The 121,896-nt window shown below is 38.8% G+C and overlaps 2 protein-coding genes across 7 annotated transcripts; one reads left to right on the top strand and one right to left on the bottom strand.

Moving 5' to 3' along the window:
- The first annotated feature begins 207 nt into the window (after nt 1-207).
- Nucleotides 208-21,018, top strand: OC90 (otoconin 90). The gene is made up of 15 exons (XM_064154222.1): nt 208-283; nt 2,820-2,885; nt 3,109-3,168; nt 3,422-3,596; nt 7,491-7,603; nt 9,376-9,504; nt 11,048-11,089; nt 12,276-12,332; nt 12,468-12,470; nt 14,527-14,577; nt 14,888-14,944; nt 16,847-16,996; nt 18,952-19,126; nt 20,078-20,184; nt 20,670-21,018. The coding sequence occupies exons 1-15, from the start codon at nt 208-210 to the stop codon at nt 20,978-20,980; spliced, it is 1,572 nt and encodes a 523-aa protein (XP_064010292.1). The 3' UTR covers nt 20,981-21,018.
- Nucleotides 21,019-22,717: 1,699 nt separating this feature from the next.
- Nucleotides 22,718-85,568, bottom strand: EFR3A (EFR3 homolog A). Of its 6 annotated transcripts, XM_064154296.1 has the most exons (25): nt 85,387-85,568; nt 79,943-79,996; nt 74,722-74,811; nt 66,990-67,066; nt 65,843-65,970; nt 64,212-64,362; nt 55,434-55,555; nt 54,593-54,742; nt 51,430-51,567; nt 49,271-49,349; nt 48,349-48,484; nt 46,614-46,778; nt 43,893-44,007; nt 43,335-43,386; nt 40,103-40,275; nt 39,593-39,668; nt 38,252-38,413; nt 36,973-37,104; nt 36,423-36,490; nt 35,136-35,263; nt 30,365-30,453; nt 28,359-28,407; nt 27,225-27,328; nt 26,578-26,627; nt 22,718-23,898 (listed from the first exon to the last, which is right to left on the bottom strand). In XM_064154296.1, exons 3-25 carry the CDS (start codon nt 74,732-74,734, stop codon nt 23,781-23,783), a joined length of 2,475 nt encoding a protein of 824 aa, XP_064010366.1. In that variant the 5' UTR covers nt 74,735-74,811; nt 79,943-79,996; nt 85,387-85,568; the 3' UTR covers nt 22,718-23,780. The 6 variants fall into 6 exon arrangements, with proteins under 6 accessions (XP_064010366.1, XP_064010368.1, XP_064010362.1 ...); XM_064154298.1 differs by lacking the exon at nt 74,722-74,811; XM_064154295.1 differs by lacking the exons at nt 74,722-74,811; nt 79,943-79,996; nt 85,387-85,568 and adding exons at nt 25,609-25,703; nt 69,891-70,038 and having other exon boundaries at nt 23,810-23,898.
- Between the last annotated feature and the right edge of the window lie 36,328 nt (nt 85,569-121,896).

Below are 121,896 nucleotides of genomic sequence, written 5' to 3'. Positions count from 1 at the left end.
AAGGATGTGGTCGTGCTGGAGTGTGTTCAGAGAAGAGCCACAAGGATGCTCAGAGGGCTGGAGCACCTCTGCTATGAGGCCAGACTGAAAGAGTTGGGGCTTGAGTCTGGAGAAGAGGAGGCTCCCAGGTGACCTTATTGTGGCCTTTCAGTATCTGAAGGGGGGCTACAAAAAAGCTGGGGAAGGACTCTCAGGTAGTAACAGGACATGGGGAAATGGAATGAAATGGGAGATGGAGAGATTCAGACTGGATGTGAGGAGGAAGTTGTTCAGCATGAGAGTGGTGAGAGCCTGGAATGGGTTGCCCAGGGAGGTGGTTGAGACCTCATGCCTGGAGGTGTTTAAGGCCAGGCTGGATGAGGCTCTGGCCAGCGTGATCTAGTGTAGGGTGTCCCTGCCCATGGCAGAGGGGTTGGAAATAGATGATTCTTGTGGTCCCTTCCAACCCTGACTGATTCTATGATTCTAAATAGGTCTGGTTTGCTGCACATTGACTTTTCCCAGCACAATCAAGGTTTCTGCTGCTGAGGATTATGATGAGTGGGCCCATGCCCTGTGTTATGACATTTTAATTAGCCACAGGTACAAAAACCAACTGGAGGTGCAGTGATGTTTTTTATGATGGGGTTTGTCAGCAAAGCATTGTCGGCATAGCAGCACCACAGACAGAGGTCAGAAACATTTTTACATGTGTCTGAATGGTGAAAGACATTTTGTGATTTAGTTAAACAACCAGAAAGCCCAAGTCCTCCCAGGATATGTGCCTAGCCATTTAGCAGGTTTTAGAGAAAGGCAAGAGAAGCTGAGCTCCCCAGAGACTTTGGAGGTTTAAAGGACTGATTTTTGCAGGGCAATCTTTCGCAGGCTGTCCAGGCAATGAGCAGGACCAACAGCACAGAAAAGACGTGATAGCAAAAGAAGAAAAGAAAGTCATTCATCCAGAAAGTGTTTTCTCTCTGTTCCTCTCTCAACAATTTAAACAAAATGAAGCAATCTTGTTAACAAACATTGGATCATTGATCTTGACTTGGAGACAATTAGAAATATCATTCTCTGTAATGAAAGGATTAGCAGAGCCAAAGGTTTGCCAAGTTACTGACCCTGTGGCAGAGATTTTTCTCCAGGGGTGGTACAAACATTTATGTGTTAATTGGTGTGTGTAAATTATGTCTGCTGGGAAGAACTAAAGGCAAGTGAAGGATACTGGAGCAATCACAACCTCCAGCAATTCTGTACTGTGCCTTTGTCTGTTCTCTCCTCTCTCTCATTTCAACTCGGTGAGAGTTGCCAAAATTCTTCCTGAAAGAACTAAATGATCCATGGCTACCCCCCAACAGACATTGAGTTTCAGCCATAGTGTTATGTAGTGGGTGAAATACTGGCTCTAGATGCACTTGGTAGAACATGGCTTGAGGCAAAGGTGTTTGTCATTGCAGAGGAAATAGAGATTTAGGCCAGATAACAAGAGGTAGTTTTCCTTTAGCAAGCATGTGTACATTATATAGTATTCACTGCTATTTATTTGGCAAGACTCACCATCATTTCACCTGAATCTGAGTTCCTCATGGCTGTCAAGCTTTCAACAGACTCATCCCAGTTCTGTTAAAAGACCATCCTTTATTTGGAGACCTTTTCCACTTTGTGAAAAACAGTCACTTCCCCTTGGACCCACTGCAGTGAAGGACACTTCTGATGGATTGCTGTTCACCTAAAAGCTTTTCACTGTGACCAAGACTTTCAGAAAAGGAGTAATCTAAGAGGACGTTCCTCTTCCTGCCTCATTCAATCCCTTACATATCTGCCACAAAACTTGAAAAATGAATTGCTGGAGGCATGTAACTGTTACCATGAACACCTTCTTCTCTTCACAGAAGCTGTGGGCATTCTGAGAAGGCTCTTGTATACTGTCTAAAACAAGAAAGAACTATTTTTTCTTAATCCTTTGCTAGAGTTAAGCCCTACATCTAAACCCTCCCCCCCACACTCCACACACACTGTTCTCCTTTACTTTCTTACATCTGTATTTATTGCAGGAAAATGCACAGATTAGCAAGATAACCACCAAGTATGTCATGAGCTTAACATTGCTTTTTTTCTTCCTCTCGGGTTTTTAGATTCTTGAGACAATAAATACTTTGACTTCTTCCCTTTAAATAAAAAGGTTAAGTTTAAATAATTCCTAAGTAAGTCATTCCCCCTGAAAACCATGCAGAAAATAAGAAGAGACCAGTTACTAGATTTCACCCTAAGTCTGTAAAATCTTCCACAGATGCTTCAAAAGGAGAAAGAGGTAATTAAAAGAAACAGTGATAGGAAAAGAGGTTAAAAGGCAATAGCTAATAAGGTCTGAGAAAACTAAACCTGTTGACTTCAAGTCAGCAAAGAGTACAAGGTTACAGAGCAGAAAAATCTGGGACAAACAAAGCAGTTGTGCAACTAAACCAATTTTATACAGTGCTGCTGATTTACTCCAATAAGGGCTACTGCTCAGAAGAGCACAGGAATATAGAGGTTGGCACATCCTCAGTAGCAGCACCTCAGCTTCACAGAAGACAGATTTTAAAGATGATGTCAGCATGACTTATCAGTATAATTCTGGACTTTCCTGGGTGCAGAAGGAGCTGGGCAAATCTTTCACGACTTTGATAAATCAGCTTGTCAGTGTGGGAAGGCATTAAAAATTACTCCAGTGTATGCATTGTAATGAAACATATCTTGCTGGTTTTGTTTAGGTTTGGGGTTGTGGTTTGGTTTGGCTGGTTTGAGTTCCAGTTTTTATTTTTTAATCTTTTTCTTCTTAAATTTATTTGCTGAGGTAGGTGGCCAAAAATTGGAGCCTCCAGCATTCCTGCCAGAGCTTCTTGACACACCTGAAAGAATCTTAAGTAAGAGTGGTTTAAGCTTTACTTTCTGCAATACCTGCCAAGCAGTGGGGAATCACTCCCACTGCAGAAGCAGTGCTGTGGGGAAGTGTGCTGTCAGCACATAGCTACTACCTCTTATCACAAAGCGATTTACCAACTGAAGCAAGATGAGGGGCAGTCGGGGGACAGTTCTTGTCACTTACTGCTTTTAAAAGAAGCCTGCTTTATTTATTTTTTCGTTTAGACAATGCCACACTCTTCAATGGAGTCTTTCAAAATGTGGAAAGTGTTGCCTTATTTTTCGGTAAGTACATGTTCCAGTTGTATTTGGGCATTGAACAGAAATCCCATGGACTGAAAAGGAACAGAGATTTTTGAGTCTGTGTATCTCCCCAAAGATTGTTATACCACAAAATACTGCTGAGTGTTAAGCATTGCTCCATATCCCTGTGTTACTGCCTTGTTTAGATTCTGCAGTAGCACATACATCACCCAGGTGTGACCCACACTTGGCTCACCTCCATTTCCCACTTGATTCATTGCTGTTCTCTTTCCAGACTGCCTGGGCTCTCACTTCACCTGGTTACAGTCCATCTTCACTAACTTCCCTGCCCTGCTCAACTTTGTGAACAAAATGAAGTGTGTTACTGGGTTTTGTCCCAGGGATTTTGAAGACTATGGTTGCTCTTGCCGCTTTGAAATGGAGGGGTTCCCTGTGGATGAAGCCGATGAGTAAGTCTTATCCATGAGATCTTCTTCTGCCCCCACTGGCTGTCAATGCCCTCATTCTCTGATGATCTGAAGCATAGTACTTGTCCAAATGATCTAAAGACAGTTGGGGAAAAAATAGGATTCCTCAGAGTAAATCCTGCATGACTCATCTCTGTTTAATCTGCTCATTATTCACTTGCAACCTGAATATCTGATATAATGTACTAAAGATAAATTCAGCTCTGATTTGTCAGCCCTATCCTGTGCTATTCCTACCTGACAGTGAGTGCTGTCATTTTGCTGAGCCAAAACTCTGTCTTGGAAACAGATGTAGTCGAGATGATCATAATCTACAGGGTGTGCTCTGTAGCACTTGCCTCTTTTTTTCTCGTAGTTCAGAGTCTCTATTTTCACACACTTTGAAGTGGAGAAATACTCCCATCCTACAGATGAAAGCAGAGTCTTCCACACCTACATATCATTCCACCAGCATAATTCTGGTAATATAGATGGTTTAAACTGGTTAAAACAGGTGGCCATTAATGTAACAGATTAAATTAAATACACACCATACCCATCTCCTTGGCACATATTACTCAGAGGCCTCTGAATTCTGAACAGCTCTTTGTGAGCAAAACCTCATTTATTTATTTGTACTATGGGATTTTCTCTCACCCTTAAGTCAGTGCCAGAAACTGGAGGGCTTGTTAATAAGGGGAGTGATTGAGCATTAATCTCAGCAATTTAGTAGGTATACAAGCTTCCAAAACAGTTGGTGTTGGGAGCTGTGCAATACACAGCAATGTAAGCTCATAGTGGACTACAATGCAAATGTTGGCATCTGAGTGGGATTTAAGCATCCAAAAAATAAGGTTACAGCTAAATATGACATCAAGTGGCATTTTGGAGGTTAAGCAGGTCTTGCCCTGAATACCTTTGTACATGCAGAGTTTTTTAGACTCTGGAGCAACCAGGCACAGAGAAAAACAATATAGCTCAATGGCTTTCCCCAGAAACAAACTCATCCAGACTCCACTCTGTGCTTTAGAGGGATGCTGCTCCAGAACCTGAGCAGGCTAGTGGACAAAAAAGTAATCTCAGGCCAGGACAATCAAATGATTGATCACTTGTAACAGCAGGAGGTGTGAAAAGAAATTGAAAGAGAATAAAGATCCATCCATGTATAACTAGCAAAAACGTTTTATCCATAAAGTAATTCATTAGTTCCCTCAGTGAAGTTTGCAGTGGCTCAGAAGGGACTAATGTCTATACTTAGATGGGAATGAATCCACTCACTTTCCAGCATGAAATGGCTGGGAAAATAAAGATCCAACCTTACTAATGGGGGAAAAAAAAAAAAGGCATGGGACCTCTTATGAAAGGTTTTCTGAACAACCGTGCTGACGTTCTGAAATGAGAGTTGATACATGAAGAGCTGAGCACCTGGGCTTTTTCTTCACTTAGCTTCATTTTAATGCAGAACAGCACACATACAGAGACAGCAGGCAGCTCCATCAGCACTTTTGTCCTGAGAAAGATCCAGAGAATCACTTTGTGTTTATAAATTGATTAGTATTCCTGAGTGAGGTTTTCTTAGCAGAGCATGGTACTCCCATTGGATTTTGCAGGAGATGGAGACTGATTATTGTTTTGGCACTGACACAGATATGCTCTTGGTTCAAGAGAGTGTCCTCCAGACAGGTGGTTGCTATTTGTCTTTCTCAGACACAGTTCCCACAGTGCTGCTTAGAACATAATTTTCCAACCTTTGGGTTTTGTTGCTGCCATTTGGGTTCTTTAAAAAAGGGCTGAACATCTTACTGCAGGTTTTAAGGCATTGGAATGTTTGTGCCCATAAAACCAACCTTTTCCCATTTGCCAGAGTAGCTAATTGTCATACTTTAATTAGGCCAGCTCCGTATTCCGTGGGGGAAGAGAAGCATGCCCAGAGGACGATCCATGTTTTACGATCCCTTGCTTGCAACAGTTGCAAGTGTTGATGTACTTGTGAAGCTCTCAGCAAAGAAGAACCGTAGGGCGTTTGCCTCAGATTTACTAGGTAATTAGAGGAACTTTCAGGTGCTGACAGCTCGCGGATCCTCAGGCAGACACAGGAGGAGGTCCCAAAACAATTCATCAGCTGTATGTTTAAAATTTTGCTCCTGATGGAGCTTACAAACATTAGCCTAACCTCTGAAACAAGTCACAGTAGTGTTTGTGGGGGGGAGGAACTGTCAAGGCTGCTCTCTGCTGAATGCTATTTGCCCTCACCTTTACTTAATACACTTACATGGTCTGCTAGAGCAGGTTACAGCAGGGAGCAAAACTGCTACTGTTGAGCAGAGACACTGAAGTGCAAACGGACTTTGAGCCTTCATCAGCTAACAATCTTCATGAGCTCTCATTCACTCCTGGCAATCCAGGCAAACCTTAGAAAGTGTGATCGTGGTGAGGACTTGGACTGCTTCACTGGTTATGAGGACAGATTAAGTATTGTACATTTTTTTATTGATACAGTAAGTGGTTAAATATTAAATGCTTTGTAAAGACAGGAAGTGAGAAAAGTACTGTGTAGGCTAGAAGAGACCCTGCAAGGGGCAGCTATTTGCTTCCTGCTGTGGTCAGTGAAGGAGTGCTTCTGTACACTGGTGAGTTCAGGAGCTCATGCAGGGCTGCAGATGATGAGCAGCAACACATTCACTGTGCCTTTAGCAAAAGCTCCACATGAGCTGAACTCAAGTTAACTCCTTACATCACGATCACAAGTTAACCCCTCCTTTAAGTATCAGTGCTGTCTTTTGCATTCATTAAGGTCAACAGCAATTCACTAAGAGGCCCATGTTCTGAGCCTATGTCTCTGAAATGAGGATATTTCAACCTAAATCTATCAGCAAGACTGTGCTTTATTTATGTACCAACTCGAGGTGAGGAGAAAGTTCTTCACTGAGAGAGTCATTGGACACTGGAATGGGCTGCCCGGGGAGGTGGTGGAGTCGCCGTCCCTGGGGCTGTTCAAGGCAAGGTTGGACGTGGCACTTGGTGCCATGGTCTAGCCTTGAGCTCTGTGGTAAAGGGTTGGATTTGATGATCTGTGAGGTCTCTTCCAACCTTGGTGATACTGTGATACTGTGATATACATGGAAAATAATTACTGAGTGTTTTCCTGGTGTTGCATATATAGCTGATGCCAGTGAAGATAGATGCTTCTGTAACACAGGAGTAGATGGCTTACCTGTTCAAAAACAGCAGAAGAGGACTGATGAGGAGCCTGTTGCTATAGTTCACTTTTCATTGCTATTCGTAGCTAAAGTGAAAACACAAGGTTGCTAACTGCCTTTGTTGTTTGGTGGTAGGAGAAATCTGCCCTATTTCAGTGTGAGGAAAGTGTTTTCTTTTCCAATGGCTAGCTGGTGGATTTTATTTCTGACTGCTGTACAGAAGAGAAAGAAACAGGGTAACATTGCATGTATGTATATAATCTCAGTGAGACACAGGAATACACAAGGCATTGAAGAGACTTTAATGCTCCATGAACACTGCCTCTGTGTAGTTCTCCAACTCTGCAGAGAGAAGGGTTTTGGAAGAATTGGAGCCAAGACTTCTAGAGCTGAAGTGTAAGAACTCAGTTTCTGCAAGAAGGAAATCTACCTGTGGTTTCTCACAGCTTGCTGACCTGCCCCCACCACTGAGTACTGCATCATCTGTGCCATCCCTGTGCCATCCCTGTGCCATCCCTGACTGATGGAAACTGACTCAGGAAAAAGTAGTACTTAGCTTTTCTTGTGTCTGGGGACCACACTGAGGACCTCTTTTTCTCTTTTGGCACTTTTTTTTTGCATTCTTATGGGAGAAGGACATGAAAGAATTGCAGTCTGAAATGAGCTGTGTGAAATTTATGTTATTTCATTTTTTCAGCTGCTGTTTCCAGCACCGTAAATGCTATGAGGAAGCGATGGACATGGAGTGTGCATGGGATCCATCAAAGATTTCCACAGATGTTAGCTGCTCTACTGAAAACCTGACCTGTGGTAAGATTAACCTATTGCACAAGCATAATGCTGCAGCTTTACCATGACTGAGAAGTTCTTTATGGTCTGTCTACCAGAAGTCACATATAAATTAAGCAGCAACAACCCCCATGTATGGATTTTTAAGGCCTAAGACTTTCAGCTCAGGGGTGAATACAAAAAGGAATATGCAGAGGCACAAAGTCCAGCTAGACAGGGAAGCTGATGTAACTAGAAACTTGCCAGGGCTTCTTCAATGGGCAATGGAGGGCATGCCTTATGAGGAGAGGCTGAGTGACCTGGGGGTCTTTAGTCTGGAGAAGAGAAGACTGAGAGGGGATTTAATAAATGTTTATAAACATCTGAGGGCTGGTCAGGAAGGGGGTGACAGGCTCTGTTCACTTGTTCCCTGGGATAGGACAAGGAGCAATGGGTAAATTGTAGCATAAGAGGTTCCACCTCAACACAAGGGGGAACTTCCTTACTATAAGGGTCACAGAGCACTGGAACAGGCTCCCCAGAGAGGTTGTGGAGTCTCCTTCTCCGGAGACTTTCAAGGCCTGTCTGGATGTGTTCCTCTGTGATCTGTGCTAGATTCTGTGGTCCTGCTCTGGCAAGGGGTTTGGACTCTATCTCCTTGGGTCCCTTCCAACCCCTAACATCCTGTGGTCCTGTGACCCTGTATTTTCTCGTTGAAGTTTCCCTCACTTTGCAGGACCACTAAGCATTGCTTGAGGCATCTCCACACATCAAAAATGCAGTAGATGCTGGTGAATGATCTGAAAAACACTTCCCTTCTGAAGCTTCAAGACCAAATTTTCATACATCATATTCTTTGCTCCCAGTGCCACAGATGCTCCCCAGATACAACATTATCACCAAACAGTGCACAAACCATGCTGTTATAGCAGGAGCTACTCCATGCAAAACTAACAGAGTCCAGGCCAGTGTGGACAACAGCTCTATAATGCCTGATCAATTCCAACATCATGTTTCAGTAAGTACTGATAACCAGGAAAGACTACCTACTGCAACATGATTTGAGGATACCAGCAAAGGTTAACAAAATCCACAAATGTTAAGCAACAATTGGGTCCAGCTTCCTTTTCTTGTTTCTAAGTAAACCTCTTTTGCTATTTAAGCAATCTTTACAATTCCAAGTGCATTTAAAGATGAATTGTACTTCTCCCAGCTCTTTCTATGCTTCATAATCAGAAAATATTTAATTCATGAAAAAAAAAAAGAAAGGAAAAAAACAGTCCCCATCAAAAACCTAAACCATAAGTGTGACAGCTGTGAAAGGTCAATGTTGTGTTTTGAAACCCTGAAAGGTACAAAGTTTAGAGGTAGGACAATAATATTTCCTGGAGAAGTATTTCACATCCTTTATAAAGAGCAAAACACAACTTACATGAAAGGCTTGGCTTGTAGAATGTGACTTCTTGAGGTTATGAGGAATACTTAAATGAAGTCTGTGAAATGTCAAATTTGATCTCAAATGGATAGAATTTTCCATGGATAAACTAGAGACAGCAAAGCACTGCTCTGTTGGCCTCACTGCTCTGCAGAATGAATTGGCACAGGCAAGAAGTCTACTGCCAGCAATGCCAGGCTACATGGGATAGTGTTGTGAAAACAAGCTGTTGAACTACCAAATCTGACTATGTTTGACTTGAAGAAGCACAATATCAATAGGGTTTTACTCATTGATACAGATTGAAACCTTACAGGGAGGAAAAAGCAGGAGGTGGAAAAGATATTTCAGTGGTATTTTGTTTGGATTTTATTTCCAGAGTTTGAAGATCCCTGTGAACAATTTCTCTGCAACTGTGACAAAGATGCTATTGAATGCTTTCTGAAGACACATATTAACTCTTCCTTGAGTGGGATGGATATCTCCTTCTGTCTATCTCTGGCTACAGGTAATAAGAAGGATCTGATTGATTGCCTTTCCTGACAGTGTTAATGCTGGCATCAAATTTAACCCAACAAAAATGAAGTGGTAGCTGGGTGCTTTCCTGGCAGTATCTTATTCTCTGTTTCACCTTTCTTTTCCATTTACTGCTACTCAAGCAAATACTGAGACAGAAGAACAAAGTGGACTAATTGCCACCTTGGAGAAAGTCCAGAAGAGGTCACTGAGGTGGTGAAGGGGGTGAAGCACATGATGTAAGAATAGGACCAAGCAGATATGTTTGCTGTCCTTAACGTCTAGCGGTGTATAGAACAGACTGGGCTAGACCCTTCCTGAAGGTGCACAAAGGCAGGGCAGGAGCTAAAAAGACAAAACTGCCACAGGGAAGCTGCACTTAGAGATGAAGGCCTTCTTTTTTTTTCTTTTTCTTTTTTTTCCTGGCAGGTGGCTCCTGCCAATCCTGTGAGGCTCTTCCCAGCCTGAATGCAGGGTAATATGTGGAGTGATTAGTGACCCACCAAGGTTACTAGCAGGAATGCCAAGTGGAAAACACTGCTAGCTCAATTTCTCTTTAAATCATGCAAAACCTATCTGAAAAAGGCCTCCTTTGCTACTTGGTTTCCACCTGGGAAGGAAAAGCCTTTCTAAAGATGAAGGGGATATTTATCTCCATTGTCATACACTGATCTGTGCTCTGGAGCTAAAATTACAGCCTTGCAAAACTGAATACCTGTCCTGTGGGAACAGGGCAGGATTAAAAACCTAATTCATATGGATTGCAATCAGAGCACGGTAGAGGGAGAACCCCTTAACTCCCGAGCTGAGAGAGATGTGAAAAGGCAATGCTAGTTTTTCTAATCCTTTAGCTCATATTCACACCCCACAGTGCTAGGGACATATATACACATCCGTATCATCCTCTGGATGTGTGCATCTCTTCGTGAATAGGTCAAGACAGAAGAAAAAGCCACAGGAAGGTTTCTATCAAAGCCAGAAAATTGTTTCATGGAAGCCAGTAATCTTTCAGTGGGATCAGATGGCTCTAGTATAAAGTATGGCAGTTCCAACACAACACAAATAAAGAGAAAATAGTGAGGTGCTAACAGGAAAATCATGCTGGTTTTACCAGTGCTGAGAAAGACAGATTCAATTTTTAGCTCACTGAATACCTCCATTAATTTTAGGCTCCTGATTACATTTCCTAATGGGGGGGACAAAAAAAATAAGTCCTTTGAATGAACTATTTTTACTTAGTGTTCACTTAGGCTATTAGCTTTCTGCATAGCTGTTCTGCCAGGTTCAGGCTTTGGAAAAAAAAAAAAGGAAAGAAAAGTAATAATCCTATCTGACAAATTTCCAGGAAAAGGATTTCAGTAGATCATTACAGAGAGGAAAAAAATCCACAAAACAACGGAATGGGGATTTCTTTGCCTAAATATTAGCTTCAGTGGGAATAAACACAATGAACTCCTGGTTTATACTCTTCAGATTAAACAGTGACAAAGTCCTTTCTAACACATCAGTCTATGAGAGAACGTTCTCCTTTTCAGAAACAACCAGCAAGAGAATGATGACAACGCTTCACATGGAGGGTATGTCCTTACCTCTGTAGTTCTTTGAACGGAGTAAATTAAATTGTGATAAAAATATACTCAGAAAAACTAGTATTTTGGAAGCTTTAGATTCCTTGTTGGGAAGAAAAGACAAATTTTTGCAAGATGTCAAAATATGAAAGGAAAGGAAAGTGTCTAAGAAACTAAAGCATAGCTTTTGTGACAAGCTTTTATACAGATGCACAAGGAAATTTCAGCTAAATGACTTTTTTCTGAGAAGGAATCCAGGAGAGAACTTTGAATGTCATTTACAAATTGTATAAGAACCACGTTAAAAGCAACTTTGAAGTATTTTCAGGTGGATCCTTTTCTATTGCATGTACATGTAAGGCTCTGCTTCAACAAGGTTCTGAGCCAACTGCCTGGACTTAAACATTCAAGCTTTCTGTTTGCAGGTTTGAGGAGAGGCTGAGGGAACTGGGGTTGTTTAGATTGGAGAAGAGGAAGCTCAGGAAGGACTTCATTGCTGTCTACAACTCCCTGGAGGGAGGCTGTAGCCAGGTAGGGGTTGGTCTCTTCTCCCAGGCAACCAGCAACAGAACAAGGGGACACAGTCTCAAGTTGTGCCAGGGGAGGTCTAGACTGGATGTTAGGAGGAAGTTGTTGCCAGAGAGAGTGATTGGCATTGGAATGGGCTGCCCAGGGAGGTGGCGGAGACACCGTCCCTGGAGGTGTTGAAGAAAAGCCTGGCTGAGGCACTTAGTGCCATGGTCTAGTTGACTGGACAGGGCTGGGTGCTAGGTTGGATTGGATGATCTTGGAGGTCTCTTCTTCCAACCTGGTTGACTCTATGATACACTATAGGCCATATATTAAAGTATTTAATGACAATTTCAAGAATGCTGCTTCTTAGCCAGTTTTTCTTGTTGAGTTTTGACACCTAATTTGACTTAGGGATTTAAAAAAAAATCTACTGTACACTGCTGGGCAAAACTTAGTATAAGCAAATGAATTAACTATTAAGGCAAGATTTCAATAACTCTGTAATTATCAATAATTAGGCTTGTAATTGATATATAATAATTGTGCAAATAGCACAACAGTAGTAATATTTAGAAGCAAGTTCCATTCTGATAGCCTCTGATCCTGTTATGTTGAGATCAAGTGCTCCAATCAGCATCCTATGGCATGACTCTCCAGAGTAAAAGTGCTTTTACATTTGCAGAGCTCCTTCATCATGAGACTGACAAAACAGAGGCTGTGACTGCATCTCTGGAAGAAGGTTTGTAATTACAGTGCAAGAAGCTCTCAAAAGCTGAGAGACTGAAACACAAGAATAAGTTGTTTGCTTTCTTTATGCCCTGATATAAAGGTAGATATAATGGTCTGGTGATCAAATTCAAGACTGAATGGGAAGCTGGTATTTTTCAGTGTATGCACGTGATGTGCTTAGCCGCTCTCTACAGTAAGTTTCCCAAGGGCTTAGAAGGAGCACTTTACAACAAACCCTGTTTTCATCCAAACAGACTTTTTTTTTCCTGGGAACACAGATTGCACCAGGTGAGCTGTTTGGCAGAGACATGCTGTTGTGAGTGTCAGCCACTGGACTCACAGCCCATTCAATATCTGCTGTCTTTAAAAAGATATTTAATTGTACAAGAACAAGCAGTGGCATGAGGAAAATTTCATTGTGGTTTAGGGTAAACGAGCCAGCAGTGTTGTGGCTTATTCACTTGCAGTGTGGAGATCCAGGCTGATGTCCCTCTTATTCTAGTGCCTCTTGGGTGAGGTCCTAAACCATGAGCCCAAGTGGTTCTTCTAACAATCTTACTCTTTTTCTGCTACAATCAATAGCTATCATAGTCAGGAATGGATGCTGGCAAAATCTCATTGCTGAGCTATGAGAAAGCTCTTCTCTACCTACCTGCACAGTGTGTACCACAACACAAGAGGTCAGGGACAGAAGTCATCCAAAGTCATTGATAGCTCTGTGAGGACATACCTAGTAACTGATGGTCAAGTCATGCAGTTCTGAAACAGAGAAGGACACCAGTCTTGGACAAGCCATTGTCCAGTTCAGCTGATGCAGTCTTGCAGTGTGGCCTCATCGCAAGCAAAGCCAAGCCATGCTGTGGTGCACTGTGTGCTCAGTTCAGAGAAACTTGGGAGTAATTTTAAGGGAGTGAAGAGTAGTAAAAAGCTGTACTGTTTGAGAGCTTAAGAGCCTGGTTTTAAATGGTGCTGTGCTACTGTGAGCCATTGCCCTAATGTGACTCTGGAATAGTGAAAAAAAAAGAGGACTTTTTTTTGGCCTTCTTTTTATAGAATCATGGAATCAACCAGGTTGGAAGAGACCTGCAAGATCATCCAGTCCAACCTATCAAATTATGTTCTTGTCTTCTCTATTATTAATACTACTATTATTTTAAGAAACAATGCTTCAGACTTTAACAGGCTTTTTTGTTTTAAATCTATTTTTAAGAAGTGCCACATGCACAAGGGTACCTACCTGAAAGGGCTTTGTGTCAAGTGCTGGCAGTTCCTTCATACCTATTAATTAGCAAGGTAGGGGTTTTAGCAGATAGTTTTTGTTGTTGCCTGAAACAGCTCAAATATTGGTTCATGTTGCCGTTTCTGGAAAGGTTGGTAACAGAAAACAGAGACCTCCTGAAGGAGTAAGTGCTCTTACATTTGCACATCCATGAAAACAAAAATTGTTCCTGCTCTCTGAAGAGGCATAGATCATCAAAAGTCTCATTAGGAATTCTAGAAAGCTGAACATGTATCACAGACACACTTTGAAGGAAACTTTTGGAGAATAACTTACCATTTAATACTCGTCTCCCCATTCAAGCCCAAAGAGGCTTCACCACTGACAGCTGTGGGAAATGTATGAAAACAAAGCTAAGTGCTGCTCAGAAACTCCTTCAAAGGCCAAGACATTATTCTGCACATTGCACCCTCCTAACAACATGCAAAAAAGAAGCTGAGATTCTTTTTTGATCATTTGACTGATTTGTTTATAATTTATCAAAATACAGCTGACAAATAAATTTTATCAGGTAAAGAAATAACCTAGAGGTTAGGGAGGCATTTGGCCTTGTAGCTGCCTAACCATATTTGACCTTCAATGCAGGCAAGGTGTTCACATGAAATGTGGCATCTTTGTGTAGCAGTGATCTCACTGTTAGAGACCTAATCCTGTTGTATGTCAAATAGATGAAATAAAGAATCTTCAGTCATATTTATGCTCCTGCTTTGTTAGTGTAAAACACATTATTTGAATGCAGCACTGTGATTATTGTACCAGTACCATTTTCCTGTAACAATCAATGCACTGCTGAGAAAAACAGGCACATCTCTACACATGAAATGCCTTAGGTCTCCCTCCTTTACTGAAAAAAAGCAGCTTGACTTTTTGTAAGAGTCTGTGATGACAACTTCTTTTCTGAGTTTACGTTCTCTGTCTTCAACAGTGATTTCTTTTGAGCCCAGTGAGATTGTCCTAGGGACTTCCAAAGATAGAGGTAAGAGTTTGATTATACTTTTGCTGACGAATCAGGCACTCAGCTCCAGGTGAAAATGGATTTTGGTTTATGAACCTCTGTGCTGTCACAGTTGAAAATCTGCAGCACATGTTTTCTGGATAATATCTCTAATTCTTCTGCTGACTTCCACATCCTTCAGCAAAATATTTCTCCCAATTAACCTCTTTATAAACCAAGGCTAATAGTGATGGTTAAGCTTTATGATGTTCTTATGAGCAGTCACTTCATAAATGCATTGCAAAAAGACAGTGGCTAGGTCATGACCACGATGCCTCTATTTTCTCTACAGTTACCACAAAGGACCACAGAGGTACAGCTCCAGCTTCCCCTATCCTCTCAGTAAAAGGTTAGTGACTCTCAGCTTTCGTTTTCCTTTGACTGACACAGTAATACTTCATCTAAAAGCAGCAGAGTTAAAAATCCATGCACGGTGATGACTGGGCTGCCAGAGAATCAAATTTAGATCAGGGTCAGATAGCAGACACACAAACAATAAAAGCAAACTGAGAAGCACTAGCTGTTCTTCGCCTCCAGCTGCTCATTTGCACTCCTCATACAAGTATTTGTGAGAATCTCTTCACATAAGGTTTTCTGATATAATGATTGGTTTTTAAATCACATTCACTGCATCTGCTGCCAGAAGAAGTTCATTTTGATTTTGCCTCCTCCTTTTTTATATAGAATTTCATAGAATTCTTTCCCAGTCTAAAACCTATTTCAGCTTTTGCAGTTGTTAGTGCTTTGAGTACAGCCACACCAGCAGGTACAGCTAGAAGTGAGCCACCTTGGTAGACTTGAAAGTTTTCAGTGGTTTCTTTCATGTAGAAAGGATCATTCAAACAGTGCAATGGACCAGAAAAATGTCAAGGAACACTTAATGCAAAGGGCAGAAAGTAATATTGATTTGATTTTGATTATACTGTCTGAATGGTATCCATGGCTCCCATCCCACCACAGAAATTTGGAATTACTCTACTGAACACTGGTCAGAATCATTAAATGTTCTTCTCTGTTATGTATCAGAAAATCTGTGTGCTGTCTTGCAGATCTGCATGGCTCCCAGCAGTTTATTTGTAGTATCTGTTCTTAGGCTAAGCACATCATTTCCTAAGCTCCAGTTTTATTTTCCACATCAAGCAGGAATCGCTTTCGTTTCAACACATCACTGTCAAACAAAGTGGCATAAAATGTGAACCTTGGTGAGCTATTAATATTAAAACTAATGTGTTGCTCTTTCTCCCTTTTTGCAGCCTTTCATGGGCTTCACTGTGTTCTTAGCAGTACTTTCATTTTCTTAATCTAGTCTCATCCTAGGGAAGGATATTTTCAGCGCATCGTGAAGCCAGAACTTGAGAAGGGAAAACTTAATGAATTTGCATTTAATCCAGTTAAGAATTTCAGCCAAGGAATTCAAAAGTAAACGCTTTAAAAATGTGGTAACACATGTTCAAAAGTATTTTGTTTGTGAAATGCCACGTTCTTCATCCTGACATTTAGAAGGAAATTAAATCATATGATCTCCATCCGATAACAGTTTTGATTTGCAAGTCAGTTAATATATACATATATATAAAAGAAATAAAAATGCTAAGTAATCCTCAAATCAAACAAAATATTCCTGTTCAATAATAAAGCTTTAATCTCAAAAGAAATACCAATTCAATATTTAAGATAAAGAATATCCTTATGATTATTTCTTTTTATTCGATGTCAAGTTATTTCCTCCTTAATACTTCCCAGTGGTTACAACATAGTAAATCCTTCAGTTGCCCAGCTCTGCATCACTGAAATAATCTTCTTCCATTTACTGATGCTGCTCTGTTTTAGTAACCTGATGTGAAGTGACTCTTTTTTAATAGACTTCTATTCAGAAAATGACACCTTAGGACATACCAGCTGCACTTTGTCTCTGTAAGGCTGGCTAATCAGCAATCCAGATTATTTTCAGCAACTGGCACAACTCTTTACCTCAGTATGTAACATATAGAGTTAAAAAGAACAATCAGCAGTTAAACCCTTCATATTTTAACCAATATCTTTTCACCTGAAAGGCAAGAGATGTGAAGAAGTAGCCACTAGGGATACTCATTGCTTTTCCAGTTCTCCTCTTGAATGGTTTGGTTTTTTTCTCTATGACCATCAATTCACACCAGTTCTGCCTGAGGATATTGCTTGGACTGGTTATCTGAAATTGAAATCTTCCTGTTTATTTTCCATGCATCCTGCTCTTCTTTTTCTGCTTATTCAGAAGAGGATGGATTTATGGAAGCTGTGGTCCCAGTAGAAGAGATAACCACCTCCCCAGCCTCATTTCCAGGAGATATTAACTCAATGCAAGTCAGAATTGTCCCCACTGAGAAGATTCTTACAACCACATCGGCAAGGGCAAAAGAAAAAGGCAAGTAAAAACTGAATTATATCTACTCTAATTTACTGCAATCCCTCATTCCTGTGCTCAGCTCTCTGAGATTCAGCATTTCTCATAGGTATGTAAAATAACACTATTTTCTCCCTAAGTCTGGACACTTTACGTAGAATACAGGGTGCACACCATTGACTGTCCTGGGAAGTGCACTTAACTGTAAAACATTGATCAAGAAAGCCCAACTAATAATTAATGAACAGTCTTCCAATGAACAAGTATGTTAGAGATAGCCAATTGATTATGGTTTGGAATATACACTTTTGAACACATTACCTAGAGTTTGTTCTACCTTTGTAAGTCTTATCTATGCATATGTCATCTCCAGAAACAAGTCCTGCAAGTGGTAGCCAGAGCATAACTTCCTCTGGAATAGCTCTTGAACTAGTACTGTCTGATAGGGGACCCAGTGAACCTGCAGGAAAAGGTAAATCACTTTTTGGGGTTGGTTTGGTTGGTTATATTTAATGAAATATTCAGTTACCTCTCTGTTAAAAGGTAGGCTCCTATTACAGATAGTTATTTTAAACCAGGTAGACATGCACATATGCATTGGCAATTGTAAGAGCAACAGAAGCAGTCATATGGAAAAACTCCCAAGAGTTTAACCTCTTCCATCAATGTGCTATCATTAACACTTACAAAACCTCTTTATAATTAGGTGATAAGCACATTTTTCATGCAGTACAAGGTCCAAAATGTTTCCCATTGCTTTTGTTTTTAGGCAGTATTTCAATCACATCTTTGAGTTATTTTATTTCACAAGCAGCAGAAGCAATTAAAGAACTTTCCTTGCTCCTCGAGCCAAACTTGCCAGTCAGCCTCTTTCTCACCATTTCTGATTCGGTTTCAACTTCTGCTCAGAGGTAACAGAAATCCCAAGACATTTCAGACCTGTCATTGCTCTAAATCCACATTGTTGGACTGTCCCATCCATCTTGTTGGGCTTCCCAGTGGAGAGAAGCAGTCCCAAAACTGGAAAAGAGCAGGCACGAAGAATCAGCCCAGATTTTCACCTGACTAGAAAATGCAGTTGTAACACAGCAGCTGTAGAGATTGCACAGCAGTGCGTGGAGCTGGTGTCTGCTCTCACTGACTTAACTTGATTGAGCAAAGACCCAAGCAGAATGGGTACAATATGGGCAGAATATCCTACTGGGGGAAGCAGTGCAGCACTGTCCCTGGAAGAAGTAGGGAGAGTCAGTTTATTGCACAAAAGAGAAGATGGGAAAACTCATGAAAGCAAGGAGGATGCACAGAAAACAGAACCTTTCATCTCTTCTACAATCCAACCATCAGCCTGTTCAAGTCCTTTTCCTGGCAAAGCACCAAAAGAGGTCTCTTTAATTATTTTTTTCTTGATAAGGAGCACAGTTTTCTCTCAAAGCTTACAGTATCAATTTTCCTGAGTGGGGGAAGCCCCAGAGGCATTAGGGTTGGGACAGAGATGCCAAAACACCAACAGTGACACAGGTCACTGCTACACTGGGGCTAGGGGCATCATAGCTACAATTGAGCTATATTTCATATGAAAAAAAACAGAAGTTATTGTTTCCTCCAGCACAACACAGTTATTGCCCAGCTATTGTTGTGCAAGCACAGGTTATGACTCTGTGTTCTGAATTAATCAAGGCAGAGTCTAGTGAAATCTAGGTTTGAATATTCTAGAAGAAAAATGTAACTATGCAGGATTACAAAGGATTGTAAGGACACTTATTGCAATCCAACTGGACTTGCATCCCTACCTTCATAGGTATCTCGCTCCCCTTTAAATATTTACCTCACACTTCAGCTGTCTTGTTCAGTTCCTGCACTGGAGCAATAATGTAGAAACAATAAAATGTTGTCATTAAAAGTTTATGATAGCTCTAAAAGGGTCCCAAGGACCCAGTGAAAACATGACGTGTCAAATCATATTTTTTGCTTTATAGTATGTGAGCGATTAACCTTTCTACAAGAGAGAGACAATGGAAGAGTGAAGAGGGAGCTGCCCCAGCTAGGAGAAATGCTGTTCTGTTTAACCGAGCGATGCCCAGAGGACTTTGAGTCTTATGGTTGCTACTGTGGCCAAGAAGGAAGAGGTTATCCTACTGACGCTCTGGACAGGTGTGGGCTCTTCTAGAATCTGCCATTAACTGTGGCTATTATTGGGGTATTATGGACCCACAAAAGTGTTGTTGGGCCTTGTATAGCTACCTATCAGCAGTTGGATCATATTTTGGGGGGAGAAAATAAATAGCCACTTAGAACATGAAATACTCTAATGCCATTAGTGCATCCATGTTCTAGAGGGAAATTACTAACTCTAAATAAGAAAAGAGACCAGTTGAAGGCAAGTAGAATGAATGGAGTATCAAAACAGATGAAGACAAGTGTTGCAATGAAATCTGGCTAAGAGGTGGTTTGAGAAGTGATCTATGATGATTTAAAATACACCCAATGCCACACTATCTCTCAGAATAGAGCAGAGCTTGAGTAAAGTACTGCCAGAGTACATGCCGTGGTCAGCTGTGTGCTGTCATGGCATGACTGACAGAGAAGGATCTCTGGAGTAATGCACAGAATTCAACCAAAGTAATCTCCTCTGCAACCCTTGCATGTACAGCTAAAACTCTCTTCCTGTGTAAAAGTTTGCAACAGGTGGGGCCACATCAGGTCTAAACATAGCACTCAGCATACAGCACACATGTGAGAAAGCTGACTAAAGCCAAGTCAAAGCTCTGGCTAGCGTGGTGCTGTTTTCAGACTTCCAGCCAACAATATTTGAACATTTGAAGACATTTCTCACAATGGCTCCCCACAAGAAAGCTACAACACTGTGAAGCATAGGAAATCAAAAGAGTTAGGAAGCAGGTAGTGAAATTAGGAATAGGTATGGAAGAGTAGGAACAGTTTGGATTGTTTTCCTTCTGCTTTATGGAAAAGATTTTCCTATCATACGAGATCTAAACTTTCTCAGGTTTAATGGCCATTGAAAACAGAGAGCTAGAATGATTGCAAATACTCCATGCTACGGGAAGAGCAGATTTATTTTTCCATTTACATCTACTGCTTCAGGTGCTGCTTCTCTCATCACTGTTGTATGGAACAAGTTAAGAAACTTGGATGTCCTGCAGAAAGAAGTTCAAGACCTGAAGTTGTATGTTTTGATCATAAGCCAAAATGTAAGTTTGTGTTGGAGGAACTTTCTCATGTCCCAGTGACAGAGCATCAAAGCATTACAGACCGAATGTCACCACGCCTGTGAGCTGCTTAGGCTGAGTACAGAGACAGAAACAATTGGCTGACAAAGTTAGAAAGATTTACTATAAAGCCAAGAGATAAATTTGAGATAAAGGTTATTACACCACTGTGTATGATGTGATAAGGTTAAGCTGAGAAAAATGACGTTCACATACTTTATGATGGGAGGCAGAAATAAGCTGTTGGCATCTTTACGATCATGAATTCAACTAAAGCCAGTCAGACCTTCAGCTGCCCAGCACTTTGGTGTCAGGCTTACATTTAGTGGATTAAAGGTGAATTTAGACACTACAATTCAAGGCCAGTTTGAAAATCTTGCTTTCAAAAGTTCCTCTACCCTTGGAAAATTGTATATTGACTAATTGTAATGGCTTTCAAAACATTAATTCTGAATTTTCTTTTTAAGGTATTGGTTGGACCATATGTGAGAAACTGCTATGTGCTTGTGATAAGACAGCAGCCGAGTGCATGGCCTCTGTCTTCTTCAATGAAAGCCTTAAGTTTCCACACAGGCAAGAGTGCCAAGGGGATAAAGTCTCATGTCAAAAAGACCCTTATGAGAGGCCTTCAATGGGCACAGAAACAGGCACCGAGATTTCCAGCTCTGAGGAAAGCAGTGAGGAGGAAGGTCCATTGTTGAGTGTATTAAGAAGAGCAAAGAGAGAGGCACTCCAAGCTGCTGGAAACCCCAAAACTGTGCAACATGAAGACAGATAACCAACCACACCATGTACACTTGAGAAACGGCATGGAGACTTTCAGTCAGCCACTGTGTTCCTTAGTCTTGCTTACCACTCTACAGGCTGCCTTACAATTTCCAGCACATAAATCATGTAATCATAGACTAGGTATTAAATGTTAGGGCTAAGTCCTTACTGTAGTAAAGTCAGCACTATGGACCATCTCTTCAGAGCAGATATGGCTTTACATAATTGACAGTATTCTCTATAGTATCATTAGATTTCTTTGTAAAAACTCTTCCAATCAAAGATTGATTTTTGTTCACTGTGTAGATGGTTGAGACTGGACCTTGTTGATGGTGGTTAAGTACTTCAGGTCTTTAATTAAACCAATCTGCAACTACTCCACATTCTGTTGCAGACATTTTTTGTTGAATGAGCTTAGCACAAAGCATTCATTAGAAAAGCTAAGGTAACTACAGGAAAATGAACTCTTCCTCCTTATCTAATTTCAACACAGTTTCTGTTGGTCAGTCAGATCATGCCAGTAGAAGACACATTCCTTGCCCCAGAGCTGTGTACTATGCACAGCTATGCCCAAGTTTGAGAGATCTCAGGATGCTAAAGGGAATAAATAAAAAAGTTCTTATTCCCAAAATCAGGAAAAAAAAAAAAAAGTATATTTCAAAGTATATAACACTTTGTTTTTTTTATCTCCCCAAATTTACCACTCAGAAGGTTTCACCACATTATCAGACAACAGTACGACAGAATCACAGAATGGTTTGGGTTGGAAAGGATCTTTAAAGGTTAACTATTTCCAGGTCCCATGCCAAGGGCAGGGACATCTTTCATTAGACCATATTGCTCCAATCCCCTTCCAACCTGGCATGTGGCACAACCTATCAGGGCAACCTGTTCTACTGTCTCACCACACACAGTGAGGAATTTCTTCCTTATAGCCAGTCTAAATCTGCCCTCTTTGAGTTTAAAATAATTACTCCTCATCCTATCCCTCCCCACCTTTCCTGTAGGCCCTCTAAGTGCTGGAAGGCGGCTATAATATCTACCCAGAGCATTTTCTTCACCCAGCTGAAAAACCTCACCTCTTTCAGTGTCTCCTCATAGTGCAGGTGCTCCAGCCTCTTGATTATCCTTGTGATGAGTCTGTGATTAGTCACAGACTATAGAATGAAGACACCTGCCCCCTGAAAGTTCTTAAATATACATGAAGTTTTAATTAGTATCTGCAAAAATTAGGAACGGAGGAGCAATGGAAAAATGATGACGACACAATCCCCTCAAGATGTATCTCAAATGAGTTAGAAAAGGTCCCAGCTTCCTCAAGAGAGGGGAGTAACCAGTAACAGTACAACACTCAGTCCCACTGGATGGCACCACTGTTAGAAAAAAAACTATCTGTAGGTGAACTGTACACAGATCTTCACATGCAAGGACAATCTGATTCCTTGAAACTGATACTTCAAGTCCAGTATGTTTTCTAATGAGAGAGGCGCAAAAAGCATGGCTTATCTTTTTAAAGCTCATATGCTACTAGGAAATGATTTTTGTATTGTGCATCCTCAAATTGTGGTGGTGTTAGCAACAGTAATGATCTAATAACAAATAAAAAGCATTAGTTTAATAATGCTGAATGCTATGGCATCTGCTAAAGTGTGTAAAATCAGGCTTGTTTTAAAATGCAAAAAAAAAAGTGATGATGCTGGCATTTCAACTGTGAGCAGCAGAAATTATCTGACATCTTAGAAAAGGCTGATTTTAGGTTTTGGTTTATTTTATTGCTTAAATATAGATTGCACAGTGTGTTCTTACATTTACTGAAACTGGTTCATTACATACAGTACAGAATACATGAGCATCAGAACAACAGACAGATTTGCCCTATTCTGATTCTGACAACAGGCTATGTCTATCTTTTGAAATCAACAAGGATTTAATTTACTTTAAAGTGATCCAATACCAAAAGCTGTAATTTTTGAAAATGACATCATGGGAAAGAGAACCCAACCCAAAAGCTGGTACACTCAAACAGATGGATACCGATTTATAAACATTGTGACAGGACTCCCATGTGTTGCAGGTAACACAGGGCCAGTATGCATATGGAATTTTTATGTTCTGCATCTCATGAACATGAAGAGATAAGTGAAATAAAGCAGCTTTACCCTGCACAATAGCGTTCTTAATTAATTTGGTTCAATTCATGAGCTACATGTAACAACAGCTACCAAAGCAATACATTTTACAGTCACTCCTGTCTTGCAGCAGGCCAGAAAGGCCAAAGTGAACCAATTATCAACTTACAGACTCCCTGAATTTCCAGAAAGGAAGAAGTTAAATATCAAGTGAAAATACACAGTGTTACAAGCTCTCAATTCCCTGCACAACACCTGCACAACACCTGCATTTCCCAAACAAAGCTCATGTGACTATTGACAACATGGAAACCTACCATTAGCATAACCAAAAAGTACTTCATAAACAGAACAGAAAATGAAATGCTGAAACTAGTTATTCTCACATGCAGCATTCGTGCAACAGAATTCAACCACAAAAACAATCCTGTATTTACAGCACAGTCTCCATACTGCAAGAGTGCAAACAGAAGTACATCATTTGTTTCTGAGACTCCTTATTTTCTTTTTGTACAAAAGTGCACAGTGTTACTCTTATAAAATGACAGTGGATTAAGTGTTTCACATCGTATGTCTCGGTAAGAGTTAGTACTAAAAAATTACACTCTTCATATACGCCAGAAAACTCTCATGTCTTACCTTAAAAAAACAAAAAGTGAAAACTAAAAGCTAGAGTCCTATTTATGTGTAGACTGTGGGCTGATCAGGCTGACACGCTGCAGCAGTAAAAATCGCAACGGAATGCTGTAGATAAGGGGCTGTTTCGTCATCCACTAACAGCTGTGATTGCACTGTTAAACTGAAAAGAAGGTCTCAATTACCTTTTGAGCTTTGCGAATGCTGTCTGAAAGTCTCAGCATGTTATCTCATAGGTTTAAGTAGCTGATATTTCTCTGTTAAGTTATATCATGCTTTTAAAAGTAGTCCAGTGGAATACTGCACTACAGCTCAAAAAAAATTAGAATTCTTTTTATAGTGGATTTGCAAATGCTTGAAACAGTCAGCAAATTAGCTGGCCTGATAACCATTCAGATCTTAGAATTATGCAATCAGAGATGAATTTAGCTTGGGACTTCTGAAGGTCACCTAAACTAAGCTCCTGCTCAAAGCAGGGCTAATGCAAGTTAGATCACTTTGCTCGTGGCCTGACCACTGTCCATCTAAACTGCTGCCTAACTTAAATTTTGTTATCGTTATTTGAGAAGATTAATTCCTGGTTGTGCTGCTTCACTCAGATTCACGTTGATTAAGGGACTTCAAACTTCAACTGCCTATTCATGACACCAAGAAAAGTTGTTTTTTTCTTTTGCCTGCAGAATTTAGTGAGTCATAAAGACAGCCTCAAAGATTATCATCAAAATGCCAGTGATTTACTATATCAGTTTTACATGACTTACATTTCAACCATACACTCAGATACATAAACCTATGACAGTCATGATATTTTGTCACTTCTAGAAAGGCTTGAGAAAAGAAACAAAACTGAACAGAGATGTGCCTCTAAAATGCTTGAAAACACACATAACAAGCTCTTAGCCTTTAAAAGGTTTCATCTCATTTTCTTTCCACTTCTAAAATACCATTAAAAAGCTGTAATAAACTACAGAGGAATATTTCATAGAATATACTTGTATTTATGATTTTAAATGCTCTCAGTTTATTTTCTGCTATACTAAATATATCTCTCGTGTATTTATACTAAAGCAGACAGTAAAATACTACTGAATTTTCAAAAGTACAGTCTGTAAACCATACACCTTAAGACATGAAAAGTATTGCACAGTTCAGTGCTTCAAGAGAAAATTCCTTCTCTTCCACAAAGCAGTCAGCTTTTAGCAAGAAACACAGGACATATGCCAGGCATATATATCTAAAAAGCATGTCATGTAATGCATCCAAAACACACTTAACAAGTGTCCATTAATTCATTTTACTGTTCCTGAACTCGTGTAAGATATTGTTGCATTTTTTTTCCTTATATTCCAAAATAAGCAAGTTGATCAGCTATGACAGCGTGAACAAAAGGGAGCTGAGGTAGTGCTCCATTGATTACATTTAATGAGCTGAACCAAGACAAAAGCATTCTGTTTAGACTTGTAATTGTGGCGAAGAGAAAACCAAAACAAAAAGGGGGAAAAAAAAAAGGAAAAACTAAGGCTTTAGCAAGTTCTTCAGCTACAGTGCCTCCAATTAAAAGGAATTTACAGAAATACAAATTCCTAGAGTAACTGAAATATTCACCAATGTGGCAAGGCAAGTTTTAAACCTGACTTTTACAAGTACTGGAATATGAGAATGATGAAATGTGATATATGAGAAACCTAACTTCAAATAGATTACAGGACAACTCAAGGCAGTGCCATGAGTTTAGATAGAATAATCTGTGTTTGGCTCATGTCCATCACTATTATTCTAGATGAAATAGTAAAATTGAAAACTCATCTTCTTCTTTCTATTGTATCTACTCTAAATAATGTCCGGCAGACTTCAGAAGACACTTAATACACACAAAGATCTGGAAACTTCATCTCGTAGACTGGAACAGACTGGTAATGAGCATGTCCAGCGGTAATAGTCATCGTTCCTGAAGGGCTAGGTGGAGGACTGTGAGAAGAACAACGAGTACATCAAATTTATGACCAGAGAATCACAACTGTTATTCTAGGGATCACTTTCTATTTTATAACTTTATGCACTAATAGCTGAGAAAAAAGAGTAAACTACTTCACTCCCCCAGCTATCAGTATTTTATCCTAGTCCTTAAATTCTAATGAAATGACCATGCCTTTTTTTTTTTCTCACTTTATTCTCTTGTACTCTGGTCTAAATCGACTTCACTCATGGCACAGATCTATGAAAATGCCTTTTATTGCTAAAAAAATAGGATGTTTTAGTTGTTGCTGAGCAATGCTTATAGTGAGCCAAGGCCTTTTCTGCTTCTCTCCTCACCCCTCCAGTGTTCAGCATGGGAGTGGGCAAGATGTGAAGGGACAAAGCTGGGACAGTTGGCCCCAACTGACTAAATGGATATTCCACACCATATGACATTGTGCTCAGTAGTAACAGCATTATAGGAAGTAGGAAAGGAAGGACAACTGGAGTTACTGCCATTGCCTTCCCAAGTAATTGTTATGCATGATGGAGACTTGTGCTCCTGAAGTGGTTATACACCAGACCTCTCAATGCCTAACCTGAATTTTTTACTTTGCTTTACTTGCTTTGGCTATACCTATTAAACTGTTCTTATTTCAGCCCATAGGTTTCCTCACTTTTACTCTTCCAATTCTCTTCCCTGTCTCACTGAGTGGGAGGAAGTCAGCCGCCATGAAGGGTGAAAATGCCTACTGGGACTGAAATGCAACATTTAGTTAAGTCAATTATTTTCTGCCTATTAAATATATTTAAGAACATTACAAAATGACAATCTGGAACTTTATAACTCATTTTTCATTCACCATATTCTTCCATAAAGCCTTACCGAATGGTGAGTTCCAGGATCTGTGCAAGCCTATCGTGGAGCAAGTTTGCCTAGGAAAAAGAATGAAAATCGAATGATTATTAAGTACCATGTATTGGACCAGTCTAAAATTAATGTGCTGTGCCATACTGGGTGAATGTGTTCCACATCACCGCATGATGGCCACATTTACACAGCTCTTCCTGTCTCAATCTCTTTTCTCACTGCTGCAAGGATTCTGAGCACTGAAGAGACACTTGAGATTGAGTGAGCCTGTCTTGGAGTGTAGGGAATCAAATGTTGCTGCTGCAGATAGTTAAAACCCTGAAATACATTTAGTTATTAAAACTATATAATGGAGTAAGTACTGCTCCATTTATCTAGGATGAAGCATGAATTGACTGAATTTAGATTTCAAAGATAGCAAGAAAAACATTAAGATGAAGAGTGTATGAGATTTCCACTCCTTTTCAAACAGTCTAGGAATAGTCAAAAGCACACTTTAAATAAGTAACTCTCAACACAGATAATAGTGGAGACAAGAACTGAACTTCTTTTGAAGTAACAGCAACAGTGACATGATAACATGAATGGTGATGTGCTGGCTAAAGAGGATTTATGTTTATTTTAATATCTTCAATACTCTCTAAGGTTTTTCAGAGACTCACTTTGGTTTCACACTGTGCTGCAATTTCTTCAAACGGTGCTTTTTGGAACTTTTCAATTACAAGACGTCTCTTTTCTTTCTCCTGTTCTTCAAGTCCATTGTTATCTTTAAAAAAAAGGAAAAAGTAAAGATAAATGTAATTTTTGCCTACCAAGCTTAAGTGATATAAACTTCATGTGGGCACTGCAGAAGCAAAGAAGCATTGCATTTGAAGTGATGAAACCATACTCAAGCAAGTTGTCACCTGCCTTTGCTTCTACAGTGAAAGGCAGGCACAATCTCAGTTTTACTCCTTTCTTACTATGTGCTTTAACTACAACTATGTGTAGGCTTTCTTTTGCTTTAAGAGCTGGATTCAAGACTGCACCTCTCACTCACTGCACACAAGTTGAGCTTCAAGAGACAAGAAAGCAGTGTTCTTCTTTCCAATGTCATAGACAAGTGAGCAGAATTTTCTATTACAATTTGAGAAAACTGAGTTCAACCTCCACAGGCTGAGTGAACCCATAACCAGCTGGAACTTTCCAGCATCTAATGAATTAAAGTACCTCAGTGACCAGACAGGTTTGCCAACTCTCAGACTGAATTATGGTTTAAAATGTCAGTGTCTACTGCTGAAAACATAAATGTCTAAATAATTTTCTGGATGGGACAGCACTAATTACCAATTGTGTATAATGACATAAAATAAAGAAACTGGGTAATTCTGAGTTCTGGCAGCAGGGTCACTTGCCAGAAAAACACTCTTTTAAAAACATAAGTGTTTTTGAAGTCTACAATATGTACCTCACAATCTCTTTTCTGACTGTGCTGGAGACCTGAAACTCTTAGTAAGTAAAAAATTTTGAAGTTGCTTTATAAATAACTACTCAATAGAACTTCAGAACATTGTTATTTATCAGTTGTGCCTATAAGGGCAAAATTCATACGTAACAGGCATTTCCAATGCTTTTCCTTCAGAAAATGAATGCACTGAAATTATCAAGATATCATTTCAGAAAATTAGAAATAAATAACAGAAACTTAAAATCAGTTTCTGCCTGGAGAGTAACGAACATAATGCTTTAATTATGTTATTCTAGCCATACGGTAAACTATAACTACGTTGCATAAACACAATTGTAATAAGTCTTACCAATTGCTTTCTTCAAAGCTTCAAAAGTGATTTCTTCAGTATTATCAACCTAAATACAAACAAACAAAACCTCTTAATCCTCACACAGAAGCTTCTAAAAAAGAAGGAATGAGATGAACACAGAAGGCCAAAACAGCCACAGAGGTTTTCTGACTTAAAAGTTCCTAACAGCTTTGTCTGACAGCTGACAGGTCACTAATTCACATTTTTAAGACACTACAACTAGTAAGGGTTTTTTTTTAATTTGTTTTCAAATGAGAGAAAGAAAAACGTTCCAATTTCTAGTCAGGATTCTCTATGGTAACACTACTTTGGAAAGGACTTGCATTTTGACAACACTCCTCTGGGTCAGGAGTGTTCTGCGGCGTTTCTATAGTGTTAAGTCTCACTATTGCTGCTTAGGCAGCTGTTGTGCATATAGCAGCTATTTCCACAGTTTGCTTGAGTTTTGCAGTTATCAGAGATGCAGGTATCAAGGTGCAGAAAATACTGGTTTACCCTTTACACAGTAAACAAACATTGTAAGGCAGCTGAAAGAGAAACACTTTCTTTCATGTGCTTCTGATCAATAAAATCTTTTAAGGGAGACAAACAGTAATACATTAACAGAGACATGACCACATTGAAGTAAGAATCCACACAAACTACTATACTCTCTCCAAAATATATCTCTATCAACGCTTAACATTCTCACACTCATTTGCAATCTGAAATGGAAGCTTCTGTCATTTAATCCTACTTGCATGAGATATTCAATCACACATAACACATGGTTTCAGGAAGGATTCTAAGGGCAAATACTCCTGTTTCTATGAGGCACTTAGTGTCATGGTCTAGTTGATTGGATAGGGCAGGGTGATAGGTTGGACTGGATGATCTTGGAGGTCTCTTCCAACCTGGTTGATTCTATGATTCTATGATTTACTTCTCCAGAAAGCTAAAGATTGTGGTAATCTGTTTTATATTTCAAACACTTTTTTAAATTCTTTCTCCTAAACTTTTAATCTAGTTTATCTGTACCATTGCTAAGGCACAACAGCAAGAAGGAAATAGAAAATATCATTTGATGTACCATCACCACAAAGCAGAAAGAATACTACTAATGATGTAAAATATAGCTCCCTTCTGCCAGTAAGTTCTAAAATGACTCTTACTCCTATTTAATACTTTAATATTGCATTTTTAACTAACATTCAAGCTTGACTCTGTCCAGACAATCTGTTTCACATCCCTAGCTGTTTTGAGCTTGAAGCTGCTAAAGGTAGGATCAGTTTGCAGGTGCAAACATCTCATTTTCAATGCTTAATCTCCATGGCAGGTAGCAGATGTCTGGTTAATAAAAATCAGCAGAGAGCCTTGAAAGAGATTCGGTAGAATCAGAAATCTATTTTAGGAAATCCTTCATGTGAAGTGTTGAAAGATGTGAAATAATTTTAATTATAAAGCAGTCTTCCTAAGGGATAATTAGTATCAGCTCCTGAACCCTGCATACGAACTGTTCTTTGCTACCTTATGCTTTTTGTGGCTTTGAAGTGCTGCCTCCTAAACTCTTCTGAAGGGGAAAAGTGACACTGTAACACCATTGTGGATGCTGTCTGCTTAGTCTTTTCCTGCCCCTTCCAAAGACAGCAGGTCTCTTACTCGTCTTGTAACTGTCAACCCCATGCGGATGAACAACAATCAGATGCAATGATGCAGGAATTTATTTGATCCCTCAAAATACACAGAAAATATTTTAGCATATTTACTCAAAAAATAGGAGTTGTACTGCTTCCCTATCTCCTGCAGTGCTAGCTGTAAAAACTATGGTCAGAAAATGATTTACAGTTTTACATTATGAGATCAGTACCAGAGTCTGACAACACAATTCTACAAACCTAAGAGTTAAAAAAATAGGCTAAATGGTTTAACTTTTCTATAACATTTTAGGTATCAGACTTTCTAGGGAGACTTCATTTGCATTCTCTCCCCCTCGATGATGCTTTAAAATTCTGTGACTTTCATACCTTATCCTCTGTGCTGTTGCCAGGCAGAATATCCACTTGAATAGATACAGTGTCCACAATGCTCTTTCTTCTGGAGAGCCTGTCCTCATCTAGAAGAAAAACAATTTATCTCGTTTTCTGTACAAGAGTTGAAACACAATCAACCAAATGCCTACACGTTAGACACAAATTTGTCTCTCTATGCTTATTTAAGCCAAAATCATCTATTTTATTATTTGGATTGTTGTGGGGAAAGAAAAAAATCAGTTGCTGCTCTAAATTATTAAATGTGAAACACTTTTATAGTGCTTCTTTGCCTTCTCATGCCATATCTTCCCAACTTTCCCTTAAAAGTCAAGACTTTTAAAAACTCAGGTAAGATCTTATTCAAATGCATAAGAAATAAGATAGCACATGATGATACATTGCTTCAGAGTAATTTGCAAAGTACTCTGCCTTTTTTTGTTGTTGTTGTGAAACTGAAGAAGTAAGGTTTTAATGTGAAGGTATTCTGAAAGAGGAAAGGGCTGCTTGGGAGATGACTGACTGACGGAAGAAATACAGATTTCTGAATGGGAATTAATAATAATCCTTACCTATTTGTTGCACAAAGTATCATATTCAGCAGGTCTGAAAAATCTACTTGTTGAAAAAAAAAACAAACCTCTGTATTTCTAACTTCCTACAAACATTTTAGCAAGTCCATCTGGCCTAAAAAGCTGTCAGAAAAAGACCAACTGTGCTGATATTACAAAGAGCATTTTCTGTTCATTAATGCATTAGTAGATTGCGATCAAATAATCCATCATCTGAAGGATTTTCCTTCTGTGACTGCATCCTTAATACAGTAATAACCTTTTCTCGTTTCTCACATTTAAGATAAGATTTTTAAAAACACCAATAAAAATACATTTACAGATGTGTCATGAGGATCCTCTGATAAGTGGAGGATTGAGTGGTCTGATTGTCATTTAGCACATTTCCAGAACCACTGAATTATGATATCACATTTTGGATTGTAGCCAAGATCAGGCCATTATCATTATCAAATAACAGCCTTGCACTGCAAAATGTCAGAAGCACCTACAGGCACTTGATGCTAAGATAAGAAGAATAATTGTACAGCTACCCCACCACAAAGTAATTTATGCTGGGTCTTCCTTAATTTAAATTTCTTCTAGAAGAGTGCTTTTGCAGTGCAAACATTAAGCATGAACAAACAGAATTCATTCCTGCAGAGCTGACCATACTCAGCTTTTTAAAATCAAGAAACAACTTTCACAAGCCTTATAAATGAAATGCCCTTTTAAGATCAAGAGGCAGTGAAAGAATATGATTAGTGAAAAACACCTGAATCCTAATTGTCTATGCCAGGTTCTCAGAGACTCTGAGCGTCTGAAGTGGCATTTTGAAGGATTTACTTAAGTTTTAATCCCTGATGGTTTACTGATTGGTGCATGACCCATAAGAGTCTGAGGAAAGCACTTCAGCCCTTAGAAGTAAACACAAGACAAAACCACATCTTTGCTGCCATCTTGCTGCTCTCTATGTAACTGACACATAAACAGCAGAAGATATGTTTTGGGGGCCACTTTGGATAGAATTCATTTCTGTAATGGCTACGCCACTACATATGGCCTAATAAAAATGCCCATTTGTCTTTAATTTCTACATATTATGTAGGTAAAAAATTGTGAAAATTCGGTAGGTGGTTGAGGCCCCATCCCTGGAGGTGTTTAAGGCCAGGCTGGATGGGGCTCTGGCCAGCCTGATCTCGGGTAGGGTGTCCCTGTCCATGGCAGGGGGGTTGGAACTAGATGCTCCTTGTGGTCCCTTCCAAACCTGACCGATTCTATGATTCTCAGTTTGTTTGTTATGTGCTATAAAAATTGTCTCCACACACATGAAGGAGCCCAGAGGCATAAGAGCAATACCCACTACCCTGGCACCTGCCAGGGCTGTCCTAGGAGCCTTGGATACATGGTCAGAGGTGGCATTCACCCTGTGGGGCAATAGGAGCAGCAGTCTGGGTCATCCCACTGACTGAAGCAGGTTCAGTCAGAGTGACACTACCAAAAAATGACACTGATAGCCCTGTTGTCTGCCCAGGAAAAGGAAACAGGAAGTTCAGTATTGTAGAGTTCCAAATCAAGAGGAAACACAAAGGCAAATCTTGCAGCAACTAAGATGGCTTAAAGGAATATCAAACAGATATACAAAAAAAAAAAAAAGGCAGAAAGAAACACCAAGGACATCACAAGTTCTGGCTTAAAGGTCTTCTAAAAGCATGGGGGTTTTAGACTGCACATCCTACACAGACACACCACAGCTAGCAGGAGAGCAGGCTGACCTACAACTCATTGTTACCTTTTGACTTGTGTCTGCATTTATGAGGTTTTTTGCCTGATGGAAATAGAGCTAAATTTTAAAACGTTATACATGTATAGACAAAAAATGATTACATGTACATTTAATGTCAGCTTCCTCCCCCCGACCAAATAAGGAAGACAAAAAGGTACAAGGAGTTGCAAATATGGAAGTTTTTCCAACTAATAGCTGCCAAAACCTGAAATAGAGAGTCAAGATGATGGTTTTATATCTACAAGTCATTGTCAAGAACTATACAACTGTTATTCAGAAATATTACAAATAATTAGGGTAAAACCTTTACTGCCCTTTTGGATTCAACCATAGCTTTCACAGGTCTATACAAAACTAATCCATCTTTTAGTAGAAGTTATGTCATGTTTTGAAACAATTTAGTAAAAAACAAAACATTTTGGTGAAGTTAAAAGGAAAAAAAAAATTGTAATTCCAAAATATTCATCTTGGGTCTGATTTAGGTAAATGAAAACCTTGGAAGCTCTATATCCCACATGAAAACAAACAGGGAATCAGTTTTGGCTACCTCTCATTACAAAAAGATTACAGAATAAAACCCACCAAACCACAGAAACATTTGACTGACATATGCTAAGATTTGGCATTAAATATGCTTATTTCTCAGCACACACAAGCAGTTCTCTTAATGTCAAACCTGATGTTGGAATTTGCATCTTCCCATGAAGGAATGCACTTCTATCAAAGTATCCAGGAAAACTCTAGCAAAGTCACTTGGGTGTGAGTACTTTTCAGAAGAGGATCAACACAAATTCCCAATCATATTTTCTCATTCCATTCTCATTCACTCAAAGACAGTAAAAATTTTGAAAACATAACATTTCCTTTCTTTCTACCTATTTCTTCCACCAATACTAAGAGATAAGCTTGAAGAAGGGAAGATTTAGAGGTGACTTCACCTATGTTTATAAATATGTAAAGGGGGAGTACCAGGAGGATGGAGTAAGGCTCTTCTTGGCGATGCTTGATGACAGGACAAGGGGCAATGGGTGGGAGCTGAGGCATAGGGAAGTTTCATTTAAAGATAAGGAGAAATTTTTTAACCTGTGAGGGTGACAGAACACTGGAACAGGCTGCCCAGGGAGGCTGTGGAGTCTCCCTCTCTGGAGATATTCAAAATCTGCCTGGATGTACTCCTGTGTGATCTGGTATAGGTGATCCTGCTCTGGCAGGGGGGCTGGACTGGATAATCTTCCGAGGTCCCTCTCTGCCCCTGACATTTTATGATTCTAGAATGCTAACTGGTTTTATGGATGTTAGAAAAAACAATCTGCCAAGTATACCACCATTTGCCTTTTTAGAAAAAGGCATCCAACAACAGAAAACGAACACTGCAACTACGTCAGAACATATCACTGGTCTCCTTGCTAGCAGACACAACCACATCTGCTCTTCTGCAGAGCTCATTCCTTCCCATAGTAGCTTATTCAAGAGCAGGCAGCATTGTCTCTGCACCATACTGCAAGTGTGACAGACCTGCCATTCACTGCCCAGATGCACAATGTTTCTTTTTCTATATGAGTTACAAAACAGAAATCATGTTTTTCTTCCAGGTACTTTTAATTCACAAAAAAGGTCATGCTTCAGACTGACATGTTCCATAGTCTGTTACAATAGCAGCCAGTTATGAATAGCCACAAACACACAAGGTTCATAAATTCTACATTTTTTTTCCCATTAAGTTGCTCAACTGGCTGTTGAAAGTGTATTAAATGTTGACAACACACACTGTCATGTATTACCTAGTCATCCATACACTAATCATGCATGCTGGGTAGCATGAACTCTCATAAATTGTCTTCAGGCATACTATTCTCTGTACTGTGTTACCTGACACTAAAATAGAATAGACTAATGAAACTAATAAACAAATGAAAAAAAATGAACATTCTTGATTAAATTAACATCTGCTCATTGATCATTTGACTAAGGCAAGTAACTCAAGGCAACACAAGGCCATACTGCAAAAGGATGGAATATGTACCATCCAGTGTTTATATAAAAAAGATAAAGCATGCTGACCTGCATAATCCCTTCTCACCCACTAACATAAGTTAATAGAGAAAACCAGTAATAATCATTGCAATATTCCCAAGTATTCTTTCTAAAGTAAACAGTTCATTAAAAAGAGTCCAAGTGGGGTCAAGAACTTTCTGCCCCACATTGTAGATCTAAAGAAGAAAAATAAGTCTTTAAAGGAGACAAAGGTTAAACTTCTTAGCAATAATACAGTAAGTAGCTAATGAGACAAAACATTGAGAAAACTAAATTGTACCACAACTAGGTTTTGTTGCCAAGAAGTGGTCACATCACATTTCACTGCCACAAAACACATTAAGAAAGCATTCTTAACAACTGGTACTGATTCGTTTTGCCACTAATCACCACTTACCTGTTACCTGGGGTACATATGGAACTGACAATCTTTCCACACTGTATCCACTGCCTCCTAATGATTCTGCAATCTTGTTTGTCAGGAAAAATAAATCTTTTTCATGCTTCTCTAGGGATTTTGGAAGACTGTCAAAACATATATTTGAAGTTATTTTCTATCACTAGAGATTCAATCATTAAGCAAAATAATTCAATCATTAAGCAAAATATTTTCCCAATGTCTGCAAAGAACCAGAAAGGGTCAGTGATAATGACTTGATGGAAAGAAAACTTGCTTAGGTTTTTTTTAGGAATGAATATACTCCCCTAAGTTAGTCCACTGAATACCTGAGTCGTGTTTTAAACTACTTTAATACTTCTTGTGTAGCTGAAATACATTCCTTGCCTGCTCTGCTGCACCCTGAGAGAATACAGTCTCTGTTACATAGGAAAAACTGCAGACTAATACTTGCCACCTATCAGCAATGTGCCCTTGGAGCAAAAAAGGTCCAGGGTATCCGGAGCTGCATTAGTAGTCAGCAGGTCAAGGGAGATCATTCTTCTCTACTCAGCACTGGTAAGGTTACACATTGAGTACTGTGTAATGGCCTAGGCTACCCAGGACAGGATTTAGGGTCACTGAGGTGGATTATGAGACTGAAGCAACTCTGTAACGAAGAAGGACAGAGCTGGGATGGTTCAGCATGGAGAAAAGGTGGTGATTGTTACTAGTGTGTACAACTCTCTTAGGGGAGGGAGTGAAAAGGCAATAGAGCCAGAATATTTTCAGAGATGCCCAGTGACAACATCAGAAGCAATGGGCACAAAATGAAACACAAAAGCTTGTTTGAACCTCATTTTTTCACTGTGTTACCAAGTCCTGGCACAGGTTGCCCAGAAAGCTTGTGAAGTCTCCATCCTTGGAGATATTCCAAAGACATCTGGATGCAGTCCTTGATAGCCTTCTCTACACGACCCTGCTTGAATATAGGGGTGGGACCAACGATATGCAGAGGTTCCTCCCAGCCTCACTCATTCTGTGATTCAATGACGATGCATTTTGCTGTATTAGTGCTTACACCAAGCACTATAAGTGGCTCTGACTACAATTGAAAAAAAAGTCAGAATATCCTGTTTTTTCATATAGAATCATAGAATATATCCTTTTAATGTTTGGTTTTCTTCTCCTTATTCTCTGCATTATTAAAGCTCAAATTATTTTTCACATCTGAAACTACCTTAATGATTTTTTAATAGTAAAATAAGTATTTTACTGTTCGTTAGTTCACATTCTACATCTACTTACTTGCATTTGTCTTTGAAAATTGTTTCTGGCAAAAAATAAGATGCTTCCAGACTTCTAGTTTCAATCACCTGAAAAGCAACCAAATTGCTTAGTTTCACAGCTATTTTCTCCACTGACAAAGTTGTTTAAAGAGGTTCTACTACAGCAGATTACCTCACCTACCTTGTTCCAAAAAAGGCATTTAGAATTTCTTTTAACTAGATATAGTGGCTGTGGCACACACCTTTTAAACAAAAAATCTGGTTCTCAAGGTCCTGTGCACATCAGTACTGTTTTACTGAAACCAGCCAGGCTGTGAAGTCCTACACCAGATGGGAATTGGCTCCATTACATATGGCATGATAAACAAAATAAAAATGCTGTGCTTTTACAGAAGAATGTTCTGTGCATAATTTTAAGACTCATCAAGTAACGCCATCAGTGACTGAAGACAAAGAGGAATGTTGTGTACATAAATACAGGAGACTAACATCAATCACTTCACAGAAGTTATTAATCAATCTTACAGAGTGTGTACTATTCTAAATTAGTTAAATTACACAACTGTTACCTTGCTGACATGCTGACAAAAGGCAGGAACCGCAATCATCTGACTCAAAAAGTTCAGATATGCTGCCACCAATGCCATGACACCACAACGATTAAACATTGGCAGATTATCCTCATTGATGATGGCAATGTCCTGAGATATGAAGAACAGCATTATACTTCCTGAAGTTAATAGGCTGTCTCAGATACATGGAAGTTAAAATTATTAGTAATAATATGAACTGACATACAAAGACTGTCTGGTATTACTTAGCATTTAATATTTCTCATCTTCAAATTCCACTCTTTTAATTTCAGATCAATATGTACTTAATTCAGAAGCTGGAGAGCTCGAACGATTCAACCTCTATGAAGAGAAATAAATGTACTCAACTCAAACATCTGTTTCTCAGTCAATGACTGGTAGTCTTTTGTCCTTTTTTCAGGAAAAACAGAAATAGGAGCTGAATAACAGAAGTTGCTTTAGAGTCACAGATATAATATGATGAAAAGAATTATTTAATGTTTACTAGCACTTTTGCATAGATTCATAACTTATTATTTTTGCTTTAGTAAAGCTCCCTAATGCCATTTTCATCAAGTAAGGATTTGGTTCAGTAACATATTTTAAAATTAAAGGCTCACTCTGCATTTCAGAGGTCTCATAATGCAGATGCACACTGAAGAATGAGAGAACTGAGAACAGAGGACACAACCCTCTCAAATTTCCACAGCACATGCTAGCACTATATATTTTGAGTGCTTTAATTTCAACACATTCCTACCAAGTTATACAGTTTTACTGAGGACTGTTAGCAAGCATAGAATAATGTTTGATCCTGTGAAGGAAATGTTAAGGAATAAAGCCTGTAAACACACTGGTAAAATTTTACTCCAAGGTGAGATTAAATGGCCTGGTTTGGCAAGTATTTCCAGTATCACTTGACCAAAAGATTGCTTCTAAGGTGAGGTCAGTCTGTATATTTTATATGGAACACTGCTCTAAGACCACAGGTTGTTAATCCATTAAGGAATGTCTCAGTTATTCTAGGGAATGTCTCAACAAATTTATCTATCTGCTCTTTTCTGAAGAGAGCAAACCACAGAAGTTTCCAAGAAACCTGTTTAGTTGAAGCTTCCTATTAATAAATAGTATGTGAAAAGTGCACTTCTTTAATGAACTGATCAAATTCAGACTGAATGCTGTGATTTCTAGTTTGAAAATCAATATGCAAACAAAAAGTAGTTATCTGTGTTTTCAACTATCAGACAATGAATCTAGCAGTGATTTAGACTCATACCTGCAAAGCAATAGCTAATCGAATGAGGTCAATAACCACTTCTTCATTGGCTAGTTCAATTGTGGTAAGAGCTAGAGATGTAAACAGGAGTTCAAAGTTCTTTTGAACGTTGTCTTCTTCTTTACAGCCTAAGTAGATGTGTCTGTACAACTGCTGACCATGCTGTAAATATCAAAAAAGAGAAAATTAACATTAAAATCCTGGAACAATATAGGTCAGAAAAGATATCTAAAGGTCATATATTCGAACTCCCTACTCCAAATAGGGCTGGGATTGATAATAGACCACTTTGGATAAAGAAGTAAAAAGATAAAACCCAGTGTATGTATACACATATATATGGAGACAAGTAAGTGTTTAATCAAGAAGACCACTAGTTTACAGCAAGTTTCTTTATAGATACAATACAGCTCTATTTCATGTTGAGGTGTACAGACATGGAAGATGATACAGAATACTGCACATGAATACTGGACTTTGTGTCAGACACTGGCACTCATTCCGACTGAAATATTCAGAAGAAAATAAATGTCCTTTTATTAAAAGGAAGATAAAGAGTACATCTTGAAACATTCTCAAGAATGTTCAACAGAGAAGCTTCAAGGGCTATCCTTCTGAAGACATCAAATTTGTTCATTGAAGTCTCGAACAGGAAACCAACAAAAATTATAGAAGGTGTTTCTGAAGATGAGCATGGCTCATGTGCAAAGGGAGGCTCCAGCTCTAGTGAAGAACATAAGTTACCTATCTAACCCTCAAGAGTGACTTTCCTTTTCTTGTAACACTGTGGCTAACGCATCTTTTGTAAAGAAACTATTAACTCGATACCAAAAATAAAACCTCCAATCACAGAAAAACAGGATGAGAAGCAGGTTTTGCATGGAGTACACAACTCAGTAGCACTCCAGCATTCTTAATCTGTAGAGGATATGGTTCTGTATCAGAAGACAGTTAAATTTTCAAGGTAAGGACTGATGCTTTATCTCTGGAAGTACTAGGTCAGCTTTAGGAGACAATAGCCCTCATTTTTAACATCTATTTTTGAAGCAAGACATACATATTACCTTTTTAATACTTTCAAAATCAAATATATAGTTGTTCAACTACATGTTTTATTTAGAAAAGAAGAAAACAACTATTAAAACACAGAAGCTATTATGAAATAAATGTTAGCAGTTAAAGATAGTTGAAAAGTAATGGAGTGATCCATCTCACTAATGAAGAATTGCACTTAGATAAGGAATCTCGTTGCAAAAACAGTTGTAGAACAAAAGCAATGCATCTGATTCAGCTACTCCATCTTCTTTCTAGACAGAGAAGTTAACTTTTTCAATCTATTACCTTTTTCATGAAGCTCACGTCTTGCCTTGAGATTTTGTCTCGCTTTATCTTTAGATCAGAAACATCTGGTATTATTCTAAAAACGGAAACAAAAGGGTTGTTTTAGCAAAAAGAAGTTGAAAGGGAAGGAGATGTAAAATATTTGAACTACTCAAATCTTAGAAGTAATTTCCACTTTAAGTACATCCATGTTTAACAATGACATTCAAATTTCAGTTGAATAGGGAGAACCATAAACAGAACTATGATAACCACTTTTTTTTTGTCTACATAAAATGCCATATTCTGTCTTCTACAGCTAAACTAGGAGATATTTGGAATGATCATTTAAGGTCATGCACTCAGGCTTATGTGTAAAACTCTTGCCATCAATAAATGACAGTAAGAACTGCATTTATCAAAACAGTGCATAAACATTTCATGTTTGGAAAAGATATTGAAAAATCAATAGTACTTAATCAGATACTACAGTAAAATTTCAAGCAAACTTAAGTCAACAAGAAGAACTACCGTATCCCTCTGAGCTTGGCTCTGTTATCATGGCGGTCAATGAGATTGTGGAGTATTTCTAAGACCAGCTGCCTTAGCTCAGAATCTTCCATGAGTGAAGGAGACAATAACGGGTCCAGAAATGGGGGAGGAAGTGCATTAGATATTGTTGTTGCTTTGTATCCTGAAGTCACCTGTAAATCGTTGGAAGCAAAATGAACATGTGTCATTACTGCACCCTAAGAATTACTTGCAGTTGTCATTCACCTTTTCATGAGCTTGCTTTGGCATCTGAAAGGTGGACTCAACCTGAAGTATCGAGTTTTGAAGACTCATAATCTTATTACGAATTTGGAAAGACTTCAATAGTCATGTTCAAGTGACCTCTCTCATTTGTTTTAAAGTGGTACTTCTGAGGATGGCTCCTCTACCAACTCACTCCCCCCAAAGTGATATTATTTACAATTTTCTTTTTTTTTAATGGCCTATGAAAAGCTGAAAGGTATAAAATGAAGATGGTAATAATTCTAATACAGCCTGTCCCCCTTCCAGAAACAAAATAGAAATGAGGGCCTAGTTGTACATCATAAACTGATATGGATACTACTTTACTTCAAGACAGAAAGCAAGCAGTAAACAACACTTTCTTAGCAATCTAGCACCTTAGTGGTTTGGGGGGCTATTTATTTATTAAACAAATACTACCTCTGATTTACCTCATTCAATTACTTGAAGAAAAAGTAAACTGTGTAGGTATATGCTGAAAATTAAATTCTATCTGACAATTTAATCACCTGAACATTTACAGCAATCAGAAGTGTTTAAAAATTTGTGTCTCTTAATAGGGAGGTTGCCAGAATATTGCTTTCTCTAAATGAAAACAGGATTCAGAAATTGATGAGTGTAAACTGTTGGGGATCAGGAGAGGAAAAATTACCAAAAATGTAAGTAGAAAAGAAAAAAAATCCCTTCTATTTTTTTATCTAAGACTTTATGTACAAATTATAGCTTCATTATGCACACTCCACATTATTACAGCTTTTACATGTGAACTGTGCTGTACTGGTTCTGCCTGGGCTAGTTAATTTTCTTCAGAGCAGCACATATGCTGCTGGGTTCTGGATTCGTGACCAAAACTGTTGAGAACACCCAGATGTTTTAGTTACTGCTGTGCTGTGCTTACACAGAATCCAGACCATCCTGTTTCTCACCCCACCCCACCGGTGAGTAGGTTAGGGGTACATGAGAAGCAGAGAGGGGACATAGTTGGGACAGCTGACCAAAGGCATATTCCATGCCATATAGTGCCATGCTCAGCAACAAAATGGGGCAGTTTGCATGGGCTGTCATTGCCTGGGGACTGACTGGGTTTTGCTTGGCCTGTGGTGAACAATAGGGTTTTGGATGTTTTTTTTTGTGTGGTTTGTTTGGGTGTGGGTTTGTGGATTTTTTGCTGTTGTTGTTCGTTTTATTTTTATCATTTGTTTTCCTTTTTTCTCAGTTTTGTTTTAATTTGTTTCTTCCTCCCTCACTTACTAGACTGTCTCTGTCTCAAATAACTTTTCTCACTTGTACCTTCCAATTCTCTCCTCCATCTCACCACAGAAGAGTGAGCAAGTGACTGGGTGGTGCTTTGCTGCCTGCTGGAGTTAAGCCACAGCATGTGAGCAAGCACTATTCCTAAAGCTTAACTGAACATGCTGAAATAAAACTGGCTGGTAGAGGAACGTGAGATTACATGAAGGTCTCTAATCAGTCACTTTGAAAGTGGAAAATTACTAATATTACAATCAGTAAGGTTGCAAATAAAAGTGCATGTTTTTAATGAAGTGACAAATTTTAACTGCCTATATAACATTATTAAGTAGTCTGCCTGTCTGTATGAATGACAACAGACTAATTATGTTATAAGGTATTACTATTTTGCAAAGAATACATGAAGTACAATGCTCAGCTCAGTACACAGAACAGGCAAGGTTCAGTAGTTTCTAGCTCTTCATTTATGCAGACTGTGCAGACCTCTTCTTATGCAGACTAAATCTGATATACCACAACAAAAATCTTGCTCTGAACACGAATTCCTCCTACATTTTTCCCATATTTATCTGTGTTCAAGTAATTCATTAAACATCAAAACATTCACCTCCATAACTGTGTGCCATGATAGGATTTTACCTCCATATTCTAAAAGAGGATCCAAAAAACAAGTCAGTGTCAAAAATACTGAATTGCTTTCACATGCACGATCTGAACCTCTTAAAGCATGTAACAGGCTATGCAGTACTCAAAAAAAATAGAAAAATTCTCCCTGACTTCAATGGGAAACCTTTAAGATTGGTGAGATGAATGTTGTCAGGAACAGTTTAGGCATAGCTAAGTCTATCCTTAATCAAGATAACGTGCAAAATGACCACCTGCAGTCATTACTAACATGTTTTCTCTCCTTCAGCTGTAACTGTGAATGCTCAGCTCTCTTGCAAGACAGAATGTAAGATTTCATGTTCTGAAAAATGAATTAACAGTTTAACTGATTTGCTTAAAACCACCCTGACATTTCATGTCAAAGCTAGGAAAGAAATTAATTTTTCAGGAAAGCATTCCTCTGCTTTAGTCATCAAATTATTCTTTACGCTATTTTCTCTACTTCAGTCACTAAACAGTTTTTGGCTTCTGCAACAAAATAGGCCAGGATTCTAAAGCAAGAGCCTCCTTTCCTACCCACTTCTATCCTTATCACCAAGACGCATTTCCCAAAATACTCTTTCAAGTTCTACAGTTGAAAAACGTATTTGTGACTAAACATGTCATACCTTAGAAGAAATCTGGGAAATACCAGGAAGGCAAGAACAAAGCTGCCTAAGACTCCAAGGGCATGGAGATGTGGATAAATTATTTGAGTTTTAAAAATGTTACCCACTCCACTAATTATAGCTTCTGTGGTATCTCAGACAAAAATTATTTCACTTTGATGTTGCCAGCATTGCTGGCAGAAATAGTCAACTCAGTCTACTCTATCTTCTTTTGGATCTGCAGTTCCAATTATAATTGATATTCACTGAAGTGCTCTAAGAGCTGCTTGCAATCTAAGTTGGGAAAACACTGTCATAAATTTACCCAGAAGAACTAGAGATTTACTTAACATGCAGTTATGCTTAATTCCATAAAGCAGACTTAAAATACTATACTTAAATCTATGTATAAAAACACGAAAGTGAAATGTTATTTGTTACATACTAAACTTCAGAAGGCTTACCATAAGCAAAGATCTCAATAACATGATTTGAATCCTCCTAGTTCCCATATCACTATAATTGAAAAAAAAGGTGAAAAATTAGTTTATTGCAGGAGTATGTTAATTAAAGAGAGGAAAATCCAAACTCAAATTCACTGGAATTTCTGCATTTGTTTCTTAATTTGAAGTCAGCTTGTACAGGATGAATCAAAACATACAAACATTTGCAAATCCTGCAGACAATTAAAATGTTCTCCTAGTTGAATTTCCCTCACTCACAAAACACACATAAAAGAAGTTACAGAATTAACTACCATTAAAGAGATAATTTCAGATGTGGAGAGAAGAAATGTTTTAGCAAAGAATAAGTTGTATTCCAATCAGTTATTTTCCATCATCAACAAGTCTGGAGATTGATTTCATACTGCTGACAGTGCTTGTTTTGAGTCTGCATAGTATGTAACACAGCCTCAAATGAGTGAGAATTTGCATTTCATTATTCTTCATGTTTTTCACTTCTTATCAAGATTCTTAAATCTCATTTTTTATTAGAAATTAAAAAGTGTAGGAAATACAAACCCAAGGTGACTGGTATCCAGTGACTGTGAAGTTGTCCCAAAAACAGGCACTTTTCCCATAATGAACATCATAATCTCTGATCTCTGGTAATCTGGAAGATTGCTTCCAAAAAATCCTAAATAAAAACATAATGAAATCAATGACAAAAAGAGAGACAAGAATTTCCTGAACTGGGAAAACCTCAAGGGATTAGAGAGACTCACCAGTCAGGGACAGGACCGGCACAGGGCCAGTAGTGAGCAGCTGAGCCCTCCTCAGACCCATAAAAGATGTCCCTGGGGAGCACTGGAGGCCAGCAGTGGCACAGCAGTTTGCAAACAGGAAGGAGGCATAGCTCTGCCTGATCTGACCAGGGAGCAATGGTAACAATCCAGCAGAAGGTCATGTCCTCTCTCTATCGGCACCCACCATGACTAATGCAGCTGCCCAGATAGTTTTGGTGGGAACATGCAGCTGCCCAGGTGTCGAGCTGCATGATGTGCCCTGTCCTTGTATCAGTACAGCACAGCAAGTGTAAGTACATCTGTGGAACTGAGTTCAGGTAAAGGAATCCCTCCACATAGTGACAAAGCTCTGGGAGGAGGCCAGTAGATTGAGGAATATCAGGGAGTACAAGAGTGAGACAGAATACCTAAACTGCAGCCTACTTTCCCTGGGACAGCCCTGTAAAGCAGACAGAATACATGAGGAAACCTTATTCTCTCCCTGCCAAGTAGAACAGGGTGACTTAAGTACTGGGGCAATGATGACAAGTTCCCATCCAGTACAGTAGGCACATGCCACAAGCAAGAACTTATCTTTTTGAGTGTTGTTGAACAATAGTTGCAAAGCTCGGCAAGGGGAATCAAACAATGACGAGGATGTCAATTCATTTATCTTGGAGGTGTCATCAAATTAAGTTGGCCTATGCCCTGTGTCAAAACCACTTTCACAAAGAAAAGATGATGGGCCACTGTCATGGAAGACACTCTTCTAAGGGGAAGAGAAGGCCAAATATACTAAATGAATCAACTTCTTAGGAAGTCTGCTGCCTCCCTGAGACCTGAGTTAAAGATGTGAAGAAAAAAATGCCCTGCCCTGGTATGGCCCTCAGATTATTGCCTACAATTGCTTTTTCATGTAGGCAGCAATGAAGTTGAGTAAGAAGTTTGAGAGAAATTTCAGGGCTTTGTTACCCTGGTTACAGGTAGATATTGGGGCATATGAGGCTGGAGTGTAGCCCAAGAGAAAGAAATCTCAGGGTCTGAGTTGATGGTATGAGCAGCAGTGTGCCCTGGCAGCCAAAAGGTTCAGTCATGTCCTGGGGTGTATCAGGTAGCTCCACTCTACACCACACTGGTATAGCCCCACCTCAACTCCATGCAGTTTTGGATGACTCAGTATGAGAAAGATGTCAAACTGTCAGAGTGTGGCCATACCAGTGTGACTAAGACAGTGAAAGACCTTGAGGAAAATACTTATGACGAATGGCTGCGATCACTTGTCTTGTTCAGCGTGAAAAAGAGAGAACTAAGGAAGGATCTCATTGCAGTCTACAACTTCCTTAAGGAGGGCAACAGAAGGGCAGGTGTTAACCTCCCCTGTCTGGTAACCTGTGACAGGACAAAACAAAATGGGATAAAGTCGCATCAGGGTTAAGTTCAGATTGGGCATTAGGAAAAGGTGCTTCAGTGAGAGGGTGGTCAGTGAGAGAGTGGTGGAACAGGCTCTCGAGGGCACTGCTCATGGTACCAAACCTGTCAGAAGCCTGTGAAGAAGTGTCTGGACAGCACTCTCAGTCCATACGGTTTAAATTTCGAGTAGTCCTAAAAGGAGCAGCAAGTGAACTTAAAAGATTTTGGCGGATCCCTTACAATTTGAAATCTTCTGTTCTGTTCTACTGCTGTGCAATAAGACAACCGTAGCTTTGATAGAAAGAAGCTTTTTTGTAAAAGGTTGGGTCATGGGTGGTTGGGAAGTTATTCTTTTTGGTGGGGGGAAGGGTGACACACAAGAAGGAGGGGGGCCGTTTCCTTGTGGTTTTACAGTAACGGTGAAAAATAATCTACTGCGTATTCTAGAAAGCTTCAGGGCATAAGCAAGCACAGGTTAGTGAATAACACTTAAGTTACATTCTCCCTTGTTCTTTAAGTAAAGACATATACACGCCATAAATATACTGCAATATATGATACCATCCTCATAAAGAGAAAATCTGAAAAAAGGAGAAGCTATTTTAATGAAACCGTTTGCACAAATTTTTGTTCTCACTTTCAGTATTGTGCTTAAAACCACAACAGGCCATTAGGTGTCACTGTTGCCACTAAATTTAACATTGTTTTCCAAACATTTTCAAGTAGCAGCTACTAAAATAGATTACTGCATACAATTGCTTGCAATAGGATTTTCAAAACAGGACCTATATTTGTTCTGCACCAAAGGTACAGAATTATGTCTGTATTTCAAAGACAGTGTAATAATCTAACCAAGAAATTTATTTTAAGTCCATCAGCATCTTTAATTTTCATTGAGATTTTGGTTATGTGCTCAGTCAACGATTAGAAAAACAGTCATTCAGAAGTCAAGTAGGTAAAGTGAGTGAGACTTAGAGGGAAGTAGAATCAGAGATAGCACATTTGCTATAATTACGTTTTGATTCAAGCTGTTTTAATACCATCACATTGAAGAAGGGGAAGAAACGGGAGAATGGTTAAGTGAGCCTCTGTCACTGTCATTACTCACCAATTGTTTGAATAATAGCATTCTGGACAATCCTCTCATCACTCTCCTTGGAGCTTGTGCTGAAAGTGGCACTTCCTGCTGAGCTGCGCCTATCACTCAGCTCGAAGTCAACACTGATGCGCAAGTGTTTCAGCAAGGTATTAAAAACCTCCAGAACTGTTGGGCCTGGAAACAACACACACCAATGAATGCACCAAGGAAAGATCCCAATACCATGAAAAACTCATTTTCAGCAAATGTCAGATTAAACTTAAAATAACAAGTGAAATTCACTGTTTAAAGTGACGTGGCCTAGGGATAAACTTTTGAAGCATACCTACACCTTGGCATCTTAGAGATTATTTTGGACTCAAGAGATGCAACCATATATATACATACAAACAAGTCATATTGGGTTCGACTGAGATGGAGTTACCTTTCTCTCTAGCAGCCTGGGTGGCGCTGTCTTCTGAATTTATGACTACACATTTTTGACAACACACCAGTAGTTTTGGCTGTTGCTGAATAGTGCTAGCAAGTGTTAAAGTTTTTCTTTCTCCCACTCTGTCTCTACTGAGAGTAGGCCGAAGTGTGCTCTAAGATACTGGGAGCAAACACAGGCTGAACTAGCTGCCCCCAGCTGATTAAAGGGCTATTCCACATTGTACAATATCATTACCAGCAATAAAAGCTCGAGGAAAGGAGGAAGAAGTAGGGGGGACCTTTGTTTGTATGGCATTTGTCTTCCCAAGTAACCATTGCATGTTGAAGCTCACTTTTCTAGGAACCATCTGAACATCTGCTTGTCAGGGTAAAGTACTGAATAATTTCCTCTGCTTTCCTTGTGCACACAGCTTTTGCTTCACCCATTAAATTGTCATTATCTTGATGATCACCTTCCTACCTTCTCTCTGCCTGTGGAAGACTAAACAAACAGCTGCTGGCTGCAGTCAATCCTGCATGCAAGTTTTACAAAGAAGGTATGAATGGTTGCTGAAATTCAGCATTGACAGTGGGTTAAAATGCAGGTAACTCACACCTGAATTTCAGTTATTTCAAAATCTGCTACTGAACACCAGTTCAATATACTGGACCAAATGAAGAGCCCTTTCTGTAACATGACAAAAGGCTTCACAAGTTAGTGCATGGAAGTGGGTCTTGTATAAAGAGAAGGGACATGATCAGACTAATGAAGCAAAGCAATAGTATTTCAGTAGGGGACCAAATTAAAACAACATGAAAGCACATGTGCATACATGTCTACACAACTACTCCTATGTCAAAGGACAATGCCACCTTAAATGACATAATGAACCTTACTTCAGTTTCTTCAGTTACTAAGGTAAAACTTCTCAAAGATCATTCTACTCTTAACTCCTATACAACCTGCAATTCCTCTCACAGCAGCTGTCGCACAAGGTGAGAATGCTCTCAAGATTTCGTAGAGTCACACACAGTTCCCTCAGATTTCTGACTTTTTACCAAATAGGAACTTCTGCCTTTCACAAAGTTGCAAAAATATATCTGTTCATTTTTTCAACAGAAAGGAACAGAGTCACAGAACCAAGTACGTATGTAAACCAAGGATATCTGTAAACCAAGCAAGATATCAAGCATTTTATCAGCAGAAAGGAGAAAAAAGTAACCATTACAAAACTTATCAAAACATATGCTTTAGTTCAGCCTGAAAACAAAGCAAAAATAAGGACCACCCTTCAAATTTATCCTTAGATCAGATGCCTTTAAGACAACTTACCTATTGACCCTTTAGCTGCTATTGCAACTGCCTCCAAAAGAACCTGAATAATGCCAGCACGAACGCGCGGTGAGTCCCTTTTGCGAAAATCAAGGTGCCCAAGAATTTCTTGTATTACATGATGGGAATATTGTGCCTATTAAAAAAAAATAACCCAAAGAAACAGAAAGAAAAGTTTCACCTGAGACTTTAGTAACACACTCACAAACCATTCAGCTATAGTTATGACCATGATCCTATTCTGCAATATTATTACTCATGAATCTATCTAAATTTCAATCAATTCGTGATTAGACATGGATTAAAATAACTATCCTGACAGATGAAGCCACAGGGTCAATTCAGCCCAGTATACAAAAGCTTACAGTATTAAGATATCCTGGAACACCTTCTGGGGGTCTGTGCCAGAGGCAAACCAAGAATGAAATTCTGACAGTGTTTACAATAGACAGCACAGGCTATAATTGATTAGCAAAAATCAATTAGCACAACATGTTTACAAGTGAAGTCAGGTCCTTCGGTTGTAAAAGCAATACAGATGTAGTGGCATGAAAAAATGACTAATTTAAAGAGAGATTAATTTATTGAGCACAGTGTCAGATCAGCATGCCTACACTGCCCCTTATTATGGAGCTTGCTGAAGGATGTCCATGCTACTTTCCACTGAGAAGTCTTTTAATATTTTTTCCCCCTCTGTGTTTGAACTGAAAGTAAATCAGAAAATTTCTGCTCAGAAACCATGATTAGGTTAAGTGAAAGGTTTAAAGACAAAGGAGTTAGGGAAAGGGATCTTCTGTATTCTCTGATTATCATATATATACAAATTATTATCTACAATTACCATGGCAAGTTAAGCATTCAATCTCATCTCATGTACTTGAAACATGTACACAAGGAAAACTAACCCTGGAGAAGTTCTTACCTGTATAGAATACATGATGATTTTGAAGCAGGAAACAGCAAATTCATTGGGATCCCAAAGTCTATGATGGTCTAAATGCCTGTAAGAAAAAATTAAGAGATACTGAATGGTACCTTACAGTTTTCTCAAAATTCACCTCAAATAGATTTTCTCTCTAGAGCAGAAAATCAGAACTTCAGACAAAGCACTTGCTTTCAGGGTTTAGGAAGCGACCACAAAACATGTAATATTTTGATAGATTTTTTACTTTAAATAAGATAGAGGATTTGCTTTGAAGCAAGAGCTATAAAGCAATGAATGTTGAATGTTACATCCAGAACAGACTTCATAAATTTCAAGTTTCATAAATAGTATTTACAGAAAACAAAAAAGAATCCTACTCTTTGTGTGTATGTTCCTTTACCCCTCTGAAGCATCCCAGCTCTTTCTTGCAGAAATATCAAAACAGAATCAAAATGATAAATGGATCAGTTTGTCTTTTAATGGGATAGAAAACACCAATGAAAATTTTGTCAGAGTTTAAAGCAAAGACAAGAAATCCTGCTTAAGCACTACACTGAAAGCTATCAAAAGGGCACATATCAAGTTTTCCACAAAGGAAATCTGTGTAATTGGAAAAGCATGACAAAGTCAAATGCATTTTTAATTCTAGAAGACTGAAAAAAAAATTATTTGAGATGTCTTTTAATTGGAATGATTAAAGTCAAAAAACAAAACAAAACCAAACAGTAACACAAAAAAACACTCCAAAAAAAAGCTCAACAAGTCTGCCCTTTCCCGAAGAATGCAGTAAACATCTAAAGATACTTTAAATAACAAACTTGAAAGCATACAGGTAAAAGCAGACAGTACTCTGCAAAGAGAATTAAAAAAAACAAGAAAACAACACAAAAAAACCCACAAAACTGACTGGATTATTCAATTAACTCTGCCTAGGATCTGGAGGTTTCATTTAACTCACCAATCAGCTGCTATCAGTCTAATGACCCAGCTGAGTATACAACTCTCCTTCAAGGTTGATTAAACCAGCTGGCACAAAACTACCCTCTGCAGTGCCCTGAATTATTTTGCAGTCCATCACAGAGCTAAGAAAACACACTGCCCCTTTGACACATTACATATTTTTAACAGAAATTACTATAGGAAAGACTTCCTAGAATTTTAAAGTGTCATTTAAAGAGGATAGCATCTTTGAATTACTAAATACTAAGCTGGACTACTTGTTAGGGATAGCAGTCTTCCTTGGGCATGTTCCAAAGTCACAGATATATTTAATCATAATGTGGGGTACCTCTTTAAATACTGACTTTTTTTTACATGTCTGTTTATACTTAGCAGTATCAAAACAGGTTTTGGCAGCTTGAAAGCCTTTCAGTGTACGAATGGAATACCTGAGACTTTGTGGGGAGAACTAGGTCAATTAAGAAAACAGCTGGGTATCTTGAAAATCTCCAACAGGGAGAAGAAGATGATCTCATCACCAGTAAAAGACAGGGTTTGAAAGTAGTATCACTGAGTAGTATCAGCTTCCCACAAAGGTTTTCATTGAGACCATGGCTACTTTGTACATGCTAGCAAGGGTGCAAAAAGCATGTTTAAGTTATTTAATGCCTTTTTCACATCATATTTCTTAAAGAAGCATCTAGGACAATGCAGAGAAATGAAAAACACTGAATTTTATATTTAATATGTCCAGTTCTAATTTGTATTGTACACATTTAATGTGCATAATGTGCATACTGTGTGCATATCTACCACTCACTACCAAATGAGCTGTAAAAGATATTCCTCCCAGAATATCAAAATATATCTTGGAAGAAAACTGTCAGAAAGTAGAAATCTCAATTTTATATCTTAAGCCAGGCACTTGTCTGGTCTGCTCACTAACTGCAACAGTCATTTATGGGACATTAGTATCTTGAACAAGCAGCTCCATATTTAAAAGAAAGGTCAGCTGAGGCATCAACACATGTAAACCATTACATTGCATGTCTAAAATCTGTAAAATGAGACACTCGTTTCTCCATTAAGCATCTTCAAGTTAATGGACAGGCAACATGAGGTGAGATCAAAAAATTACCCCTGTTTTGAAGAAAAATGAATAAAATCCTTTGGATTGTAAAGGAGGAAGGAATGTAGAGGATGAATTTTCAACTTACGCAAACACTGGTCTGACAGCATTATTCATATTGCCGTAGGTCGCTCGCCCTAAGAGCTCCCTGAAACAATTCTCAGCCAGCAAAGCAGGATTTTCTTCTTTCTCTCCTCCTGTAGGAGAGGATGGAGGGCCTATTCTGCTGAAATAAGCCAAAACCACATTGATTTTACTAATGATTGACACTCATTTTCCTTGCTATATCCCCCCTTTAGAACATATACGAGTCATGTTCTTGAGACAGGCAATAACTGGATCTCAAATGCGCATCAAACTAGAATTTTGAATAAAATACTTCACTCTTATCCAGCAGGAGCATAGCTCAGCACCTGTCCACTTACTGCTAACCACTCTATGAGTAATATTTACATGGCAAAACCAACAGCTGTTAATACAGATTTAACTTGTTACCTGGTGCATTTTGACAACCTATTATCCAAAGCACAAAGGCCATGACATCATGCAAAAAGTTAGCTAGTATCTTTTTTTTTTTCAGACTAATGATCTCACTCACCTGCCCATACTGAAGCCTGCTACTGAATTCACACTGTGTGGGTGAGTGTTAAATAAAACTCCAATACTTCTGCAGAAACAGATGGCTTGCAAGTAGAAAAAAATATGTGATTGAACTAACTGGAACATTATCACCCACACAGGTACCTCAAACTAGAGTGTGTACAAGTTAGTCACCTTATAACTGTCTCCCAACACTACCATGGAAAGGGGCAGTTATAATATCATAATAGCTACTATCTCATTTTTGTCACATAGTATTCGTTACCTCTGTGATACCATGGGGCAGTTGAATTTCCACAATAGTAACACAGTATGTTATTAAAATCTTGAAGAAGAAAACAACCCAAACACCTTTCACATTTGCAAATAGACTTTTAAGATGTTGATACTAATGTCAACTTCCTCATACTTTTTTTATAAAGGTGGCCCTTGTTGAAGTTCTCTTTTCCATTAAAGGCATTGCTCTAAAAGAACTACAGTAGCTGATCTTCTTCTGATTGAAGAAATAACAACAAAAAGGATGAACTTAATTTCACATGGAAATTTTGATTTATGACTTATTAAATCTTGCAGTGCAAAGCTAACATTTTATAGCAATGATCAAGTTCTGCAAAGCTCAAATACTCCAATTTTGTCATTTTTCTTCTCTCTTGGTGACTGGGAATTAGGATGACTAACACTGACATGGTACAAAGAGAGAATAAGAATACTGAATTAAAGACAGAATCCAGACGTAAGAGAAGGAAAACTGCAGAAACCACACACTGTTTTGTACAAACCAAAACCTACTGAGGCCTGAATTCAACCACTGAGCTTTTAAAGGAATAGCCATTCCTCACCTTGGAATAACCAAAATCAGCAACTGCACTTTAAATAGCAAAAGGTAAAACCTTTCCAGAAGTTTCCAGGGGGGTGTTTTGTTTGTTTGTTTGTTTTTTAATTTTTTTTGTTGTTGCTTTGGTTTTTTTTGTGTGGAGTATTTTTTATATATATATATATATATATATATATATATATATATATATATATATATATATATATTTCTAAATTTAAGTGCTTGATGCATTGCGCCACTAAGCTTTTTCTTCAATTGAGTTGTTGAGAGATGGAGGATTGAGGAAAAAAGAAAACACAGTATTTTCACCTAAGGTCTAATATTACTAATTGAAAAGTATTGTACTTATGGATGGCAAGCACTTTTTTTGTACAAAACACATCACAGACACTTAAGTAGGGATTCATTCACTTACATTAGCATTGTGCAACTAGACATTAGACTTGTTCTAAACTACAGAAATGAGTATACCAAAACCTTAATTATACTTTCAGTTCTGCTGCACAAGTTTGTGTGTTAAATATGTTTAAAAGCGTTCACTAAGAACACTGGCTTTAGCTAATGTTCATTTTTCAGCATAATAAAACTGTACCTTTAAAGCACTATAAAGTCAAATATGGAAATGCCACAGGTAAAATAAACATGTTAACATATTTGCAGTATCTTCTGATAGTAAAAGATGTTCTCATGCTTCAAAGACTATTGCCATCATAGAATGGTTTCAGCTGGAATGAATCTTAAAGATCATCTAGTTCAAATACTCTCTGTCACAGGTAGGGACATCTTCCACTACATCAGGCTGCTCAAAGTCTCATCCCAATTGGCCTTGGTCTAAAAGCCGCAACATAAACTTCCCGTTACCTCTGGTAACATCCTCGTTCCACAGAAGTTACTGCTATATTCAGAAAACTTCTGACAAATCCAATGGAAACATTTGAAAAAAAACTTGTTCTACTGCTGTACAAGTCCAGAGGAGTGAAATAGTCAAGTACAGCAGCTTCCATAGCAAACATCCAGTCACACACTTAGACTGGCTCAGAGCAACTCAACATCTCATGCATGAGGCTCTGAGGCTTCTTAAATATCACAAAACAAATCATAGGCGAAGTACAACTAAGAAAAAAACCAATCTGCTTTTTATAGTATGTTTCACTTGCAAATTTTTCTGATATGTAGCTACAACAGAAGGACAAATAATGACAGCCATGAAGACAATTACTTTTTTTTAATGTTGTTTAAGCTCTTGACTCCAGTGCTTGGAATAAACATCTACATTGTATTTAGCCACATGTACAGACATGTGCCAGAAAAAAAGTGATTTTTCAGTTTTAAAACAACTACTGTTGAAGATATGCCAGTCACTACAGAGAACTTTTCTGAAGGCACACCTGGTAGATAGTATGCCTCAGAGTCATTGAAAGTAAAAAGAAAAAAAAGGAAGGGTGTCTACATTTAAATAGATTTCAGTTCTTCACTTTAAGTACTGTTGCAGATAAGACAGACAGTTGATACTAATTAATGGGAATTAAATACTCAATTTTTAACTAGAAAAATCATTTGAGTCACCTAAAAGACTGTGCTTACTAATCTCTGTGTCTGAAATCACAAATCACAAGTAGCTAAAAGAAGTGAAACAAAGGTGGTTGAAAAGACTTTAAGACAAGAAACACAACTGGCAGTTAAGCAGACCTGTGCTGTCAATTTCATGGAGACTCAGATTTATTTCACTAAAATGAAAGAAAAGGGTATCTGTAATAAAACTAAGGCTAAATAGTGTTCAAAAAAACCCCATTCCCATTGCCAGCAATAAAAATACCTGTCAATATCATCAATTTTTTGCATATTAAACAGCAATGATGGCACTATCTTGTCCATGTGCTGAGGTTCCCATATAGTTGCTCGAAGTTCATCATTAACTGTTTTTCGCACCACTCCCTGAATGCCTCTGATTCCAGCGATTCGGATTCTAAAGAAGGAGAAAAGGTCTGTGAAATCACAAACAGTTAACAACAGTTCACCCAAAGGGTTGAATAAATGTTCAACTCCTGGATTTTTCACAACTGCTCATCTTAATGCATGGATATAGAAAAAGATGAGTACAACAGAAATGTAAATGATAGAACCTGAAAAACCTCAAGTTTTCTGAAGTGCCCAGGAGTTAAATCCTGATTAACAACTTCGACAAAGAACACATCGCTAGGGGGAGCTGGAGTAAAAAAACTTGTGGTGTTTGCATTATGTAGAAATCTGGAGCATTAATTCATGAAGGCATTTCAGTTTCACACAAGGTATCACACTGCAGACATCACGAGAATTCTCAAATAGTAGAATCAAAATATGCTTTTGCTATTCAGTTGAGTAGCCCCATTAATTTCTCAAATGAGTTACAGAATTCAAACCTATTTACAGTAACATGTAGTGCCTTTCTGCATAAAATCCATGTAATCTGGCAGGTAAAATTCCACTTAAATATTCTAGGAGGTCTAGTCACCTAAGATTTGCAATATCTGGTCCTATTTAAAAAAACAGATTTTCATTTTCTTCCCATGGAATGAACTATTCCACTAAATGGCATAAGAAAAAAAACAAACAAAGTGCTACAGACTGCATGAATGTGTTAAAACAGTTTTCTGTAATACATAAAGAATGGCACTTACTCAGTTTGTATTTCTGGATCGTGGTCACATGAATGGCACATGGCACTGAATCGAGACACAAAGAAGTCATAGCGTCTGTGATACGATGGCGTGTCTTCTTCTATGTTGGCAAATTTGACAAACTGACAAAATTAAACACATAAAAAAAGAAAGATTTTTATACCAATTTCCCCAAAATGAGTAATGAACACTAAGCTTTATTTAAGAAGTAACACAGAACATTGCATTAAGAAAGAATCCAGATTGGTAATTAACTTTGGAGAAGAAAAGCTTAAATTGGATAGTTGTTTTTTTAAATTAAAGCCTTTCCATTAGAACTTCATTCAGATCATTATGAAATGGTGAGACTGCATGAAAGACAGTAAACCATGCAATATGGAAACGCTGAACACTTCAATAGTGTCATCAATTCGTAGAATCAGTTAGGTTGGAAAAGATCTTTGATATCATGGAGCCCAACCATTAACCTAATACTGTCAAGTCCACCACAAAGCTAGGTTCCTAAGTACCATACTTCCAAGCCTTTTAAATACCTCCAGGGACAGTACTCCATCACTTCTCTCAGCAGCCTGTTTCACAGCTTGATCACCATTTCAGTAAAAAAGTGTTTCCTAATATCCTATCTAAAAGTCCTGTGGTGCAACCTGAGGCTACTTCCTCTCATCCTATTGCTTGTTTCTCTAGAAACTAGACTACCACCCACTTCTCCACACCCCGCTTTCAGGTAGTTGTGTAAGTAACCAGACGGTACACTTTTGCAGGCAGGTTAACTAGGAACATTCTGATTTAACAGAATTCCTGAAAGGAGGTTGTAGAGAGGTAGGCACTGGTCTCATCTCACAAGTGATACAAGAGGGAATGACCTCAAGATGCCCCAGGGAAGGTTTAGACCAGACATTCTCCCTCTCTGGACATATTCAAAACCCACCTGGGCACATTCCTGTGTGATCTGGTATAGGTGATCCTGCTCTGGCAGAGGGGGTGGACTGGATGATCTTTTGAGGTCCCTTCCAGCCCCTGACATTCTGTGACTAGGATTTTTTTTTTATGGAAAAAGGTTGTCAGGCCCCAGAACAGGCTGTCCATGAAGGTGGCTGAATTGCCATCCCTGGATGTGTTTAAAGTCATGTGGATCTGGTGCTTGGGGACATGGTGTACTGATAGACTTGGTGGAATGGGTGAAATGGCTGTACTTGATCTCAGAGGTCCTTTCCAGTCTGGATGATTCTATGATTCAAGCAAAATAAATGTGGAAGCACTCTGTCAATTCTATCTTTAGAAGGGGGAAAAAGGAGGAGCTGGGGCACTAGAACACAGTCAACTTTAATTCCATTCACATAAAGATACCAAGAAAAAAAAAGAAACTATCCAATTTACAAACATCTACAAAGTAATGAAGGAGTAAGTAACAGTTAATATGGATTTGTCAGGAATAAATTAAATCCATCCAGCCTAAATTACTCCCATGACAATGAAATTTATTTTTTTTTAATCCAGAGGTGGCAGCATCTTTAGTGATGCTGTTGACAAAAAATAGGCAAAATTGTCACAGGGGAGCTAGAAACACACTGTCAAAAGAACACTCTTCGTAAGACAGATGCAAGAGGGTTAGAAAAAACATAGAAACACTTGCAAATCATCAAACTAAAATACTGCATTGAGTGAACTGAATGGGGCTTGTTTGGAATACAGAAGTATTTGAGTTTCATGAAGCAGAGACTTGGATGAGAGAATGGGCTCATCAAATTTGCAAAGAGCACTAAGCTGGCCAGAGCTGCAGGCATTCTTTAAGCCTGATTTTTGACAAACTGGAAATAGGACCCAAAATATCAAGGAAGCAATTTGTCAATGATAAATGCAAACCAGAATTTTAAGGCAGCTGTACAAATACAAGCCAGACACAGCTGAACACAGAAAAGAAACTTAAGGTTACAATAAACTGCAAGTTCAACATGAGTCAATGCGGTCTTACTGGTATAAAAAAGAAAATATATTGTGATACAGCTGTATTATCTGGAATATATATGAAGAAGTTTTTTTGCCATCAAATTTGCACTAAAGCCCTTAGATGAAGTACTGCATCTAGCTGAGGCATCACAACTTAAGATGTTAATTAATTGATACAGTCCTTCAATTATTCAAAGGATAAACAAAGCTTTACATAAACACCTGCTATAGGAGACTGAAAGACATTGAATTATATAGTCTAGAGTTGCCTAGAAGATGTTGGTCAAACAAGGTACAGAATTGAGCTATAAAAAGGGAAGAAATAAATGGTTGTTTTGGTCTGTTGGTAATAGAAAAACGCAATAATGGGCTTACACTGAAGCAAAGCTACCTAAGTTAGACATTACAAAACCCTTCTTTTCTGAAGGGAGCAGACTGCCTGGAGACATTTTGGATTCCCTGTCACTTACAGTTTTAAAGACAGACTACAGAGAGAAGAAAAAAAGGGAAGAAGAAAGGTTGAACATTGGCCAGTTCTGCCCTGAGGCAGACACATGTCCCATTAAGATCCTTCCACCTTTTCCTACCCAGTTTCTTACCAGCTGTTAAGTAGAGTCTGAAACATCTCTTGTATACTTACTGAGATGCAGAACCTACTTTTATCAGCAGGTCATCAACATATATCTGGACAAGCCCAAAGTACTTTAGCATATTTTAGAGCATACTGATGTGCACAAGTTTTGAGGCAGCTTTTCAAGCTGAAAGTGGAAATTATGCATTTCAGAAAAACACCACCACTTTTTCTACTCTTTTTCTTTTTTCATCTTTTGCCTTTTTGTTCGTTTGTTGTTTGGGGTTTTCCCCCTTCTTTTATCTAGAACATTTATCCCCATCAGCTATGCTACCAGTTTGCCCACTGTAAACTACAGAAAATGCTGTGGTCTGTAAAACTCTATTCTCAGCCAACACTGAAAATGGAGCAAAACTGTGTAATACTAGATCAACTCATATGTCTTTTTATAGTCAGGCGATAAGAAAGTGGAAAAACAATCAAAAACCAATTCTGTACAGTCTACTGCCAGAGTTTGAAAGACAACTCACTAATAGCAACTGTAATTTTATTTTCAACACAGCAAGTTATTAAAATGATAATTTCTTTCCCAGAAGAGGCTGGAAAATGCTTGAAGTGTCTAGTGTCTCACTCGGTTGCTTCACGGGGCTGTCAGTTACACAACAAGAACAGACTTTCCAAAGTTTTTTGAAGACAGGAATTTAATTAGTCTTCACAACTGAATAAAATCCACAGGTTAAAAAAAAAAGGGGGGGATTTGAATATTTTTCAGATATTCAGGTGACCAAACCTACAACTGACTCACCACCAAACTACATAGAGGAACTGAAGCAAAATGTTGAAAGAACACAAACCACTGCATGAGTGGCCATAAGAATATTAACTCATCTATCATTTAATATTAGCATATCTAATATTATCTAAAATACAAAATTATTTGATTGACAAGATATTTTGAAAATGAAAACTTTATATGCCTTGAATAATTATTTTGCTAAGTGAAAATGTAATAAGTGCTTTCTAAGCATTTCTAAGCTAATAAAATGCTTTCTAAGCATTTCTAAGCTAATAAAATGCTTTCTAAGAACAAATGACAAACTTAACCGAAGAGAGCATCAGGGACTCTCTTGCTTGGGGCATTTCTCCTACACCATAATGGAGCTTTGTGTCAGGGAAACAAGGACCCAAAAGTTATACCTCTCAAGGTGGCATGCATGGCATAATATCCAGAAAGATTAATTTTTTTTTTTAATTTCCTTGTGTGTATAAGAAAAGCAATTTCATCCACTGAACATACAGCATTTCTAAAGCATATTCCAGGATTAGTACTCACATGACTGAACATTTAGGCCACAGGAAAGTCAACTGTGACTACACACTTTTGAGCTGCTCTGTCTTTCAGTAAAGTACACAATTCCACTTCATTATAGAAATTTCTCCTCTCGTTTTGCAGTGGTGCTCTTAAGCTGTTGTTGTTCTGAATAAATATTTTATCCTAAGCACCAAATATATTTCCAAGCATGTTTCAAGCATAAAAGTTATTACATCTACAAAAAGACAAAACACTCAGGAAAGTCCAAGCACTTGCCTGAGATACACTTAACAAACCATTTTAGTCATAAACATGTAATTTAGTCATGTTTGCAATCACCCACAGGTAATTAATGGCCCTTTTACCCGGGCAAGCATCTTCTGCATTTGTACAATGCAGAAAGTACAAAAAGCTTGATTGATATGTTGATAATATCTTATTTCCGTTAATTTTGAAAACAGTAAAATTCAAGCAGTATAAAACCATATAAATCTATCACAAAATAAATTAACATATTATCTACTCAGAAGATGTCTGTTCCAGAATGAGTCAAGAAAGTTGGATCACATTTACAGAAAGTAAATAATGCAAGTTCTCAAATTAATCTCCTAAGGACCTACTTTTTTTACCTTACCTTTACCTCTTAAGAGATAAATTACAATTTTTAATTACCCTGGATATCTTTAAGTATCAGGGTTTTGCAGCAACCATGCATCATACTATGTTTGAGTTATGTTGTTTAAAATATCTCCCCATACTTAAAAAGAGGCAGCTTTTTTTCCTTCTGTCTGATCTCTTCAGCCTGTGTTCTACAGCCTGCAGTTATCAAGTTGCAGATGGAGGGAAAGAAAATGGTGAAAGTTACCATGTTTTATAGAAAAAGCTACTCTATTTCCTTATCATGAAACTATCATAAAGGAAAACATTATATCCTACAAACATAGGACGCCTATAAAACTACATAAAACAGCATTAATGAGATGTGTGTGAGTTTATTTATGCATTTCGCCAAACATGCATAAAAAGACAAACCAGAAACTTCTGAATACTGGATTTGTGCATTAACTTTACAAACAAAGATCACAATAAATAATAAAAAAATAAGATTCCTTGCAACAGAAATCAGTGAGTTAGTTATTAATAGTTATGGTCGGTGACAGTTCTCATTGTGAGTTTTACTGGAAAGGGATAACAGCTTCACATGCTATTTTACTTCATGCCACTTGGATGAAAATTATCCTGAATGCCACACTTGCAACTGTTTAACAAAGGCAGAAATACTACCTTGGTTTAAAGGGCCCCATTAGCATGGCTATGAAACTTCAAGACCAGAGAGCACAAGGGCGAGACGGAAGAAGTTGTACTTAACTAAGAATGACCCTAAAAATGATTTAACCAGCACCTTTCAAATTCTAGTAGATGCAGACATTGAATTTAGAAGACAATTTAATAACACTCATACTTCCAGATTATCACACTGCAGACAAGCTAGACAAGACAAATGAGTATTCTACCAAGAATATTAATTCTGACATTCTTTACTTTTGCAGTCTGGACATTTTACACTATTATTGTACATACATGAACTCGATTCTGCCAAAAGCAACTGCTTTTTATTTTTTATTTACTATCAAGACACAAAGAAAATTCACACAGAAAAACATTCCAGAGTTAGCTTAAAATGCTTTGTATTCAACAAGTTTAATCTTCATAGTTTAAGATGAAAATTATGCTAAACTGGGCACTGTGTTGGTTTTGATCAGTTGCCTACTAATTTCTGGACCCTCTCTTAAGAAAAAAACAACAAAACATGACAGACAATTAAGCTAGTTTCAAAAATTATCTTGACACAAAAAAGTTTTACCACAAATTCAAAGATTTTTTAAGCTGTTTGCTCTCAGACAGGAAAATCAAGCACTCTACCCTAGTAATATGACTGCTATGGTTATCAGCAATACATTTAATTATTTGGTATGAGCGATTTTGGTGCTTCACATGACAGTCAGCCACTGAAACTGTGCAGAATGGTTACATGGTGAATTTTAGCATTGCTGCAAATTTCAAAGTAAAAGTTTATTGCAATCAGCCTTCAGATTCCTTAAGCCAAAGAAATCTTAATTTTTTCCTCAGCATGTTTTTTCAGTTTCCTCACCAGCATATGCTATCCTAGCATATGGTTAATAAAAATATCTTCGATGAGAGGAAAAAAGCATTTTGAACTTTATAGACACTGCCAATTTGAAATCCGAATTGCCAACTTGAATATCAATATACTGAGTATTGAACTTCACCTGTTTTCAAGTATTCTGCCTATACAGAAAGTTTATAATTATGTTCAAAAAAAAAAAAAATTAAATCTTTGCTGCTGTACAAAAGTAAGCCAGGATAATCGAAGAATGTAGCATACAACAAGCCATGGGAATTAATAATATCTAACCTGAAGATCAGGATATAAAAGTATATTCTTCACCAAAAGAATTGTAATGCACTGGAACAGGCTGCCCAGGGGAGTGGAGTCACCATTCCTGGAGGTGTTTAAAAGACTGCAGATGTGGTGCTGAGGAATATGTTTTAGTGCTGACTTGATAGTGCTAGATTAATGGTTTCTCTTGATGACCTCAAAGGTCACTTCTAACCAAACTGGTTCTATGATTCCACGTAAATGAAAACCTAACAATGGTTTCTATAAAACAGTCATATTCATTTTTTTTTTTAGAAGCTAATGAGCTTAAAAAATAAATTTAACTTCTGACAACTTCTTCTTTTAAACTGCTGAATGAAACTTTGGATTTTTTGTCTGAGTATCAAGAAGAATAAATTCTGTATCAAAAATCAGACATTGGAAGTTAAGAGAATAAACCTTGGAAACTAGGGGGTGCATTCAGAGCTTTTCAAGACTTTAAACTATTCAGAAGTCATCCAGTCTATAGATTTTTTTCATTTGAAACCCTGACTTCTGAGTAATCACAAGCATCTCTACAGCTGAAGTAAGATCTGCATGGTGAGGCTGACAAAAACACACAACTCAAGTAAGGCAATTGAATCCTACTTGAAAGATATCACTGCCTCAGTGAAGCTCTGCAAGTCAGCTTTGGGATGGAAAATAATCAGGATCTATTTGTAGCCACAACTATACCCCATATCTTTTAGAGTGTAAGCAGACTACAAATCAGTATTAGCAAGAAACTGAGCTTAACCGAAAAATATTATGAAAACCATTCCAAACGTTCCCTGAGTTTTCACCAGATTAAAGACGTTTTTCACATCCAATTTATTCTACTCTTCCAGACAGTGCCAGCTTCCATTTCAGAGTGATACAATAGAATAACTGAAGCACATGGCAGATTATTCACTCTACCTTCTCTGTTCTTTTTGTGTTTTTATTTCCTTTGAGAGGAGAGGAAAAAAAATGAAAAAAAGGCTAAAGATGATGGCAAACTTTCTCCAGGTCTTGACAAAATTTATTTAAGAACTCAGGAGGTCAGAGTCTGTGATAAAAGCCAGGCTGACAGTGCCAATACATGTTGCTCCTCTGAGTCAACACAAAAATACTTTCTTTTCTCTCCATTAACTACAGAAGGTGCCCAGGGAAATTAACATAATCAGGCTAAAATTAGCTTCTGGAATACTGCTGAAGAGCCATGCAGATTCACTCTCCTCACAAGACTTGACATTTTATTTAGGAAAAAGTAATTATTTTTGGCTACTGAGTTTTAAACAGACAAGTGCAAATTATTTCCCAAATGAGGAAGACCACTAATCTGCTTTGCTCACAAATAAAAATCATAGGTAACTGTCAGGGATATCAAAATGATTACCATAAGGTAGAGTTCTGTTCAATAACATTTGTTTGGTAGTGATGAATGCCTTGTAAATCACAATGGAGGTGGGAAGTAACTGTTCACTGTCAAGGAAACAACGTGAATCTTACATTTGGCAGCCCAGGAAATAAGTCACACAGCTGTTTTCCTAAGAGTGCCCAGGCACTATTATGCAGAGGCAGGGCAACAAGAATTAAAGATACTCAAATAAATAAACAGTTGTGTAAGTGAATGAATAAATAAATCTATCGTTGCTCTCAGTAATGTTTGGTCTCCTACATCAGAGCAAGTACTCTCTGCATTTCATTATAAGAAAATTCTACTCCAAAGTAGCATCACTCTCCTACACTCTCCTGTTCTCCTGAACTGCAGTCCATTTAATTCCATCAACTGAGCATCATGTCCAAAGGAAAGTCCAACAGTTTTACAGAATCCACAAAGAACAGCTCACACTGCTCACAACAGTGAAATGCAAGCATTACCTCTCCACTCTTGTAAAAGCAATCATTCTAAGAAAAAACAGTCCCTGCCACAATCCTGGTGTTTATGAGATTTCGGTGGTACTAGCTGGGAAGTACAATGGTGAGAAGGAAAATAAGACATGACACTGATTGCAATCACCACTGTTTGGAAAACAGAATGTAGGAACCTTCAGTTTGACATTTCAACAATATTGAAACACTTGGTCTCCTGGCTAATTTTCAGCTAACAGAAATCTTTGTGTAGGATCGGTGCTGTGAAGAAGGATGTTATTCCATCCTTCTCACATCATCTCATCGCTGCAGAGCAAGAAAACACTGTCTTACCTATACAATGAATCCAGGAAGTCTTTTTTTTTTTTTAAGACTCCAAATAAGAACTCACAGAACAGCTTTCCTGTTCCTTTCAGAAGTTATTTCTGCAAGGGATAAGCCCAGCCATCAAAAGAATTTTAGACTTGAAAGGAAAGAGTTTTTCTGCTTCCAGCTGGTATCTGCTCTGTGTTTAAGCCCAAACGGTATATCCTGCCACATACAGAATCTTCTCACTTCATGATGACTAACAGACACTTTGTGACTTCTGAAAAGTACTTTCTCACAGCAAGTATGCAGAAATTTATTCTGATTTGATTTATTATCCTTACTCACAGAGTTAGTTCCAAGAACTTGCAGCTTTGGTTCGCCTGATTCCAGAAGCTTGGCCACCATATGAAGGAAACTTTCCACAAATGGTTTTATACTTTGAGAATGGCAAGCCATTAGAAGTTGGTCTAATGCCTCCATGGCAATTAAAACATACCTGAAAATTAAGGAGGAAACTGAGTGTTTTTAAAAGGTATGTCGTAACACTTGGTAACAGAGTTCCATTTTCTTTCCTTGCACAATTTATTTCCAATTATATAACCCAGCTTTCCAGTCTACAGATCCTCTATCTAAATCCAGTATGGAAAGCCAGCAACTTATGCCTTGCACTGAGAGACAACATGCTAAATAAAATGAAGAGGAGTAAAGAAAAATTATTATCTTGAAGAAATGCCATTGACTCACTTTATAAAGTCATAGTTTTCAACATCAGGAAGGCCAAAACTGATGGCCTGTGACAGACACGGTCTTTTTTTCCCCCAACTGCTGTCACTTTTTAAACTCAGTATTTTGATCCTCATTCCTACTTTCTTTAAAGACAACTTCTGGCTTTACATTCTTCAAAAGTTCTAGCTCAAATAGGACTTAAGAGTATGACAGAATTTTAAAATTCCCATTTAAATAACATTTACCAAAAAAGGGCTGAAAAAAAACCTCTTCATTTCCTGACAGCCTGAATGACATTCAAGGGTGTATTGGATTTATGTGGCAAGGTTTAGGTAGCAAGTGGACTGCAGAGGTGGCTTCTGTGAGAAGATACCAGAAGCTGCCTCCAGGTTGGACAGAGGCAGCTCCAGCTGGTTCCAAGACAGACCCATCACTTCCCAAAGCTGTGTCTTTCACCAATACTGGTAGAACTCATGAAGGATGACGGAGAACAGATAATCACACTGCAGACCATGGAGTACCCCACTGAAGCATGTGGACATGCCTTGAAGGAAGCTCACAGAAAAGGCCCTGCTGGAGCAGCCTCCTGAAGGAGCTGAGGACCTGTAGTGTGGCCCATGCAGGACCAGTTTTCTCGCACAGCCTACGATCTTTCAGGGACCTACACAGAAGCTATCTATTCCTGAAGGACTACACCCTATGGAAAGAACCCACACTGGAGTACTTTGTGAAGGAATGTCTTCTATGGGATGGTTTTCCCAATGTTAGAGCACAGAAAAACCCATGAGAAGGAAGGAGCAGCAAAATAAAATGTGATGAGCTGAGCACAAGCCCCATTCTCCATCCTCATGTGTTGCTCAGGGGACAGGATGTGAAGGAGTCAGGAGTGAAGGTGAGTCTGGAAACAAGGGAGGAAGGTGTGTTTCAGCCCTGGTTTTATTCCTTATTATCCCATTCTGTTATTAACTGAAAATTAATTAATAGCCAAATTTTGTTGGTTTTTTGCCTAAGATGGTAACTGCTGGGTGACACCCCTTGAGCTTCTATTGACCTATGAGCTTTTTCATCTTATATTATCCCCAATCACACTGAGGAGTGAGATAGTAGCAAGGTGGTCACCTGGCTGCCAGACAAAGTTAGCTCACTACGAAGAGACTGAGTCTGTCTTGCCTTCTAATTTAATCAAAATACACATGATGAAATGCAGCCACATGTTAGCATCTATTTTTAATGCTGACTGATCTCCTTACCCGTAGCGATGTCTGACAACATCTCTGCTCAGTCTCTCTGCTAGGTAAGCACCAATTCGATCCAGCTTTTCTGGTGCAGAAACTGCATAGAAAGTCAGCTTCTCCATATCGGCTTTAACAAGACCATCCTAAAACCAGACATATGACATATAAAATGAAAAAAATTCACAAAATGTAGAAAGACTTTGAAATGGTTTTCCTCTTTCTCTACTCAAGATTTAAACATCTAAGCCACACAGATGGGAAGAAGGTACAGAAGAAGAAAAAAAAACAACAACTTTTGAGCAAAATTGTCAGAGGCTTAGCTGCACAAAATCAAGAACATAAAAAAGTCAATAACATGCACTTATATAGTAACTAGCACTAGTTAACAACACATTTTGGAGAAAAGCCCACTCACATTGTAAGATAAAAGCTGAATGTTATACAAATGCTGACTGTTCTGCTCACTTCTACTACAATACAAGGTAACAAAAGCTTGTAGCATATTTTAAAAATACAGCAGCAGAAACATAAGCTCTTCACCAGTCTGTACCACCATGTAATTATGTACAGATACAGGAATTACAATAAGGTAGCACAAAAGTTTTCACAGAGAGCAAGAGCTAGGCTATAATATAGGTCCAATACAGTTTCAGTGGAATGAAAAAAAAATGTACAAGAATAACTGGAGAAACTGAAACAGAACAATAAAAAGTTCTTTTGTATCACAATAGTCTATGAAGAACTAAGACTTACACAATCAATATATCAAGAGTTAGAAAATTAAAACCTTGTAGAAACCTAGAAAATGTTCACACCTGCAAACATAACAGGTCTGTGCTTGTACGAAGTAACAATGTTAAATTCTACCTCTGCTGCAGAATACTCTAATTAAACCTTTACTTCTCTGAACAAAACACACTAATTTTACTCTTCAATAGGCACAGCACTGCTTTGAAAAGGGAATTACACCAGATGATCTGTAGAGGTCCCTTTCCAGCTAAACCATTCAGCTAATGTTTGTTAAAGCTACGAAGTGCTAAAGCTGAATTTAAGGTAGAGTGTTAAAACAGAACAGAAAGAAACTGAAAAAACTACCGAAGCATTAGTTACTAACCTAAAATTTTTATATGTCAAGTCCTTAAAATTTAAAATCATCACTCACTTTGGGATCTTCAGGAAATATGTTATCTACCAGACGTTTGTAGCGAGGTCTCAAAGCAGCACAGCAACAGCACACTCCTGAGGAGAGATTTACCCAGTGGAGTTAGAATAAAGTTTAGGAACTTCAGTGTTTCCAGGTGAAATGATGATCTGACAAGCATGGGTAAAAAGATACAATGAATGTTGTTTTAGCTGCTCATTACTATCAGCAGTAAGTTAAGGCAAATGAAATCACGGGAAGTCAAATAAGCAAAACTACTACTGTAAGGTAATACAAGATGGATACTAGAAATGCACTTGTCATCCAGCCATACTTAAAAACATGCAGAAAAATCAAGACATTTCAAAATATTAATAATAATAATATTTAAACCAAACCTACTTCATTTGCTGTTTTACCTTCATTCTGAATGATAATTTCAAAATGTATCTAAACATGCTTTATGTGCACTCCTCTACCATAAAAGTCAACTATGAAATCTTCTGCTTTCAGGCAACACTATAAACCAATATAAAGCCCAACACAAAAAGCAAGTTCTCCTTTCATTATATCATTATTTTACTGGGCATCATACAAAAGACAGTTGCTTGAAAGATATTTTACTGATATAACTTCTATTCTGCTATACTATACTCATATGTTCTGACAACTCCTGTAATGTATTTCATCAGAAACAATTATGAAAGCTAAATCTATTCTTTTAAAAGCACAATTTAAGTGTAAATTCTCCTCAGTGGTCTTTTAACTCCACTAGTCAATTACAGTCATGTATCACCACTAATCTGTACACAGAGTACTTAACAGATGATGAATAAACTGGAAATGAGAACCTGTGTGTGATACAGTACTTCTTCACTACCATTAAGTTCTTCATCTGTTGACATTTCCCACTCAAACAAGCCAGTAAGAAAAAAAAAGAAAAAAAAATTCTACATTTACATAAAAGCTGCATGATCCAAGCAGCAAAAATCAATGCTATTTCATACACCACCAGAAAAAATAGCTACCAAAAGAGGCTATAAATATACTTGAATTAAGCCAGAAAAAATCCAGATAGTTGTACAAATATATTCTATTGAGAGTAATGCTGTGTAGCATTTTAGGAAATAAGAAAGCAGTACCTCATTAGTGTCTCATGTATTACTGAGTATTCAGAAATCCAAGTACATCATCAAAATTCACAAAAACAAGACATAAGATTGTAAAATGTTTCTTGAGTTTCGTATAGAGCTCTCCACCTGACCCAACAGCCACTGCATTTGTGTCTTCCTATTTGATTTTTTACGTTATGGACCACTAGCACTAGTCTAGAGTAAGTGTTATGTTTGCTTACATAGATATAACAATGTATTCTTACAACAAATTTGTCAATCACTTGGCTACAGTTATCTAAAAGACAGGATGAACAAAAAAATACTGTAAAATATTGTGTGCAAGACAGATGCACTTAAAAATTCTTATGCAGATAGTTTTTCTTCCTTGAAGTGACAGAAGAGATAACATTTGCAAAAAATCACAACTGAAGTTTTGCAAAAGTGTTTTATAACTGTGGAAGCTATGTAAATTGAGCATAAAACACAGATCAAGTCACTCCTTTAAGAAGGACAAAACATCAGGTAACAGTACCAACTCAGTTAATGGAAACTCAATAGTGTTCAAATACTGCTCTTGAAGCACACAGTGAATTTTGATGATAAAAAAAGGCTTAATAATAACTGTATCATATAAGATTTGAAAACTCTTTCCTCGTTGTAGATTTTCAGTAATGTATTTATATTGCTGTGTACTCAGATACAGCAGCTTACATAAAAAATCCCCGAACAATCCACCTTTTCAAACAACTGTCAAACTATGAATTCAAAATTAATATGAACTGTAATATTATTAAAAAAATAAAATCCAAGTTAAAATAGTCAAGTGTCAGAAAGCTAATCTGTCAAAGTTTTCACCCTTCAAACATGTTTGAGTGAAGTCATTTAGGCAAAATACTGTAAGAAAGAAAAAAAACCCAGACAAAGAATAGAAAAAAAAAAGAAAAACAAAATCAAAACCCAAAACACAATTAATAGTCATGAGACACACTTTGTAAAAATTATTTATCATTGCTTGGCATTTTGATATAAACAGGAAAGATGAATAAAAATACAGGAATAGGTTTTTAAAAAGAAGTATGAAAATAAAACCAAACCAAACCAATCACCTAAACAATGACAGAAAAAAACATCACCAACACACACACACACAAAAAAATAAAACCTTAACAACATATACTAAAAATAATTTGAATTTAAAAAATGTAAATCTAGGAACATTTCACTGCAGAAACCAGGAAAAAAAACCAATCTTCTAAACCACAGAGAGAAGCTGCGCAATTGAAAATAGATTGTCTGCTTCTTCAATACAAATTTAACCCAGACAGGACTTGATCCAAATAAAGAGATTTGTTTCACACAAGTAAGTTGTCTGGCAGATCTACAGAATGCAGACACTAAGCCAGGTAAAAAAGAACCTGTTCCATTTTATGCAGATTTACATAGAAAAAATTCTGTCACAACTTGCTTTCAGTATCACATCAAATATGCCATTTATGGGCTTCTCCTTGAAGATATCTTTATATAAAATTAATATGAAGGTTAAAGTAGTATCTACAAAGAAGTACAGTCTGTTACATAACAATCAACATAAACCAATACTTAGTATTTACTCCTGCAGTAGTGGTACATTCCAAGTTATTACATGCATATCCTCTTATGCTAAAGGAATCCTGTCATTTGCATTTTACATGTTCAGACTGTACACATTTCCTATCTGTACACATACTTCTTTTCACACGCACATATACTACACAATAGCACTAAAAAGGAACAGCCCACATTATCAGAAAATGTTAATGGCACCTACCCAAACACATACACGGTCTTGGTTCAAAAGAAGAATTATAATCATAGGCCTTTTCTTGCTCTATAGTTGGAACTTGAACATACTGCCTCATTCTGGAAGTGATTTCACTTCCCGAGTGCTCTCTCCTTTTCAGAAATTTGCTCTCTCACACCAGCATAGCAGCAGTTACTTCACACGAGGGCTCTGCAGTACTGTAAGCTTATCTGATGAGCCCTGTGAAATCTACATAAAGCCACCAAACACGTGAAAAACTTCAGTATCAAATTCTTTTAATGAGACCAGGCTTAAGAAAAAAAAGAATAAATGTAAAGCTAGATCCTCAATATGCGATTCACAGCTCATCAAATTAAACTGGATATAGTTTCCTTACATCAGTTTCCCTGGAACATGCAGGTCACTGGTTCTGTGACTAGAAGCAAAAGAGTCGATACACTTCGACAAAAAATTGTGTCTAGTTAGCTGCCACATATCACTGTGGAGTGATAAACATTTTACTAAAATATACTTGCTTATCTTACTGATAAGAATGGTCAGGAAAAGAAAAATTAAAAAGCCTTTTTTGTCATCAGTCTTCCTTAAACAGAAGAGTTTATCTTAAAGTTAGAGAAGCACTTAAAAAAATCAATAGGTTAATGTATCTCAGAATTGAAGAGGTAAGGATTACAGAATTTAAAACCCTGATATCCCAACTCAGGTAGAAAATTAATTTTGAGTTAAGTATTTCTGAAGTTACTTTCTGGATTACCATTATTTTTTCATTTTATCATTTTACTTCCACTGATATAACACAGAATTTTCATATGGGCATTTTTATAAATGATGGAAATTATACCATTTTCAACAGTCACAACTAATAATTTCCATTAAATAATAAATCCACACCAATCTCAGACTTAAGAGACTATTTCAAATAAACTAGTATTTACTGTAACTAAATTCAGAGAAAACATTGAGCTGCACAGAAACTTTCAGCACATTTTTTGATAAAGAAACTCTATGGTATGAGTTAGAAAAAGATATGTCACAAGATTTATTTCAAATGAGTTTGTCTGAATATTCATTGCTACATCTTGCTCAGACAAAATTACAGGAAAACAAAGCCTTCAAGTTCACTTCAAATATAAAAGAGCAAGTTTAGCCTATCAAGTTTAAAAGTGACAGATAATTTTTCTCTTTATTAAAATCTAGCAAAACAGCAAACAAGTGGATTGTACTATTTACCTAAAGCTAAAATTTCTTCCAAAGCTGTCTAATGTTGTCAACTGTCTGTACAACATTATTAAGATTTCATGTTCACTCACTGAATATTTTTCTTACATCCTAGGTTTAGACCTGGTTGTCCATTAGTCTTCCAGGATTAAAAAAATAGTAATTATGATAGAATAAGATAATTAACATAAAAGTTTGAGTCCACACAGAAATGTATGTTTTGATTAGATCAATAATCCGTGCAATATTAAAAACACATTTGATTGCTCAATGCACTTAACTATATACAAACTGAGTAGCACAATACATTAAACTTTTCATTTTTCTGTATTCAAGATAAGAAGAACAAGAAAAAAAAATACACTTCAATTGACCAGAGGAAAATGCATTAAAAACACCCCAAACTTTTTCACCCACTACACTAACTGTACCTGGTTAGTTTGAAACTGTTAACATCAGCTAATGCATTTAATTCGGACAACTATTTTCAAGGGCATTTTCCTTCAACTATTAAAAACCAATCAAATATTTTAGAAGAAGGAAATTATTCTGGCCATATAAGGAAAGCAATTAAAAGCATTCTTCAAGCTTCTATAAAAAGAAAAACTGCTGTAAGGACACACTCATCAGCCATGGCAATGTCCCCATAACACACTCCCAGAGAGAACAGAGGACTCATCATTTTGATAGCAGGAAGTCCCATCCCCCAGACAAGCCTCTTCACATTCTACACTAGTGCTGCTGACTTCTGAACAACTATTTTCTAGCCTCTATCCCCGAATTGCAACAAAGAATATGTCCAATGTGGAGAAGAAATTTCTGTCTTGGGAACACAATATTCATCTTCATGTCAACCAAAAAAGTGAAACCTCAGTAACAGCCAGCGTGGAAAATTCCATCCACTACCTAATTGTGGTAATTTCACATTCAGTTTAAAAAATACATTGCTGCTCAGGTAATTTGAAACAAGTAATTAAAAAAAAAAAACAAGTCAACAAAGAAAGTAACCAATCAACTTTCTCCCAATAATTTAATCCGGCATAAGAACTGTAAAGATAATTATAAAGGTAATTCTGGCATGATATGATACAATTGAATCAGCATGGGAGAGGTGCATAGCATAATACAGTGAAATATAAGCAAAAAATTACTTTGTATACAAGCTCTTAATGAAAACAAAAAAGTGCCAATTCATGTCAAACTATTAGTAAGAGGCAGGGAAAACAAATAAACCATCCAACTCAAAACAACCTAGTCAAATAAGGCATAGCACTAAACTTCTTCAATGAAGTAGTCTTTTCAGAACCATTAGCAATTAAAACAAGTCCCCAGGGAAGTTACTGTCTTTAGGATAATGACTTTTAAAGATGTCTAATCCATTAAAAGGAAGTATTCCATTACATTAAGTTCTCCAGTTGCACTCTTCACAGGTTCCACCGCCTGCACTGTTTCCATACTGTCTCTTCTTTCTCCCACCTTTGTTGTTTTCACATAGTAACTTTGTTTTACTTGCTCATTTCTGTTCTCTACAACACCGCCTCCTCCTTTCCTACTTGGAGATAATACCAGCACTCAATCTTAATGCTGCATTAAAAAGAGCATCTGAAACTAATCTGGTTTGAATGAAAGACATTCTGTGGCTTATTATGAATTTTACTTCTCAGTGCTTGTCTTTACTCATCATTACTTATACTTGTCTTTACTTATCTTGTCACAAGGTTATTTACTGCTCACCACTAAGGCAGTAACAAAGGGAAATTTTGTTTCTCTAGCTTCAGAAGACCCTTGGAAACACAAACCTAAAGAAATCCTCTCTCTCCATTCCAAGTGGCACAGGTAACCTGTTTTCAGTAAAAAAACAAACCAAACCCCAAACAACCAATAAAAACCCCACAAAAAAAACAGAACAAACCAACAACAAACCCCCAAAACAACAAACTGGGTACATTCCTACTTTCAATATCGTCTGCATTCAAGAAATTAATTCTAGGCAACAAATCCAGAGAAAGGGGAAAAGAGAGGTTTTGTATGATACTCCTATTACTAAACAAATACCGATTTCACAGCAATCAGGGCAAAATGGGGACACCAGCAAACTAATGGACTAAAAACAGAAGGGGAGGGAAAACGAGACTTTGTATAATACAATCCCCAAAGCACATGACTGGCATTATTCCTCTATTCAGACGCATAGTAGAGCATTGAGCAGATTCTTTAACAGTAACAAAAAAGTGCTGTACTTAAAGGCCTCATCCAATAACACACAGAGCCAGCAAAACATTCTTTACCTACTATTTAATTCAACAGTGTCCCTTCAAAACAAGCAGCATTTAGCCTGTTTTGCTACAGAAATCCATGTGGATTACACCACTGCCCTTTAAAACAACACCCCTTGTATATGAGCATCTTCTGAAGACGAGAGGGGAAAGAAAAGGAATACTGCTTGTTCATCTGTAGCAGACACAGATCCATTACAGTTAATAACTACTCATATTTTGTTACCTATGAAGTTCAAAAGTAGTGTATCAGCAACTTAAAGCCTTTTTCTAATCATTAGTTATGTTCCAATTTAATGAAAAGTAATGTTTTAATTCCATATATTATTGCATATTTATTATGCAACTACAGAAGCACAACAACAAAGCATCCAAGAAGATTTATCTTCACTTATTTCCTTACATATTAATAGCTAAATATATCAGGAAGGAGCAGTTAATTTAGTATCGTGATATAGCTGTCAAGTTGAAACTCCTTACTCATTCTCTAACTAAGAAATGAGTAAGCATTCTCAAGCCACAATTCAAGACTGAAGATACCCATGTGAGGTCAAAGTACAAACCTTATTCAGTATAATACTCTTAGCATGCCCACCTACAATTCAGAATCACAACTGTGCTCCTGAAAAATGTAAAGGCCAAGACTTTCAACAGAACTCAAGCTGGATGTGAAAAGGGAGGCTGAGCAGATGCCAAGAATATTTTTAAGACCTTGAGATCTAGAATTCTATTCTGTGATTTTTTTTAATAAGTCTATTAAAAAAATCTGTATTTATGAAGAAAAAAGATATTCTGAAATAAGTACTACCTTTTCTCACATAATTCCTGGGGATGTACAAATCTTTACAGAAGATTAACTCCTACTGCCATGTTTCTAGTTTAGAAAAACAGTTTAGTACTTGAAAGAAGACAAAGATTTTAAACACAAAGTACCAGAACTTCAGCAGTGTACACTTCATGAGCTCAGTTATTTCACAAGCTCCTTATTTCAACAAAGCATCTCCTTACTACAACAAAACCTTTTTACTCTGAATTAAAAGCATGCAAGTTGGACTACCGCAATATTCGCACTACATAAACACATTCACTGATTAAATTCCAATGAAGAAAGCAGCAGGCAGAGCCACTGAAGATCCTAGCGGTCAATGGTGTGAAAAAAGTCCATATATCATTTAATGAGAATTAAAAATATTTCGTAAAGCAGTTTACTCTGAACTTTCCACAGAGCCATGCATTTAATAAGAGAATAAAAAACTTATCCTCCCTCCCAATAGATCATTTTTTCTTTGTTGTCATGCATTAAAAAATAAGACACTTGCATGCACAATCATCATGAGCCTCCTTACCCTTTCGTCCCATGACTGTGAAATCAACAGCAAACAATGCTGCACATGAAGGTTAATCAACTGATAGGAAAACCAGTTGCAAACTGATTTCTGTAAATAATAACAATAGCCATATTTTAATAAAACCTGAAAAACTGATTTCACTACATTTTAACATTCAATGAACTGTTCACATACAGCTTAAAAGCACACAAAGGCTTTGATGGGAAGAAAACGAAGTTCACCTCTAAAACATTTTATTGCCTGTGTTATATGCTCAGATTGTGCACCCACAAATGATAACAGCATTACAAAATAAATTCTTCAGATTTTTACAATGAATAGATGAAGCAAAGTTGTTCATTTTTTGGCTATGATGTGTTCAAAACAAATGGAAGGAATGAAACGATGAAAGATCACAGAATGTTAGGAGTTGGAAGGGATCTCCAAATATCGAGTCCAACCTCCCTGTCAAAGCCGGACTACCTAAGGCAGGCCACACCAGAACACATCCAGGCAGGTTTTGAAGGTCTCCAGAGAAGACTCCACAACCTGTCTGGGCAGCCTGTTCCAGTGCTGTGTCACCCTCACTGCAAAGAAGCATCTCCTCGTGTTGAGGTGCAACCTCCTACATTGCAATGTTAATGGTTTTGCTAGACATTACTGACAACATGCCAGTATGAGTGATTTTCACTATGGAACTGCTTCTAAAGATAAACTTTCTCAAATGAGGTTAGGATGATGCATACATAGAGAGAATGAACAGCTAACAGAATACAACAAAATGAACACTGCTTCAAAATGAGCAAGTCTTAAAGAAATCAACACAGATTCATCAAAGAACATGGAAGCAACAACCTCACCAGCACACCAAGTTCCTTAGGGTACCATCAGTGAAATGAACAGATGTACAAAGAGCTACAGTTTTCCACCCACAAGTTACTGTATTTTTTGACTTAGATTAATCAAAAGATACATTCAGAGAAGTCACTACCTTTTCAGTGTAGAAAAGACAATTACTTAAAATTCAGATGACATTGCCTTGTGCCCCAAGGAAGAATGGAGGGTTGGCCAGGGAGGTTAGGATTAATCAGAGAGATGGAAAGTGAGGTTAGAGAGAAAAATGCAGCTCAGGCTGTGCTCGAATTCCCTTATCTATGTTTTTACTCTTGTTCTCATACATCTCAGCAAGCCTATGAGTGAAGTAGACATCACTATTGTTTCCCTTTCACAGCCTGTGATCTAATTCTTCTCACCAAAACATTCTAGCTAGCTTCAAACTAGCACACCTAGAATTGCAAGAGACAAATAATTTCCCAAAACTGTTGTGGAAAAAAAACAACAACCAACCAACAAAAAAACCCCACAAAATTATATTACCTGCCTCTTAAAATGCATTAAGAACATTAAATACAAACAAAGAATTCACCCATTTAAACTTCCATTTCAAGTGCAATTTTTCTTCCCACACTTGGCATGGAAGCTGTATTCAAAATGAAAATTACAATTTTAAGTTTATTGCTGTTCCTTTATATTTTTTGTTTGTGGGGAGAAGTTGATCATTTGTTTAAAGATATGAAGCCATTTACCTAAAAGTATTAACATCCGAGAACAAAGAAAACAGACAATCACTATTCAATTGCTCTATATCAAATTTACTATCACCTCACAAATTAAGGAAACCACCAGTATACCCCAATTGCAGAATAGTAGTCTCTGCAAAAGCAACTGGTAAAAAGCCACATGGTGTTTGGAAAGAAGAAGAAACAAAATGTTACTGTGTAGGTTAATGAGAATCAAACAATGTGTTGAACATAGTTGGAGAAACATTCTGAAGTTACCAAAACATTCAGTTGCCTATAACCAAAACCAGGCCAAATCACAAGACTTTCCACGTGACTGATACAGGTGTCTCTTAAATCAGACAGAACAGCATAGGGGATATGTTTATATTACTAAATTTCACAGCGGGAATTTAAGGGAAGAATACGGGAAAAATACATTGGTCAAAACTCTTTATTTGCCCTCTTAATCTGCATGTTACTGTTGGTCATAAAAGGATCTGCTAATCAGCAGGTTAAATTCAGTTTAATGTAACTATTGTTAACCTTGAAAAGATTAATAGATAGGTATGAACAAGAGAAAAGAGTAAGGCATAAATCACATAGAAATCACAAACATAGCTACATGTAAAATACATTCTTACAGTCAGCAGGTGCTCTCACTTGAGTCACACATAATTCTCCTAGTCCAACCAATTTCATTTTAGTATAAAATCTGCCTTTGAGTTAAACGTTTAACTGAAGTCAGGGAGTACAGCCAGTAAGTAGGTTAGCTGTTTCTGAAAGAATTCATCATCTACCAAACTGTTTCAAGCATCTGATTAAGTGTGAATATCTGGAACATAACGTCCAAAGGAAAAACAACAAACAAAAAGTCTTAAAGAAATGTTTTGATATGGGACTTAGCTATGTTCTTTTCTTTAACAGAAGCATTTGTAACATTTTGTTCCATATGCAGCCAACTAAAAAAAACCAACTTACTAGAACCATCTATGTTCCATATCAGAAGTATGTTAAATGAAATTATCTGCCCAAATTATTGAATACAGAGATTGAGAGAACACTTGTGACAAATTAAAAACATGTACTGCCTATACTGCAAAGGCTATCTGGTCACAAGATTTTGGTTTTGTTTTGAAATAAATGGACTAATTAATCTTCTATTCTACAGTTTCCTTCTGATAGGGCACAGAAAAATCATTTAATAAAATAGCTGTGAATCAATCTACTCCTACTATATTATAGCAGTGAGAAAACATATTTGCTTTCTCAACGTTTCAACTTCATATGAAGATAAGATTTTGTAAGCATGTCTTACATCACTGCCTATGTTATTTGCACAAAAGGAGCTACACAATGTTACAGCTATGAAAAATAGAAGAAGAGCAATACTTCTGCAAGGCTGCTGTAAGTGCTGAAGCAACTACACAGCGTTACACCTCCACTACAGACTAGGTATCAATACAAATACCATGCCACGGGCAAAAAAACCATGCACTTTTCATGGTTTTAGAGAGCAGACTGCATTTTTTCTATTTATGAGCTATTATTGTATTGAGACTGCAAGCTTAACATTATTTCATTAAGGACTCAATGGAGTACTGTTATCCCCATACCCTTTTGTAAGATCACTAAACAGTAACATCAGTACGAAATCTGATAATCCAATATATAACTACTGCAGAGATCAGCACATGTGACTGAGATTAGGTTAAATGAGAAGAGCATTAGCTTTGGTTATCTGCTGATGTTGTTCCTCTGCCTCCCAATACTACATCTCAGTTCTAACAATATGCCTATTTATTGGACAGTTACTGTCCTCTGAATGTCCATGTACAATAACTTCAAGACTCCTTTGGAAAAGTGTCTCTAGGAATAGATAAAGTCTCCTGAAAGACCAATTAAGTCTCTTTGTCCTCTTGCCATAACACCAGTATCTTGGCCTCTCCCAACCTCCCAAACTACCACTTTTAGACCTAGACATTCCCCAATGACTACAGTATTAAAAAAGGATAACTTTTACCAGGAACTAATATAGAGACTCAGGAAATCAAGTGGGAGATTACAGAAAGTGTTGGTAAGGATCACACAAGAACTCCATCAAGCCTTCCTTTTAAGTAGACATGAGTCTACTTCGTTTATGAAGAAATCACTCCAGCGTGACAGAAAACATTTTTGGAAATTATTTCACTCTAACAGCCTTTTCACATTTTATTCCAAAAGACACTACACACACATCTCCATGTGTGGGATGAGAGAACATCGTGTGAGAAAAAAAATACCAGCCTTTCAGCCTTCATAGTTTTTCAGACAAATACTTTCATGATTTCAAAAGTAACATTAAATAGTAGCAACTTGCTTTGTCACTATGCTGTAAAAGGAACTCTGGAGAATCTCAAGAAAAGACAAAATTAGCAGACAGAACTTTCCCTTTTCACATACAACAAAGCTTAAGTCTTGAAGTCTGTCTCTGTGTGCACTGATAAAAAGTACCCATGATGCTCGCTTACATTAAAATGTAATGACACTTCATTGCCACAATTTTTTGAAAGAAAATATTAATTACTGTGATTTTGTAAAAACTGCAATACACATACCTCTGAAAGGTTACATTCCCTTCACCTATTCACTTTTATACATAGAAGAGCAATAAATGGCTGCATAGTTCTACATATCTCACTGCAGAGAAATACTGCAATCAGTTGATTTGTGTTCCTAAGTCCCATCTGACTCTACAGTAATGCAGACTCTACATACATTAGGGTAAATATTATTAATAATGATCCTGAACATAAGCATACAGGGTTTAGAAAAAAAAAACCAAAAGTACTGAACCTTAGTACTAGACACTGCAATAGAAGCACAGCAGAAATTTACTGCATCACATAAGGTGAAGCATAGTTGAGTCAGAACAATTCACACCATGTTCTTCTGATGTAAATATACAAAATATTAGATACACATTTCCATTTTATTAGAAAATCTCAGGTCTACACAGAGGAATAATTTCAGCTATACACTAAAACCACATAAAATGTCTTAATACTTAAGGTATCTTACATAACCGTGGTTTAAAATATCACAATATAGAATTATTGTAAGACATTTTTAAGTACTCAGTAGTCACATCTTAGTACAAATTTTAACTTACCACTTTAAAAAACAAAGGTATTCAAACATTTCCTCATCAAATTAAACATTTGTGAAATTCATTAAAAACATAGAATTAAATTGCACTGAATATAATTAGTACTGTAACTTCACAAAGACTCCTTTAGCCTCTGGATAAATCAGATTACTTATTAGCAGTCTAATCACATTATATCCTAAATAATATGGCTATCTTCTATAAACAGTATTTCTAATTTTCCAGGGCCAGGATTACATAGCTTTTTTTTTTTCTTTTTGGAATAAAATTTTAATATTAAAGTTTATAAATGTTAAACTGTGAACTTCTTACTGAAAAGGAAAATGCAAAGCCTATACTAGATTCCTTTGAAAAACAGAGATTTACACCATCAGAAATTGGATAACAGTCACATTTTAAACAACTAACAGCAAGTATCATAATTTAGTTTTTTTACTTTAATTTTGGTCGATTTTTTAAATGCCAAAGAAAACATCCTAAGACTAAGCAGCCCAACATATTGTCTTAATGTATTTATGGTAAGAATACTTACTGCCAGGCATTGTTCACCAGGAATCTGTCTTCTATTTTGCAAAAATAGAACAAACTATAAAGAAAACAAAAAAAATAAGTCAACAGCTTTAGACTACACCCAAATATACACAGAAACTTATGCAGAATAAGACAAGGGCATATTCTTTAGCTCCAGTATTAGAGGCTGTTACCACAGAAACCCAGGAAACATTTTATCTGACTAGACTGTATGTAGGTTTTTCCAATTCTTGAAATTTATTCACTCTCTTCTTGCGCTTCATGCCAGAGTGAACATTTTTTCTCTGTATTTACTGGGATGACCTTTTAAACTGCCCCCATTCATGCTGCTGAAGGATACTTCTTCACAGCACTTCCTCACTAAAATGCCTGTGGAGTGTGTCTGCTCAACACAAAAAAAATTTAACTTGAAAAATCTGAGTGGCACTTCACTTTTTAAACTGGAGAATAGACTAGTACAAACAATAGCTGTTCAAAAGATTTTAGATGCAACTAGACATTTTTAGACAATTGACTCAATTAAAGCTACAGAAATCTATTTCAGAGATAAAAATATCTTAATCAACCATCTAATTAATATTGAAACACAAGCCATTTGAAGAATTCTCTACATTAAAGTAGCACACTGGGGTTTTATTAACTACCAAATGTAACTCCCCTGAAATTGTACCTTTTCACTAACAAGAAAAAAATCTCAGAAAGTGAGTGCAGCCATTTTCAAAGATAAATCTTAGTGTTTTTTTAAAAATTAAACTAATAGTTGCCTGCAAATGAAAACAAAAGAAATACGATTCTTGAAGAGAATAAATGTTTTATTTGGTCACAAAATAAGTGATAACGATCAAGTTCTAAGGCCATGTTGATAGTTGCTAAAAATACTTTATTCTCACTGTATACGTATTTCAGTCAAAGGTTCCAATTTGATGATTAAAAACCATGATTAAAAATAGCACTTCAAAGTAATTTATTTAAAATATCCTGTCCTATTACAAAGCTCTATGTCCTTCTCCAAGGATAGACTTAGAAGGAGCATAATTTTATACAAAGAAAAATGTGCTGTGGATTCCAATAGACACACAGAAAAGTGAAATCTCTAAATTAGAGCTTAGTTGAGAATTTAGCTGTGAGATTACAGCAGACAGATTTACCCAAGTATTCCAACATAAAATTGCTGTAAGCCTAAAGAGACGTTCAAGGGAGTCAAATGCCAGACTCACAGCTTTTTACTGACCAACACTAACAATCAGGAATTCAATAAATCATGCTAAAACATTATCACTTCCTCCTAGCAAAGCCCACTAACTTCAGAAGAAATTAATGCAGAAATTACTAGAAAAGTTGTATAAGCAACTAAGACATATTCAAATTGGAGATTTTGGTGTTTGTTTTTAAACACGTTCACTGGATCATAAGATCATGACCAAAAATTCAATATGGGGATCACTTGCCTTACAAATGCAAAACAGACTACACAACTTTCTACAAGTGTTCACTCACTGGCTTGTCAGCCTAGGGTAAGGTTTAGCCCACAGATGCTGTTATCTATTACAGTGAAACAGAACTAAAACAAAATAAGAAGCTTCCCACTATGAGTCTGTTCTGCTGTTTGTCACTGAATTAAATTTTACATATCAAGAGAGAGGGGAGAAATCATGCAGAATTTGATGAAGTACAACTTGGCTACAAACCATGAGATAAACCATGATATTCTCCCATGCCTTTCTGTGATATTTGACAGATCACAAGAAGCAAGTTAAGGATAATATGTACCTATATGATGTCTCCTGCATTGGGTTTTAAAGCAGTAAATCAAGAGTCATGTCTAGTTTTATAAAGGATTAAAAGTTATTTTGTTTTACCAAGGATGTAAGAGCAATTCTAAACATAATCAAAGCGCAGTCAGTGCAAGTGACTGTACCTTAAAAGACTAACCAATATTTGTATCACAAAGAAGGGTCACTCTGTTAAACAACTTTTAGTTAAAATGAGATTTTATATAATTTCATTAGGATATGGAAATCCAAGGTCAATTTATTGTTCTCTCAGACTCCAGCTCTAATGTGGGAATAAGAACACACTTTGTTCTTCTTGCTGGTTCTGATCATCTTATAGTTATATGTTTATATGTAATGTTTTTTGTCACTACTTTAAATAACTGTATTAGGTTTGGCTGAGATGAGAGCTGATTCTCCCCAGAGCTCCTCTCCTAGAGCTGTGTTTTGCAATGTTGTAGCTAGGTGTTGATAAGACACCAATGTTTTGGCTACTGCTCAGCCAATCACCAACACTGTGCTTTTCCAGCACCTTCCCTCCCAACAGGCAAGCTGCAGGCTGGCCAAGATCTTTGGAGGGGATACAGCCAAGCTACCTGACCCAAACTGACCAAAGGGGTGTTCCATGCCATATGACATCAGCTCAGACACAAAACTTAAGTGAAGGAAGGAAGTGGGGAGGGACATTTGCTAATGGTGTCTGTCATCTGGAGTAATCACTATGCATACAGAAGCCCTACTTCCCAGGAGTGACTGAACATCATCTGCTGATGTGAAACAGAGACTAACATTTATGTGTGCTCTTTCTTCCATGTGCAGCCTTTGCTTTCACTTTGCATCCTATTAAATTGCTTCTATCTTGACTCATAGGCCTTTGGTTATATTTCTCCCTCTCCCCTGTTCATCTAAGGAGGGGAGTGACAGAAGGGCTGTGGCAGGCATCTGGCCCCCAGCCACAATAACCTAGGATGTGAAAGCAGAAGATGGTTTATAAGATGACACACTTTATTATCACAAGATTTTCCATAAATAGCACTGAAAACCAAACGGAAGAGTAAATGTTTTTCCTGTCTGCAGTATAAAAGATCTAAAATGGAAAAATGTATACATCCTTGTGAAACTAGTGAAGTCAGACCATCTGAAATCTTGTATTTTCTTGTAATAAGCCCACCACTATTTTATCCTGTTATGCAACATTATAAATCATTGAGTATTGAAAACAAAATTACAAAAGTATCCATTCCTCCAAATTAAGCAAAGAAGAATATTGGTTTAAACATCCCTGATGGTCAAGCAGTCTACGCTGGGTACACTGGATGAGCTGAAAAATGAAAAACATACTACACATTAAGGTTTCACACCGTTTGGATCTCCACTTATATTTCCTACTTGAAAAATCAGACAAATGTCCAGTGCAATGCAAGATTAATGTCACTCATTCCTAAATACAGACAGCCAGGCTCCAGATACAATTCCCAGAATTCAAAAAATGCAACACATGATGGATTCACATAGCCTTGTGCAATTCTGTGACAAGTACCTGACTTTATTTCCACTTAACTTTCTCAAGGAGAGAACCAATCCCACACATGAGTCTAGCTGTATTAATGAGGCTAACCCTGTTCTCTCACTCATTAGAGATCACCTAAATAGGCACATATAAAAGGCTATTTGTCCTGTATAACCTTAAAGAATTCAGTCTTGAGCAGATGGCTTTAGGAAAAGCCCTGTACATTAAATTAGTGCTCCTTGGAAACTCTTCCCACCATCTGAAACACTAGTTTAGCCCAATATCCATTTCACTGGCCAAATTAAAAGCAATTTTGCCATGCCTAGGTATACATGATGCCAGTGGCAGGTTAAAAACCCAGATCAACACTTTCTGCTCTATTCCAACCACAGGAAACATTATTTACTTTTATTTATTTGTTTGTTGTTAAATTTAGTACTACTATTTTATAAATGTAAAGTAATTTTACAGGAATGACTTCATTACAGTTAGGCTGGGCAATTAAAGTCACTGATATCAAGCAAACCTGTTTCTAACCTGTACATTTTATAATTTAGATTTCATGACTGGAAGTGTAAACCTCTCACATTTTAACTGAAGTCCAGGTAGCAAGTCTGATTACTATTCCAATCTTTCCTTCTACTTGCACATACTATAAAATTTGGTCATTTTTTCTCCCAAACAAGCTTGGCTCAGAAGCACAGAGAAGTTAATGCTCATCATTAACTGAAAGCATTTTCATAACAGGATGCCAAATTTTGATGTTTCATTTTCAAATGGTTGATAAATTGCCAGGTATACTTCAATTCCCATTTTTGGTGAGTTTCTTTCCTGAATCAGAAATTAATCCTCTTCTAGCTGTATTTTCTTAGAGAAGAAAAAAAAAGTGCTGTTAAAAGGCTTCAGCAACACTTAATGCATAAGCCTTGATAATATCAGGGCACCATTATCAAGACTTTCACCCCACATCATCAATTTCTTAAGGAAATGTTGCCACATGTTAAGACCATCCATAAAGTAAGTCCTTCAGCAAGATGCCCTGAATAGTGGTTACTCAAGAAAACATTTCCAATTATTCTGAATGTATTACAAAGCCTTCACAAAGTAGCAAATTACCCAATACAATGGCTGCTACTCTCGTTTTAGCTTGCCTGTATGATTTGCACAGCAAATCTCTCATGCAGCTTTACAAAGTTTAACATCTCAGCTACTGAACTTAGTGAACTCAATTCTGATCTAAGAATTAAAAGTCTGGTTTTGTTACAGGCTTTCCAGAGAGTTGAGATATCTCTCAATCCATGACGTGATCTATGACCTTTTCTTCCTAGTATCAGAGGTTAAAATATCACGGGATACCTCCCTAGATGGACCCAGCTTAACGAAAGAGAAGATTAGTCCTAAGCAATAGGATTTGTGAAACTACACTTCAGTTACCTAAAGCATGGCTCCCTGCTGCACAATTAACTTTAAAGAAAGATGAAGCTATTTAAGAAAGCTCAGAGTGTAGTCCTTTCATAGATTTGCAGTTAATGCTCAGTAACACCTTGCTGTATTGTGGTCCATGTGAAGAAAACCAAGGAAATGACAAAACCACAGCGCTGCACTGTTTCTCTGCTCTCAGAGCGATGCCATAAGGAAGTCTGACCACATCAAGCACAACTGACTACTGACAACAAGGTTATGTCTTATGATGGCCTTATGGAAGGCTTCCAGAGAAGCTTCATGTAGGCACCACTGAACGGCGACAGGACCCCAGGCGCCTTCCCGGGAAAGGCAAGGGTGGTCCCGCTCGGTCCTACGAGCCTCCTGCAACAGCTGTTGCGGCGAGCAGTCGCCCGCACAGACGGCGGGGTGTCCAGTCGCCGAGAAGAGCACCCAGCAGCGCCCACACAACAGCTCCAGCAGGCTGTCAGCGTGGGGGACGCCGCGTCACGGGTTAAGGCAATGTCCTGCAGCTTCTCCTGCCGTCCTCCGCCACCCTGAAGGGTCCCGCTGCAGCCAGTCGGCCCTAGCCTCCCGCTGACCCCCCTCCGCACCCCCCCATCCGGTGCGTCCTCCTCGCTCCTACGGACAGCGGGGAAGGGAAGAGAGGAGCGTGAAAAGAAAACCGCTATGAAGGCGAAAACAAGTAAAGGGACCGCTTCCTGCCTGCCCCAGACTTACCTCAGCCACCTCTCCAACTAGGCTTAGCAGCCGCCATCTTCCCCCCGCCTCCGTGAAGTTTCCCGCGACGCAGCGCACGCCGGGAGCGGTAGTTCCGTGGGGAGCCGCGCGTGTCGCGTCTCCGCCCAGCCCTCTCACGGACACCCACGGCGGGCTCACGGCCACAGAACGGGCACCCCTGGCGCGGCGAGGCGGCCCCGGGGCGGAGGGTCCGCAGGGCTGCGCGTCCTGACACGACTCCCAGTCGCCTTTGCGGCAGTGGCTGGCCAGTGCCGGAGGCAGGAGCGGGGGGAGCCTCGCTGTGGGTAAAGTCTAAGCTCGGGGGAAAATGCGCTTAGAAGAGCTCCTGATGTGCGGGAGAAAGCGGCATGTTACAACGCGTTTCACTCTGTAGCAAGCACTGAGCTCTATGGTGCCTGCGTCGCCCTGCTGCTGCAGGGCTTTCGATTCACGAGGCGGCAAGAACAAATGGACCCTTCGCCTTTCAGCCGCGGCTTTGTGATTCTTCTGTGTCCTGTCCGTCTTGTGGTCGCTCACACCACATAGCTTGCTCGTGAAGGGACAAGCTTCTGCTTACGTTCATGAAGAAAGAAGTGCCAGTCCCACGATAGGTTCAACAGACAAGTCTATGCTATTCTCCACGTTCACATACCTGCTAAAACCTTATTAGAAGATTGCATATTTCACTGACTTCAGTTCCATTTAGGTTACATCTGTGTCCCAGTTTCTGCTGGAATTCACCTGATTTTCCATCTTAGTAGCTAGAACAGTGTCATGGTTTTGATTCAGTATGTACATTGGTACAAGAAGAATGTCAGTAACACGTTAATGTTTTTAGTTGTTTCCCTTGCTGAGAAATCAAAGACTTTCCAGCTTGCTGTGCTTTGCTTGTATGCAAGTTGGGAGAGAGCATCTGACCCTAACTATCCAGAAGGATATTCCATCCCGTAGAAAATCATGCTCAGTATGTGAAGTGAAGTTGGAGACAGATCACTACTTGAGCATTTGTCAGCAAGTGATGAACTATGGATTATTCGCCTTTCTTGGGTTTCAGTTCTCTGTCTTTTCTGTATGTTCTTTCCCATTACATATTCACATTATTATTATACTGTGGAGAGATTTTTGCTAGTAAGACATGAAATGATAAACATGAGCAACCCATGCTGGGAAGTGTCCTTGAGTCCGTCTTGGGAGTTAGGATACCAGGCGCTGGGTAGCCCTCCCCACATGCAGCTGCAGGGGGTGGAGTGCCAGCTGCATGTGGGCAGAGTTAGCCAGCCCAAGGAGGCTGACCCTGTAGAGTGTTACTGTATGTCACCCTATCCATGCCATGCTTGTAACCCCATACCCTCCACATATAACCAATCTTAGTTGTGCCCGCCTCTTGCAAGAAAGCATATAACTCACTGTACACGGAAACGAAGTTGGAGAATGACCATCTAGTCATATAGATGAACAAAGAGTCATTTTACCCAGGTGCTCCACCTGCATTATACCATATATTAATATTTTATTGGGCTTTTTGTTTACTTGTGTGCACATTTTGCTTTTTTAGTTACTTAAATCTTCTTATCTTAACCCACACCCACAAGTTTTACTTTTTCTTTTCTGATTCTCCTCTGCATCAGGGCAAGAAGCGTGCAAGCAGCAGCATGGTGCTGAGTTGTTGGCCGAAGTTAAACCATGACGTCTTACACTGAAACTATTTTCCTTACTTTCACAATATCATGAGCAAGATCAGTTTTTCTGACTTGTGTTACTTGGAAAATAATCCCTAAAGATGTGAAACTGGAGAGGTGAGCAGTTTACGTGTCCCTCAGTTTTCAGCAGTATCCAAAACATGCATAAAATTAGCAAGACACAGTATCACAGTATCATCAGGGCTGGAAGAGACCTCACAGATCATCAAGTCCAACCCTTTACCACAGAGCTCAAGCCTAGACCATGGCACCAAGTGCCACGTCCAACCTTGCCCTGAAGTGCCCCAGGGACAGGACATGTTGGTACAACCAGGGGAGTTAAAAGAGTAAAATAAAACCTTTTTTGTTACTGTGATTTCTGAAATACAGCTCATGTTTTTCAACTTTTGAGGAGAGACATAATGAAAGCGTTACCAACAAGTGAACAGTCTACCTTCAATAGTTAGGCATATTGAGTCACTGTCTATAATCTACCCAACTACCTCTGTTGGGGTTAGAGTACAGCTTATTAATGTTTCAGCCAACAGTGATCAGCCTTGAGACATTCTATATAGCTACATTTGTCCTGTAAGTATAGCTGGTGATAATAATCCTCTTGGTTCTTCCCTGAAACGTAGAAGGGAGTCTTAATAAATTTTCCATCAGCTGAAAAAAGTCATTGTCTCAACTCATGACAGAAGCAGCTTCAAGTTCAAAACCCATTCTTCTGACAATCAGCTAAAGACAGCTTGCTGTCTTTATTGAAGTGTTTCATTCAAGCTATTTGTCTCACCTTTCTGTTAGCTGTGCATAAGGGATTGCTGTCTCCAGCGTTCTTGTCATGCCATATGGTTTCAGGAAAGTGCTGGCAAATAGTGCAGTGACTTACTCTTACTAGGGAACTGAATGAGACAAGCAGCAAGCCAGGATGGTGCTCGATCAGCCACTGATTTAAATGTGACACTGTGAATAACATGTCCTGATTATTTTTCTTTTTGTTTAAGAAACACTAAACCTGTCTGAAATTAGAGTTTCAGTTGTCTGATGTTACAGCTGCTGTGTGTTTACAAAATAACTTTCATTCTCTCAGAGTTTTTAAAAAGTTTTCCTCCATTTTATTGCGTTGTATCTGTAAATATGAAGTAGACTTAAAGCTCAGATCATAGAAAAAATTAAGTGTTGAGACTGTAGAAGAGAGCTGGTATGTTTTAGGCCTGTTTTCTGACATTATTCCATGAACCATATGGTACCTAATATTCAATAAAAGTGAGTAACTGCCTTAGCATAATTGTAGTGCTGTTATTTTAAAACAACTCTTTTCCTAATTCAATATCAAATCAGAGTAAACAGCTGTAGTCTATGAATATGTATGTGTTGATCCCTTTGAGCTTCTTTATGTGTTATATAATGGGTAGTAAATCTAGTTGTGGAATACAAACATTTTTCATTATAATGAGGACCTCAGAAGAATATCTGTTCATCTTTCTATAACTTTAATTTACTATCAGTGAAAGATGGCCTTGATCCTCTGACCACATCTTGGTTGACAATCAAACTGCCCAGTAAGATTAAGAAAAAGTTAAATTACATAGATACAAATTTGCTGCTGGCTAATTTGCAGCCAGAACATCCTGTGTTACTTCCCTTCTGTCCAAGCCTATCTAAATCAACTGGACACTCTTGCCTAAATCTTCTGAAGCAACAGTTTGTACTTGCATTGATCCACACATGAGCAGCACTGCGTGTCCCATGTGACATGCCTTTTTTTTTAAGTGATAATTATAATGTAGGAACAGCTTTTAGAGTACCTTTCACTTGAGAAATACCTGAGGTGCGAGACAGAAATGTCCCGTGGCAAACAATAAAAAGTGAGCTGTATTAGCAATTTGGCAGCAGCAGTTCTGTGTTTCTATTGGATTACTAATTCACTCCAAAGTGTAATCAAATGTTCAGTGTCTGCAGCAAGCAGCAAAAAGTACCTTATTTTGAAATGCTAATGGAGGTTCAGAAGGGCAACAGGAATTATTAGTCTTAGGTGGCTGAGGACAGTGAGCTCTTTTCAAGGAGAAGGGGAAAAATCACAAAGGAATTAATGTATCCCACAACAACATAATGCAGGATTGCAGGAAAGATACAATTAAGTTTAGGATGTTGTAGATAAGGAAATACACAATGCTCATCAACAGAAACAAGCAAGGACTGGATTAGTAATTTACAGCTGCTCACTGCTGTGTTGTAAAAATCCATTACAGCAATTAATTTTGACCTTCAGTAGTGAGAAAACAGTAGTTTTCATAGCAGTGGCTCCATGGCTTGCTCAGCCACCACTAAAGAACAATATTTGCAGGCATTTTATTAAGATACATTTTATCTGTATAATAATTTGCAAGTTAAATAATCATTTTGTTAATAGTTGGTGGTACATTTTCCCAACCTCTTATTTTTATGGTTCGTTCTATAAATGTCTGGTAAGTACAGTATTTTATGCCCATCCAAATGTAGCTGATGATAGAAGCTATTTCTACCATGCATAGTTAAGCTGCAGAGATCACATCCTTAGGGCCTGTGTTAAGACATTTACTCTGCCATTGTTCATTTTAGCAGTAGGCAGAGTGGATGCAAACTGACAATGTTAACCAGCCCTGATAGCAGAGCAGAAAGCTCATGCCAATTCAGCCCCTCAAACCATCCAATAGTGCCTGGTAGATGTTTTCCCCCCGGTGTCCTCTCAAGTGAGAGTTCTCAGTGACAACTATGCTCACTAAGAAGACAGCTGTCAGGAGGACAGCAAAAATAGGCTGGAATGATTACAATTTTTCAGAAATTCTCAAAAAGTGCTGAGCAGCTGCTGTCAGAAAAGTTAGTGTCTTGCAAGTGTCTCAGAGCAAGAATCCTAAAATTGCACCCAAAATCCCCAAATATTTTTTCAAACCTGTATCCTTGTGTACTTGAAGGATAAAATCCACATACAAATATACTAATATTACAGAATCCTCAAGCATGTAAGAAAAATCTCTCAGTTTATATATATAGCCACACATGTGTTTGAAGACAAAAGATAGTTACAGTATAAATGATTTACAGATGTTTGTATTTTAAGTCATTAATTGTCTTAAAGTCACAGCATCACAGGATGTTAGGGGTTGGAAGGGACCCAAGGAGATCATCAAATCCAACCCCCCTGCCAGAACAGGACCATACAATCTAGCATAGATAACAGAGGAACACACCCAGACAGGCCTTGAAAGTCTCCAGAGAAGGAGACCCCACAACCTCTCTGGGGAGCCTGTTCTAGTGCTCTATGACCCTTACAGTAAGGAAGTTCCCCCTTGTATTGAGGTGGAACACCTTGTGCTGCAACTTACACCCACTGCTCCTTGTCCTATCCCAGGGAGCAAGAGAGAAGAGTTGTCCCCCCAACTCCTGACCAGCCCTCAGATGTTCAAACACGTTTATTAAATCTCCTCTCAGTCTTCTCCACATATCTCATTTCTAATTTAAATTTCCAGAGACTCAAATAAACTTGATAGAAACAAACAACAATTTATAGAGTGCCCTTCCCTCTTCCCCCTTCTTTCCCAAAAGAAAGGAATTAGATGTAGAGAGAGGAAAAAGTAAGCACACCCAAATAAATAAATCTCACTCGATTTGGAAGTTAAAAAAAGAAAGTTCAACAGTAAATTAAAAAGGTATCTGAGGTAGGGAAGTTACAAAGGTATAGGGAAGGGAAAGCAAATACAAAATGCATAAATACAACCTGATTGTGATGGCTTTGTCCACCTCGCGGGTGATGGCCACGTGGTGAAACAAAGAGGAACAGGATGGTGACACTGGTAAGCAGAGAGGCAAGGAGCACAGAGAGAGCAACAGCAAGTCCCTCTGCTTTTATGGGCCGTTAGACAGGAGGGGGAGTGGGCTAACCATCACCTGGGAGTGTTCAGACCCACCCCTGGGGAGGGGCCAAGACCACCTAGGGACAGGTTTAAGGTCACTCTTCCTGGAGGGTTAACCCTGTACACCAGACAAAAGCCCCAGGTCCCTCAGCCTCTCCTCATAAGGCAGTGCTCCAGTGCCCTAATCATCCTCGTAGCCCTCCAGTGGACCCCCTCCAGCAGATCCCTGTCCCTCTTAAACTGGGGAGCCCAAAACTGAACACAGTATTCAAGATGAGGTCTCATCAGGGCAGAGTAGAGGAGGAGAACCTCCCTTGATCTGCTGGACACACTCTTTTTGCAAGTTTATTCAAAGAGGAAAAAAAATATTATAATGGATTACACACTTCTCATACTTTTTTCTGGTATCAGAAGTCTCTACAATTATATTTTTTCTGACAGACTGGAGAAATTTTGTTAGATTTTATTTTGGGGATTGATAGTGTTTCTATAAAGAAAATATATTCGGTTTATGATATTTAAATGAGGTCCTTGTTACTGTGATTTACCTTACTTGTTCAACTGAGGACAGAGGAGGAATGAAGTACAGAACTTTCGCCAGTACAGATGGCAATGTGATGTCTCAGATACTTCATGTGAAACTCAGATTTCCTGAAGTGTTATCTGTCTGTTAGCTGATCACACTGTAGCAAAGCAGTGACATTATATTAGTGGAGTCTCCAGTCCATTCCATTAAGCTCACCATATTCTGTATATCTTCACCTGAAGCATCCTCTTTCCTCTGCTCTATAATAGAAGTAATGTTGATTACTATAACACCCAAAAATAGAATCTAATTATTCTCTTCAATTTTCAGTCTCAGATTTTTTTTTTTTTTGTTTATTTTGGGAATCAAACCCGCTAGAAAAGAATAAATGTGCTCTAATTTTGCTGCAAAGTATATTTATGCTGTGCCATTTAAAGTACTGATAATAAATAATACACATTATGTTTCATGCAACTTATTTTTGTCTGTTTTTCCTTGGTTCCCAAGACTTTTGCGATCATATTCATCATCCTCTAGTAATTTTAGAGCCAACAGGCCACTTTCAGACACAGATAGAAATAGAAGTCTCACAGTTAGAACCATAGAATCATAGGATCAACCAGGTTGGAAGAGACCTCCAAGATCATCCAGTCCAACCTATCACCCAGCCTTATCCAGTCAACTAGACCATGGCACTAAATGCCTCATCCAGTCTTTTCTTGAACACCTCCAGGGATGGTGACACCACCACCTCCCTGGGCAGCCCATTCCAATGGCAATCACCCTCTCTGGGAAGAACTTCCTCCTAACATCCAGCCTTGACTTCCCCCAGCACAACATGAGACTGTGTCCCCTTGTTCTGTTGCTGATTGCCTGGCAGAAGAGACCAACCCCACCTGGTGACAACCTCCCTTCATGTAGTTGTAGACAGCAATGAGGTCACCCCTGAGCCTCCTCTCCTCCAGGCTGCACACCCCCAGGTCCCTCAGCCTCTCCTCGCAGGGCTTTGTTCCAGGCCCCTCACCAGCTTTGTCGCCCTTCTCTGGACACATTGCAGCACCTCAACAGCTCTCTTGAATTGAGGGGCCCAGAACTGGACACAGTACTCAAGGTGTGGCCTGACCAGTGCTGAGTACAGGGGAAGAATAACCTCCTTTGTCCTGCTGGCCACACTGTTCCTGATACAGGTCAGGATGCCATTGGCTCTCTTGCCACCTGGGCACATTGCTGGCTCATCTTCAGCTCCTATCTACCAGTACCCCCAGGTCCCTTTCTTCCTGACTGCTCTCCAGCCACTCTGTCCCCAGCCTGTAGTGCTGCTTGGGGTTGCTGTGGCCAAAGTGCAGAACCCTGCACTTGGCCTTGTTAAAAAGATTCTGGAAGCTTTGTGAAAACCTGTGAAAAGGTTCAGCAGAAAGACACTGAATTAGTGTCCTCACTGAGAGATACAAAGCATCACATGAGTTCAAAGTGTTTTTAATGTTACTTGGCCTGGGCTGCTCAGGCATACTGTGCATCTGAGCTACAGATACAACCAACAGAAGACAGCACGGATACAGCACTGAGCCAGGCATGACGTGTTCTTCTTTCTTCCCAGATGGCAATAAGGGAATGAGGGAGCAGGGTGCATACTAGAAGTATTGAGGAATTAATGAGATAATTATGAAAACAAGAGAGGCATTGAGGTTATTACAGCAGAGGTACAGGTATGTGAACACAAAGTTTTGAGCAATCAGTTTCTACTAGATCCACTGGCAACAGGAAAAAAAATATGTTTTTTCCTGTTAATACTATTTGGAGAAAGACATGTCACATCCATGAAAATAACCAAGTAAGTTTCTGAAAGGCCTGTGGGTGAAAGCCTCTGCTGAGAAAAAGCAAATAATTTCCTATCACAGTGGGCCAGATTCTCAGCTTGTGTGAACTGGCAGGATTAATCTCCAACAAATTGAGTTGTGCTGACTTAATGCCAATTGGCCTACTGGTTTAAGGTGTTAAAAATACTTCCAAGGAAATGCAGAAAAACCCCAAAATAATTAGGCAGGATTAGGTTTAGGAAAAATAGGCATAAAGATGCAGTATAAAAAGCTGTTGTGTTGTGACAGGAAGTTGTAGGGGGAAAAATATTAACTATTTGAAGATCTGGTATCAAATTTAAGTAGGGAATTCATCCCTTTCTATCCCAAAACATTTCTCAGTTTTCTTTACCCTATGTTACTGGAAGTAGTGTCAGTCTGACAAGAAGGCTTGGTTTGGAGGAAGTTCTTCCCAGAGAGAGTGATTTGCCATTGGAATGGGCTGCCCAGGGAGGTGGTGGAGTCGCCGTCCCTGGAGGTGTTCAAGAAAAGCCTGGATGAGGCACTTAGTGCCATGGTCTGGTTGACTGGATAGGGCTGGCTGCTAGGTTGGACTGGATGATCTTGGAGGTCTCTTTCCAACCTGGTTGATTCTATGATTCTATGGGATAAAAACCTGAAGCATGGATGCAAGGGGGAAACTGGCACTGCGAGGAACAGTCAGTGGCATGGTGAAACGCAGGTGTGGTAATAGGGGCAGGACCCTGAGAGTCACTGGTGGTTGAAATACAGAGTCATCTAGGTTCACTACAGTAGATCCTCATCCTGTGCTAGGAACAGACTTAAGAGACAGAGATACCACCCTCTTCTGTGTTAGCTGTTCTTTGTCATAAGTGCTGCTTAATTGAATCATAGCCATCAGTTCAGCTACTATCTACCAGTACCCCCAGGTCCCTTTCTGCCTGGCTGCTCTCCAGCCACTCTGTCTCCAGCCTGTAGCCCTGCTTGGGGTTGTTGTAGCCAAAGTGTAGAACCCCACACTTGGCCTTGTTACCCTCTGCCCACCCATCCAGCCTGTCAAGGTCCCTCTGCTGGGCTCTCCTACTCTCCAGCAGATCAACACTTGCTCCTAGATTGGTGTCATCTGCAAACTTACTGATGCTAGACTCAATATTCTGGTCCAGTTCATCAGTAATGATATTGAACAGGATCTGGCCCAGCACTGATCCCTGGGGGACACCACTAGTGACAGCTGCCAACCGGAAATACTGCAGTTAGGGGTAACTATCAAATTACTTGGATTTACTCACATACTTTAATTTATTAAAAAAAAAAAATCCATCCTCCCTGTCTGACTTCAGATAACTCCAACATTTTTTTTATTCAGCTGGTTTATAATATTTTAACTTTTTCTGTCTCTCCTGGCCCATTTTTTCAGGTAATACTATATCATGCAAAGCCCTCAAGAGATTTCCTTTTATAAATAACAATATAGATGCAACATATTTCATTCCCTATTGGCTTTTTATTGTTGTTATTTGTTGTTGTCTTGTTTTTCCGTTTGTTTGCCTTTTTCCTTACAGTCAGAATTATTTGACCCATGTGTTAGATGTGTGGTTTTCTGCAAATGTACAGTGGGGTAAATACATTAAGTCGTGGAGCTCTATTGAAGATATACCAGGAGGTGGCGTGTGCCTACTTCATTTGCTGCCTCAGATTCAAGCGCAGAGTTTTACACTGCAGATACTTTATGCATTTGCTTCCACTTGGATTTCTGCCACATTTTATGTACATACCAATTAGCGTTTGCCAAATAAGAAACTGTTCTCTAATTTGTTTGCTCATCACTGTTCAATATGTGTTCAGTGGAGCCTTTGTTTCCTCTTTGAATTTTGCTTTTGAAACTTGAATTTCCTTGTAGACTTTTGCATAGTGCTTATTGGTATCTGTCTAAGCTCCTCAGGAAATGTAATATGCTAATTTGCTGTACATAGCTTTGAAACGAGTAGATAAGATAGTTTTACCTCATTCAAACTGAGATACAGAGATTGAAGTGTGGGAGACGTAGATCTTGCAATGCAGAAAATATGGAGTTTTCCCTGGAATGTTTGTCTGGAAGGGCAGTTGCTACTGTTATGTGAAGTGCCCCCTGGGAGAAGCAGTCACTGACAATATCTACCCAGTTATTTCCAATATCTCCAGTGTTTTCAACTTCTGTCCTGGAACCTACACCTAAACTCCCACCTTTTCCTTTCTTAATCCTTCTGCACCAACATAGGTAGAGAGAAGCGAACATTGTGATACTCTGTCTACAACTACCTGAGGGGATGTTGTGGAGAGGCTGGGGCTCTCTCTTCTCACAGGTAATTGGAGATAGAACAAGGGGGAATGGCCTCAAACTGTGGCTGGGTAGGTTTAGATTGGACATTAGGAAAAAGTTTTTCAACCAAAAGGTTCTTTCACAATGTTAAAGGAAGTCCTGTATAAATGCCACTGTGATATCAAAATACAGGTATGGGGATTCGAATTGACCACATAATCACTCTCTCGGTGATTGTGCATCATAAAGCAAGAGTTTCCTTTTTTTTATTATTCCTTTTTACAAATATTAATCAAATCTTCGCAATTTCAGTTCTGTAGACAGATGTCAGAGTCACCTCATCCTCTCCTTCTCTCATTCCTTCTCTCCTCTTTTCTGTGTATCAGGATAGCTCCAGAAGCTGTGATGACATTCACTCTGCAACTGGAAAATAATCACCTCAAAAAGTCTAATCATGGATGGCAGCACTGTTTCCTTATGGCTTTGGAAATGGAAAAGCTGATTTCACAAGGAATAGAAGTTCCATCATGCACTCAGCTGACCTTTCATTTTATGATTAATGGATCTCGTTATCTACATTCTATTGTAAAAGGAGAAAATTAATGTATATGACTTAGGCCTAATAATAAATTTGCTTTTTTTACAGTAGGCAAATAATAAAGCATCATCTTTATACAGCCTAGGTGTTGCTGTTTCTGGTGTTTCAGCACCACCTCCCTTTTTCCACCAGATCTGCCCCTTTCCCACCCCACCCCACATTTTCTCCTTTTTCCCCCAAACTCAGAACACCTGAGCTCTGATGCAGTCTCCTCCCACTCCAGGTGTGACCACTTTGCCCTCCCTGCCCACTTCCCTTTATAATCAGCCCAAGGAAAGGCAGAAGCCCTAAGTTTGCCCAGTTGGGCAGAGGGATCCTCATCCCATCGTCACTGGTGAGTACCCATGGTGCACACCGGGTGAATGGTGGAGGGGATCAAAAGGCCGGGGGGCCTGGTGTGGCCCCCCGGTTAGGTAGGAGTAGGCTTGATGATTGCTCTAACATCGCTCATGGATGATGGCTGCACCTCCTTACTTAGGCTGAGCTCCTGTCTCTTTAGCTCCTTCTTACTGCTCACTTGTAAAACTCACAGCCTCCTTACAAGCTTCTGATGTGATTACTCAGTCACTTTGATGTTGCATGTACTTACTATTGGGTCACAAGTTACTTCAATATTCTCTGTATTCTTCTATACTCTTTGAAAGGATAGATGGAAAGCATTGATATCACGTCCTGGAGGAAAGACTTTGTCTTCTTCTGTGACCATTTCAGAGGAGCAGACTTGCATAAATATCCCTTTGCTTCCAGCTATGGTACAGTAGCAGAACAAGAAACACTGCATCCTACCTTATCGCTTCTGTTCCAGAGGGAAGTGGTCCATAAAATTATACCTTTCCACTTGGCTGCAACAGTTTATCTTTTTGCTCTCTTTCACAGGGCAAAACTTCTTGAAGCAAAAGAAGGAATAAAAATAAATGAAGAAACATTTTTTTTCCCCCAGTAACTGTATAGTGACAAGAAGGAAGTCAGAATAATGAGGGGCAATAGCTTGTATTTGAAGCAAGATCCTCTGGTTCTGATTAATAAAAGTATCTGCAGGAAATACAGTTTCTCAGAACATTTTGTTGCAAAGTTATCTTGCCTGCTGAACTTGCTGGCTGAAAAATACTTTTTTTTTTTTTTTTTTTTTTTTTTTTGATAAACTACTCTTGCCATAAATAAATGCATTCATCATGAGCAGGACTCAGACTCTTCCCTTGCCCTACTATGTACTTAGGGGCAAGACACTTCATCTGCTCTCTCATTTCTCACACTTGAAATGAGATCAATAATTGTTGCATCCTCTGTAATGAACATTCACTTCCAGTGATGCAAAGCACTTGTACCAGAGCAAGATGTTCTGATAAGATTGCAAACTGGTCTTCCTCCCACCTGCTACTTAGGCCTGTTACAGCACACTTAGCACTAGCAATCCAAACACTAAGAATGTGTTAATCTACTTCCCACTTCTCCCAAACCACGAGGCTGGCTTAACTATTGTAGGATTTAAACAGTAATAGCAAGAATTAGATTTCTACACTTCAGATATGAGACAGTTATACTTGTGTCGTATTTCAGGCCTTTATTCATGACTCATATGAAGCATTACTACTAAAATCTAGTTGTCAGGGCTTTGCCACACAAAATAGCATGAGTTGCCTAAAACTACAGCGCTTGGTGCCCAGCCTTCTTCTCACTGCAATGTGAGCATTACATTATTTCTAGTTTCATATTTCACCTAAAATTTTAGTTCTTGGAGCCCCACTCTGTGATGGTTTGGGTGTCCCCCCCCACACTTTAGAAATCACTCAGACTAGACTCAGCCAGCTCTGGAAATATGAATGAAGCTATTTATTTACAGCTGGCACAATATACAAGCAGATATTTACAGTATATACAGTTATAGACAGAAATATACAAGGTAAAAGGTAATACAGAAACACAACTCCCCTCCCAGAAACCTGAGTCCCCAGGAGGGGCTCCCAACCACCCCTTCAGCTTACCCCAGTCCCAAGGAAGAATGGAGGTTCAGACAGAGGTTTAGGAAGCAAAGTGGGTTAGCCCAAAATGGAGGGTGAGGTTAGAGAGGTGCAGTTCAGCCAGCAGCCCAAGCGAGAGTGATGCCGAGGGTGTTATCTAATGTTTTTATTTCTTGTTCCTATACTTTTCAGCAAGGCTGTGAGTGAAGTAGACATCACCATTCTTTTACAGCCTGTAATCTAGTTCTTCTCACCAAAACATTCTAGCCTGCTTCAAACTAGCACACACTTCTTTGTCCTTCAGTTGTTCTGGCTTTCTGAATTACTGTGTTTCTTCTGCAGACTGAGTTCAGTCCCCCTCAGGAGGATGCAGGAGTGAAAGAGCAGCTGAGTGAGCATCTGACTGCTAGCCAAGGTCAGCCCACCACATGACTTAAGAAATTTGCTTCTTGGAATTCGGTCCTAAAGATTTATCTTGATACTCAGAAGAAGCTGCCACATTAATTGTTGCAGCTCAAACAACTTTAATGTAGCAAAACAACCCACTTCCCCAGAAATGGCACGTATGAAACTAAGCAAATTAAAAACTGCAGAAAACATATTTTGTAGCACAAATTACACCCTGCAATGCATGCTGCTTCACTTTGCTCCACGGAACACTTTAATAAAGCAATTAAAGTACTTTTTAAAATAGTATACTAATGAAATCATAATCACATCTATAAATGTCTTCAAGGAGGAGCATGCTGCTTCCAACTATTAACTTCTGAAAATAAGGAGAGAAACAAATGTGAGTTCTTGTGAGTCTTTATTAAAAAAATAAACCAATTGACATGGGAGGTTTTTTTAGCAGATGTTCTGTTATAGCTTCTTATCTGGGAGCTTCGTGTCTTCTTGTTGAGGAAAAAGGTGAAATAACTTCTATTACACACTGGAAACAGTTGTTTTCATCATGCTCTGCAGTATTTTGTAATAAAGGAGACTCCATAGAGAGCATGTCCCTAGGGTAGAATCTAACTGATACAGGCAGACAAACATACAGCTTTATATAGACAGTAATAGAATATTATCACAGAATCTTTGAGGCTGGAAGAGACCTCTTATAGAATCATAGAAGCAACCGGGTTGGAAGAGACCTCCAAGATCATCCAGTCCAACCTATTCCCCAGCCCTATCCAGTCAACTAGACCATGGCACCAAGTGCCTCATCCAGTCTTTGCTTGAACACCCCCAGGGATGGTGACTTGAGAGCATCTAATCTGAGGATCAACTAGACTGTAAATTTTTTGGGGCTGTGTCCATTCAGTTTCTTAATATTTCCAAGTATGGAGAATCCACAATCTCTCTGTGAAACCTGTTCCACAGTTTGACCATCCTCACAGTGAAAAAGTTTTCCTGCCAAGCCAGTTTATATCTGGTTGGCTCCTTGCCTGTGCTGATTTTCTGCAAGACCTTCCCAGGGATGGAGTTGATGCTGACCAGCCTATAAAGCCTAGTTCTTCTTGATCTTACCAGTCTGTTTAATGCTTTTGCCAGTCTTAGTCATCAGTAAAATAAGGTGGGAGCAAATCTACTGCTTGGTATCACCTTCAACACATTGGTTTAAACAAGGGTTTGTGTTTGGCCAAATGGGATATACACTATGTTTAAAGAATAACTTCCAGTTTTCATGTAAACCTGATGACTTAAATCCCTAAAAAGCAACCTTCTGTCTGCTGGTTTTATAGTAGAACAGCTATTCATAATTACTAATTGAACCATGATATGCAGAGAATATAATTTCAATAATAAAGGTTCAAATTTTGCATCACTCACAGTAAAAGCATCTGCCACTAAATCTATGGACACCTCAACTGAAAAAAGGTTGAGAGTTCACAACTGATGTGAAGTACAAGTGAAAATCAGCTAATGCACCCTTTATACTGCACAATTCTCCCTGTGAGCGGATAAAGATTTTGTCAGCAGCAATTTGGCAAAAAAATACCGCAGAGCTCTTAGAAAGAGTTCAGTGGTCTGATTATGACAACCGCGTTGTAGAGAGCTGGCACTTGGTTCTCACCTCTTATTTAACCAGCACTGAGCATCCCGTGAAACTTGTCTCTAAAATGAACATACAGCACCACCTCTCGATAGGATTGCTTTCTGCAATGTGATCCTTGCAAAGCTCTTCTCACCACCTCTTTGATAAATCTAATCAAAGTTGGGGATAAGTAGCAGAGTATTTTACTATGATGAATTTATAACAGTTCAATTATTCTACCATCTCCACAGGATCAATCTGCCCACACAAGTCCTGTAAAGCCTTGCCAAATTTTGGGCAAAATCTCTGCTGGAGATCACCACATGCTGACATCCTGGGGATGGTGCAGATACGAAAGGACATCTGTTGTTGTTTTAACCCTGACCTTTAGCTCGCTTTTTCCCCTTCAGTGGGATGGGTGAGAGAATCAAAAGGATAGAAGTCAGAAGATTCATAAGTTAAATTTAAAAGTTTAGAAGGTGTAGCAAAAGCTATATACTGATGTAAGGCAAACCAAGGAATTTGTTCAGCACTTCCAGTCAGCCATCTCCAGAAAAGTGAGACTCACATGTGGTGGTTACTCAGAAAGACAAATATAGAACTCGGAACGCCCCTCTGCTTCCCTTCCTCTTCATCAGTTTTTGTTGCTGAGCGCAACACACACAAAATCCAATGGTGTGGGATGTCTCTTTGGTCAGCTGTATCCCACCTCAACTTCTTCCCCACCCTCAGCAGTATGAGAAGCAGAAAAGATCTTGATGCTGTGCAAGCACAGTTCAGCAATAACTAAAATATTGCTGTGCTATGAACACTGTTTTCAGCACCATATTAGCTGTAACTTTTATCCCAGCCAAAGCCAAGACACCATCTTAAATGAAGCTAGGAAATTGTTCAGGAATTTCACTATTTTGGTATAAAAATCCTTGCTTTGGACTAGACTCTTACTTGCAGATGTTAAAGGAGCAAAAAGTCCTTTCAATAAATGGGACTGTAAGGGTTAGAAAACCTTGAAAGTTGATGAGCAATTCAAAAGTGGAAAATCCAACATGGATCTATCTCAATTCAGGCACTCACAAATATAAATAACCTAAAATTTAGAAGTTTATAGAAGTGATGAGAAACTCATAACTGCTGTCTGATTTTGTTTAGTTTTGTCAAGGACTAATTCTTTTTTTGGCATTGAAGATTAAAAGTATAGTCACCTATTTATGCCAGTCGGTTTGTATTTTCAGTTCACTGCTTTCACACACTTTTGAATTGGTAAACCAATGTGCAAATTCTAAAGAAAATGGGTTTGTGTGTGGGCTCATTTCTTTCACAAAGAACCATGAGCTCAGATCTTTGAGGATCTAATGCTTAATGCTGCCTGACTGTATCCTCATGTTGTGGCTTGCACCCACTTGGCTGCCAACAAAGCACCACACAGGTGCTTACTCCTACCCATTTTCAGTGGGTTGTGGAGGAAAAAAATACAACTAAAGGCTCAAGGGTCCAGATAATGGACAGTGAGGGCTCGTTTATGATCATGGGCAAAAGGCAGACTCAACCTGGGGGAAACAAAACCACCACAAATTTACCAGTTGCATCAGAGCAAGACACTCAGTAATACAACTCAATCTTAAATACACCTTCCTTCACTTCTTTCTTCTTGGGTCCAGCTCTGCTGCTTCCTCCCCTTCTGTGGTGCACAGGCTAGGGAATTGAGGTTGTAGTCAGTCCCAGTTCATTCCATGCGGTTTCTGCTCCTTCCTCTTGAGGATGAAGACTCCTCACAGTTGTCCTCTGTGGCAGTGTGGCATCCCTCCCACAGGACACAGTCCTCTGCAAACTTCTCTCACATGTGTGGGTCTTTTCCTTGGGCTGTAATCCACCCAGTGATGGACAGCTCCAGTGCAGTCTTCCCCCATTGTCATAGCCTTCTTTGAGATCAGTCTCCTGCTCCAACATGGGGTCTTCCACAGGCTGCAGATAGGATTCCTCTCTGCAGTTGATCTCAAGGGCTGCAAGGGCTCAGCTTGCTGTCTCACCACAGTGAATGGCTCCTCTTGATTGCCTCCCAGTCTCCTTTGTCACTGAACTGAGCATCTGCATGGTCATCTCATGTCCTCCTCCTCTCTGACAAAAAAGATTTCCTAAACCGAAGGACCTTTCCCAAAAGATTTTCCTATCTTAAATGTGTTACAATAGAGGCACTGACTGTATCAGCCTTAGTCAGCGTGGCCCAGCTTGGATCTGAGAAAGCTTCTTAAAGGTTTTTACAGGAGCCACACCAGCAGTCCCCTCCCCAGATACCAAAACCTTATCAGGTACAAACCCAACATTCCTCATAATAGCATTTTTATTCTAGATTTCCTAGAGCACTGACTTTGATTATGATTTTCATTTGAGGAACAGAAGAAAATATAATTTTCTGCCAGTACAGAGCCCACAGTGGAGAAAACACAAATGCATCCTTATAGTGAGTATGAAATCTCTGGCATAATCTTTATGCTGTTCTGTTACCTGAACATGACACTGTAGAATTTCATGATTCTTTGTGTGTAAGCCATCACATTATCATCTTGTGCAGATAACATAATAAAGTGCCACAGGCTGCTGATTTATGGTTTAAAGGTAAACACTGGTTTAGAGTTTATGTACCAAACTTCTGGTCATTGCCTCAGAAAATTAAATCACTTCATTATTGTTATTTTGCTGGCTATTAAAAAACGTGACAGCTAATTAGAATGAAACATTGTGGCTTCATTATTCATTGAACTGCACTGCATGACAATGCACTATTAAAAGTATCCAGAGTGGGGAGGGGGGGGGAGGGGAAAGGAGGAGGGAGAAGATGCATTGAATTAGCAATAAAAAACTTGAAAACGAAACTTTCCACAAAGTACATATAAATAATTAATCTCCAAGAGTAATATGGAAGAGCAAAAACAGCTTGAAGCTTGTAAACACATGCAGTCCTTATGCAATCAAAGCTTCCACACTAACAAGAGGTTTGCCTATGAAGGAAAAGACTTAAGAGCTTAGGAGATGAAATTGGCTGAACACAGAATGAGTACTTTATTAAAAATTATGCTATCTGAAAAACCATTTCTTGAACTGAAGTATTACTCTAATCCTTCCTAATAGACACAACTATTTTCTGATCCTGTTTTTTTACCATCTTATCCTTTGAAACAAACACAAGAACAGCAGTCTGCAAAGGAGTGTGATGCCATTAAGATCTAGTTGCTTTTGCTTCTCTAAGTTCAATTGGCTCTTTAGAAGTGGATCCATGCCCATGACTTTAATCTTTGTTGTATGTCACCAAAAAGTGAGAACTATTTAGTGACTTGATGACTTCTGCCCAGATTCAGGGGACAGAGAAATACACAGCTCTCTGAGGGAAGTGGCTAAGGCTGTGCTCAACACTTTTCAAGGCAGCTAACTGCTGACAGCTTATGAGCTCGAGGGAGAGCACAGGTCCTTACTACTCAATCACTTCTAGTTATTCTTTTCTGTTCTAGTATATATTTATATAGCCATCTTCCCAGAACAGCTCCAGCAAGACCAACAGAAGACAAAACTCAGTTGGAGGAAGAAAGCTTAAAGTGCTGAAGATAAACCTAGTTAGCAAAGAGGAAGGACTACAAGACCTGTCATGTTCACCACTGATAGCAGCTTGTAGCTGATCTTGAAATAGAGAACTCTGTCAACAACCACAACATTTCCCACAACTGTTGGAGTTTTTAGCCTCTCTTGAATCCCCTGACACTGCTGTAGTCTTGCTCAGTCTCAGCAGTCAGGTTTTCTGTTTATTTACAGACTTGAAAAATTCCTGGTGGTGCTTTTGCTGAAAGGCCAATGCCATGAAAGATTCTTCCAGCCTTGCTCTCTATCTTGTTTGCCCTCTGGTAAGGAAAACACCATCCTCTAAAGAAACAGGTCCCAAATCTATCACTAGAAAATGCTGAAATCAATGAATGATTTTAAAACAAACAAAACCAACCAACCCCCCTGAAAACCCACAACCTCACTCTCATACATACATAAAGCTATATTAGTAGGAAGCATGTTTTTTTAGCTGTATAGTTATCATAGAGTCAACCAGGTTGGAAGAGACCTCCAAGATCATCCAGTCCAACCTAGCACCCAGCTCTATCCAGTCAACTAGACCATGGCACTAAGTGCCTCATCCAGGCTTTTCTTGAACACCTCCAGGGATGGTGATTCCATAGCCTCCCTGGGCAGCCCATTCCAATGCCAATCACTCTCTCTCTGAAGAACTTCCTCCTTACACCCAGCCTATACTTCCCCCTGGCACAACTTGTTGTTGCAGACCTACATGCTCACATTCACTGACACATTGCTGAGACGAACACAAAGATTAATGCAATTCTATGATTCAAGGTGCACAGGAGAAACAATCCTTACTCCTGTTGTCATGTTTTAATCACACTTCTGTGCCCCATGTTTTTCTCTTGGGAAAACCTTTCTCTTTTTAGTCTGCTTTCCATTTGTTTTCTCTGGGAGTAGATGAGCACATGCTCACTGACTCCTCAGAAATCCTCTAGATCTACTTTACTAAATGCAGGAGCAATTGAACTCACAAAATACATCTGATTAAAATTTAGCTTAAATAAAAATCACAAGTGCTTTAAAAGATGAATACTAAAATTGTTTCCCTTTATTGTTCTTGAAATCTATATGACCTGAGGTATCAATAGAAGACACACCTAGTTTTCATCTCAGATGTGCTGTTCTTTATTAATGCTTGAGTTTTTAGCAAACCTGTATAGATTTCATGCTCAGAAAGGCAAAAAAAAATTGAACTGTACAGAGTGTCAGCAATCGCAGGTAAAATGTAGCTTTCAGGGAGACTTAATAGCAGAGAACATAATGGTATTTAAATTACTGGGCCATAAAGAATGGAACTATCAACAAGTGAACAAAAAACATAATCCATAAAGAAAATTCCTGGAGCAAAGTACAGTTATTTCATCCCATTAAGGGATTCAAGTTCTTTTCTAATTTTTGAAACAGATGGTATGACAAGATTGGCAATGCTCTGCAGCATAAGCATAATCTAGCTCATTCAAAGCTGAGCTGAAAATAACAAAATGAAACTCAGCATGGAAAAAGACTCAAGCTGACACATGGATGGGGAAAGAAATTGAAAACAGAAGAGGAAAGATATTCAAAACAGAAAGAGATACAAACAGAAGAGGAAACCTGGAAAGCAAGTGTACTGAAGGAAGCCAGTAAGGACAGGTGACATCCACTTCACCAGGACAGGAATTTAGCTCTGCAGACCTTAGTTATCCAAACTGAACACCCCTGGGATTTTGGAACTTGTGTTTCTAGACATAGCTAATAGATCAGTGATTATATGGCTTTTAATGATGAGAAGTCCTTGGAGCTTCAGTTTCTGTGCCTTTCCTAGAATTTCCCATGCCTTCCTGACCTCCTCCATGGCAAACATAATGTGCTATATCTTATTTTGCAGAAACTTTCTGAATCTTGTTAAAGTTCTTCTCAGCCAGCCCAAGGAAGGTCTGATTCTGTTCCACAGTGACACCTTTTGACACATCAGCACCAAATGCTATGTATTTGGATGTTTGTCATGATGAAATCTGTAACATGCTATACTCAATCAATACTTGAGTAATTACCATACATTGCATTTCCACAATGCATTCTTCCTTTATAACTGGTTGCATATAATAGTTGAATGTGTCCTTTATTTATTTTTGTGGGGGTGAAAAGTGAAGGTAATTATAGCTTGTTTAGACATCTGATAGTTGAGAGCGGTTCTAATTTGTAATTCTCTGGACTTATTATTTGCTTCTCTAATACCTTCAATAATTTTTATAATGGTCTCTTTCTTGTGACTACTAATGTATAGATGAAATAAAAATTCCTGAATTTAATTATCTCTTAAAATCAGAGTGATACTTCTTATAATGTTTGATTTTCCCTGAATGTCCTCATTTTTTTCCTTTGAATCTTATGCAGAAGGTTCTGGAGCTGGACAGAGTACTCTGGGGTCTTGAAAGTGTGGACTAGAGGGGAGAATCACCTCACTTGATTTGCTTGCTGTGCTTCTTTTGATGCAGCCCAGGAAGCAATTGGCTTTCTGGGCTGTGAGAACACGTTGCTGGCTCATGTAGAGCTTCTCATCCACAAGTGCTACTAAGTCATTCTCCTCAGAACTGCTCTCAACCCATCCTCTGCCCAGCCTATATTTCTGCTTGGGATTGCTTTAACCTGTTTCACAGAATAGTGATGCCTGCTCCAGTACAGAGAGATAAAACCACAGCCATTTGGTCAAATTCTGTGCTTCCCTTGGAGACTGGTTTCATCTAGCTCTGAGTACCTCCAGGTTTGGCAGCAAAATTACAGGTGAAAGGCTAAACCAGGATATTCAAAATGATTTTATGCACTGAACTTTTATTTCCCTAAGCTAAGAGAGACACTGTTTCATACAAAGGATGCCTCAGAATGTGTAAACTGCATTCTCTTATTATTTTTTTTCCTTTGACTCTTCTTTTAAGAAAGCCTCTGCCTGCTTAGTGGTTTCATCTCTCTGCTACCTCAGCCCGGAGAAGGTCCTTGTTGTAAAAAAATATGTTCCTGGTCTCAGTAAATGCTTACTGGGACATCTAAGGGGTTATATCTTCTTCTCAATCCTTCTTATGACCCATTATGTTGCTCTTTTGCATGCTTTTACCTGCCAGCTGTTGCTTCTGCTTACGGTCTTTTGAAAGCCCAGCAGTACAGCTGCTGGCCTTATAGAAACCATGTATCTCAGACAAAACAAAACACAAATGTAATAACTTCACTAAATTCATCCCATTCCTTCTGTCATGGCCCTCATATTGAGACCTGACATGGTATAACCAATGATGAAATGAAGGTAAAGTGCTTAAGCCAAGTAGTACCAGCTCATGAGCTCCAGTTCAGAACTGTTGCTCTCAACATATAATAATCATATTTTTGCTTGTTTTGAAAGATTCTAAACGTACACAATAAAAAATCTGAGTGAAAATTATTTCCCTTTGTAACTAAAAACATTAAGTATTATAATGATTTTCTAGGGCCAGAGCTTACATTTTTCATTAACACAGCCAATGCCAAGAAAAGGCTTTGCATTAGATTTGTAAGAAATCATTACTTGAATAATGGGTATTTTATGTATCCTGAATAAAACCTCATATTCTCCATTCAAAACATTGTTTCACAGGAAGTATTGTTTTTCTGACTTGATTTTTAATTCATTAATGTATGAGTCATTAATATATCTTGTTTCTGAAAACTCCCTGAGGCAGCAAATGAAATGCCATACAGGCAGATCAGCTGTCAGGCATTGCTTTGCAATTAATATGACTTATATAACACAACTCAGCTGTTTTTTTAACTGACAATGTGTCTTGGACTTAGCATGACAGGTAGCTTGGAAGTGTTACCAATCACTTTGGGTGTGTCCAGAAGGGAATGGTGATGGGAATATATCCCGTCCTTGCCTCTTAGTATATAAACACTGTGTGTCTGCTCTTGTGGATGCAAAGGTTCACCATGGGACTTTTGTGTATACAAATGTAAGAAACCCTCAGGATGATTTTAACATGACCCTAGTGTGTGTAACACAGTGACTGACCAGACGGATCCTTGATAGGATAAGTGGCCTCTGATGAGGGGAAGGGCTTGGGCAAACACAGCAGAAAGTTGCAATGGTGTAAGCACTAGAAATACAGTGTGGAGAGAAAGATAAGTTTCAGTTTTGCACAGCACTTAAGGGAACTTTGGTCCAGCTGTATCCCACTCAAGAATATGCCCTTCTAACCACCTAGAAAGCCTGGAGCATTTAATTCTCTCCTATTCTGGCTTTTAAATACTCCTTACATCTCTGGACATAGATCTGAAAGTTCATGTCTCCACCACAGTGTTCCAGTGAGATCTCTGGGGACCAGGAAACACACTCACACATGGGTAGCCTGCTCTGGGTACAGTTTGAATACTTTATTATGGCTTAAACACTAAAACCATAACGAGAAAGGTATACTGGAAACCACAGTAGTTATGGCTCACATGCTACAGCCATAGAGGGAAGGGTACAATGGTAGAAACTACAATGCTGAATAAGATATGACAGCTCTATTGACTAAAGAGCAGGCTATGTTCATCCTATCCCACCAGCCAGCAAAGCTCCTGAGATGCAGAGATAAGCAGAGCTGGTCAGCTGCCATCTCGAAAGCAGGCGTCCCCACCATGGACCAGCAGCTGTTACACTGGGGAGACTGGTGCTGCCCACAGCTCAGCCACCTGTGCTCTCAGTTTATATGTGTTCAGAGTTAAGTCATGTGTGACCAGTATGTCCCAGAAGAACCAAGCTCCTCCCTTACGTTGCAGTTTGTTACATAACAACTTTTCCTACCACCCATGTGCATTGTTGGCTTTGGTGGTCACCTGACCCCCTAGCGAGGGGAGCCTTCATCATCTTCAGCTCCCTCTGCAGCTGGTTGTCCTCTGCGGAGCCTTTCAAGATCATTGCTGGCTCCACATACTGTTTAGCCTACACCATGTTCTGGCCTCTGATTACAGGGATGGTACTTGCAGGCTCTGTTTTCCTTAGTTTTATCACCTGAGAGCTCACAGACCCTATTTCTTCCCAGGCCTTATCTCTGGTAATCTGGCAGCTATTGGCCTGTTGCCCTAAGTCAGATCAGCCACATACCAGTTCTTCCCTCTTACACACAGTCATGGGGAAAGTATAAAAAAGTCTAACTGAAAGGAAAGTATTAGGGGTACTTACTACAGCCATGACATTTGCCTGACAAATCACAAACTGTTCAAATGAAGATCTTTTTATTAAGAAAAAAGAGATTGATTTGCTTTTCCCAATTCACCTGATTTCTTTATATGCTTATTCATCTCATAAGCTGCACTATGTGACAAAGAATTCATCAAGGATGAATCAAGCAGTTGGTGCTGAGGATGAGACTTCCAGATGCTCTGAACTGCCCTCTGGGAGTGCCACTCTCCCTGCTGCTTCTGTACCCAGCCAGTGGAATTAAGCCTGCTGGTACAGTGCACAAAGCAGGCAGGGTAGCTGGCTGCACACAGCCTGCCCTTGCTTTAGGTTCATGCCCTGCTGGAACTAGGATCCCTAAGGAACTAAGTCATGCCTCTAACGAGGGAAATAATGCATTGGTGTTTTCTCAGGCACACAGAATCTCTTCCCACATTAATAACTGTCTGTCTGAAGCACTGCTAGCACAATTACTACCCTGTTTGCAGAGGGGGCTTCTTTCTGGCAAGTATGCGTGGGTGACTAAGAAGATAGTTGCTTGAAATTTTTACCCCTACTGCTTTGAAAATTGCTGCATTGTGACATCATTACCAAGTAGTGATGCAATACCCTCAGTAAACACCATGATGTAAGGACAGAAAGGATTTCACATTACAGTGGCTGGACTGAGTAGTCTGTTTTCACCTTCTTGTTAGCTACCTGGCTGCTTTCTTCCTTCTTCCCTCTCACTCACAAATGTGTCCCTTCTCTCCTTTCCCTTATGAAAGGATAAATGTTCCCTCTCCAGTTCTTTTTAAACTAATGGGAGGTATTGTATCTCCCAGTTTCATTTAGTTCTTAGGCTCTAATATATCCAAAATATACCCAGGGAGAGTTTTATCATGCTCTGGAAATCTTTATGTGACTTTAGGGACTAATAATGAGTATTCAGCAGCTCATTTATGGAATGAGGAACAGAGATGGAAAACCCAGGGGAAAGAGAAATAAAATGCCTAATCAAAGGAAAGAGATAATTTCAAGATAAAATGCAATTGAACCTTAAGCCAGAGAAATACAAAAGTATCTTCTAGCTTGCAGAGGTTGTGGAGGAGAAGTCTTGTCCACATAAAAAAACCCAAAACAAACCAAACAACACTTTGTGAAGAAGAATCACTGAGGTCAGGAAAAAAATACTCCTGCTGTCATTATGGCCCTTAGATTAAATGCTTACTTCCTTTGAATTTGTTCCAGTAAGATGGAGAAATCCAGCTACTGACCTGCAGTTTATGTCTGGTTCATCCATCCAACCTAGAGTGGCTCTTCAGGCAGCAAGACCTATCCTAATGCCTGAGTATTTCCTTTCGAGACCAGAGTGTCCTCGTTCGGGACTTGTCAGGAGCTGATTCTGTCTCTCAGAGAGGTTGAAACAAAGAAGGTATCTGTTTGCACAAACAGTTGAGCCTCATCTAGCTGAAGTAGCTGGTGTTGTCACTTCCATGTCGCTGTAAGGAAAAGGAATACAACCTGCTGCCCACAAATAATGTAATGGGCCTGCTTTTTAAAGCTTTAGGGCTACGTTAAATGCATTGTCATACTGAAACAGAAGCAATGAGTAAAAAGCCTTCCCAGATGCAAAACCAGTCCATAAATTCCTGTTCCATGCTCTTTACTGTTCTGTAAGGTGTCTGATTTTATTTCTGTCCTTAGCACATTAACAGGACACAGTTACAGATATTTAATCTTTGTTAGTGGAAATGAAACTGGATGTATTTGAGCCTTCTGTGCCTGTGAAGGGTTTACTTTCTGGGTCATGAGGGACTGAACCGAAATTACTTAGCAGATTTTTTTTTCTTGGTTTGAAAACTGTGAATGATCAGCAAGTGGGTTTTTGCCATCAGTGAGAAGTGGTACTTTATCTGAATTATGCAGATGAGAGACCTAAATTCTGGTCTTATGTTTTTCTTATGCAAATCTATCAAGGTAAAAGCTGCTTTCAGATTTAATTATGACATTTCATGTTTTGGGACTGAATCTGAGAGGCCCTGCAACATACACTCCCTAATCAGCTACATATCTGGGGAGAATCCCCATAGATCCTCTCTGAAGGTAGGAACTGAAAAGCAGAATCCATTTACTCAAGTTCCCATTCAAAGCAATTAGGACTTTGACTTCTTATAGCATCTTTTGGCTGATTTATGCCATGATTAAATTTTTTTGTTGCTGATGATGCATTATGCATGCAATACCTGATGAAATGAGATCACAGTGAAATCTAAAAATAGAGTCATTCAAGTATCCTTAAAAGAAAACCTGACATGAATAGCAGCTCACACATCAATGAAACTGAGCTGCAAAGGCACACGCCTCTTATCCGTACCTCATGCAGAATTTAAAGCATAGGCAGTCCTGCTCTGCACATTTCTACCGTTTAGATCTCAGCGCTGACTTGACGTAATTTAGTTTAATTCAGTGAGACAAGAAAACTGTCAAGGTGTTCACTGAGTTCTTCCATACTGCAGAGGTCGATAGTTTTGCCCATTTTTCCCAACCCAGTTAATGTGTTGCAGTTTACTTGTCCTGCTCCTCAGCAGACTGGTAGTTGCTACCTAAGGCCAGGGGTAGGATTTCAAAACAGCTTTTATTTTCTCTCAAGTTAAAGAACAAAACAACTCAACCGTATGGATATCAACAAAGTAAGCACCCACAGCCTAAACATCTGCTCTCTGCCTGAGTCATTTATTTTCTCTTTGATTTGAAATTGTGCTCAGCAAGATTCAGGGTTTAAGGCTGATCCTCATTGCCTGTTTATTGGACTCCTAGTAGCTGGGTCAGCTGCTGTCTTGATTCACTGATGACCTTAAACCCTGTTCCCATGTCCTCTTCCCTTGGAATGGGCATGTCAGCCTCCTCTGGAATGATGAAGAAGAAAATGAGTGCTTGGTCAGCTAAACAGGTATAAACCTTTTTATCCATACATTCCCTGAGTGAAAATGCCATGTTGCCCAGCACATGATAGGAGATCCACTCATCCTCAGGCAGCACATCACTTCAGTTTTGCCCCCTTCACAGAGCTTGAAAGGGAGAAGAGGGTAGAGAGACCCTAAAAAGTTGTTGTAAGGGATGCTTTCGGTTTAGGCACAGAAAAATACAATGAAAAGTACAGAAAACACAAATGACAACTAGAGAAATGGGAATTGTTTCAGTGATAGAAAAAGCAGTGTGACTTCTGAGCTCTTGCTTGTTTAATGTTTGCCTCCATGCTGACATCGCTTTCCTTTGCTCCGGAGCTAACCCGGAGAAATACAAACCTCTCTTTGAAGAATGCTTGGTGCAACTTATTATTTGGGTTTCAGTGTGACAGTAACTGCTGTCAGCACGTGGAAATCAACGGTGGGCTTTAGTTTTGAACTCAGCAGTTATAAACAGACCTGCCTGTAAAGAGCATGGAGTTGACCTTGCAAACGTTGTGTACAGTATTGATGTTGACTTTCTCCTTAATGAAGAGGTTTATTTGTTTTACTTCTGTATCTTCATCTGTGAAAGTCTCTGACAGAATATCAATGCAATGGGTTATTTCTCAGCCATTTCAAGACAGCCTTTCCCTAAAATTGAGATTTCATCACTTTGAGGCTTGAGAAAAAAACACATGTTTTTGCTGCTTTCCCCATACTGTCTCTAGCCTGATCATTTTAAAGCCCATTTTTGACCATTAAATAAGCTTTCACTACTTCACACAGAAAAAGATACAGCCTTTCAGTAAGTGTATGTAAAGCAAGTAGCCTCTTAGCATTCAGCAAAACAGAAGTGACTTTAATTATTTCATTTGCCACTTCTAGTCTAGTTTGTTTTCAATAACACAACTACACTAGTTAATGACTGTAGCAGAGCCAGAGAAATCAATAGCAAGGTAGACATGCTTGCAAGCAAAGCTACGTACAGCCTATTTTCATGCCATGCTTGGTTCTCACCCTGTAAAAGTGATCAGTTGAGGTCTCTACATTGCTAGCACCTCCATATTCAGTGTTATAAGCAGCGTATAATGCATGCAGATTTATCCTTCATATCCAATGTTATAAACAGCATATAATGCATGCAGATTTATCCACCCTGTGGTGAGTAACAGTGACTATAGGAGCCTGTTATTTGATAGCATGTGACAGAAGTGCTGCTTTTGCTCCGATTGTGTGGATTTGTACTTTCAGAGACAAAAGCTCCAGGTTTATTCCCAGCTAATGACAGTGGCACTAGTGCCTGAACACATGCATTATTTACACAGAAACGAAATTTAAACTTTAACAGAGGAGAATATTTTAGGTAGATGGTTCCTGCTTTCATGAAGCAGTGGTAAACAATGATACCATAACTCAACGAGTAACGCAGTTAGATCCATCAGTGATACACTCAGAAGTGACAGTGCAGTTTTGCCAAGGGTGAAATTATTCTACACCCATTCCTAGCTAATGAGCTAGTGATCCATCTCCCTGCCAAATAAGGTACTTCCACACTATGAAGGTTTGGAAATTCCATTAAATTCACACAAAATAAATGTATCCTGAGAATTCCTTTTAATTATTCAGATCTTTATGAAGGATAAATCCAGCAGCCAGAATGCAATTTATTTTTTTCTGTGAATCTGGCAATCTAAGTAGCATGCAGTGGAGATTGCAGTCCATTGGATTGCTTCCTGGGTTTGGCCTAAATTTATAGAAGTCACAGGAATGCTCTTTCTGTCCCCCCCCCCCAAAAAAAAAGAATGACAATGTGGGAATGCAGAAGAGCTGTGGGAAAGGATGTGAAGAGAATAATAACAGACCTTGGGTTCCCACCAGCTGCTGGCTGCCTTAACTCAGAAGGGAGTTGTCTACAACTACCTGAGGGGTGGTTGTGGCCAGGGGGAGGTTGCTCTCTTCTCTCAGGTGGTCAGCACCAGAACAAGAGGACACAGCCTCAGGCTGCACCAGGGGAAATTTAGGCTCGAGGTGAGGAGAAAGTTCTTCACTGAGAGAGTCATTGGACACTGGAATGGGCTGCCCAGGGAGGTGGTGGAGTCGCCGTCCCTGGGGCTGTTCAAGGCAGGATTGGATGTGGCACTTAGTGCCATGGTCTAGCCTTGAGCTCTGTGGTAAAGGGTTGGATTTGATGATCTGTGAGGTCTCTTCCAACCTTGTTGATACTGTGATACTGTGGATGGATAATGGACACCTCATTAACAAAAATAACGAGGCATGTTTTATGCAGATGTAGTGGGTTGTCCTTGACTAATTACGCTAATGTGTAGGTGTGTGCTCTACTGGCTGAGTGCATATATACCCAGGCTGTAATGCAGTAAAGTGTCCCTGGCATGATTCACATTGAATTGTCCGGAGTCCTTCGTAGCTAGGCTTTAATCACGTTGGTCTATAGGCCTGGCTGCAGTTCCTGCGGCAAGCAGAGATTAACGAGCAGCGCAGGCTGTCACCACAACAGTGACAAAAAAAACCCAACCATCTACATTCTTAGACATGGAAGGAAAGTATTTCAATTAAGACAGACAAGACAAGAATATCTATTGGGAAAATAAGTAGCTTTGGCTCCTGAAATGGTAATAGAAATATGAATCCCTTTAGTATCCAACTCAGATAAAATGTTCAATAGTTTTAGAAGTAAAACTCACGAAGACACCTATCAGAAAGTCTACCTCATTATTGTGACAGTAAGAGAAATATTTGATGCAGCCTTCTTGCTCCCTTTGCAGATTTATCTTTTTTTTCTTTTTTTTTTTTTTTTTTTTTTTTTGGTAATATTTAGCCTGAATTCTTCAGATATAGCTGTTTAGAAAGGTTTAAGGTGAAATTCTGTTTCTGCTCCACTTGCTTCCTCCTCTCTCAGGAAATGGCTTTTTCAAAACAAAGATTTTCTTTGGACTGAATCAGTAAGGATGGCATTTCCACTCAGTTACATCAGTTCTGTAGCATTCCTTAGGGATATCACAGCCTAAAGATTATTCTTAACCCTATCTAATTCTCACTCCTAAAGATTATTCTTAACCCTATCTAATTCTCACTCCTAAAGATTATTCTTAACCCTATCTAATTCTCACTCCTAAAGATTATTCTTAACCCTATCTAATTCTCACTCCTAAAGATTATTCTTAACCCTATCTAATTCTCACTCCTGCCCTGCGCTCTGAATACATTCCTTTTGTTTCTGCCCTTTGTTGTTCCGAGGGAAAAAAAATGACTCTATTATATGGATTGACACAGTTCTTCAGCTTCTAAAATGAAATGTTTTGAATCTGTTTAGACTTTACAGATTAAATTCTGAGCTACTGAGGTCTGACAGATTTTTGCTCTGCTTTAAAAATACTTCCTACCGCTCGGTAAGCTAATGCCACATATAATTGTGGTCCAGTTCCATTTAAGATGTTAAATTTGTACTCCAGCCTCATCCCGTTTGAATGATCTTTCTTCTGATTACTCCACCAATTTTGACTATCAGAGTAAAAAAGGAGAGGTGTAACTTGCTGATCAAAGGCAAAGTATTTCAACTATTGGAGGTGCACTTGACAAGTGGATTCTTATACCAGCCAGTCCGCAAGGGAGGACAGTGTCCTCGTTGATTACTTACTTAGAAAACCAGCATCTGCACCCCTGAGAATCTCACCTATGGTAGGAAGATGCACAGGGGAAGACAGTTCTCTTAAATAGTGTTTTTCAATATGCTGGATGTTTAAACACCAAATCCCAGCACTTCAGATCCCAACCTGCAAATCCCTGACAGTCAGGTCACAGAACCATGGCTTGATATGGTCATGATTGGACTCTTTACCAGGTGTTTTGGTTTTGATGTGAGATGCACAAAGAGAGGAAAGTGCTGTCCTGAATTAGGGCCTGAAGGACTTAGAATCATAGAATCATAGAATCAACCAGGCTGGAAGAGACCTCCAAGATCATCTAGTCCAACCTATTCCCCAGCCCTATCCAGTCAACTAGACCATGGCACTAAGTGCCTCATCCAGTCTTTTCCTGAACACCTCCAGGGACGGTGACTCCACCACCTCCCTGGGCAGCTGATAACCTCAGTCTGTGACACTGATACAGACAAAAAGGTGACTATCATTGGATATGGACTTATTTACCTATTGCCAGCTCAGGAAAGCATCCGTGTGTACAATTACACAATGCAAGGTGCTTGAACATCGTCCTAAATAGAGAGATAACACAGCGTATCTAAGGTTGTTACAAGCAACCAGGATACAAAATGATGCCTGCTTTGTTCATAAAGACTATTTATGGATTAAAAAAAGCACTCAGATGTGACCAAGAGTAACGAAGGGAAGTTGTGGAAAGGCTGGTGCTGGTCTCTTCTCACAGGTAACTGGAGACAGAACAAGGGGAAATAGCCTCAAGCTGTGGCTGGGTTGGCATAGATTGGACATTAGGGAAAAGTTTTTCGTGGAGAGAGTAGTCAGGCATTGGAATGAGCTCCCCAGGGAGGTGGTGGAATCACCCACCCTGGATGTGTTTAAGGGTCATTTGGGTGTGGTGTTTAGGGGTATGGCTTAAGGTGAATTTTGTAAAGTAGGGTTATAGGTTAGACTTGCCGATCCTGAGGGTCTTTTCCAACCTGGATGTTTCTGTGATTCTGTGAATCATGTTTATCATGGAAAAAGAGATAAATTCACCTTGTCCAAACCATAACTCAATTTACTAGGTGCTCAGCACAGGTGAGAATTACAAAGGAGATGAGAATGCTGCTGCTGGAACAACAAAGTTTCTCTAAATCAGACAGATGAATAATTAAGAAAGGCAACACTTCTGACAGTCCTCTTTTAACCATGAATGGCTTCTGTCTTATATTTACAGCTGTTATCTAATCTTGAATGTTGTTGATGAAAAAATGAAGAGACCCAGCATATTGCCATCTTAAATAATATTTCATGTTTGTGTTAAAATGAGTTATCCATCCCTTCATTTATGTTGTTACAGTCCTGGGACAGGGGGAAACTTCATTTTGTTTTATTTGCAGTATTGTAAAAAGAAATTGCTGCAATGTGGAATGAAATTATTTTTAAAATAATGATGAAGATTGTATTCTAACTCAAAAGGAGAACAAAAAATCAACAGATGTAACAGATATATTTAAACTAATTACCAACACATCACAGCAGAAACAGGCACATGGCGTGTGGAGTCTTTTTCCTGTACCAACCATCTGATTCCTGCCTGTGATCATTAATTTAGCACATACTGAATTGAATTTTCAAATACATCTCAGAAAAAAATTCAACATGTTTTCCAGTTTTCTAATTCCCATCATTCTGTAGTGGGCACTCTTCATTTAAGGCTATCTGAACCTTAGCAGCCACCGGCATTATTTAGCAAATAAATGTCTAATGGCCTAGTTATGCAGATGTTGAAATTATTCCTTAACATTTGCCTCTTGGCAGTAGTCACTGACTATCCCAAGCAAAGTTTATCAGCTGCCATAAATCGAACACAGACTGAAGTATCATAGTAAGAGGCAGGTATGAGGGTGAAGAAGGGAAGGAGGATCAGAATAGACTCTTACCAATGGTTTTGGTGAGCAGTTGCTTAAGAGTTGTTTTGAATCTCCTACTAGCTGAACTGCTACCTCCACCTGGCACACAATGTAACCATTTATAATAGACCCTACTTAGAGCCAGGGTGGGAAGCCAGGCAGTACTGGTGACCCGAATCTCAGAGTGTTGCCACTCATGCCTCTGGGAAAGGGAATGATTTGCTCTCACTGCTCCTCAAGAACCTGCACTGTCACAAATTCTCCTACCTCAGACTGGCATGAAGGTCTGCAGCCCTTGTGCATTGAGTACAGAATAGTAACAGCTGGTTATTGCAGACCATCCACAGAGCTCTTCCTTCCCCTCAGCCTGAGACTGACATGGCACCAGGGTGCCACAGGAGTGATCTAATTCAGCCTCCTGCCTCCCCCTGCTCGTCTTCTGCCCACATTAATGAAGACCAGTTTGAGAACAGCAGGCAAGGAAGTGGGAAGATTAAGAATAGCAAACTGAGGTTGTAAGAGCAGTAGGAGAAGCAAGAGTGAGGTCTTTGATATTTTGAAGTACAGTTCACTAGGAACCCACAAAATGGTAGTGTTGCAGGCAGATGCAGCACAACAAAATCTGTACAAAAACTCTAGCTCTTCTGCAATGCAGAGATACTTTAGAAAGAGGTGTATAAGTGTCTCTGCATCAATTTTTAACAGCCTTGAAAACCTCTTTTGCATCTCTTCAAAGAATAGCATCTTTCAAGGGAAAACTGAATAAGCTGCCTTTTGTTTTCAGGCAGTTTCTACAGCACAGAGGCTGTGGAGGATCAAGCTGTGAGGTAAACACTGAACACTACTTCCACATGGCTAGGCTGCAAATGTTCTAATATTTTAGCATATCCATGATCAAATTTCTTTGATTCTGGTTGAATAAAGGACTTCCATCTCCTTGCCTGTAAATTGCTAGGATGTGGCAGCTAAGAACTGTTAGGTTTTTCAGTGCCAAAGTCCACAGTGTTCCCTAAACATTAAGAGTTTCTTCCCTTCCTTTGCATGACAACCAGACTGAATAGTGGCCAGGTCTCATCTCACTGCACAGTGAACTTTAGCTCCAAACACTGAAAACTTGGCTCAGTTTTCTGAGAAATTATAACAGGAGAAGGAAATTAATAATAAGCAGTAGGGAAAAGGTCTGAGGTAACAACAGTAATGGGAAGCATTAAAACAAATTGACTGTGTTTGTAATTCCCAGTCAACCGATTTGGTGGCAGTGCATCAGCAGCTCAGCTGGTTTCTTATGGTAGCTGCTTTGTGCCAAAGTGGGTTTTGAGGTGGGGCTAAGGTGCAGATAAATTGACAGGCTTAAAACTTTTAAAATAGTATTTATCTCACACGAGAAAGATGGCAGAAAAGATTTTGGGAAAGAGAGTAGGATTTAAATCTACTATAGAGCCACCTAAAGAGCAATGGAAGGAACTAATTTAACTAGTAACTGATAAGAAGGAAAGGTAGGGCAGAAGCAAGTGGAGACCTTTGAAGGTTAGGAGGATATGCTAGCATTTACTCTAGGGAAGGAGAATGTGACAAGACTTGGCAGATGTAGAGTAGCGAAGCAGGATGATAATTGTAGTAGTAATTATACTTATGACAATACTGGAGATATCAGAAGATCTGGACAAAATGTAGCACATCCACAACAGATTATCAGCAATGCACAGCTTCTCACTTGCTGTTCCCACTCGCAGAGTTCTTCACATTGCTACCATCAGTGCTGCACTGAGAGCTAACAATGTCGTGCTTGTGCACTCACACCAAATACAGTGTTTGCTTGAACTGCATCTGCTGCTGAAAGCCCATTATGAACAAAACTATGCTAAGGCAGAACTGAGTCCACAGGTCTAATTTCTTCTTCCTGCATTTCTGGTTTGACACAAGGCTGTGTTTTTAGAATCAGGCTGCAGACAGCTTCCAGACAGATTCTGTGACGGTAAGTACTGTGACTAAAGCAAGAGTAAATCATTTAATAAAGCTGCTTTCCAGAGCTTGCATAAGAAATGCTCTGTAGATCTGTTAGTTTAGCACTTAGGAGACTTTTCCTCCACGCTACTTTTTCTCCATCCCTCAGCCTCTTCTAGCAGTCTCTGATATAATAATTTATGATTAAAGAATTCAATTTTTATTTCACTGGGGCTTTTGGAGTTGGGTTTTTTTGTTTGGTTGCTTGCTTGAGTTGTTTAGGTTTTGGGGGTCTGAGGTGGGGGGGGGGCTTTTGGTGCATTGAGTTTATTTCTTCTTGGTGAGGACAGAAAGCAGTGTGTTCTGCATAAAGGAGAGAAAAACAGATTTAGTTTTTAGTTATCCAGAGGAAAGGCAAACACCCCCTCTGCACACACCCCCCCACCTCTGCATCCCATGCCTCCTGGTAAGGGAATGGATAGCCAATGGTGGGAGATAATACTGGTAATTAATTTTCAGGGTTGTTTTACCAGTGTGGGAGTCATACAAGAGAAAGAATGCTTGTTTTGCTCCTAATGCTTTAGGAGACTTTGCACAATGTACATTTTTGTTTGTTTGTTTTGATTTTTTTTTTGCAATTCTATTGCCTCCCCATTTTAAAAAGTAAGCTCTTGAGAGATTTTCCGTGTAATGTGCTAGGTAACACTCTTTTAGGCAGGTACCTTTCAGGCTACCTACTTATTACTGGGTTTACTGAGAAAAGACTAATAATCCCTTTCAGACCTCAAGCCCACATAATTTCAGAAGTGTAATTTAATGGCTTCTTAAGAGGAAACTATAGTCATTCTGGAAATGAGTCAAGTCCCTCAGCCCATCAAGGTTTGTCCAGCTGTCTTACTCACTTTCCCTAGGGCATCCCCTAATCTGTTTTCAATGATTCCAATATTTTTTGCCTCAACCACCTTGCTTTGGAAGCAATGTGCACATTTATGGGGCTGTTTACCAGTCTTAGACTGGAACTTGTTTTCCTTTGTTTTATTTTTCTTTCTCTTAGAAGATCCCAGGGCAAAACCCTCACTACAAAGCATACTCTGAGTCCTTTCACTGGCATTTTTTAAAGCTCAGGCAGAGCCATCAGAAACCTTTCTTGCCTCCTTCTTTTAAGTTTTAAATGAAGAGAAACAAGTTCCATATTTCCTTTCACTGTCTTGTATCGCTATATTGTACCCTTCTGTATTGGAAATCTTACAGCACTGATCCCTAAGCCAGTACCAAAGGTCCAAACTGGGCACTGAACATGTGCCATAGCAGAGTTGATATTTTATAAGCACCATTACTGAGCTCTGAAGGTGTACATGCAGTTTTTTTCTGGGATTTGCTATTACCTGGAATATGTCATTTTACACTGAACTTTTTTGGTTAGATATGCTTTTCCTCTTTACCAGGTATCTTCTTTTAGAGGACATATTTTCCTAGAAACATTTTAATCAAAAACCAACCAACCAAGAAAACCCAAAAAACAACACCCCCACAAAACAAAACTACACAACTAAAACCAAACCAAACAAACAAAAATACACATAAAAAAAACACCAAACTCAAACTGAAGTCTCATTTGCTTGAATATGACAGGTTCACAGCTTGTAGTCTGATAAAACCCAGACCTCCTGCAAGATGTGAGCTCTGGCAGTCTCTGTCTCCTGGAGGCTTTAATGAAGTCTCCAATTGTGTCTTCCACCAAAACACATCCCATCTCATTTCCTTCAGGCTAAACAACTTTATCGAGGTCCAGTTTTTTTCAGATTAAAATTATGCACCTCAGAAGCTTTCTTCAGTTTAAAAACTGTCAAAAGCTGCTCTTCCTATGACAGAGCATACATCACAGATAACAAGGAACAAAGCTGTATGGGGCAAACAAAAACCATGGTCATATTTAGGATCAGGAATCTTCAGTTATATCAGAAATGTGAATTGTTTGGTGTGTGGGTTTGTTTGTTTGTTTGTTTTTTAAAGATTGTTTAAAACCCCCCAAAACTCAACCAGCCAAACAACAGAATGAAGGAAGCAGTGTAAAGAAAGATCTATAAAGCTGTATAACTGTTACTAAGAAAATTATCTTATTTAATAGAGCCCTTCAGTGATGGATTCGTACTGTTTACCTTATCTTGACCTGTGTTTAAATACTTTTGTCATGATTGCTAAAAAATATGAAAAGTTAATTTCACATTCCTTGAATGTCCCACAGCAGTGTCCAAGGCAAGTACAGAGAAAATTTTTGAGGCTGAAAGTATCCAAAGCACTTTTACCAGAAGCTGGCAAATAGGAAGTCTTAGCTCCTTAGAGGTGTATCCTCTCCATAATGCAAAGGAGAACATGTGCCCCATGTGATATTAATAGGGAAGGCTACGACTTCCTTATCTCTCTCAACCCGTTCTGTTTGTTGTTTCATAAATTGGAACAAATAAAAGCTCTCTTAGAAAGTGAATGCAGCC

Source organism: Pogoniulus pusillus, chromosome 14 (genome assembly GCF_015220805.1).
Source record: "Pogoniulus pusillus isolate bPogPus1 chromosome 14, bPogPus1.pri, whole genome shotgun sequence".
In the NCBI taxonomy this organism is placed as follows: Eukaryota; Metazoa; Chordata; class Aves; order Piciformes; family Lybiidae; genus Pogoniulus; species Pogoniulus pusillus.
Note: the sequence above shows the minus strand (reverse complement) of the source record. Positions and strands in the feature narration are given on the sequence as shown.

What these genes read in the sequence shown, in the direction of transcription:
- OC90 (XM_064154222.1), top strand. Translation starts at nt 208, where the DNA reads ATGGGGAAATGGAATGAAATGGGAGATGGAGAGATTCAGACTGGATGT. An exon ending in AGGGACTTCCAAAGATAGAG is followed by an intron (nt 14,578 to 14,887) that starts GTAAGAGTTTGA and finishes TTTTCTCTACAG; the next exon opens with TTACCACAAAGGACCACAGA. An exon ending in GGCAAGGGCAAAAGAAAAAG is followed by an intron (nt 16,997 to 18,951) that starts GCAAGTAAAAAC and finishes TTTGCTTTATAG; the next exon opens with TATGTGAGCGATTAACCTTT.
- EFR3A (XM_064154292.1), bottom strand. Translation starts at nt 69,981, where the DNA reads ATGAGGCAGTATGTTCAAGTTCCAACTATAGAGCAAGAAAAGGCCTAT. An exon ending in AAGTTCTTGGAACTAACTCT is followed by an intron (nt 55,556 to 64,211) that starts GTGAGTAAGGAT and finishes TAATTTTGTCAG; the next exon opens with TTTGTCAAATTTGCCAACAT. An exon ending in ACGTGAGCTTCATGAAAAAG is followed by an intron (nt 38,414 to 39,592) that starts GTAATAGATTGA and finishes TGATATTTACAG; the next exon opens with CATGGTCAGCAGTTGTACAG.